At 49.8% G+C, this 102714-nt stretch overlaps 10 protein-coding genes across 10 annotated transcripts; 1 reads left to right on the top strand and 9 right to left on the bottom strand.

Annotated features, from left to right (window-relative positions):
- The first annotated feature begins 17698 nt into the window (after positions 1-17698).
- SH3BP4 (SH3 domain binding protein 4) lies at positions 17699-50319 on the top strand. Its single transcript, XM_041400241.1, has 5 exons — positions 17699-17724; positions 38993-39189; positions 41413-43763; positions 49285-49473; positions 49764-50319. The coding sequence occupies exons 2-5, from the start codon at positions 39072-39074 to the stop codon at positions 49986-49988; spliced, it is 2883 nt and encodes a 960-aa protein (XP_041256175.1). The 5' UTR covers positions 17699-17724; positions 38993-39071; the 3' UTR covers positions 49989-50319.
- A 7011-nt stretch (positions 50320-57330) lies between these two features.
- On the bottom strand, positions 57331-67080 carry LOC121333677 (UDP-glucuronosyltransferase 1-6-like). Its single transcript, XM_041400252.1, has 5 exons — positions 66244-67080; positions 61434-61565; positions 61240-61327; positions 60305-60524; positions 57331-57628 (listed from the first exon to the last, which is right to left on the bottom strand). Exons 1-5 carry the CDS (start codon positions 67078-67080, stop codon positions 57331-57333), a joined length of 1575 nt encoding a protein of 524 aa, XP_041256186.1.
- Positions 67081-70023: 2943 nt separating this feature from the next.
- LOC121333681 (UDP-glucuronosyltransferase 1A1-like) lies at positions 70024-71564 on the bottom strand. Its single transcript, XM_041400255.1, has 2 exons — positions 70713-71564; positions 70024-70029 (listed from the first exon to the last, which is right to left on the bottom strand). Exons 1-2 carry the CDS (start codon positions 71562-71564, stop codon positions 70024-70026), a joined length of 858 nt encoding a protein of 285 aa, XP_041256189.1.
- A 2034-nt stretch (positions 71565-73598) lies between these two features.
- LOC121333682 (UDP-glucuronosyltransferase 1A1-like) lies at positions 73599-74773 on the bottom strand. The gene is made up of 2 exons (XM_041400256.1): positions 74199-74773; positions 73599-73815 (listed from the first exon to the last, which is right to left on the bottom strand). The coding sequence occupies exons 1-2, from the start codon at positions 74771-74773 to the stop codon at positions 73599-73601; spliced, it is 792 nt and encodes a 263-aa protein (XP_041256190.1).
- A 936-nt stretch (positions 74774-75709) lies between these two features.
- On the bottom strand, positions 75710-76588 carry LOC121333683 (UDP-glucuronosyltransferase 1A1-like). The gene has a single exon (XM_041400258.1). It carries the CDS (start codon positions 76586-76588, stop codon positions 75710-75712), a length of 879 nt encoding a protein of 292 aa, XP_041256192.1.
- A 1222-nt stretch (positions 76589-77810) lies between these two features.
- Positions 77811-78851, bottom strand: LOC121333684 (UDP-glucuronosyltransferase 1A1-like). Its single transcript, XM_041400259.1, has 2 exons — positions 78000-78851; positions 77811-77834 (listed from the first exon to the last, which is right to left on the bottom strand). Exons 1-2 carry the CDS (start codon positions 78849-78851, stop codon positions 77811-77813), a joined length of 876 nt encoding a protein of 291 aa, XP_041256193.1.
- A 4394-nt stretch (positions 78852-83245) lies between these two features.
- Positions 83246-84118, bottom strand: LOC121333685 (UDP-glucuronosyltransferase 1A1-like). Its single transcript, XM_041400260.1, has one exon. It carries the CDS (start codon positions 84116-84118, stop codon positions 83246-83248), a length of 873 nt encoding a protein of 290 aa, XP_041256194.1.
- A 5963-nt stretch (positions 84119-90081) lies between these two features.
- LOC121333686 (UDP-glucuronosyltransferase 1A1-like) lies at positions 90082-90981 on the bottom strand. The gene has a single exon (XM_041400261.1). It carries the CDS (start codon positions 90979-90981, stop codon positions 90082-90084), a length of 900 nt encoding a protein of 299 aa, XP_041256195.1.
- Positions 90982-92856: 1875 nt separating this feature from the next.
- LOC121333687 (UDP-glucuronosyltransferase 1-6-like) lies at positions 92857-95459 on the bottom strand. Its single transcript, XM_041400262.1, has 3 exons — positions 95443-95459; positions 93273-94155; positions 92857-92865 (listed from the first exon to the last, which is right to left on the bottom strand). The coding sequence occupies exons 1-3, from the start codon at positions 95457-95459 to the stop codon at positions 92857-92859; spliced, it is 909 nt and encodes a 302-aa protein (XP_041256196.1).
- Positions 95460-96156: 697 nt separating this feature from the next.
- LOC121333688 (UDP-glucuronosyltransferase 1A8-like) lies at positions 96157-100402 on the bottom strand. The gene is made up of 3 exons (XM_041400263.1): positions 99842-100402; positions 99310-99597; positions 96157-96219 (listed from the first exon to the last, which is right to left on the bottom strand). Exons 1-3 carry the CDS (start codon positions 100400-100402, stop codon positions 96157-96159), a joined length of 912 nt encoding a protein of 303 aa, XP_041256197.1.
- Between the last annotated feature and the right edge of the window lie 2312 nt (positions 100403-102714).

Genomic DNA, 102714 nt, shown 5'->3' on the forward strand with positions numbered 1-102714 from the left:
GTTCCCACCCAACTTTCACCACTGGGGCAGGGTCCAGGATACTCCTCCTGGCACATTGTCCCAGCATTCCCTGGGCAGATATAGGTCCTGGACGCTCTGGGTGGGATCTGGAGAGCTGCAGGAAGCACTGAGTGGTCTTTGCCTTGACTTTGTTGGCACCCACCTTTGTGAGGGCAGTCGTGGTGCTTAAAGCAGAGTCAGGGAAATTGTTTTTCCTTGGAATTAAGTTCCCAAGGGAAAAGTTTAGTATTTCACAAAGCTGTGCCTGGGTAACTGTTCAAGAAGGGTCAAATACATCTGGCAAATGTGTGAGTTTATTTCGGTAATGCCAAAGGGACAGGGACATTTTCGGATGGAAAAGAGGCACAGGGGTATGTCAGCTGTGGAAACAAGGAAAAGAATGGGCAGTGGTGGTGTTCTGGTTCTTGAGCCCAAACCTTCAACACATCAGCACTACAGTGACGGATAAGTTTTTAACAGGACCTCTCACTTGTTTTTCTACTTGTCTTCCAGGCAGAAAGGTCTGCTGCTGCTGGTAAATCTTGTGGAATTTTGCTGCCCAAGAAAGATGCTCAGTCTCCCCCCTGCTTCCTTTTCATTTCCTCCAAGATCAGCCCTCACAAATTGAGCCCTGGGTTTTTAGCAGGTATTTGGCACATCCGCCCCAAACATCAACACTTCGCAGCTGACAGACGCTCCTCAGCGAAAAGACTTTTCTCTTTGACATCTCTCTTGCACAAAAACATCGGGGAAAGCAGCAGCTTCCCTTCCCCCTTCCCTCCCGCCTGCCGGCTGCTTTGGAGATCTCCGATTGCCGGCGTGACTCATCCACATCCAGGTGCCAATAGCAAACGGGAGGGAGGGGTGGCTTTTGATGTTCCAGGCGAATTTATGTTCCTAATAATCGTTCCTTGGACGGAGTAAAGAGGGCTCAGCCAAGCAGATATCCAAACTGCGGGGTTGATGGCTGCGAGGGACATTTTCCTTCCTCTGTTAACTTACCAAGTGTGTGGTTAATGGCAAAAATTAATTAACGCAAGAGACAGCGAGTAGCAGGGTTGAGCCAGCGGGACAGGCTGTGACTTCCTTTGGGAAGTTTAGTGGCCTTGATGTCCCAAATATCCTCAGAGCAGGCAGGGGACAATGCTCAGCCTGGAGTGAGGAGATGGGGCTGAACTGACAGCAGAGAAGGACCAAGCCAAGTAGCTGAGGCCTTCTGGGGGGTTATGAAACTTTCTTCTGGAAAGATCTTTCCACCATGAAAACAGAGTTCAGGATCCTCCTTTCAAGAGAAGTTGCTCAGCGGTGCTTTGGATGTCTCCACATGTGTTCCTGCCCGTAGAGACTTCAGAGCTGGCCTTTGAAATTGTCCACCCTCCTCCCAGCCCAAAAATAGCTCCTCTCAGTCACAGAAAATATCAAAGGTGTTGGACAATGGCTGGGTCCCTGTTCTCCCTGAAGGCCGTGGGAACTCTGCCATGGTCTGGAGAGATCGTGATGGGACCAGCAGGGCCTTGGGATAGTCCTCCTGGTCTTGGGGTGGGGGGCACGCTTCCTCTTGGGGACACACGGCCAAAGCCAGCCTCTGTGTGGTGGCCTGTGGGACAGCAGCTGCGAGAGAGGTCACCTGGCCCACAGAGGTGACAGCAAAGCTCCCAGACCAGTATCAATGGGCTGGTCAAAGCCAGAGATGCAGCAATAAGGTCGTCCCAGCTTACAGGTCCTTCTCCACCCAACCTACACATCCTGCACTACCCAACCCACACATCCTACAGCATCCCAACATACAGGTCCTTCTCCATCTAACCCACAGGTCTGACACCATCCCAACCTCTAGGTGGTCCACCATCCACCCCACAGGTTCAATGCTATCGCAGACTACAGATCCTACACCTTCCCAACCTACAGTTCCTCTTCCATCCAACCCACACGTCCTACACTATTCCAACTACAGGTTTTTCTCCACCCAACCTACACATTCTACACTGCCCAACCCACAGGTCCAACACCATCCCAAACTTCAGGTTCCTCTCCATCCAACCCACAGGTCCAATGCCATCCCAGCCTACATGCCCTACACCTTACTAACCTACAGATTCTCCTCCATCCAACCTACAGGACTGACACCATTCAAACCTACAAATCCTTCTCCATCCAACCCACAGATTCTACATCATCCCAACCTACAGGTTCATCTCCACTCAACCCACACATCCTACAGTGCCCAACCCACAGGACCAATGCCATCCCAACTTAAAGATCCTCCTCCATCCAACCTACAGGACTGACACCATCCCAACCTACAGGTCCTTCTCCATCCCAACCTACAGGTCTTACACCTTCCCGCCTAAGGCTCTCCTCCATCCAACCCCCAGGACTGACACCATTCCAACCCACAGATCCTTCCCCATCCAACCAACAGATTCTACATCATCCCAACCTACAGGTTCATCTCCACTCAACCTACACATCCTACATCACCCAACCCACAGGTCCTACACCTTCCTAACCTACAAATCCTCCTCCATGCAGCCCGCAGGTCCAACACCATTCCAACCTACAGGTCCTTCTCTGTCCAGCCCACAAGTCCCACAGCCATCATCAGAGTCACAGGGGTGTCATCAAGTCACATGGCTTTGCTGTGTGCCCAGCACAACCTGAAGTTCACTGGAAACCCCAGATTGTGAAGTCACATGAACAAGGAACAATCTCCACTCTCATTTTTTTAAGTCTAAAAGTCTTTTTGGGAAATTGCTGTCATGTACTGGGAACACTTTACTCCCTCATAGTAAGACAGATCCTGTGAAAGCCTAACCTGTCTAATTTTTTTTACTTATTTTTGGGGGCTTTAGGGTTTTGTTGGGTTAAAAAATATATTAGCACCACTTACAGATCTTACCTTACCCATGACCTTGGACTATCAGAGACACAACAGCTCTGCCATTAGGAAAAAATCATCTTTTGAGCCTGTGGCTGGGAATACTGACAAAATCCAAACTAAGTGCCAATTTCTCTGCTGGAGCTCAGGCTCCATCAGAAGAAACTTTCAGTGGTGTTTCAGTTCACAACCTTCTCTACAGGCAACACAGTCCAACTTTAGAGACGATGAGACAAAAATAAGTGGAGGAAACTCAACACGGGAACATAATCAAAGGCATTGAGCCTTTTAAGATAGCGTCTGCCCTGATGTTTACAGAGTCCTCCCTAAGCCAGGAGACTTCTTCTGGACTTCAGAGACTCAGTGCTGCTCTGTTCTTGTTTATGGCCCTGATGCCAAAGAAAATTGAGGGGCTGATAAGCACCGTGCACCCTGCCATGCTCTGTCAATGGACTCTTCCTTGGGATTAAGTGCCTGAACAACATAAAAGTGTTTTCATTCTGCTTTATGTTCTCATCTGCCTCCAGAACAATTATTTTCAGAGTTGTACAGGAACACAGGCTCAGTAGGACTTGGGTTTTGTTCCTGCTTTTCCATCAGGCTACAATGGAGAGCCCACGTGCAGTGTCTCACTCTCACTCCCAGACCATGGCATTGTCCTCATGGGTTTGTCTTGGAATTGTCCCTCATGTGGGAATTTGCTTATCTGAATCCAGAGCATGCTCCAGCCCGCCAAGGAATGGCTCCCCTTGGAAAAGTAGACATATTTAAAGGGAGCTTTCACTGTAGCCACTCAATGTTCAGTCTCTTTGTGCATCTGGACCCTAATTAGAGAAGGGAATTGTGGATCAGGAGCTAGAATTTGGTAGAACTTGCAAAAGAGCTTCTCCCCAGGCTTGCAATCTCCTGGGGTTAGCCATGATTAGTGCCTCCAATCCCACTGGTTGGATACAATGGAATAGAAGCCCTCTAATTGCGTGTTAATTACAGTTAATTGCTCACCAGGAAGGAACCCGGGTCTTCCTAGCTGATTGCGGGCAGCAGTGATAGCTGAAGGAGGAGCAGGGTCTCTGTCGATGGTGATGCTGGCAGGACACAGGGCAGGGCTGCCCAGGTCACCTTCCTCCTCTGCCACCTGGGCTGAGTCCAAGTGACCATAGCTCCAATCCTGCCAGAGCTCCAGGAGTGTTTGCACTGCGCTCCCAGGGATGCACAGGCTGGGATTGTTGGGGTGTCTGTGCAGGGCCAGGGGTTGGACTGGATGATCCCTGTGGGATATTCTTTGATTCTAACCCTGCACTGCTCTTGGCTTGCCTGGGTCTGTGCTCTGCTCTCAGGCTGCTTTTTGCCTGGTCCCATCCCTTGCTGATCAACCCAACCTCGTTGGGAAAGGGGGGCACAGACCTTCTCCTGCTTCAGACCTCTGAAAGCCCCTCAGATCCTTTTTCCTTGTGGGAATTCCAGACCAATATCAGCTTGAGGCTTTGCAGGTGAGGTGGAGGGGAAGGGAGGATGAAGGGAGGTGGGGGAACTGGGATATGTGGTGGGAAGGGAGGATGGGTGTGCACACCCAGTGCCTGCACCGAATTCCATGGAAAAACTGCCCCAGGAGCCGGGCTGCGAGGCTGTGAGTTTGGGAGAGAAAGGGAACGCGGCCAGCAGAACGCAGAGCCTGAAGCAAGCACGGGCTCGGGATGAATGTGGGGGGCCGGGGGTTTGGCTCTTGTGGGTTTGTTGTTGCAGGGAGGAATGCGAGCAATTCCTTGGCAGGATTTCTCCACAGGATATTAGCATTAGAAAGGGGCTCGCTGAGCAGGGATAGTTCAGATGTTGCTGGCTCAGTTCACCCTCTCTGGGGGCCTTGGTCTACTTCTGCCCTTTTTCAGTTAATACAGTCTAAGGATCAATTGATTCCTGCACAAAAATTCCTAGCCCAAAACCACCTGAGGATGACAATTGGCAGGATAACATCCCATTCAGCATCTCAAAACTCCTTGGCTTTTCTCTGCAGGTAGAATGCAACCCGGAGCCTGCAGGAAAGAGGCTCCTGACAAGGCTAAAACAACAGATTGATGCTTTCTTTCCTTTCCTGACATGATGAGGGGATCCCAAATGAGTCTTTTTTGTCTCTTCTGGCTCTGGTCCGCATTAGGATTTTAAGCCTAATGAGTCTGTGATCATGTCCAGGGCACTCGGGGATGGATAGGGAATCTACATCTCAAGGACAGGTATTTTTAAGGCACAAATGTGGATGGAGCCCAGGGGGATATCTTCCCCTGACTACTGAATGGGGATTTTTTTGGGAGTGGAAAAAACAACCTCTGTGCCTCCTTTTACAGCAAGTTGTAAAACTTTACTGCTTGTCAAGCAACATCAGTACCTGCCCCTTCTGGGAAAAGGAATTTTACTGTCATTAGAGCAGATTCACCTGAGCACCTCAGGGCTCAGAGGCGCTGGGCACAAATCCACATCCTCGATCATTTTTAACGGCACTTTGGAAAAGGCTTCTCCTCTCACCCCTCACTGCTCTGGGAAATCACATCACAATCCCAACGGAGCTGGGAGAACAGTTGTTCATTATCCTCCCCTCCTCGGGGGCCGCTCTTCCAATCCAGATTAGATTAAACTGAAACAAAAAGCGTCCAGACTCTGCAGCTGTAGAGAGCCAAGAATTAAGAGTTTTCATGATCCCGGGTCCACGCTGCAATTTTTTCTGCATTCCTGTGGCTGCCCACGTGTGTTAACAATGAATGTGCCCCGTTTCAGGGTCCTTCGGGAGGTGAGTGAGTGTTTGTAAACTGAAAATTGCCCTTTGAGCCTGTGAAAGCCACTGGGGTGGCAGAAATGGAGGCTGGCAGCCCTTATCCATGGATAAGGAGCTATGCAGGCTCCTGGAACAAGGGCAGAGAGGAAGCAGCTTCCAGGTGTAGCCACAACTTCTCCCCTTTGGGCCACAAGGTTTCAGAGCCACATTGCTACAGGGGACAGGAAGGGGAGCAATCCTGATTTTCCTGGGAGATTCTCCTAAACCAGTGCAGGAAGAGCACCCCACTGCTCCTTTGCACCAAGACACCTTTAATCCTGTGGAGATTCCATTCCTGTTCCTTGTTTGTGGGTCAGCCCTCGCTCCATCACAGCATACCATGATCTCCTTTGGGGTTGCACAGTCAGCCCTCTTCCCACTCCCAAAAAATTGGGAAAATTGGGAAAACTGGGAAAAACCCCAGAGTTTCATGCACTCAGTAAATGATACACCAGGTCTTCGAACCAGAGAGCCAGGAGATTTCAGGATAAGGAGGGGAATGTTAATGGTGAATTAGCCAGGAAGGCCAGTGAAGCGTGGCACTAATCAGGAAAGGTGGTCACGCTCTGCTCAAAGTCTGTGACTGCCCCTGAATCACCCAAATTTGCTGTTCCCCCAGGGTGGTGCAGCAGAGCCTGCAGAGGGAGGGAGGCTGAGCATTGCTGAGGGTTTGGCATCTCTGATGGTTCTCTCCTGAGACCTTTTCACAAAGCCTTATTGAAAATCCGCCTTGAGCAAGAGGTGATGTGTAGGGATGGAAAACAGGGAGCTGAATTGCTTTTTCAGGACCAAGTGAAAGTCTCAGAATGAGGGATATGGGCATCTGGAAGCCCATCATGATCCTTGCCAGGTCTCAAAGGAACTCATTCTCTCTTGTCCATGAGGGTCACAGCTCCTTTCCAGGGCTTCGAAAATCCACCAGGAGCTGTGTATTTGTTGAACTGGTGCTCCAGCAGGTCCCAGAGGTGTTGGTTGGGATCTGGAGAGTGACCAGTGACGCCAAAGAGCAAAACTTCAGTTCTCTGTTTTTGGGTTTGGTAGGGGACAGGGAGGATTTGATGTGCTTTAAAGGAAGTGTGCATAAAAATGATCCCAGAGTGGTTTGGGCAGGAAGGGACCCCAAAGCTCATCCAGTTCCACCCCTTCCACTAGACCAGGTTGCTCCAAACGCTGTCCAGCTTGGCCTGGAGCAATTCTACACATGGAGCATCCACAGCTTCTGTGGGCTTAATATATACACACATATAACAAATGCCAGTTTACATGTGTTTTAATAAGCATATCCTAAAAGTCCATGAGCCCTCAGTGTGGTAATTGCTAAATGGACCGGGGCTAAACTTCCCATTCCCATTATCCGTGCTCCTCCCCCTGACATTAAGTCAGGCTTGAGTATTTTCCTGCAGTGTGAAGCAAATAAAGAAAACAAGAGTCAAGTGAAAGGTGCCATTAAGCTGTAGGCAAACTGGCGAGCTTCCGACCCTGGGAATGATTTACTGGAGTCTTTAATGAAGCCTGAGTGGGTGAATTATGGGCAGAAAAACAGGGATGAAAAGGAGAGTGAGATGAGGGTATTTTTGTAACCATTAAATTCCTGTCAGATTTATGCTTTTTTCGAGTTTTATGATGCTCAGACGTAATTCCTGATAAGCTTTTTTAAGTGGTGTTTTCATCTCAAGTTTAGTTTGTGTTGTGAAAATGTCTGTGACAACCCTTTCTCATTCCAGCTGCTCCGAGATCCAGGCTACTTTTGCCACTACCACAGCCCTGTTATCCATCTGGGATGGGTTAGGATGGATACAGGGATACAGGATTCTACTAGTACTTGTGTGGGCCTACTTGAAAATAAAACCATGAAGCAAAACTGAGCAATTTTGCCATAGAAATGTTTATCTGTCACCCATTCCCCACCCTCCAAGGAGGAAAAAAGAGTTTTGGACCCAAATCAAAAGGGTTGGTGGAGCTGGATCCAAGTGGGCCTGATACCTCAACCAGGAAAAATTCTTGAGCTTGGATGTGTTGACAGCATCCAGCTCCCACAATCCAAGAGTAACATAAAGCCTTGAGGTATTAAAGACTGGGATCAAAGTAATTCCATGCTTTCCTGTTTGTCCCAGCTCCTGACGAGCAGGAGAGCTGCTGGGACTAGATAGGAGTGGTAAACGTGCTCCCAGGGAGGTGAAAGCCTTTTGAACTGAGGGCAGCAAGGCATGAAAAGCACATTTGTGCTTCCCCACTCCTCCCACCTCCTGCAAATCTTGTAGGGTGTGGAAACCTCCCTCAGTCCAAACGTTTTGCCATGAGAAAGAAATTGAGGAGCAACACTTGGATGTTCAGGGCTCTGTGTCAGCATGACCCTGGTTCTCAGTAAAGCCCAGGAAGAAATAACTCCTGGAGAAGTGGTAGCACTGGTTCTCCCAGGTCAGCTCGGTGTGCATGGGAGCATTTGGGATTAGTTTATGATTTTTAAGGCTGAGTTTGTGCCTAAGCCCTGGAGGGGATAACACCAACGTCACACAGCCCATGAAACTACAGCCAGCCTCTCCCTCTTTCTGGTTCTCCCCCCTTTACCCTCTAAGCTCCTGAGGCTGTTGTGGGCTAAGCCATCCCATGTTAACTGTTTTTGAATCCAGGTTACTCTGTTTCCAGGCTTTTCATTCCTGGTTTTAATTTTCCCATCCAGCCAGAGCCAAATCCAGCCCCAGGGACCCCAGAGAGCTTCAACCAGGGGTGAGTTTGGCCCTGGGTGTTTCTATCACAAAGCTGTCAAAACCAATTTCTTCTGATCAGACCGGGTTGAAATCCCAGTGGAGGCAACTCATCTCCTGCTGGATGCTGGCTTGAGCAGCAAATAAACATCAGAGGCAGGAGAGCCTGGCTGGAGATTAGAAATCTCATCCTGTGATGAGAGGTTATGAACCTTTCTTATCTCATCTCATCTTTATCTCTTGCGTTTCATAAGAAGAAGCCTGACCTGGCAGCAGTTCATCCCTGAGCTGCGGGCTGGGGTACCCAGGGTGGCTGGGGGTGCTGCAGCCAGCTCTGCTCCCCCAAATTTGGAATGTGGGATGAGGATGGGGCAGGAAAAGTGGAAGGTCCTTATGTCCCTGGCCATGTTTACTCATTCCCTGGAACAGGGGGGCTGAAGGACAAGGTGTGGAGGGAACATGTCAGCGTTAGAGCTGTGCTGGATTTAACAGCAAACCCTTAATCTACTGCCAAGGTGGAAGCAAACACCTGTGGGAAGGTGCCAGCTCTGGCCAAGGTCATTCCTCCAGAGCTCCTGCCCACACTCAGTAGTGTTTTGGGATGCAGCAGTGCCTGGAAGCCGGCAGTGGAGCAGCTTCATTCCCTTCACCTCCATCTCAAGTTGTCCTTAATGGTGATACCTTCACCTGAATGAGCCCCAGGACCCCTCTGAGAGCCACCTGTCACCACTGTCCTGGCCATATCCCTCCCCTCCATGCCATGAAAATCCCACCACCACAGAACTGCAGAATATTCCAAGTTGCAAGCGAACCACTTGGATCACCCAAGTCCAACCCATTCCACCTCCCTGGACAACGGGGGATTTTCCCCCTGTTTGCCTACAGCAGCTGCCACATGTCTGCAGAGTGAATTGAACCATGGGGATGGAGCCATCTCACCCAGCTCCCATGGGAAATGGGTGTCAGAAGAATCCCATGCCTCCCATTCCCACTCTGCTCCTCCGGCTGCCGGCACTGCATCAGCAAGGAGGAAATGCCAGGGCTTAAGTGATTTAGCTTGGGGAGCAAGTGAAATCTACTTACATGGGCTAATTGATAGCAAATGATTCCTTAATTAGAAATTATGGAATTGCCCCCTAATTTACAAGGAAGAACAGGACCAATGCAATGGGGAGCTGAGGCATTTCCCGTGGTTGCTGGTGATTTTCCTTCAGAGATGCTCTCGCCAATTAACTTTTCATGACATAAATTTGTTTGCCTTAAAATATCCAGTTAGAAGCATTTGCAAATGCATTATTTAAGGCTTGAAAATAAATATTGGATGCGCAGGCTGTGCTTTGTGAGAGCTCTGAGCCGCGTGGCTTCTCACTCAATTATTGATCACGCTTTCCGCCGCGCTGGAGACGTTCCTGCATGCAGCGGGGAAAATCCCAGCTTGTTTACTTGCTCCTTCCATGCCTCAAAGTCTCCAAAAAACTCACCTAGCAATGGTTTTGGGGATGTTTATAACTCTTACATCTTCCTCGATGTGGGTTTTCTGGTGTTTAACAAGGTGTGAGCACCTCATGCAGTTTTTTTTTTTTTCCTTGCCAAGACACTTACAGATGTTTTTCCATATAAAATTTTGCCGGGATGGATTTATCCTTGTGTCAGATCTGATTGTAAATAGAACCACAGAATCAGGAGGGCTGGACAAGACCTCCAAGATCCTCAAGTCCAACCTTGAAGGCTCCTCAGAAAGTGTGGTGGCTTGGACTTCCCCTTCAGCAAACATCAGTACGGAGAACTGGTGAAAACTTATAGCCGAGGAGGTGAGATTTGTAACGGGGAAGGAATTGCATAAACCTCACCTTTGGAAGACTGCAGAGAGGTTTCCAGGCATATCTGGGGGCTGCCAGTGCCCAAGAACTGCTCACCCTCAGCTTTGTGTCAGGAGATCTGCCAAAAATTCGCAGGTGGAAAACCGGTCAGGCTGCTTGGCTCTGCAGCTGGAGCCTTGGCAGGAATGGGAATGCCAAGTCCAGGGGGAAGAAGGTTTCTGCATTCCATGAAACACACTGTCCCACAAAAAAAAGCTGCTCTGAGGATGCTTTGAGGATGGATCTGAGCATTGTCAGAGGCATAAATAATGCGGGATCTGTCGGGAAGCATCGCAGGGGGAATTCAGTTTGCATCCCAGCTCCTTCCCACATGGCAAACTGGAGCCAGAGAGCTTGGAAAGCCTGCAGACTCACGGCCATAATTAATAGTACAAAGAGGCTGGCAAGGGGACGCCACCAGACAGGCTCCAGCCCCGGCTCTGACCGTCAGCAGGTCTGCAGAGCCCTGGCCGTGCCGTGGCTGGTGGTGAAAGCCAGCAGGCATTTCACTGCTGCCTTCAAAGAAACTGACATTTTGCCCCAAAACCCTGCTGCTCCCATCTGTTGCTCCATCCCTGGCATGAACAGACCACACAAATCCCAAATCTTTTCCACAGGGTGCCCACCACACCAGAAGCAGCCTGATAGACCGCTCCAATTTCCCCACTTTTAAAATGGGAATCGTGCCATTCGTGCTGGTGGCACACTCAGCTTACAGGTTGGTGGCAACTGTTATTGCAGGGAGGGTCTCTTAACATCCATGCTAATAATCCCATGGCACTGGGAACTAAATGAGATCCTGCCAGCTGGAAAGGGAGAGAACCGGGCATTTCTTTGCCGGAGAAAAGAAGGGTGAATAATGGGCTTAGAAAAGAGGGAATGCCAAGAAAAACGCGGAGCCGGGCGCTTGCTGCTCCCCTTTACATGCTTAAAGAAAGCAATTCAGGCTCAGCACTCGCAGTTATTAAATGGGGGGGAAAAAATATAATTCTTGTGACTCTGTTTCTTTGCAGGGCAGCCGAGCAAACTCCTCGATCCGCCGTGACCTCGGGACATAATGGGGCATTGAAAAGCAAATCCGGCGGCACAGAAAGGAAGTGTGTTCCACCAGGCCAGAGGAGGCATTGAGGGAAGGAACAGCCAAGTGGTTATCTCTGACTGGCTTAAATCTCAGCCAGGCAGAGCTTTGGACAAGCTAGGCTTTGTTGGGAGAGCCACGGGCAGGGCAGTGTGTGGGGCTGTACCTGGCAGCTGATGTTTATCATCATTTTAGAATGATAAAACTCACTTGGGATGCTCTTCAGCCTTGGCAGGGTGGAAAAACCACCCAGGACAGGCACCTGTGTGGCAAAACAGCCACCACATCCTCGTCCTTGGAGGATGTCTGGTGAAGCAGGGAAAGTGGTTATGGATTTCAAACCCTGCCAGGGGAAAGGAGGGAAATCTGAGCGTCAACATCACTGCTTTGTCCCCCTGCTCCTGGCAATAAATGTCCCCAGTTTTACCTCAGCACAGTTTTGGGCTGAAAGATTTGTCAGCCCCTCAAGTTGGGCTTGAGATCACCTGAAATCACTGGAAATACCCTGAAATCACTGGAAATACCCTGAATTATGGGCATGCTGGCAAATTTCAGCACTGCGCCCTGGCTGTGCTACATGGGGCTGATCAGAGAATCCCAGGTTAGTTTGGAAAGGGATCTGAAAGCTCATCTTCTTCCACCCCCCTGCCATGGTCAGGAACATCTTCCACTAGTCCAGGTTGTTCAAATCCCTGCCCAACCTGGTCTAATTCCTCTCCCTCACTTTCCTCTGCTTCTAAAAATGAGGGAAATCTTATTTTCTCCTTCATCTTTTGAGTCCTGAGCCCTTTTCCAAAGTGAATAGCAGGTAGCTGAGGGTGCTGATACTTTTATCCTCTGCTTCTATCCCGGGACACTTCCACCTGGTATTCCTGGGATGAATTTGTAGAAAGTGCTGCTTGTTTTGAGCTTGCCATCTATTTATGCCAGGGTCTTCAAAATGCCTGTCCCAAGCCACACTGGTGTCTAGTGGGGACACCCAGGGCGGAAATCCAGGTGGAAATGACCACAGGCAGATCCAAACAGAGCTAATGATGTGAAGCAGCTGCTCTGAACACAAGCCAGCACAGTCATCAATTCAATTAACCCCATTGATTAGTGCAGGAGCTCAGCAACAGCCATAAACGAGGCTGTTTGTCACTGAACACGGGGAATTATTGTGTCTTAACACTGCTTAAGGAGGGAAACTGTCCCCATTTTATCACAGAGCTGTCTGGGAAGTGGAAGGGCTCTGGCAGTGATCAGAGGGAAGGGAATAAATGATCATAATAAATAAAAGTGCACCCCTTGGCAGCACCACTAAATGGCTCTTGCTCCCCATGCCTTTGCCCCAGAGAATCTTTAGATGTGGAGGGAAAATTTGGGAATCAGCAGCCCGAAAGAGGGGGAGTAAGGGATGCTCTGAGCCTCTGAGGGGCAGGGAAAGGCAGCCTAGAGGGTGTTTAGCTAAAGACAAAAGTATTCTTGGCTGAAAAACAGAACTTTCTGCTCCTCTGACTCCCTCCTGCAAGCCCTGGGCCTTTTCCAGGCCCAGAGAAATCCCACAATCTGGAATCTGTTGGTGCACGGAGGGAGGAGGCTGGAGCCATCTCACTCTCATGTCGAGATTCACAAGGATGCACCAACAACTGTATCCCCCTTTGCATGGCCCCTCTGCTAGCCAGGGATATTTATCCATCTGGGAAGGCTTCATAAGCAGCAATGATTGCCCTGTTCCCATTATTCCCTAACGATGACGAAACAGCCTCATCCTGGTGGTTGGTTTTAGATAGAGCTGTCATTGAGGCTGGGATTTTTTTTTTTTTATTTTTTTTTTTTTTTTTTCCCTTTTTGCAGCTTCCGTGGTTCTGTTGCCAGGAGAATCTCCAGAGGGAACAAAAGCTGTTTTATTTTGTTTGATGGGACTTGGGGAGGAAAGGGAAGAAAGGGAAGGGCAGAGTTAACTTGTGGGTTGTGGGTCCTGCTGCTGTGAGCGTGGGAGGTGAGGACAGGGACTCCTTGGCTTCTGAAGGGTGAAGGAAAAAGGAACTGGGTGATTTACTGGGGATGGTAGTTTAAAAGGAAGGATTTTGGTTACCAAAAAAAAATACCTAGAGGCTCCAAGAGAGCTGGAGAGGGGCTTTGAACAAAGGCCTGGAGGGACAGGACACAGGGAATGGCTTCCCACTGGCAGAGGGCAGGGATGGATGGGATACTGGGAAGAAATCCTTCTCTGGGGTGGTGCTGAGGCCCTGGCACAGGGTGCCCAGAGCATCAGGATCCCAGGAAGTGTCCAAGGCCAGGCTGGATGGAGCTTGGACCACCCTGGGACAGTGGATGGTGTCCCTGCCTGTGGCAGGGGTTGGAATGGGATGGGCTTTGAGGCTCCTTCCCACCCAAATCATTCTAGAATTCTAGGATTTTGGTTTTTATGAAGGATTTTCATTTTAATAAAGGACTTTGCCATATGGAGTAGCCTTCCAGGAGGAGGGAGGTTGGTGCAAAGCTCTCCAAAACCCATTCCTTCCCACAGGACAGGGTGGGATTTGTACCCTGGCAGGGATGAGGGGTGTGATGGGGGCAGGATCTGCGTGCAGAGATGAGGGCAGCGGGGAAGGACACTGCAGGATTTGCCCTGAGGAGCAGAGAAGGTTCAAGACCTGTCCCTGCAGCTCTTTCACCTCTTTGCTGTCCTTTGTTCATTCCCTCCCTCAGCTGATGTCAGGCAGGCAGAGGTATTAAAAGCCTCTCCGGAAGCTCTGTCCCTTGCTTTGTGCACGTCCGCATCAGGCTTATAAAACTAATCCCTGTTATTAGCAGGAAGTGGTTGTTACCTGGCCAGGTGTTCCTGTCACCTCACAAACCCCTTCCAGGGGTGATCACAGGTGATATCAGCCCCCCTTCCCACAGCTTTCCCTCTCCTCTGGCACCAACATAGCCACAGATTTATGAACCATGGAATGGATTGGGTTGGAAAGGGACTTTCAAGCTCATCCCCCCCCTGCCATGGGCAGGGACACCTTCCACCATCCCAAGTTGCTCCAAGCCCCAGTGTCCAGCCTGGCCTTGGGCACTTGCAGGGATCCAGGGGCAGCCACAGCTGCTCTCTGCCACAGCTGCTCTGTGCCAGGGCCTGCTCACCTCACAGGGAAAGATTTCTTCCCAATATCCCTCCCTGCCCTCTGGTAAAAGCAGAGGCTAGGCTTGCCAATATCATGTAGGGAATTGCTGCCTTCAGCCACTGCCATGGATGGAATGGGAACAAACCCTCCAGACTCCCAGCTACAGGAGGAATTCAGGTGGATGCCTGTGGAGACAGGTGGAGAAAATCCACCCTGCTTTAATTCCAGCCTGGTATAACAGAATTCCAAAAAGGAAGCAGAAATAATCCATGTGGGAAGCCTGGCAGAGGGTTTGTTTGGCAGTTCCAAATGCAGCAAGCCTCGTTTACGAGGCACTTCTGTGGGTAATTGGCTTTGAAGCAGGGATGTTTTACCTACAGAATAAATCTTGTTGGAATTTATTGGCTCCATCCAGCTCCTAAACCCCGACTACCTTTGAGCAAACACCTGGAAGCGCTGCCAGTGGCAGCAACGCTCCAGAGCCTCCATCCCTGCCTCGGGAAGGAGTCAATAACTCAGCTTCCACAGGAGAAGAGGGACATCAAACCTGTTATTGTTGTATTTTTTGCAAAATTTTTTTGTTAGGATTTTTTCTCTTGGGAAGCTGAGAAGCTTCAGAGAAAAATGAAAACAATAATTATCTGATTGGGGGTTTTTTTTGTGTTTTGTTGTTTTGGAATGTGGTTTGAAAATTGTTTATTTAACAGGTAGTTGTTTGATTGGTTTAATGTAAGTTGTTTTTACTTAATGACCAATCACAGCTAGCTGTGTCAGGACTCTAGAAAAGAGTCACGAGTTTTATTATTATTATTATTTTTTGTAATTTTCTGTTTATATTTTTAAAAAATTCTTTAGCATAGTTTAGTATAGCATTCTTTAATAATATAATCTCATAAAATAATAAATTGACCTTCTAAGAACATAGAGTCAAATTCATCAATTTCCTTCCTTCGACGGGGACCCCAAAAACTACCACAAATATTAACCCCGAGTGTGTTGCATTAACCACCCCGTGGTGGAGTCACACCACAAAACCCTGCCAGTCATCCCTCTCCTTGCTCATTAACCATCAGGGCTGTAATTAATTCGCAGCAAGGGGAAGATTGGCCTGGGAAGAGCTCGCCCGGGGGGGTTTGCTGGGAGTGCTGCACTAACCCAGAGTTATTAAACGTACCTTGGCAGCCAGGCACGTGCTCCCCCAGCTCCAGAAAGCCATCCTGAGTGTGATCCAGGCTCAGGGATTCACTGGATTCCCACCAAAGCTGCAGGATCACAGGAAAAACGTGGCTGTAAGCAACAAACACAGAGCTTGGGAATCCACATGGAAGTGGATTTGAACAGGTTCAGGTTTGGGAACGCTCCCTTCTGGGAGGTTTTGGGAGCTCAGGGTTCATGGCTGAGCTGCTGCTGTGTCTGTGAGAGCATCCCTGCCCCTGCAGGGGTTGGATGAGATGGGCTCTAAACCATCCCATGGATTCGTGATTCCGTGATCCTCCTGCTGAGGAGGATCCATGCTCCAGCCCTGGAGAGGGGATTGGTGTGGCTGAGTTTGGGGCTCATCAGACCCAGGTCGGGATGCCCAGCTCCTATCCACAATTCCCAAGGCAGCATCAGAGCAGAAAGGAGCTGCTCTCTTCCCCAAAAAAGCTGGCTACACTCACACACCTGACCCAGGGGAATGTCATCCTGGACCAGCCCTGTTCCTAAGAACTGTCATGCCGACAATTTCCACCCAGATTTGTGCCTGAGAAACACCACTGAGGGGAACGCGTTGAGAAATGAACTTTACCGTGGAATTCCTGCAAGATGGAATCCCAGCACCACAGAAAAGCCTGGCCTCCTTAGGGCATTCTGTCCAGGGCTGATTGCTCCCTGCTATTGCTGCCTTGCTCTGAGCTGCTCCTGGGCACTGCAAACCTCTCAGAAAACAGAGAGGGATGGGTGCAGGTGAAATGCTCATCCCTCCATCCCAGGCTCGGCACCAGCAACGTGCCCAAGGCACATCCTGAGCGCTGGGAAAGCTGCTCCCAGGATAAGCAACTGTTGTCACCCACAAATTGCTGATTTTTAATGGAGTCTAAGTACGGTTTTGGCACCTGGAGATGTGGTTTTTCCCAAGGGATCACGAGGATGCTGATTTGGAACTGCAGATTCTTGTACACCTCCTCCTGCCCATTGGAAAAGACATTTTTATCCCCAAAGCTACTCAAGGTGCCAGCCCAAGACAGGAATAAATTTGGACTTTCCAGTACCCAAAAGATGGGAAATCACACCAGAGATGGAAAAGAGGAATAAACCAGCAACTCAGACACCGATGTTAAGAAGAGTTCTGCAGGAGCAGAAGGACAGGAGCACCCCAGGCTCGGTGCCAAGGCATGGAAGGGGCCAGCACCCAGCCCAGCTCCATCCCAGGTGCCACCCCAGTGTTTTCCACTGGCAAAACAGGATGGAGGTGCCCTGTTGCAGCCAGAGAACCGGGTTAGCCGGCTGCAGGGAGCTCCCCTTGGAGAAACCCCAAAGCTCCCAAAATAACTGCAGAAAAGAGCTCCCAAGGGTGCTTTCTGTGTGGCTTCTTTTGGGGAGCCAGGAAAAAGCTGGGATGAGGCTGGGAAGTCCCAGCTGACCCCCGGGATGGGGTCTGGCCACACAAGGACTCGCAGGCACCCCGCTTTTGTCCCGTCTCCTTCTGCCGTGCTGGGCGCAGGAGGAGCCAGCACCAGGAAGAGGAAATTTAATCATCAGATCCCGATTAAACCCAGGAAAAAACAAGGAGGGGGTGGGAAGAGCAGTGGCTCGAGTAGCCCAGACCCATCTGCTCCAATATTTCTCGCTCAGCTGCTTTTCCAAAGGGTGTTCCAAGCGGAGATGGCCACCGTGGGGCTGTTGGTGGCCACCATCTCTGGGCGCACTTTGTATCCATGCCTGTCCTGCTGGTTGATGCTCCTGGTAGCCCATTTCCTAACCCTGCATCCCAGCCAGGCAGCACAACCGCAGGGCAGGATGCTCCCTCAGTCTATGGGATTTTTAGGGAGCACAACCCCCTTTTTCCAGCGTTAGGGAAGGCTTGGAAGCCGCTCTCTGACTGTGGTTAACTCAAGAAACCTGAGTTCAGCGTTTTCCTCCGTGTTTCCCCTGCCTTTCCCACCCTGGGAGAGCAACAGGGACGGGATTTCTGCTTTACCAGGATTTTGCAGCTTCGTTTCCTTGACAAAAACGGCCAAAAAAAGGGGGAGGGGGGGGGAATAAACGTGGCTCGCACTCGCCCCTTGCACAACCGTGCCGGTGTCGGAGCGGGCGCAGGTGAGAGCCGGGAGCCGGGAGAGCCCGGGGGCTCCCGGCGCTGGGAGCGGCTCCCCGCGGGCTCCCGGGGCCGCCGGGGAAAAGTTTGTAGCGGCGGGAGGGCGGCGGTGGCGGTGGCGGTGGAGGGTCGGGGCTGAGCGGGCGGCGGAGCGCGGGGAGGCGGCCGGGGAGAGCGAGAGTGAGTGCGAGTGTCCGTGTGTGTGTGACACCCTGTGTGACACCGTGTGTGACACCGTGTGTGTGCTTGTGACCGTGTGTAAAGTGCCCTCTGTGCGTGTGTGTGTGGCTCTGTACGAGTGTCGCGTGTCCGCGTGCGGCAGTGTGACACTGCCTGTGTGTGTGACACTCTGAGTGTCCTCCGTGGGGCTGGCACTGCCTGTGTGTGTGTGTGTGACACTCTGAGTGTCCTCCGTGGGGCTGGCACTGCCTGTGTGTGTGTGTGACACTCTGAGTGTCCTCCGTGGGGCTGGCACTGCGTGTGTGTGTCCTGTTGGTGTCCGAGTGTGTGTCTGTGTCCTCTGTGCGCCACTTTGTGCGTGTGTCCTGGGTGACTGTGCCTGCCACATGTCCCCTGCGTGTGTGACTGTGTCCCTGTGTCTGTGTCCCTGCGTGTGTGACTGTGTCTGTGTCGCTGTGTGTTTGTGTCTGTGTCCCTGCGTGTGTGACTGTGTCCCTGTGTGTCCCTGTGTGTTTGTGACTGTGTCCCTGCGTGTGTGACTGTGTCCCTGTGTGTCCCTGTGTGTGTGACTGTGTCCCTGTGTGTGTGGCTCTGTGTGACTGTGTCCCTGTGTGTCCCTGTGTGTTTGTGACTGTGTCCCTGCGTGTGTGGCTCTGTGTGACTGTCCCAGCTGGGACGCTCCGGAGAGTTCGGGGATGCTTTGAGCCGCATCCCAGCGGCTGTGCCTGGCGTGCGTTTTCCTGGAGGGTTTTCCCAGCTCGCCGAGGGCCCGCTGACCTCTCTGCTCCCCGCTGGCTGCCTGGGGGATGCTTTGGGAGCCAGGGATGCCGCGCAGAGCTCGGTTTTCCAGCCGATGCTGGGTGGGAGAGGTGGAGTTGTGCAGGTGTGCGCTGTGCTGCAGCCTAGGGCTCCCGGGAACAGCGATTTTTTGGGATTCCTGGCTGTTCAGCCTAAGTGGAGGTTGCTTAGGCTCGGCATAACTTGGGTACAGAGGGGGACAGTGGTGGCTGGGAGGTTGTTCTGTGCCTAAATGAAACCATGTTACATCAAAGCCCAAAGCCCAGTGGGATGTGGGATCCGGCAGATGCAAATTCCCAGCTCTGGGATGCCCATCACTGCCTGTCCTTGCTGGTTGATGCTCCCTGAGATTTGCAGTGATTAAGTTTTGGCTGTTAATTAATATATACATTACAAGTTAATAACGCTGAGTGGAGCAGCAGCTTGGGTAGGAGTTGGAGTGGGGGCTGTGTTGTGTTGGCAGCTCTGTCTGGATGCGGAGGCTCTGGAATAAGGATCCATCCTTGGTTTCCTCCTGCCTGACTGCACCAGCGGGATGTTTAAATTTGCCTTAAATAGAAAAAATTACTGGTAATGAGAATAGCATCCTCCTGGGATGGCTTGTAGGTGTGACAGGGGTCAGTGCTGGGTTTGGCAGCTGGGTTAATGCTTGGGCTTGAAGCTTTCAGAGAACTTTTCCAACCTAAATAATTCTGGGATCCTCGGAACGTTCATGTCTCCTCCTGGCTCTTGCTCCTGTGCAGCTGTGTTGGTACCAGACCCTGCAGAGGGGCTACGAGCATCTCTGGTGGCAGCTCTTCTCTCCTGTTCTGCTTTTTCCTTCTTTCATCCTTTTCTCTGGAGAAGCTTGCCCTGTCGAGCTGGGGCTGTCCCATCCCTGGAAGCTTTGGAGCAGCCCTGGTCTGCTGGAAGGTGTCCCTGCCCATGAGGTGAACTTTGAGGTCCTTTCCAACCCAAACCATCATGATTCCCTGATGATTCCCTCAGCCTTCCAGGGTCTCCATGTTCTTCCCACAGTGAGCTTCATCCCCCTGGTCACTCACAGTAAAAGAATTCCCACTTTTCTCACGACCCCCCCTCCCACAGACCCACTGAGCGCATCCCCTCCTGGCTGGGGAATTTTGCAGGCAGAGATGCCAGCTTTCCATGGCTCTCTATTTCCAAAATAACCCCGTTCAGGCTGTGGAAGGGAATGTGCTTTTCAAAAATAGCAGCTTCGTTACTTTTAATCAACCAGAGCCGGAGCAGCGTGGAGTGATTGCAGCCGGCACTCGACATCCTAATTATGTTTGCCTTTTAATGAGAGGAAAACTATTTGCAAAGCTAAAATATTTATTTTAGCCTGGTGGGGTTGCTCGCAAGAGCTTGTGTGGATGGTAAGGAGGTGGTTTAGACACTGTGTGTGTTTTGTTGTTGTTTTTTTTTTTAATGGGTGAAGCATTTAAATGTGGCAAGAGGCTTTTTGTGGCCGGGGCTGTCTGTGCAGAGGGAGACGTGCAGGGGAATTTGCATCCTCCGCAGTCTCCTTGTTTCCAGGGGGCCTGAGAGCTGTGACCCCTCCTGGCTCCATGGGTGGATTTCTGCTGGCAGCTGGCACAGGAGTGAATGCAAATAACCTCACCTCGGGTTTGGCACCTGCCTTTTCTTTCCTGCCCAAAATCCGTCCTGAAAGCACCTGAGCTTTGCGGGCTGGACCGGAGGCTCCACGGGAGGTAGTGAGGAGGTGGGATAGGTTTTTATAGAATCGTGGAATTTCCTGAGCTGGGAGGAACCCACAGGGATTGTCCAGTCCAAGCCCTGGCCCTGCACAGACAGCCCAACAATCTCACCCTGTGCACCCCTGAGAGCATTGATCAAATGTTCCTTGGGCTCTGGCAGCCTGGGGCTGTGCCCTTTCCCTGGGGGAGCCTGGGCAGTGCCAGCACTCTCTGGGGGAAGAAACTTTTCCTAAAATCCAACCTAATCCCCCTCTGACACAGCAAGCCATTTCCTTGGGTGCTGTGTCCCTGGCCACAGGGAGCAGGGGATGGCAACACCCAGGAAAGTTTCGTAGCCAAATGTTGACTTCCCTGGTGACCAATGATGAGTTAGCTTTGAAACAAGGGATCAACCCACTGGGAAATGTGTTTCTGCCTATTAACTGGGATATCTTAGCAACTGGGAATCTCTGCTCTGGAGCCAGGCTGGAAGAGCTGGGGGTGCTCATCTGGAGAGGAGAAGGCTCCAGGGACACCTCAAAACCCCTTGCAGTGCCTAAAGGGGCTCCAGGAGAGCTGGAGAGGGACTGGGGACAAGGGATGGAGGGACAGGACACAGGGAATGGCTTCCTACTGCCAGAGGGCAGGGATGGATGGGATATTGTGAAGGAATTGTTCCCTGGGAGGTGCTGGCACAGTTTTTAGACAAGCTGTGGCTGCCCCTGGATCCCTGGAAGTGTCCCAGGCCAGGCTGGACACTGGGGCTTGGAGCAGCCTGGGACAGTGGAAGGTGTCCCTGTCCACGGCAGGGGGCAAAATGGGGTGAGCTTTGAAGTCCCTTCCAACCCAAGCTATTCTGGGATTTCTGATGGCTGCAGTGAGGTGTTCATGGAGAGCAGAGTGTGGGGCTCCCCTGCCCTCTGGACAGTGCCCTGCCAGGATGCAGGAGCCATCTCCACTGCCAGCACCAGGTCAGGATCCATGCAAGCCGCTCCCCAAAATTTACAGAGCGAGGTTTAAAAGCACAGAACTCATCCCCCATCACTTCCCTCAGCAGGAGCTGCTTCCCTGGGCTCCCTCCTGGCCAGCAATGCCTGCATTAACCCTGCCCAGGGCTTGGGCACAGGGCTGGCATTGTCTGGGGGCCTCGGCAGCGCCGTGCCAGCCTTGGCTGGGGCAGGGAGCACGTGGCTGTGCCAGCCCTGGCACAGGGAAAATCCCACCGATGCACTGGGAAGCAGAGGCTGGAGGGGCAGGAGAAAGCCTGGGCTGCTCCTGGTGGGGCTGAGCCCCGTCCCTGGAGGAGCTGAAGGGTTGGTGTCACCAGCCTGTGGGGACACCAGGGCAGCTGTGCTGGAAATGCTGAGGCTGCAGGGTTTGTTGTGTTCAGAAGGGTTTGCAGCCCCAGCTGGCTCTGTGGCCATAAGTAATGCTTGGGGTTTCAGGAAGGGGGGAAAGGAAAAGGCTCTTGCAGGACCTGCAGCTTTGGCACGTGCATGTCCTGACAAGTCCCTTTGCTTCCCAAACAAAACTTGCTCCCAGCAGCTCAGATGTGGTTTTTAGTGCTCAAGTGATGCCCCAGTTCCATTAGCACCACAACCATCCAGACTGAAGGATAATTTTTGAGGGTACCTGTGGCATCTCCCCCCTCTTTGTGCTCCTCCTTGCAGCCTGGGGTCCTTAATTTCTCCTGGTGGTCCTTGGAGTGATTTCTGTGTATTTCTGTTTCTGTGAGCTCCTGAAGTGAGGGAGTCTGGATAGGGGTGTGTGGATGGCTCACAGCAGCAGGGAATGCAGGAATGCATATGAAATTCCTCTGCTGCCTCAGGGGGGGCTGCAGGTCCAGGTGTTTCAGTTTTTCGTGGATCAAAGAGCAGACCATAAAACTTCCAACTCTTCGTGGTGCCCCTGGGTTGGATTTTTGTCCCTCTGCTGGTATTTTGGGTGGGTCCCATGTTTTTGGGAGGAATCATCCAGTGTGCCACAAGCAGAACTTCCTGGCTTTAATCCCATTCTTTGGTGGCCAGGCTGTGCCACTCCACTGGGAACCTCTTGAGCCCATGGGGAATTTCTATTTTTAACCTGCTGGTTCTGTGTGGATTTGTGCAGGGGGTTATTTTCTGCGCCGGGAGCCGTTCCCATTCCCAGCTGGCATATCAATGGGAGAGTCATGCTCTCATTCCCCAGCTCCTGGGGCTAAAAAAGTGTTCCTGCTTTTCCCTACCTGAGTGGGTGTTCCTGCTCCCAGGAGAGAGGTTGTGCCAAAGCCAGCTGTGGGAAGATGGCACATCCCATCTCCTGTTTGTAGGATCATCACAGAGTCCCAGACTGGTTTGGGATGGAGGGGACCTTAAAGCTCATCCCATTCCACTCTCTTCCAGTGGGCAGGGACTTTGCCAATTCCTCCTTAATACCCAGTTTCTTTCATTTTGGGAGAATAAATTCGTAGCCTCAAACCTCTGTATGTGAAAATACAGAGGTGGAAGGTGGCCCAGCCACTTGCTTTGTAATTGCTCCAGTGTTTCTTCAAAATGAAAGAGAGTTGGTTTCGATGGGATATTAGGAAGGAATTCTTCCCTGTGAGGTGCCGGCACAGTTTTCCCAGAGCAGCTGTGGCTGCCCCTGGATCCCTGCAAGTGTCCCAGGCCAGGCTGGACACTGGGGCTTGGAGGAACCTGGGATAGTGGAAGGTGTCCCTGCTCATGGCAGGGGTGGAATGGGATGGCCTTGAAGGTCCCTGCCAACCCAAACCATTCTGGGGTGGGGTCATTCTTCATCATCTGGCTGTTTTTGTGTAAATTGGAGGGGTGGTGATGCACATCTGATTTGCAGTCCTGTTAAATGGTGGGGAAAGCTTTAATAATTAATAATAACGATGATGTGAAAGCCTTTCCTTTTCACTGTTCATTCTCTGGAGTTGCTTCCTCTCCTGCCCCATGGGAGGGTCGCCCTGGGGACCATCCCATCATTTTTGAGAGAGGAAATCACTGCCATGGAGCCAAACCAGATATTTTCCAGCTGGCTCCAGAAAATCTTGAGCCAGCAGAGACTCCTGGCTGTGCTGTGGGGTCCTGGGGCTGCCTTGCTCAGCTCATCCCGTGATGCACAAGCTCCCTGCTTCCCTCTCTCCAGGGGTAAATCCAGCTGCTGCCCTTCTCCTGCCCTGCCTGGCCACTCCACCTGGATCAAGGGCTTTAGGTCATCCCCAGAAAGTGTTCCAGGTCGTTTTTGGGGGGCAGGGTTGGCGTGGTGTGTGACCTCGTTTGAGCAACGCTGGCTGTTTCCTTAGGAACAGGGAGAAGAAGGCTTTTTTGGGATTGAACAACGGGTCAGTGCAGAGGAGCAGGGCAGGAGGTGTTCTATGGGCACTGCTGCTGGAAGCTGTGATCCCAAAGGTCTTTTCCACCCTGAGTTATGAATCTGGGATAAGTCCAAGAGTGGGTTTGGTTGGACTTCTCAGTGTGTCCAGGGCTGGGTGCGGCATCCATCGTTCTGTTTGGTGTGGTGGGGGAAGGTGCTCAGGTTATCCCCCTAAAAACACTTCCACAGGCAAAGTGTGGAGAAAGAGGGCAGGAAAAACCCCCAGGAACTGGAGTGATGCAGTGTTCAGATGGGGAGTTTAGCCCAAAGCCTCCCCAGTCTCACACACCTCTGGGACCGAGCGCGCTTCAGCCCGGGCCGTGTCTGATGTGAAATCCCTAATTCCTGCCTCATTCCCTGCTGCCGCTCCGTCCTCTTGGCTCACATCCGTTCCCAGAGCAGCCAGGGGAGCTCTGCTGGGTCCCTCAGTGCAGAGGCTGCCACAGCTAAAATTAAACAAAGAGAAACTTCCCATTTTTCTGCGAGCGCTCCGGCTTCCGGAAAATGGCAGCGCTGGAGGCAGGCAAACAAAACAAGGCGTCCCTGGCCGGAGAAAAAAACCTCCTCACCTCAGAGGCATTTCCTTGCTTTCTTTTCCCCCTCTCCAGCCTCTCTCCCTCCCCATCCTGGCTGCTCCATTGAAAACCTGCCATCAGATTAGGGCTCCCGGGGTGGGGTTGCTCTGGGAAGCGTTTCCCAGGCGGCAGCCTGCTTGGAAAGCCAGCCTGGGGAATCGCTCTGCTCTCTGCCCCAAATCCCCTCACCCCCTGCTTATTTTGCCATGAACATCCTCTGCGAGGGGGGTTTTTGGGTGCGTGTGGATCCACCTGTGGGGCAGGTTGAGCTGTTGGAATCCTTGAGGAAGTGCAGGGAATAGTTCCCAGTGGGCCTGGGAGAAACTGGTCCTTGCAAAGGATAAGGTTTGGGGGTAGGGAAAAAAAGAGATGCTTGGGTGCATGCTGAAAAAAAAGAGATCCGTGAGTCCATCCCATAAAAGCAGGACCAGTGTGAGTGTATCCTGCAAAAAAACAAAAAGGAGGAGGAGGTAGGGGTGCATCCCAGAAAAAGGAGGAGGTGGGGAGTGCATCCTGCACAAAAGGAGGAGGAGATGCATGAGTGCGTTCCAAAAAAAAGCTGGAGCGGCAGATGTGTGGGTAGATTCAGGATAAAAAGAGCTGTGCTGGAGATGAGGGTATCCCTCAAAAGGAGGAGATGCGAGTAAATCCCACAAAAAAGGGGAAGCAGGAGGGGGTGCATCCCAGAAAACAAAAGAGAAGATGGCCAAGTGCATCCCACAAAAAGGAAGGAGGAGAAGTGCATCCCACAGCTTGTCCTCCCTTGCTCCAGTTCCTCCTTCCCTGTGGCTGCAGGTTCCCTGGAGCAGCCTCCCCAGGAGTGGTACCTCTGCAGGGATGCATCCTGTGGTTGCTCAGATGGGACAAGTGGATTTTTTGGGGAAAGGGGAGGAAAACCTGGCATCCAGCACTGGGAGGGGTTATTTTGTGGGTGGTTTATGTCTTTTTTTTTTGATACCAGCTTCCTAGAAAGCGTCTCCTTTCAGCAGCTGAGCTTAGCAGGGAGTGAGACCACAACACAAGACTTTCCTGGAGTCTTTGGAAGTATTTTCCTTGGTTTTCTGGGAATGGACCATGGACAAGGTGTTTGTTATCCCTGGAGAGTGGCAATTACCTCGTCAGCAAAGCAGAGCCCCTGTGCTGCCAATGCTGCCCTCAAAATTCCAAGAGTTGCCTGGGAAGCATGCTCTGCGATGGGGACATCGCTGTGGTGCTCTCCTCCCCTGCCTGGCTCTTCACATCCTGCAAATAAGTGAAGTTTTGGGGGATTTGGGGTTGGTTTTTTCTCCCTGGGAGTTGTTGGAGCCAGCCAGTGCTGCAGAGGAGCAGCTCGGTGCCATCAGTGCTTCCAAGTAATTTTTTCCATCTCTCCTGCTGCTCCCGAGCTGTGGCCCCTGCTCCCCAGGGAGAGCTGCCTGAAAGTTAGTCGCTGCTGAAAAACACTTTAATTAACTCAATTAGCCAGATGGTCCATCTGGGCTCCTGCAGAGCCTGATGAGATCCCTGGAATGAGGTTGCAGGAGCTCCACCCTGGTGACGGTGATGGAGAGGACACAGGGACTCATCCAGATCCCCATGGATTGTGCTGTGCTCTCCAGAGCATCCCTTCTCCTGGACCTGCCATGGGAGGTGTTTGACAAGGGCATGGAGTGACAGGACAAGGGGGAATTGCTTTAAACTCCCAGGTTTAGAGGGCAGGGATATTTGGAAGGAATTGTTCCCTGGGAAGGTGGGCAGGCCCTGGCACCCGGAGCAGCTGTGGCCACCCCTGGATCCCTGGAAGTGTCCAAGGAGAGATTGGATGGGGCTTGGAGAAACCTGGGACAGTGCAAAGTGTCCCTGCCCGTGGGAATGAGATGGGCTTTGAGGTGTTTCCAGCCCAGAGCATTCCATGGCTGTGCACCTGGCCCTGCCACGGGACATCCCTGCGGCTCCTCCCAGGGCAGAGCAGGAGCTCCTGAAACATCCACCACATCCAGGACATAGCCAGGCGTGGAAAGAGTGAGCAGAGGAAAGCCCTGCAGGCTGTTTGAGCAGAGGAATGCGGGGCCCTGGAGCAGGGATTTGGGAAGGGGGAGGGTTTAACCCCCTGTCTGCGCTGTGACCTTTCCATCCCGGCCTCAGCTCCCTGTGCTGGGCTCTGTTTTAAAGCTTGGCCACACAGGCACCCCGAGGGAAGCTGGTTTTCCTGGCTGGGATGGGAACCTGAGTGCCTGGCAGGTGGAGATGCATCCTTGAGGCAAAAGAGAGGAATGTGTGTCCTGGAGGGTTTGGATACCACTGGAAAATGGCGCAGGGAAACTGAGGCACAGCTTTTCTCCGCAGGAAGGTTAAACCGTGGTGCCTGCGGTCATGGTGCCCCTGTCTCCAAAAACGGGCTCTAAGATCACTCCAAAACGGCTCCTGGTCGGGGTGGGGAAATGAATCAGTGTGGGAATGTTTGCTGTTGGGCCTCATTTTTCAGAGATTGTGATCACCGAGTGGCGATGCTGCACCGGCTGCTCCCCTGGCTTGGGGAGGGAAGCGGGGAGGTGTTTTGCTCTGGGAAAGGGCAGGTAATTCCTGCTTTGAGGCAATGGAGCTTGTGAAAGTGGGACGCAGGGTAATTCCCAGCGGGAGTGCTGGCAGGGCTGGTGGTGCTGCTGGGAGCTACCAGGATGCAGAGCATCTTCCTTTGGAATGAGCATTCAGTGCCCAGTGCTCCTGCCTGGAGGGCTCCCAGCTCATCCTCAGCTCCAAAACTGTGCAGAGTCCCAGTAACTCCCTGATCCCTTTCTTCTTCTGTGGATGGGAATCATTTGGGAGCAGAAGTCTGAGCCTATCCATGGAAATCCCACGCTCCACAGGGCTGTGAACACTTCTGCCTCACTTTTGCCTTTCACCAGAAAATCCTCATCCCCCTTCCTGCACAAAAAAAAAAAAAAAAAAAAAAAAAAGTGAGTAATGCTGGAGAAATTTGGGATGAGGCCCAGCAAACGATCGGATATCCGGCTAAGCAGGGCTCTGACTTTTGGACTGAAAGCTCCCAAATGAATAAATGCAGCAGGAGGAATGGCAGATTTTGAAGGATTATGTTTTGCTCTGGTTTATCTCTCTTTAAATCTTCACTCTGCAAAACTTGGGAATGGCTTATTTTTCTTTTTTTTTTTTATTTAATCGCCTCAATATATTTGTTTTATGCTCGGGTAATAACACATTTCCCGTCGTCCTGTTCAAAGCAGAGCGGATGGTATTTAAAAATAATACTGGTGCCAGTTGTCTTATGATGCACATCATGTGTTCTGGCTGTAAATGTTGTTTACTGGGATCATGCATGGCAAAAAAAAAAAGCTGAATTCACTGCAAAAGTGGCTTATTGGGAGGCTAAAATGCCAGTGGATGTTGCCCTAAGGAATGATGGGTGGTGGTGACTGTCTCCCTCTTGGTTTTCTTTCCTCCTTCTGGACCCTGCTGAAAAAGTTCCCATTTTTTTTCCTGTTGATCAAGTACTTAAGTCATTCTTCTAAATATAAATCTCTCCTGATGCGTCAGCTGTGCCTGGGATTTCACTTCTTTTATGTGGCACTTCAAGCAAGTTTTAATTAAAAAAAAAAAAAAAGAGAAAGGTCCATCTGCATTGGTTTGATATTTAGGGAGTTTTTTTCCTCATCAGGAGCGTGTCTAATTCCAGCCTGACCCTACAGAGTCCTGCAGGCTGCATGTGGTGTGCTGGAGAGCATCCTCAGCTCCTGGAAAGTTCTTGCTTGTGTCCTTCTTGGAAACAGGGAATGGTTTGGGTTTGGAAGGGGCTTAAAAGCTCACCTCATTCCAGGGCAGGGACACTTTGCACTATCCCATGTTCTCCAAACCCCATCCAGCCTGGCCTTGGATCCAGGGGCAGCCACAGCTTCTCTGGGCAGCCTCTGCCAGGGCTTCCTCACCCTCCCAGGGGACAATTCCTCCCCAGTATCCCATCTCTGTCAGTTTAAAGCCATTCCCCCTTGTGCTGTCCCTCCAGGCCCTTGTAAATCATCTCCCATTCCCTGGAATTCCTGGTCTTTTCCTCAGGGTTGCTTTCAGTCAGTGCTGCTTGTCCTGGCAGGGCTGTCCCATCGCTGGCACCAACATCTGCTGGATGTGACCAGCAATGAGGTGTGGAAGAGCTCCATCCTGACAGGGAAAAAAAAACCCAAAAAACTGGGATGTTGATGTTGCTGTGGGAGATGCTGAGAACAGGAGGTGTTGTCTGAGCAGGTTTGCTGCCATGGATTTGCCTTGTCCAGCCAGGAGCCCGCTGCCTGCAGCCCCATGTTTTGGGTCTGGAAATTAAAAACACATCGCCGTGCTTGTCAGAGCAGCCTCTGAGCAGAGCTGGTGGTGGGATTGAAGTTGTTCTCCACAGGAATCCATAAATGGAGGGGGTCCTGGGAATGTGCCTGCAGAGCCAGGGAGTCTGTCCCTGAGCACGTGGGGCTTTTTAACCTCAGTTCAGTCCTTGCTTTTTGAAAAGAGGTGTTCTTGTAGAGACAGAGGACAAGCTTTGGGGTCTGCTGCATCCCCTGTGTGGCTCTCAGTGGCTTTGTCTTGTTTCCTCTAATCTGGGCACTTGGTTGGCCCAAAACCACCCCTCATCACAGCTGGTAGCGCTTCACCTCTCATTCAAGCTCCCAACATCCAAAATTTAGCTCTGTGCTGTCTCGCAGATGGGAATTGAGCAACCTGGTCTGGTGGAAGGTTTGTTTGCCTATGGATGGGCAAAAAAGGGCTTTAAGGTCCCTTCCAACCCAAACCCTTCTGGGGTTCTGTGAAGTCTCAGTGGGAATTTCTGGGATTCTGTGAAATCTCAGTGGGAATGAAGGGAGCACATGGCTCTGGGGCTCCAGCAGGGAGGCTCTGAGGTTCCTCTTGGGCAAGGAGAAGCCAGGGCAGGTCTGTCTCCTTCCAGCCTTGCCTGAGGCTGACTTCTTGGGGCCAGCAGAGGGGGAATAACTTGTCCTCTGGAAATGTTCCCTCTGTGGTGGCTCAGAGTTGTCCCTTTTTTAAGGGATGCTCCTGTGTCTGATGCACACGTGGGAGGTGTCTTGTCCTTACGAGTGCAGTGCAGAGTTGTAGAAATTACTCCACTCAAGCTGTACAGCTCTGCCTTGAGCAGGGAACAACCTGCTGTGGCTCTAGGATGACTTTCAAGTATCATTTTAATTTTGCCTGGTGACTAATGCTGCAAAAAAATGTGTTTGAGATTCAATCCTGCTCCGTCCAGCAAGGAGAGTAATTTTGAGCAAAGGTTTTTGCCGGATTCGCATCAATTACTATTTTTGCGCCAAAGCATCTTGCTAAATGAGAGGGGCATCTATCCCCAAAATGGCTAAATGTTGTGCCAGGGGTTATGTCCTGGCCCAGAGAAGCAGCTTTGCCATCACACGTGGTGGAGGCTGCAGAGAGGGAATTTTGGCTTTTTTTGGGGCCGCGTTAATCCCAGCCTCGCGCGTCCTTAAACTGACGCAGAGCTGCAGTTCAAAGTGCGTGCCTTTGTTTGCAGATAGAGCCTGCCCATAAACATTTGGGGCTTAAAAATGATGAAATTGGTTTCTTATCAGCCATCTGACCCACGGTGATGGGACTGAGCAGCTCTTAACCTGGCCAGGCTGAAACAACAAAACCCCGGAGCTCTGACAGGTGGGGGTGGGTGGTGTTGTTTTGGGTTTTTTTCCCCTTCACGGCACTCCTGATGCTGTGGAAAACGCTTGGAGCCACTGCTTGGATGCTGTCTGACCTCCCTCACCCCCAGGCTGAGTTAATTTGCAGGTTGCACGGAGTCTCTGTGCAGTCTGATGGGCTTTAATTTCGGGGTAATTAATTAAACAAGCAGGCGCGGTGTTTGCTCTTGTGTTGCATAAACAGCAGCCGGTTTTGGTGTATCTCAGGCACCCTCCTGGCTGGCACAGGTAGGTGTCTGCACCTGGAAAGCTCATTCCCACCCCTGGAGAAGCTCTAAGCTAAATTAAAGCAAGGACTTGTGCTGCAGAAAACCACCTAAAATGAGCCACGTGGTCTTTGTGTTCACCTAACGGGTGTGGAGTTGAAAGCCTGCTCTGGATGGAGGCAGGAACACTTTCTGGGATGGGTCTGCAGCTGGCTGGGTTTGCAGGTGAGACCAAAGTCAAGATGTCCTAATCCAGGCTCTGGTTGGTGGTTTAGGTCAGATATTAAGAAGAAATTCCTCCCTGAGAGGGGAAGGGCAAGGCCCTGGCACAGGGTGCCCAGAGCAGCTGTGGCTGCCCCTGGATCCCTGGAAGTGTCCAAGGCCAGGTTGGACCCTGGGGCTTGGAGCAGCCTGGGACAGTGGGAGGTGTCCTTGCCCATGAGACAAACTTTAAGGTCTTTCCCAAGCCAAACCATTCCATGATTCTCTGATCTGTCCCCACATCTTCTTCCTGCTTGCATCATCACCTGGGAGTTTGCTCTCCAGGTATCTCTGCCCTCTTTCTGACATGGGAATCTCTGGTTTGTGAGATTGGATCAGGCATGGAGCATCCCGTGATGCAGCCAACCCCCATCTTTCCTTCCCAGGAGAAGACCAGCAACTCCAGCAAAGGGTTAAGCTACTTAAACCCAGGTGTCCTGGGCAATCTCGTTTGGGAATGTTTACCAAAGAGGAGCTTAAAAAACCCTGCTGTTTTGAGGGAATTCTTTGCAATGTGCTGATTCGTTTTGTTTCTGCTCAAAGAGAGGAAAGAAAGGAGGTTTTTGGCTCCTATCAGCATTTTCAGCATAGCTGGGGGTGTCCTGTAATCCAGCAGCAGATCAGTGATGGATTAATCAGGAAGGTGTGCTAGAAAATTAAGCCAGGGGGGTGGTTTTGCCCCAGCTTGAGCAAGTTCTTGGAATCCAGAGAGGTTTCATTCCTCATTGCTTGGTGTCCAGGTGGCAAGCTGGGAAGAAGACCCTTTGTTTTTCCCAAAAATGAACCTCCTGACTGAGGATACCTGGAGATGGATCTTGGTGGAGTACTTGGGCTGGGAGAGCTGCATGGAGCTGTCTGTGAAGACCTGCTGGGAGCTGCCTTGTCTCTGGTGGTCTGCAGCTCATCTCTGGAGCTTTGTGTTGTCCTCCCTGCACCAGCTGTGGTGGCAGCCTGTCCAGCCAGCAGCAGGAGTGACTTTCTTGTGCCTGCCCTTCTCTGGTCGCGCTGGTGGGACTGGTTTTCCAGCCAGGAACAAGGAGAACACGTGGCATTGCAGCAGCTCCTCTCCGTCAGGCAAGGGCAGAATCAGTGAAGGGTGATGGGGACAGGGCTCTGAATGTCGATGCAGTTAAAGCTCTGTCATCATCTCCTCTTGGGGAAGCTCAGCAGGTCAGGGACTTTGGGTTTTGACAGCTCTTGAAGGCCAAATTAGCATCCAAATTATCTGAGGAAGGGGAAGCTACCGGGACTGCGGCTGGAGGGTGGGAAGATAGTGAGCTGCGCCGGGATTTTCTCAATTAGTGCCTTTTGCCTTTGAGCTTCTGTGGATCTGGTTGGTTTGAGGGGGGCTGAGCGGCCCCTCTTGGATGATCATGAGATGGTTCTTGCAGCACCCACAGAGGTGGGAAGTGTTTCCCCTCCTTTTGACTTCCAGGGTTTCTCTTACTCTGGGCTTTGTTGGTGTTGGCCTGAGATCTCCTGGGTGACTATGGTTTCTGTGTGCATTGTCCTGGTGATTCTGGCAGGATCTTTTCTTTAAAAGTGTCTTATTGTGGCTCTGGAAATCTGGGTTTCATTTCTCCTCTACCACTGATTGCCTGTGTGAGCTTGGGCTGTTGCCTGATCCAGCTCAAATCTGAGTTTCCCTGCTTTGAGAGACCTTGGGTCCATGCTTTTGGCCCTAAGCATCCTTCAGGAACAGTCTTGCTTTGGCTGTTGGCCAAACTCTTGGGCTTGTGAAGGACTTTGGAGGGGCTGTGAGGGCTTGGAGGAAGACAGTTCTCTCCTGGACTCCTGTTCCATCCAAGGGTTTTAAAGCCTGAGTTTATGGCTTTTATGTTTAACTCCTCTGAGAGCACAGCACTGGATGTGGCTTTGGGTTTTCGTGGTTTTGTTGGTGCCCATGGGACTTGTCTGGATTAAACTCCTTGCCCTGCCAGAGGAGCATCCATCCACAGCTCCCTGTTAAAAAGCCAGAACACCTTTGGGAGTGCCCTGCCTGAATTAGGAAGTGTTTTTTTCTTTTGGAAGAACATTGAGCAGACAGCAGGGGCAGGGTGGACCAGGACTGAACTCTGCCTCTTCTGATACGAGGGGTGGTGGACATCAGATGAGACCCTGTTCCTGGTGGAGATGAGTTTCCCATTGCCTTTCCAGCCCATCTGTGCATTTCCTTGCTGCAGGACATTGTGGAGACAGAAATGTCTGTGGGTTCAGGGAAGGACTGGCCAAGCCCTCCCCTGGGCAAGAGGTCCAGGCAAGGCTGCAGAGCAGTCCCCACCGTGGTATCCTTTGATCTCACCAAGAGATGTTTGGGCAGCCAGCACCTCTGGGTTTTTACCCAGCTCTGTGGAATGCAGGAATCTGCTCCTGGGGAGCGCCACGCTCTCCGTGCCGGCGTTTCAGCACCATTCGTTGCACCAAGGACCATCCCACTGGTGACATCCCTCTGCCTTGGTTGTTTTGGGAATGCCGGAGGGGGGGCTGGTCTTGCAGCCCATGGTAGTGTTGGAACCGTGGTAGCAAGTCTGGCTTTCTTTACTTCCCCATGTTATCACGATAGGTGTGTGTGGGGTGGTTTTGTTGCTGCGGAGCAGGAGGACCTGGGCTGTTGTCCCAGGAAAAGCTTTTTTGTGGGCCTGTGAACCTCACAGGTGTTCCTGCCCTCTGCACCACCTCCAGCACCTTCCTGCATTTCCAGGTTCTTTAAACCTCTGTCATGCCAGCACCATTTCCAGGGGTTTGGGGTGGGCTTTGGGGTGCTCGAGGGCGGTGCCTGCATCTCCAGGACCCTCCTCTGCCATGGCATCAGTGCTGGGAAGCAGTAGGAGGTCCTGCAGGGAAAACTCCCTTTTCCCACCCTCAAGACTGACTTATATTTGAGTCTCATTCAGCTGGTGATGGATATCCAGGGGGACTCGTGCTCCAGAGTGGCTGCTATAAAAGGAAGCTCTCCCGTCCTTCCTGCTTTGCCTGTGAAGAACGACATCCCCGGCAGGGAGGCCCTGACCGACACCAGGCACCAGCAGCACACACTCCGCCAAAACTGCCTTCATTCCCCTCCCTTCTCCATCAGCCTGGCTGTGCTTGGCTTGCCCTTGCCCGGCAGCAGGAGCTGAGCCAAGCTGGAGCTCGAGGGCGGGATTTTTCCGTGGGGCTTGGCAGGGAGCGGAGGGCACGGCGTGGCACGGGGCCGGGCGTTGGGTGCAGCCATTCCCACATCACATGGTGGGAGTGGGCTCCAGAGCAATTCCCTGGGACGTGAGGGTGCTGCAAGAGGGATGGGAGGTCCCTGTGCTTCCACAAGTCCTTTCTTGTTTGCTGGAAAAGGGGCAAAAAGTGCCGTGTGCTGTGTTCCTGGCAGCTCCTGGCAGGCTCGTGCTGGGACGGACGTGTGAGTTCACACCAGGCTGTTCTTTCTGGTGCAAAGAGCTGGTGTTTGGTGTTGTCTTAAGGGGTGGTTTTATCTTGGCTTGGCTTGGGTGGGTTTTTTTTCTTTTTTTTTTGGAAGATGAAAGCGTTGGCGTGGCGAATGCAAGCGGTGAAGGAGGAGGAGGAGGAGATAAGAGAGAGGCAGCGGGGTCAGGAATCACCAGGCATGGCTGGCATCACACCTGGAGAATGCTTGGGTCGGCCTTCTGAGGGGAAAATCTCAACAGCAGCCAGCTCTTCCCCACCCATCCCCTCCAGCAAGGCTCATGGAAGAGACCTGCATCACCAGGAGATGAGCCACGAGGTCATCAGTCTGTTCCTTGCCACCAGCTGCTTCCAAAGCCATCCCAGCCTTGCAGGAACTGCCGAGGACCTGGGTGGGGCTGTGCTGATGGTGCCAGTTTCAAGGACGTGTTTTTTCACCTGCCTGAAGATCTGTCAGTACAAGCATGGGAAAAGGAGGGAATTCCTGAGGTGGTGGGATCCTTTTCCACTGGGGGGAAGCATGTGAAGCGAGGGCCAGTGTTGTGTTGTGTCACAGCCATGAGGGAGATCTTGAAGGTGAAGAATTCACAGGGCAAAACCGAGTTCCTAAATCAGATTGTTTGCTAAAGTTTGGAAGTTTTGGTCACTCTGGGGCTTTTTACAGCTTCTTTCGTAGGCCAGTGCCCCTTGCAGTGGGTTGGTGTTATCTGGCACTCCCTGAGCAGCTCCCTCAGGCTGGGCTGTCCCCAGGGTGTGGAGGGGTCTTTTCTGCATTTACTTCCATGGATTTAAGTTACTTGGGGTTTTGTCACTGATAAAAGCAGTATTTGCAGTAAATTCGTTGTGTGGGACAAGTGTTGTGGGGAGCGCTGTGGCTCTGGAACATGAGTTCCTCCCTAGAAAATGTTTAAATTTGTTCATATCCAAGCAAAGCCGACTGTTTTTGAAAGAAACCTCCAAAAACCCTTCTATGTTTGTAGGAGAGCCAGAGAAACTTGACTTTGGAGAAAGAAAAAGCAAATAAAAAGCCATAAAGCAGCAAGAGCCTGGGGTTGATCTTGGCTCTGCTGTGGGGAGAGGATGATGAGGGATTGATTGGAAGCTCCTTTTTTTTTTCTCTGATTTTCAATTTGTGGCCAAGGGTAGGGTGGAAGATTTCCCTTGAGCTTGCACCACAGTCTTGAGAGGCTTTCAATGGATTTTCCAGGGAAAACAGGGGTGCAGGGTGGTAGTTATTACAGAGTTGACCAGCCTTGTGTCTCAGTGGATCCTGTTCCTTGTGCTTCCCACAGACATGGACATGTCCTGGTGGGATGGACCCTGCAGCTCCATCCCAAGAGGGAGGGCTGGGAATGTGGGATGGACGGGGATGTGCGCTGCTCCCTTTGCTGTGGCAGCCCCTGGAAGGAGCTGGCTCCAGCTCCAGCCCTGGTGGTGCTTGGTACCGCCCGGCCCCGCCAGCCCTCCTGGCTCTTATCAGCCCAAATTCCTGCCAGCCAGGGATTTCCCCTCCTGGAGGGGTCCTCTCCCACCTGCACCCCAGCAGTGCTTGTTGGAGAGGACCTGCCCTTGGCCAGCAGCAGATCCTGCTTCCCAGCCTCGGGCTGTGCACTTCTGAGTGTTCCCGTGGTTTTATTACTGCATTTCTTGGCTCCAGGACGTGGGTTCGGTCTTTTTCCCAAATAGCTTTTCCCTGGGTGCCGGTGGTGTGTCTTTGGTAGCTCAGTGTCCAGCCAGAGGTGGGTCCATCCCATAATCCCATCAGGAATGGTGGCTGGGGCTGGGCAGGACGTGGCTCTGCCTGTGCCAGGAGGTCTGAGGGGGGGGGGGGGGGGGGGGGCGCTCCCCTGGGCCTCCAGCTGCATTTCTGGGATAAGTTGTGCCAAAATTTTTGTTTTTAACCTTTTCCATGCCACTGCACGCCAGGAAGTGTTGCGGCTGCGTGTTCAAGTGCTGCAGGAAAGATTTAGTTTCGTTTTTAGTGAAGTTTTAGTAAGTGGGGTTTTTTATTTTAGTAGATGTGACACCGTCACCAGCCCCAGACCTGCTGCTGCTCGGTGCCTGGGGGGAGCTGAGGGAGCAGCTGGAGCTGTGTTGGATTTTAGGAAAAGGTTTTTTTTCCCCCGGAGGGTGCTGGGCACTGCCCAGGCTCCCCAGGGAAAGTTAAATCCAGGGGCAGCACCATCCTTGCCAGGAAGCTGTGAGGATGCACCCATGGAAATCCGCTCCCCAAAGCTTTCTCCAGCTCCCAGCAAAGCCTGCTTAGGATTTGGGAGAGAAAAACGTAACCTCTGTGGGGCCCTGGTGCAGGCAGCTGGATTCGTTGGGATGGGGGGAGCAGGCAGCAGGTCCCCCTGGCTCGGAGGGCTGGATTTGACCCTGCAGCATTCCCTGTCCCTTGTGGGAGGGAAAAGCCAGCGTGAAAAGCAGGTGTGGGTGCCTTTGAGGAGCTGCTGGCGCTGTCAGAGTGTGCTCTGGTCGCCCACTGGTTTCCTTCCCCCCACCATTCATTTGGGATGCTGTTTGTGGCTTTGGGTAAACAGATGGGGCTGGGTTTTTCCCTGATCTATATTTAACCCCAGGCTAAATTTAAAGTGCTTTCAGAGGAGTTTGCAGACCATTGTCTCGGTGATTTCTAAACAAATCTTGCCCCTTCCACCCTTTGTTTCCCCCCACATATCCCTTTTATCCTCACACAGCCTGGATTTGAGGCTTTGCTGGTTACCTCTGCATTCAGGAGCATTTTGGGTCCATCCCCAGCTCCAAAACCCATCCCAAACCCAGCCGTGGGGGGCCTGGCCCCCGTCCTTCAGTGTGCGTGTGCATCCCTGCATCCAGGAGGGACAGACAGATCCAGGATGCTGCTGTCAGGAGAGGAAATACCTTTCCATTCTCCCTCATTTGTGTGTAGATTCCCACTGCTTTTTGAGGCCTCAGGCTTCCATGCAGAGGGGATTTTTCCAGCTGTTTCTCCACACAGCCACATCTGTCAGAGACCTTTAGCAGGAAGCTTCCCATCTCCTTATATAAACAGAGGTGGAGGGGAAGCATTCCTGCAAATTCCAGGCTTGTGGATATGTCAGTGAGAGCTGTCAGGGCTGTAGCTGCCGTAATTAATATAAAATTCATTTGATGCCGGACCAGCAGACAGGTGTTCCAAAACATATTCATGGCTTACACTTGATTTTTTTCCTACTTTGTGCAGTGCTGCCCAAGCAGGGGGGGATTTCGGGATGCCGCAGTGGTTTTATTTTATTTTATTTTATTTTATTTTATTTTATTTTATTTTATTTTATTAACAACATCGTGTACAAAAATCAGAAAAATAGATGAGGTGTGGGGTCTCTAGAGGGAGGCACTGATGTTTGGGGTCTTTCCACACCACCTAGAAAAGTTGCAATCCCAAATGGCATTAATGGGTGGAACTGGGTGGATGGTGAACAGTGCCAGTCAAGGGCAGCATCCTCCCTCCCTTCCTTGCTTCCTGCTGGAGGTTATTCCTGCTTATTCCTGGTTATTCCTTTGTCCTGCCCCTGGCAGCAGCTCCAGGTCCTCTCTCTTACCTGTCCCTGAGCTCTGATAAGCTCAGCCTTGACTCAAAGCCTGGTTTCCCTGTGTTTATTCCCTGCCAAGCCCTTTCCCCTTGGACTGCTCCCAGCAGGACCCGACAGGAGGGGAGGCTCTCCTCCAAGGGGAAATGTTTGCACACAGGTTCTCCCTTCCCTTTTCTGGCTGTATCCCTTCCAGAGCCAGCCACATTCCTGGCATACCAGCCCTGGGGATGGCTTGGGAAGCATTTCAAGCAGGCTGGAGTATCTCCTGCTCAGGCTCTCCCCTGCAAATTTCCTCTTGCTGCATTCCAGAAAAGGGCACCAAATCCTTCAGGACTTGCTGCTCCCCCTCACAGTGCTGGAGGAGACATCAGCTCTGTATTCCCACCTAAGGAATTTGGGTCTGGCTGTTATTTTCTGTTGGATTTCATTTTCAAGCAGAGAGAGGAAAAGAAAAAAAATTGCATGGGAGGGGGAGAAAGGAAGAACAGCATTAGGAGTGGATGAAACTCCCTTTGTAAAACAGGGGATTTGGATATAACTTTTAATTAAAACTTCTATGGTTAAGAACTGCTGGTGTTTTGCAGCCAGGCTGGAATTTTGTGGCAGCTCTGAAGGAGCAGGAGGCAGGGGCTGAATCCAGAATTTCCAGGATGATCCCAAGTACACCGGACAGCATTCCTGCTCCCCGGTGCAAGCCTGGAGTAGCAACTCATGGCTCAGGCTGTGCTCCAGCCATGCCTTCAGCCTTCCATGCTTGTCCTGGCCCCTCTGGCCACTGTCCCAGCTCCAGAGGACACGGGTGACGTCAGGGGAGCTCTTGCCCGTGCTTGCATCAGCCACGACGTTGGTGGTCGGAGTGTCCTGTGGGAACGGGCTCCTTTTCCTCTCAGCTCCAGTGGGCTGATGCAGCTGCTCTTCCACAGGGGTTCTGGAAGTGTTTCTGCAAGTGCTTCTGGAAAAAAAAAAAGAGGGAAAAATTTATTTTTCCATATTTTTTCCTTTATTTTTATTTTATTCACTGCAGGAAGGGATGTTGCTCTGCCTGGTTGGCTGGGTGAGAGGAGAGACAGAGAGCAAGCGGGAAGAGCCAGTCCCCATCCTAGGAGATGCTTCAGTGGGAGAGAGGGATGTGATCCATTTGAAGAGAGAAAAAGCCCGGTCCTGTGGCTCTTCCCTGCTCCCACAGCAGCCTGGTGCTTGGTAGTTTCATAATTGTGTTACAGCAACCTGCATATGCTTGGGAAATGGGGAGAAGGACCAATTTACAGTCCTGGGAGCAGCATATTCCCAAAAAACTCCTAAAGGCCAGAGGGCTACTTTGTTGGGGTTGTGTCCAGCATCATGCAGGACCAGGCTGTCCTTGCTCCCCAGGGGTTTGTAGGCAGCCCTGTGGTCCCTGGGAGCATCCAGGTTGTGTTCCATGATGGTTTAAGGAGAGCAGGATAGGCACCGCAGGATCAGCGTCTGGCTGCCATGGGGGCACCCGGAGTCTTTCTAACACCCTGGCCTTTGTCTCTCTCCCCCAGGCTGGTTCCCCGAGGTGACAGCGGGGTCCCCGTCGCTGGCAGAGGGGCCATGGCCATGTAGTGCCCGGCGGGAGCGGAGATGGCAGCGCAGAGGATCCGGGCGGCCAACTCGGGAGGGCTCCCGCGGTGCAAGTCCGAGGGCACGCTCATCGACCTGGGCGAGGGCTTTGCTGAAACCGCGCTCTGCGACGTCAAAGGTGCCTGGGCATCGCCCCCCTCCTCATTGCAGGCCGTGCCCACCCCCTGGCAGGGCTCAGTGACGCCAGCAAGGCGGTGACAAAGGTGTTTCCCTCTCCCCAGCGCTGAGAGCCTGTGGTATTTTCAGGGTTCCCTGTGGAAGGGAGGAAATGATGAAATCTGTCTCCGTGTTCTTAGAAGGCTAATTTATTATTTTGTGTTATTATATTAAAGAATGCTGTACTAAACTGTACTAAAGAAGAGAGAAAGGATACAGACAGAAGGCTCCAAGATAGTAATGAAAATTCGTGAGTCCTTCCAGAGTCCCGACACAGCCTGGCTGTGGTTGGCCATTGAGTCAAAACAATTCACATGAAACCGATGAAACATGCACCTGTTGGTAAACAATGTCCAAACCACATTCCAAAGCAGCAAAACACAGGAGAGGCAAATCAGATAATTACTGCTTTCATTCTTCTCTGAGGCTTCTCAGCTTCCCAGGAGAGAAATCCCGGCGAAGGGATTTTTCCAGAAAATATGACAGTGACAGGAGCCTGCAGGTTGCTCCTCCAATAATCCTTTATTATATTTTTTTTTCACCTTTTGTTGCTTTTTTTTTTCCTGCTGTGTTTTCCTTTTATGCTGTGTTACCCAGCATAAAAGCTGTGGTCAGGTGGGAGGGGAATTGCTGCTCCCCTGGCAGGAGAGCATCCCAGGGAAAAACTCCAGGTGGAAGCTGGAGAGCGCTGAGGGCCTTGAAAGTAAACAGGCACAAAGGAGATTGTTTTTGCAGGTGTAGCACCTGAACATCAAACACTTGCTGCAAATTAGATGGGTTTTAATGCAAAACTAGGAACTGCTCCTCTTCTCCAAGGGGTTTCAGCACATCCCTGTTAACCCCTGCATGCCCAGCTGGAGGGACAAGGGAACAGCCACTTGCCTGTCTGATCTGACACCAAAAATGCTCCATCCTGCAGGATGACTGAGCTAACAGCGGCTTCCAACCAAGCAGGCTGCCAAAGGAATTCCAATTTAGAGTTTCTATGCAGTTTTCCACTGGATGAATGTCCCCACACCTTTGCCTGCTGGCAGATGAGCATTCAGGATGTGTACAAAACTCTTCTCCTTCCAATACTCAACCCCCCAGGCTATATTTAAATGCCTCTCTTTGCTCAGCTGTATCTTTCCTTGCCTTGTTTCCGTGGGTGAGAAGTGCTGAGTGGAGACTGCAGGGATGTGCAGTCTGAGCTCCCATCCCTTTGTCTCTGGGATTTTAAGGGCTTCCTGTGTTTTTTAAACTCCCTTTTCCTCCCAGAGAGCTCTCGAGCCTGTTGAAGCAGGTGCTGTCCCAGTTCCCTTGCAGCTCCCTGTTGGTTAAAATCCAGCTTTCCTTGTTTTCTTCAGACTCTCTAGGGAGACAGCACACATTTAACCATGGATGGAACATCATCTGCAGCTTGTTTCTAGTGCTTTTTACAGAAACACGTCCTGAAAATGAGAGCAAAGCCAATAAATAGGGCGGCACTGTATGCTCGTCCCAGCCTGCGTGTAAATTGGGATCCCCTGGCAGAAAACAGTGCAGAACTGGCACTTCTGCAGGGGAGGCTGGAGATGCTGCCAGGACCAGAACAGCAGTGTGGGAGGGAGGTGTGGGATTCTGTGAGGGTTCAAACTGGGTAACCTTCAGGACCACAGAATGGTTTGATTTGGGAGGGACCTGAAAGCAGGGACACCTTCCGCTAGCCCAGGTTACTCCAAGCCCCATCCATCCTGGCCTGGAACACTTCCAGGGATTCAGGGGCAGCCACAGCTTCTCTGGGCACATTTCACACATGCAGAAGAGGAGTTACAGCAGAGCAAGAGGGCTTTTAGCCTGTAGGGAGAGTTATCTTGGGTTTGGATAAACCCAAGGGAAGAGAGGTGTGAATATACCAGAAATTTTATGGAGAAAAATACCTGCAGGCTTGAGAGGTTGCCCAGGGAATTAGTGGACCTGCAAGTGTTCAGGAAACACATAGATGTGGCATTTGGGGACATGGCTTAGTTGTGGACCTGGCAGTGCTGGGTTAATGGTTGAACTCGATGGCCTTGGAGGCCTTTTCCAGCTTTAATGATTCAGTGATCCCAAAACTGCCTTAATCACTCAAAACAGCATGGAATGGTGAGCTGGAATAAAGGGCTCCAAGTCAGTGGTGACTCTGCTGAGCATCTCTCACAGTGCTGTCTCCTTCTTGCCCCTGCAGTGCCTTCTCCCAGTGCCTTGCTGGTGGACAACCCCACGTCCTTCGGGAACGCCAAGGAAGTCGTAGCAATTAAGGATTACTGCCCCACAAATTTCACCACCTTGAAGTTCTCCAAGGGGGACCACCTGTACGTGCTGGACACGTCGGGAGGGGAGTGGTGGTACGCCCACAACACCACGGAGATGGGCTACATCCCATCCTCCTATGTGCAGCCCGTCAACCACCGCAACTCCTCCCTCACCGACAGCGGGGTCATCGACAACCTGCTGGAGAGCCCTGACGAGGGCGTCAAGGAGTTGGACCTGCTCGGGGAATGGACTGATGTGAAGAGAAACTCTGCCAAATCCTACCACAACAACCCCTTCCTGAACGGAGTGCAGACCAACCCGTTCCTGAATGGGAATTTGCAAGCAGCGCCTGGCTCGGACAAAGAGTCCGACTCCAGCGTGGCCGTGGATTTGTTGCTCTTTGACACAGCGGCTCCCATGGCGGCTCTGCCCAACAGCAGCCTGGGGAACCTTTTTGATGAGTTTCCCTCCACAAACAGGCTGGATGTGGAGCAGCCCGTGAGAAGGGACAACCCCTTCTTCCGAAGTAAACGCTCCTACAGCTTGTCCGAGCTGTCTGTCCTCCAGGCCAAGTCGGACGCACCAGCGTCGTCGGGTTTCTTCAGCGGTTTGAAGTCTCCCACACCTGAGCAGTTCCAGAGCAGGGAGGATTTTAGGACAGCATGGCTGAACCACAGGAAGCTGGCTCGGTCTTGCCATGACTTGGATTTGCTTGGCCAAAATCCTGGCTGGGGTCAGACGCAGCCGGTGGAGACCAACATTGTGTGCAAGCTGGACAGCTCCGGCGGGGCCGTCCAGCTGCCGGACACCAACATCAGCATCCACGTGCCCGAGGGCCACGTGTGCCCTGGGGAGACGCAGCAGATCTCCATGAAGGCCATGCTGGACCCGCCGCTGGAGCTGAACAGCGACAAGTGCAGCACCATCAGCCCCGTCCTGCAGATCAAACTCAGCAACATGGAGGTGAAGACCTTCATCATCCTGGAGATGAAGGTGTCGGCGGAGGTCAAGAACGACGTGATGAGCAAGAGCCTGGTGGGGCTGCAGTGCCTGCGCAGTGACATGAAGGAGGGGCCCTACACGCCGATGCAGCTGAGCTATTCCTACGGGGACACCATCCAGGTGCAGCTGGAGAACCTGGAGCCCTGCATGTACATCGCGGCCGTGGCGCAGGGCCAGAACATCCTCTACCCTTACACCGTGTGGGATTACATCAGCAAGAAGATCACGGTGGGCGTCTACGGCCCCAAGCACATCCACCCTTCCTTCAAGACCGTGGTGGCCATGTTCGGCCACGAGTGCGCCCCCAAGACCCTGCTGGTCAACGAGGTCACCAGGCAATCCCACAGCCCGGCTCCCGTCGCCCTCCAGCTCTGGGGCAAGCACCAGTTTGCCCTGTCCCGGCCCCAGGACCTCAAGCTCTGCATGTTCTCCAACATGACCAACTACGAGGTGAAGGCCAGTGAGCAAGCCAAGATTGTCCGGGGCTTCCAGATGAAGCTGGGCAAGGTCAGCCGCCTCATCTTCCCGATCGCGTCCCATGACCCCAACGAGCTCTCGGACTTCACGCTGAGGATACAAGTCAAGGATGACCAGGATGCCATTCTGACCCAGTTCTGCGTCCAGACGCCCCAGCCGCCTCCGAAAAATGCCATCAAGCCCACGGGGCAGAGGCGGTTCCTGAAGAAGAACGAGGTGGGGAAGATCATCCTCTCCCCCCTGGCTGCCACCGCCAAGTATCCGGTTTTTCAGGACCGGCCGGTGTTGAGCCTGAAGTACGGGAAGCTGCTGAAGACGGTGGTGAGGCAGAGCAAGAACCACTATTTGCTGGAGTACAAGAAGGGAGACGTCATAGCCCTCCTCAGTGAGGAGAAGATCAGGTTGAAAGGCCAGCTGTGGACCAAGGAGTGGTACATTGGCTACTACCAGGGGAAAGTCGGCCTTGTGCACACCAAAAACGTGCTGGTGGTTGGGAAGGTCAAACCCAGCTACTTCTCCGGGCCAGATCTCACCACCAGCCTGCTGCTGGAGCAGATCCTGAGGCCCTGCAAGTTCCTGACCTACATCTACGCCTCGGTGAGGACTCTGCTGATGGAGAACCTCAGCAGCTGGCGCTCCTTCGCCGACGCCCTGGGCTACCTGAACTTGCCGCTCACCTTCTTCTGCCGGGCGGAGATGGACAGCGAGCCGGAGCGAGTGGCCTCCGTCCTGGAGAAGCTGAAGGAAGACTGCAACAGTGTGGAGAACAAGGAGAGGAAATCCTTCCAGAAGGAGCTGATGACAGTGAGTCTGAGGCCTGGCGAAGGGGGGCTTAGTTCCTGGCTCTGCAGAGGAACAGGGGAGGTGGCAGTTTCTTAATTCAGTCTTTAGAGAGTGAAGTGCACCTTGGAGGTCTTCTGAAGACTGCTGGGCACTGCCAGGTGGGAGTCCAGCCCTGTGATGGCTGGGATCTTGGTTTTGCGGGATCATGGCTATAATCAGGGATGCACTCAGGTGCTTGGAATTCCAGAATCACACAATAGCTTGGGTTCAAAGAAACCTCAAAGCTCATCCAGTGCCACCCCTGCCACAGGCAGGGACACCTTCTACTGTCCCAGGTCACTCCAAGCCCTGTCCAGCTTGGCCTGGAACACTTTCAGGGATGAGGAGCCTTTTTTTTGAGTGGCACCTCTGAGCTGGGATGTTTTATACATTACAAATGGAAATGTGTAATACATTACAAATGGAAATGTGTGACTTGCTCCATGTCCTGGAAGGAATTTGGGAGGAGCGCTGCCTGCCAGTATTTCTAGGAGGCCGTTAGCAAGTAAATCCCTCGCAAAATATCATCCCCACAATAATTTCTAGCATTTCATAGGAAGTGAGCCAAAGAAAATACAGGGCAAAATGTCTGGGAGAGATTTGCAGCGCTCTCCCGTTCCGTGGTGTCCCACAGGAGCAGAATAACTGAGTTATGGAGAAGAGCATGGTTTGAAATGTCAATTGGATTAAGGAATAGTGTCAGCCTTGCTTGGCAAAATGTAATTACAGCAAAAGGGAGCTGGAGCTGAATGGAGGAGCTCAGTTCCCACAGTCCTTTTAGGGAGAAGGGGAGATTTTAAGGATTGAGTAGGAGGTGTTATGAAGAGTATGGAATCTGTTGTTATTCATGGAAATGTTGTCTGGAGAGTTCCCTGTACCCGGGTGCCACTCTGGGGCCTGTGGGGCGACGTTTCAGCTTTGACTTTCAGCTTTCAGGTCGTGCCACCAACGCTGCTTCTGGTGCAGGGTTCTCCTGGCCATCAGTGACCCTTTCCTCATCCAGGATTGGAAAATCTTCCCTCTGGGCCCCCCTGTTTCCCCCAAGGGAGGTTTTGCTCCTTTAATCATCAGGCTCAATGATTGTTGGGATGAAATCCGTGCTGCTCTTGCTGGATGCTTCCGGGGACTGTTTGCTTTGCCTGTTTGCAAACCCCGTAGGTGTTGCTTTTATCTCTCCCCATTGTTTTCAGGGAGTCTGTAGGTCATGGAGAAATCCTCACAGGGAGACAAAGGGAAAGATAAGGCTCAGGGAGCTGCTGACTCAAGGGAGGGCTGGGAGCTGTAGGAAAACATCCTGCTCCCCTGTGGCTGTCAGGAGAGCAGAGTCCCAGGGCGGGTTGTATTCTCCTTGTTTCTCTAATCCTGCTCTCTGTGAGGCTGAGCCTGCGGATAAAGGATGAGCTCCCTTCTCGGTGGAACATGATGCTGCTTCCAAAACCCCTGGCTGCCATCAAATCCTCCTTAGCCTATGGAGAAATTAGATTGAGCCTGTTGAAAGAAGAAAATAATGATGTTTCGGGGGATGGCAATGGAGCAGTAATGGATTTTATTGTGTTTAAATCTGATTTTATTTGTAACAAATGGACTGGCTTTCTGGCAAGGGGAACCAGCTGCACTAAGCCCCAGTGTGGCCATTTCAGCTGAAAGTTGGTTGTCTCCCCTCAAAAGGACCGGGAAGGGAGAAGTAGAAGCAGGTTTATCAGTGTTGAGTACACAAAACGCCAGTGGCAGAGTCGTGCACCAGCAGCCAAGCAAGGAAAAACCTGGTCATGATGACTGGTTAATCAGTAACCTGCCCTTAATTACTACTTCTCTAATCAGGCACTAGCGCTGGAGTGTGAAGGTAACTCGGGGGGATGTGGCTCAGGAGTTACTCAGCAGAGAGGGAAAGCTCTCCTCCCTCCCTTCTCTCTGCCCCTCAGAAGCAGGGAGCACATGGATGGTTTGGATAAAAAAGCTGGGCATGGGTTCAAGAAGATTTCATTGCCCCTAGTGCCTGGCCTGTGGGGTAAGACCTGCCCTGAGACACAGCTTTTATCCCTCTCTGGCTGGCGGAGAGACTCTCATTTATCATCCTTCCAACAGACGCTGCTTTGGGAAAAACACGGGTCTGCTGGGAACGGCCCCTGGCACGGCAGCAGGGAGCTGTGCAGAGGAAACTCTGAGCTTGTTCTTCTCCAGGCTACTTGTAAAGGTCACACAGGAGATGAGCTTGGGATATTTTTTTTTCCCCTCCCATTGTTTTGTTTGCTCTGACTCCCGGTATCCAGGTATCCATGTGCTGCTGTCTGGCTCCTGCCAAGAGTTTCTGCTTGTCCCTGGTGTGTGCAGGCTGAGAGAGCTGCTGAGGGGCTGGAGCTGTCCTAAAGTCCTGCAGGTCAGCGTGTCCCTGCCTTTGGGTTAGAAGAGACCCTAAACCCCATCCCTTTCCACCCCCTGCCATTGGCAGGGACACCTCCCACTATCCCAGGGTGCTCCAAGCCCCGTTCAGCCTGGCCTGGGACACTTCCAGGGATGTGAAGCCACATCTCTGAGCAGCCAGTGCCAGGGGGACCTCACCATCCTCATCATGCTGAGATCCAGCTAGGCATCATGTCCAGGGGAATCACCCCATGGAGGCAGTGCGAGACTTCATGAGGTAAAAGACAAAAAATCAGTATTTAAGGCTGAGAGTGTGTATTTTAAATATGTGAGATGGTTTTGGAAGTGGTGACAGCCAAAACAGTGGTAGAGATGTTTGATGCCCAAACAAGGGTTATTTTGGGGAGCACTTGTACAGAAACAACTTTTTTGGGTCAAAACCTGACCTCTATCCTAGAGAGGACGATGAGCCAGGAGCCTGTGCAGGAGCATCCTCTCACCCCGTGGCTCTCCTGGTTTCCTTGGGGACACAGGGCCTTTATCCCCTGTGTTTGAGGAAGTCCCAGGGGGGAGCTGTTTTCCTCCACAATGCTGCTTTCCTTCATTAGGAAATGGGATTCTGCATTTCAAAGCTGGGATGTAAATTCAGCCTCCCCTGGATGCCTTTTAAGTTGAGGTGTTTCTGCTTTGAACTGGGATTTGAATATCAAACACCCTCTTTGCTCTTTGCTGGGCTGGCAGAGCCAGTTCCCAGCTGCTCCCCGGGGAATAAATAGTAAATAATATTTCCAAGGGCTCTGGCAAAGCCCAGGTCATACCTGGCTGATGAGGGATGGAGACACAGTGAGTGGACCCAGCTATCCTGGGAGGCTTGTCCAGGGCGCAAGGGAGGAGGATGGAAAAAATTGTGGCATAATCCCACTGGAGGATTAAGTCTGCTGAGCTAATCCCAGTGTCTCGCCGCCGTTTCCAGTAATATTCCCCCTCTGGCTGCCACCTCGGCGTCTGTGATGCCTTGCAGCCGTCCCCACGTGGCTCTGGTGCTGTCCCATGTCCTGTCACCTCTGCCGTGGCACTGGGGCTGCCAGGGCACAGCAGGTCTCAGAGTTACCCAGACCCATCCATCTCTCCCAGTCGTTGTCCTGAGTGATTTTGCAGTTCTTTGACGAGGTGTTTTCCTTGCTGCTGTCTTGTTGTTCACCTAGAGCAGCAGAAGGAGCAGGGAATCCATCTCCTGCAGCTCCATCCTTCTTAGCCCAGCTCCAGGCACTGCCTCTGACCTCGGGCAGGAGATGGGAGCAGCTTCTTCATCCTGCTCCCCTGAAGGCCAGGCTGTGCACGGGACGGGGATCCAGCTGCCTGGAAAGACAGGTTTGGGGATGTTCAGTCTGCCCCTTCCTTAGGATCCTACAGAGAGGGAGCTGGGTCCGGAGAAGTGGAGGATCCAGAGGGGGAGCTGGATCCAGAGAGGGAGCTGGGTTCAGAGAGGGTGCTGGATCCAGAGGGGGAGCTGGATCCAGAGAGGAGCTGGATCCAGAGAGGGGAGCTGGATCCAGAGAGGGAGCTGGGTCCAGAGGGGAGCTGGATCCAGAGCGGGTGCTGGTTCCAGAGAGGGTGCTGGATTCAGAGAGGGAGCTGGATCCAGAGAGGGTGGAGGATCCAGAGAGGGTGCTGATTCAGAGAGGGAGCAGGACCCAGAGAGGGTGGAGGATCCAGAGGGGAGCTGCTCTCTGGGCTGTAGGAAGGAGGTGGTTCGGTTCTGGTGCAGGTGTGTGTGATCTAAATGCTCCTGCGTGCCTTTTTGCCTTTCTGCCAAACGAAACGAGGGCTCCTTTGGATGGATTTTCCTTGCTTGTTGGACAAGGGGGTTTATGGCCTCCCTGGCTCCCACAGGAAGCCGGTGTCAGCGCTTTGCAGGAGCAGGCACGTGCTGGGCTGCAGCTGTGATTAGAACCCAGCTCAGCTTTAAGCTGGGAGCAGATAAGGGGGAAATCAACTCGCATTTGCTTTGCAAATGGCTGGAGTGGTTTCAGATGTTCCCATCTTCCCTCCCCCAGCTGTCCCCTTGCAGTCTCCACTGGGAGGATTTAACCCTTTTTTGGCCCAGAGCCAAACCTGGATTTGCCCAGAGCCCTCTGTTGGGAGGGGGTGTCAGGACCCAGAGGGGCAGAAAGGGGATTCTGGCCACTTTGGGAACCACCTTATGCTTATGATTTCCATAAGAATCATCCCCGTGCTGCTGTGAAGGGGTGGGTGGGGTCTGTTGGCTTGATTTCCATTTTTAATAACATCAGAGCTCCTCCTGAGGTTCAGGGTGGGATTTGCCCAAGGGGACTGTTGTGCTCCAGAGGCTGGGGGAGTCCTGGGGAGTGGGATGATGATCCTGGCTGTCAGATCCCATCACCTGAAACTGAACACTGTCATTAAACCCTTCCTTTTCCTGGGCTGCACTGGGGCTTCTCCCCTCCTGCAGCTTCATTCCACTCTGAGGGGATTTTAATGGGATTTGACACTTTAAGGCAGGAGCTAACCCCACTCCATCCTTTTTTGCCTGGCTAAGTCATTCCTACCTAGAAAACCTGGACTGATGCATTTGCTCTTTCTACTTCAAAACCATTTGTGGAACATCTCAGCTTTTAGGACACTAAATGATGCAGGAAGAGGAGCAGGAGAAGAGGAAGAACATCCCAGGCTGAGTAATGGTCCTGTAGTGTTGGAGTCTTCACCTGGGTTTCACCCCAGTCCAGCCCCGCACAGAGCTGATGTCCAGGTCCCATCCCAGAACGTCCTGGATGTGCCTTGCCCACTGCTCTGAAGGATCCTGCAGCTCTGGGGTGGAGTCTGGATTAGTTCTCTTGATTAAAAGCATCTGTTGTGCTCAGCCCCTGCCATGCTCTAAACTGCTTAAGGTGGGGCCGGACACCTCGGGAGGGGCTGCCTGCGGAATGAGGCTGCAGACCCCATGCAGAGGGGTCCAGCACTTGGCTCCATTAATGAGATTATTCTCTTACCAGGCCTGCTGGCCTCATTTCCCCAGCTGTCACTAAAAAGGAGGCAGGAGGATTTTTGGGACGCTCCAGGGGGGAGGTCACCCACCCATGCCGGCCTTGACTCCCTGCTTGCTTTTCCCCGTGTCCCGCAGGCCCTGCTGAAGATGGACTGCCAGGGGCTGGTGGTGAGGCTGATCCAGGACTTTGTGCTGCTGACCACGGCCGTGGAGGTGGCCCAGCGCTGGCGGGAGCTGGCCGAGAAGCTGGCCAAGGTGTCCAAGCAGCAGATGGACGCCTACGAGGCCCCGCACCGCGACAAGAGCGGCACGGTGGACGCTGAGGTGAGGGCAGATCCTGGAATTCTCTCGTCTGGAAAACACCTTCGGGGTGTTGGAGTCCAGCCTTTGATCCGGCAGTGCAGCCCCACCAGGTTAATGGTTGGGCCCCACGGTCTTAAAGGCCTTTCCAACCCAAACGATGCCATGTTTCTCTGGAGATTCCTCCAGAGCACGCTGCCCTTGGAGGAGCGTGGGGATCTGAGGGTGCTGGGGGGCTGTTTTCCCAGGAATGTGCCTGTTTTGGGGTGCTAGCTGAGCTCTGATCCCCTCCCGCCTGTCTGCCCTCTCCCCAGGCCATGTGGAAGCCAGCGTACGACTTCCTGCTGACCTGGAGCAGCCAGATGGGGGACAGCTACAGGGACGTCATCCAGGAGCTGCACACGGGGCTGGACAAGATGAAGAACCCCATCACCAAGCGCTGGAAGCACCTCACGGGCACCCTGATCCTCGTCAACTCCTTGGACATGCTGCGGGCAGCTGCCTTCAGCCCCCAGGACCACGAGGATTTTGCCATCTAGCCCGTGCTTGTCCACTTCTCCTTGGCTGGGAATTTTTTTTTTTCCTCTGCTTTCCTCCCCCCCGCTCTCCCTTTGACTTTAAGGAGAAGAAGTGGAGGTTGCTCTCTCCTGGGTTTGAAGAGGCCAAAGTTTGCAAGTTCTCCACCAGGACTGGAAATCAGCAGGAGATATCCACCCTGACGGGAATTCATCTGGAAGGGGATGGCTTTTCATCCAGTTAAACTATTTCTTACTGAAAAAAACCCCAAACTTTCAAGAGGGCAAGGGGTAGGGAGGGATCCCAAAAGAGATCGCGTTTTCTAGGCATTTACAAATAAAAATCTAATTTTTGTAACGAGCAGTAGAAGTTGTGACCACTTTGGGGAGGGGTGGGGGAAGCTGTGGCTGGTTTTAGTTTGTAGAAACTGCTTTGAAACTATGAGGTTTGAGACAAATATGTGTCCTGTAAGTATATATTTTAAGAGGAAGCACAGTAAATGCCCTTTCCCCTCATTACAGGCAGGTTTTGGGTTACCAGATGTGACTAAAGCACCACAGGAACTTGGGCTGTCCCTAAATTTGGGATGTGCTCAGCCCAAGCAGCACCTTGCACTATGAAAGACGTTTTTTATTTATTGAATTATTTTAATTTTATTTTGTTCACAGGCCCTGTGAGCATTTTGGTTGATTTTGGGGTTATTTCCATGTCTCTGCAGACGTGGATTTTCTTGTTTGTGGCCAGGAAGTTGCCTGTTCCTATTTTTTAACCAGGAGGAGCTTCTTCCCACCTGGATGTGGTGCAGGACACCTCTGGAAGAAGCTGGAGGTTTGAGCCAGAGACCTCAGGAGATGGATCAGGAGGATCAAAGTCCCCAGGTGCTCCTGCTCTGGGGAAGAGGCCAGAAAGGGGGAGGAAATTGTTGCCATGCTGATAATCCCTCTAAAGGCAAAGGGAAAAAAAGAAGAAAAAGAAAAAAAAAAAAAAGAGGGACAAGAGTGAGACTCTTTCTCCTAATTTGAAATCTGAGCTCACTGGGGATGTTCCAGGTGCTCTTTGCCATTGATTTCTAATTCTTCAAGGCTCAAAATCCCATCCCCAGAAGCCATCACTCTCCATGGACCCCACAACAGCACCTTAAATTTCTCCTTTAGGGGCTTTGAGGGGTTTCCTGTGCAAGTCCCCATAGCCCGGGGGTCTGCCAGCAGCCCAGCCCCTCTCCCAGGAGCTAAAATCCCTCTTGCAGCGAGGGCCACCTGCAGGTGCAGGCAGCAGGACGCCTTTCCCCTGGGCTTTTACCAAAATCTGGGGCTTTTACCCAAATCTTTCCCCCTGCTGCTGGCAGAGCTCCGCAGGAGGCTGTGCTGCTGGGAGGGTGGCAGCAGCAGGGGAGGGCAGGAGTTGGAGCCTCCCCATGTCCATTAATATTCCCAGCTGGTTTTTACTCCCCCTTGGTTTTTTCTGTCTATCTCAGGTGCTCTGAGCACCCACCTTCACCCAAAAATCAAGGCCTTCTCCCAAAAATCTGTCTGGGCTGTGCATTGCCACCCTTGTGCAGTAACTGGTTTTTGTTCTTATTGGTAATGGTCACCTTTTTTTTTAAGAAAAAGGAGATTTTTGGGGAAAAAAAACACCATTCCAGTGGAAGCTGTTACTCTCCAGGGCTCCCAGTTAGATGTCACCTGCTGTTGTCTCTCCATCCCAGAGCAAAGTGGGATTAATTTAGTGGGGTTTTCACTGTGCCAGCACCCAGAGGCAGTGGTCCTGAATCTCATCTCTCCTCCCTCAGCCTTTCCATCCCACTGTCTCCAGGGGAAAAGTGCCTGGAAACCACTCACCCCCCAGCCTGCTGCTTATGCTCGAGCTCTAGGTAAGGAACTTCCCGAAGTGGGACAAGAGGGGGTTGCAGGATTTCTTTTGGCACAGAGGAGTTTTCCTGCTTGTTTTCTGGCTGGAGAAAACACCCTCGTGTTTAGCCAAGGATGTTGTGCTGCTCCCAGTCCCGATGGAGGTCAGGTCCCAAGCCAGGGAAGGGAAATATTTTGGTTTCTGCTGGGGCTCTCAGGCCCCTCCTGTCCTGTCTCTGCACAAAGCGTGGTCTGCAGGGAAATCTGGAGCCTGTGGTGAGACCCTGCAGCTCTCTGGATGTTTTTATCCCAGCAATTCCTGCTGAAAATCTCTGCATTTGCTGCCTTCCCAGCTCTGTTGTGGATTACCAAGACACGGTGTGAGTGCTCAGAGGAGCAGGTCTGCTCCCGAGTTTTCCTCAGGTTTTTCTTTTGCCACCAAATCCTTCCCTTTCCAGGCTGTCCCCTGCACCCAGCCTCCTCTGGGGGCCTTGTTCCCATGCCAGCTGGAGGCTTGATGGTTTGTTTGGTGGAAAACTGCTGGAAACACCTTCAGTGAGGATCACAAGGGATTCCTTGGAATTCTGCACCATCCCTGGGTGCCGGGATTTGCTGCTGTTCTGAGCAGGCCTGGCTCAGCAGTCCTGTGCCACCTTTGGGTTTCCTTGTTTGCTGGATCCTTAATTTTTTTTTTTTACCTTAATAGCCCGAGGTGACTTAATCAGGCCTGATTTTTCACAAAAGAGGGTTTGCATGACTGGAAATTCAGGGAGATGATGATGATGATCCCAGGAAATGCAACTCCCATCCCATGCTCACAGCATGACCCACTCAAGCCTCCTTTCAAAAGCCTTTATTTTTTTTTTTTTTGGCAACAGGCTTTACCCAAAGGATTCCCTGGGGCTCCCCTCTTCACAGCTCAGCAGGTTTAATCCCTGGCTGGAATTCAGGGGCTTCTGAGCAACAAATGGCACCTTCAGGCTTTGAAAAAATAATTTATTATAATGAGGGAGGGAAAAGAGGGATGTAAAGGTATGTTTTTCCCAAGGGGTGGCTGATTGCAGGGTTTGGGGTGGAAGGACCCTGATGTCCAAATGAAGGGGCCCTGGCTGGGGGAGGAATGTGTCATTTTTTACTGTTTAACAGCCTCACTCGGTGTTGGGATGTTGGGAGTGACGCTGGCTGTGGTTTGCCCTCCCTCCCCGTGCCCCTCCCTGAGTCATCCAGCCCTGAGTCACCGTCCTGCTCTGCTGAGATCATCTCCAAGGGGTTGGCACCAGCCCGGCCCCAGGGACGGCCCCAGCCCCCCTTCAGCAGCCCCTGGGCTGTGCCTGTGGGCTCCTGCCCTGCCTTGATGCCCCCCCCGAACATTAATTAAAGCTTCCAGCTCCGTGCCATTGTCCAGCACACACTGAGTCCCTGGGGCTGAGCCACAGAGGGGTGCTTGGATCTGCCCCATGCCTCCCCCTCCCCTAAAATAATCCAGGCTGGTGGCATTCCTGGGAAGAATTCTGCTCCTTTTGTTCAGGCTGGTTTTTGAGGACAGGCTCAATAAGGCAGGCAGGATCTGGCTGGGGGGATTTGGGATTTGCTCCATGACTCTCTTTTATCACCCTGAGCAATCAGATCTGGCACAGGAAACCTTTCACCCTTCCTTAAAAGAAAGGGAATGGATGCTCCCTCCTGTGGAGGGAGAGTCTGTCCTGCCCTTTGTCTCAGACATTTTGGCAACCCCTTTTCCCCAGGTTTCATCCCACTCACCTATAAATAACTCCTGAAAACACCTCTGGAGGTGATAATTAATCCGAGGGCTCTGTGGCTGCTCCAGCTAAAATTGCCTGGGCTTGCTGGTGCCAGCTCCCTGTCAGCCTCAGGCAGTGCCAGGGATCCAAACTGCCATGGGATGGGATGGGATGGGATGGGATGGGATGGGATGGGATGGGATGGGATGGGCCACCTGCAGTGCCAAACCCTCTGGGATGCTGCAGGAGAGCTCTGGGGGATGATGCAGGGGCCAAGGCATGTTCTGGACCCCTTGCCATGGTTGTTCCCACAGTTGTTATCCCTGCAGTGCTCCCAAGGCTGGACCATCACAGCTGCAATCCCAAAGCCACTTCTTTTTGTGGATGCATGTGGGTTTGGGGTGGGTTTGGGTGGTTTATGTTAAATGGGGCTGGTGCTGCTCCTGGCACGTTGATTTCCCTTGTCCACGCTCCTCAGGGAGGTGGGATGCACTCCTCATCTTCTCAAGTCGTGCTTCCATGGTTTCCCACAGTGGGAAATGAGCTCCTAGAAAACCTCCCCAAGCTGGAGTGGTGCCTGGGTACCAGCAGCAGTAAGTATTTACTTTTTACAAAGCCACCCAGAAGGTAGATTATCAAATAAATGAATTAAATTATTAACTGCAGGTCTGAGGGTGAGCATCCAAGTGAGCAAGGGACCCACCTGTGGGTGGAGCTCTGCACAGGTAAGGAAGAGGGAGTGTTCCTGTGCCTGTGAATAACCAGGATATTTCTTTAAAAGGACATACCCCTAAGGGAGAACGGCTTTCAGCTGTCAGAGAAAGGTTTAGATGGAATATTAGGAAGAAATTCTTCCCTCTGAGGTTGGTGAGGTTGCCCAGGGAAGCTGTGGCTGCCCCCAGAGCCCTGGAAATATCCAAAGCCAGGTTGGACAGGGCTTGGACATGCTGATGTGTCCCTGTGGGCCAGAGGTATCCATGGACCTCCACACTGTGGAGCTGGAGGAGCCTGAGATCCACCCAGAGCTCCCGTGGCAGTGGGAAAACCTCCCTGTTGCCCTTGGGGACTGGGCTGAGGCTGAGAAACCCTGTGGCTGCAGAAAAATGCCAGCAATTCCTGTCATTTCCCGTGGTCTGGCTGGTGGGAAGCAGGGAGAGATGCTGGCTGCAGGGTTGCCATGTTCCCCAGGACACCCCATCCCAAAACCAGAGAGCTTCAGGGCCATAATTTGCAGCTGGGGTGGGTCTGAGCAGTCCAGAAGAGCTGGGAAGCAGCACTGTCTCTTTCCCAGACCTACTGGATGTTAAAATCCGCGGGGAAATAAGACAAACACCCAAAAAGTCCCTGGATGGGAGCAGAAATCACCAGCTCTGGATGGGGGGGAAGCTGCTGAGGTGGGAGGTGTTTGTACCCCCGTTCTCCAAGGGCAGTGAGGGCATTTTGGCTGCTGCCTTTTCCCTGAGATTTGAAGGATTTGCTGGGAAAACTCAGGCTGCAGTGCCTGGGGCTCTGACGAGCTTGGGGAGAGGAGCAGTGGCTGGCCCTGCCTCAGTTTCCCCTTTTGGGAAGCGCTCCAGAGTCAGCTCTGGTGCTTTAATCTGGGCTGTGGCTGTGGATTTCTTCATCTCCCAGCAAGGGAAGCTGAGCTGGAGGCTGTGCCCTGTTTTTTGGCTCTGTATGGCTCCCACTTAAGGGGCAATAAGAGGGGACATAATTCCTGATTAACCCTTCCTGGGAAGGTTTGGGGGGTCCGAGCTGTGGTGATGATCCAGCTCCTTCCCCTGAGCCAGAGCCAGTTGTCCCAAGTGCTTTGGCTCCTAAGTGGCTCTGGGAATCCTCTCCTGGCAGCAGTGTCTGTATCCCTGGAGCACGGCGTGGGCGATGAACAAGTCCCCGTGGAGTTACAGCCACCCCCTGGGCTGGCTTGCTGGGAAGGGTGGCCTTGTCCCTGCTCCTGCCTCTGGATGATCCCAGAGTGTCCTCTGCTGGGCACAGGGATGCTTCTCCAGCCCTGGCCCTGCACATTCCTTCTCCAAGGGAAAACCAAGAGCAGGATAAAGCAGTAAGTGTGAGGAGAGCAAAGGGAGGAAGAGGATACCTGGATTCTGCTGTTGTTTTTCTTTGGCTGTGTTAAAAATATTTCTGAAATGAAATAAGTCATGGGATGGGCATTTTGAAACTTTCTTTCAGTTTTACTTTCCCTGCACCAGGGGGTTGGAGCTGAAATTGGGATATGTTTATATTTTTTTCTCAGTTGTGCTCCTCTGATCTGAAATCAAAGAGTTCTCCCCTTGTCCGTGCAAAGAAAGTCACTGGGTTGATCCAGAGACAGTTTGCAGCAGGGCACTCGGAGAACCTCTCCTCAAGGACATTTTGAAGTGGTTTTTTTTTTGGCATTGGACACTGCTGGAAGCCAGGGATGCTCAGGCAGGACTGGAGCCACTGTGTCTGTGCTGTGACGGCCCCGACAGGTCTGCAGTGTCTCCTTTCCAGCTGTCACCAGAGCCACGGGGACAGCCTGAGCTGTCACATCAGGAACGTGTGGAGCTGCAGGAGCTGCATTTTCCAAGCAGCTCAGCCCTCACACACCGTGGGGAGTCTGCACACCCCAAAGAAAGGTCTCCTTCTGTTCGTGGTGGGCAGGAGGAGGGGAAGAAAAGTGCTGGGCAGGTTGTGGGCAGGGTGGGTGTCCAAGAGATTTGGCCACCTCAGTGGGGACAGTCCAGACCAGACTGCCTTGGACTTCACACATCCTCCTCTGAAATCCCTGCTTTTCCAAACTGCCAGAGAAAAGAGCAGCAGTAGGTACTCAGCAAGACACCTGTGCTGCCCTGATGTACTGGGATCCCCCAGCTCAGAGCCTGGAATATGCACCTGGGAACTGTGGCAGCCTCAGGATGTCACCTCCCAGCAAGGACCACATCACCAGGCAGCAGGGACAGGAATGCTGAGAAGGGGGGTTGTGTATCAAGGTGGCTTTCACACCATGGGGGATTCAATCTGTCCCTTCTCCAGCTCTTTTTCCATGAACAAACAAGCATCCCTCCCATAACTCTCAAGACAGAAAACACAGCAGCTTTTATTTTTAGTATTCGGGGTTTATTTATAGGGCTGGGATTTGGGTCTTTCCCTGAGCATCATTTACAAAGAGCAAATCAGTTGTGGGGGTTCATAAGCAATGCTTACAAAGATCTCCTCACCAGCAGGTGAGCTCCAGCTACAGCACATCTGCCTGATGGGCAGTTTGGGGGAAACACAGTGGTTTTCCAGCAGCTTGGTTTTGTTCAGGGTCTTGTAAACCCATGAAGATGTGCACCGATCTAGGTTTGCATGACAGGAACTGTGAGTGTACAACATTTGCCTCTCCTACAACCGCGGCCACACAGAGATTTCAAACAAAAATCTGACCAGATGGTTCTCCTAAAGTCCTCCAAAATCCCTACCTATCTCTGCTGCAGGTGGAGGTTAAAAGAAGAAGTCACTGAGTCTTCTGCACACTGACAGGTAGAAGCCAAAGGCCAGGGATTTCACACTCAGACCTTCCCAAGTGACTGCAGCACTCCTACACAAGGCATTTTGAACAACCTATTCTTAATTAAAAGGCCAAAATTAGATCAGTGGAACAGCCCTTCTCGTGCTGATATTTCAAAGGATCCCTATCATTCCTTGGCTGAAAATCACAGTGTTTTATTCATTGCAGTGAAATTCGAGCTGTTCCCTGACCCCGCTGCTGGGTCTGGAGCGGGAGCTTGGTCACCTACTGCTGTTCCCAGGTGCTAGTGGGACTTGGCTTTGGTGGCCTTCCCTGTCCTGCCCTTCTTGCAGAAGCACCTGCGGCAGCAGCAGAGGCAGCACTTGAAGGAGATGAAGAGGGTGAGGAGGGTGACGGCCGCCAGGAAGGCAATGACGTCCAGCGAGTGGTACTGCACCCAGTTGAGGTCGTGGGCGGCGGGGCGCAGGTGAGGGGCCCCCTTGTGCCTCATCACAAACTCCACCCAGTGCACAGCCAGGTCCAGAGGGTGGATGGGTCTGTCCAGGTGCAGGTCGGAGAGGCGCTGGATGTTCTCCTTGTACCTGCCGAGAGAACGTGGAATCCTTTGAACCCCTCGGGGCAATCCCAAGGGCCTTACCTGGGAAGACTATACCACAGAGTCTCCAGCTAGGCTGAAAGAGAAAACTTCCCCATGGAACCTTGCAACACTATGATCCACCCCAGTTCCTTTCCCTATATGTCCCAAAGTCTCATGGTTTTCCTTTCCCTGTTTCCTCACTGGTTATGGTACCCCTGGTGGCCAGCCCCGTCTTCCCTGTAGGCCAGTGCCCTCAAACCAGTGGCCACTGACCCCATAGCTAACCTTGTGCAGAGCACAGGGTCCTTCTTTTGTGCCTGATTTCCCCTTCATCGAGCAGAAATAAACCACGCTGGAAGTGACCATATAAAAGGCCCTTCTGCCTCTCTTGGCTGAGCTAGCCGTGGTGAGTATGGTGTGTGTGGACTTGATTGCCTTGCCTGAATGCTTACTCAAGCAGCTTTTCCACAGGAGATGTGTCACTGCTGAGCCAGAAATTACACAAATTCACTCAAAGGCTGGTTTGCAGGAGAAGGCTGAACAATTGCTTTATTAAAACTATACTGTATTACATTAATACTATGTTAAAACTATACTAAAGAGATACTACACTACAGAAAAACCCGTGACTGTCTGAGACAGCCAGGACACAGCTTTTAGTGATTGGTTAATCACTCAAAACAACTTTCACCAGTGTCCAATTTAACCAAATCACTTTCAGTAAACAATCTCCATAACACATTCCACATGTGCAAGGACAGGAGCAGTGAATAGAGATAAGAATTGTTTTCTTCTCAGGTTTCTCACTGCCTTCCCTAGGAAAAATCCTGGGAGAGAGAATTATGTCTCTCTCTGTTCAGAGAATGTGAATACCACGGAGATGCTTACTGGAAAATAGGTAGCAGCAACCACCATCTAAACCTGACACTGCTACAAGAAAAGGCATTGCTCAAACATGGAGTTGATGCCTTAGGATTTTAGCTTTTATGTTTTTTAAATCCTGTACTGCTTTAGGGTGGAACTCGAAAACTCCATAGCCTGTCAGCTGCTGTTCTCCCATTTTATTCAGGCAAAACAATTCCTCTGGGCCTGAAACTCAGGGACACCCTACAGCCTCAGGCCCTGAAAAATGTAAACAACAGTGAACTGGAGTGGGGGGCAAACTGGGATATGTGACTTCATTACCTGAAGCTGTAATTGGGATATTAACCCCTGATATGTAAATGGACCAAACTTACAATTGTCTGAAAAACTTGTGACCATCATCTATCTTGGGTGTAGCCTGTGGGAGGCTTCTGACTGCCCAAGGTGTATCTACTGAAGGCCTTTAATAAATACAATAAATACCCACTTTATTCTCTTAACCTTGTCTGGCCTCTGTTCTAGGGAGCCACTCCAAGGCATCAGTTTTCTGGCACCCCAGATGGGACAAAAAAAAGCTTCTGGAAAACCCTTGGACCAGAGAAAAATCCAGCTTTTTAAAAATACCCACTAAATTATCTTAATATTTTCTAGCCTCTGTTCTAGGTAGCCACTCCAAGGCATCAGTATCACGGGGGGGTGGGTTGGGGGGACCGTGAAGCTTATCCCTCATGGGCAGGGACACCTTCCACCAGGCCAGATTGCTCCAAACCCCATCCAGGACACTTCCAGGGATGGGGCAGTCACAGCTTCTCTGGGATCTTGTGCTACTGAGCCCCTTGAGAAGGGCAACAGCAAAGTTACAGGCCCAGGAAGTGTTGCTTCCAATGACCAAAAAAAAAAAAAAAAAAAAAAAACCCAAAAAAAAACCAGGGAAAGCTTAGTTTGAGCTCTAAGGAGAATCTCTGGGGTGGGTGAAGGTCTCTGGCCAAAAGGGGAGACTGGGGGTGGAAAAGCTGGCTAGCTTTTCCAGCTGCATTATTATTGTTTTTGTTAGTAGTAGTGTTATTGCTATTATTGCCACAAAAATTGGGTAGGGAACAATGTCAATAAGCTGCTATTTCTCAGGAACGTGGTGGAGTTTCTTAGTCCTTGGCATCCTCGAATGGGAGCAGGGAAGAGCTCTTCTGAAAGAAATCTCTGTGCTGCCTTTAAGCCCCTTGGGTGTGCTGACTGCAGCCTTGTGATGTTCCCTGGGTTTCCTCAATGCATCCCTGCAGGTCCCTCCTGCTCTGTGCTGGGATTGTCCAGCCTTGCTGAGCCAGACAAGGCTCTCTGTGCTCACAGAATTCCTCATTTCCTCATGAGCACTGGGGGAGGAAATGCCTGAGAAAACTCACCTGTGAGATAAATGAGTGATAAATATGTTTGATAAACCCTTTTCAGGCTCCCCACTGACCTGAGTCACCACAGGTTTGGGAACAAAAGCTGTTTGCCACTTGTATCAATGCCTCTGTCACTGCCTTGGCTTTAGGAAGGTGACACAATTTTTTTGGCAACTTGACTTCTTCCATTGCATTCCCAGCCCATCTCCCCTGCTCCCTGCAGCCTCCCTTCTCAGCCACTTCTTCTCCCCTAAAGGGGACAGCCTGAAGTTAACCCAGGGTGAGCATCAGCTTCTCCATGGAAGCAGCTGCTATCAAATCCAAACTTTTGATCAAAGAAGCCATTTAGGAAGAGAAAAACACCCTGTTAAGCTGGAAGTCAATGTGCTGGGGCCACACAGTAAGAAGGGGGAAGGGTGTGCTCTGGTACTGACCTTTTGTCGTTGATCACTGCTTTCAGGGCATTGGAGATGTCATTGGAAGTCATCTCCAGGATGTTCAGGGTCAGCCCTGCTCCCCGGGACTCCACTCGCTTGGCGTTGTCCATCTGGTCCCCAAAGAGAGGCATCAGCACCATGGGCACTGCATTGCAGATTCCCTCATAAACACCATGGGAGCCTCCGTGGGTGATGAAGGCACGAGTCTTGGGGTGGGCTGTGGAGGGAAACGCAGGCTTGTGTTAGCTCCTGGAATTGCTGACTCCCAGCAACACGTCCTTGGGGAAAAAACATGCACCAAAAAGGGCTGTGGTTGGGATAAATCAAAGATTTGGGGCTGTTGTGAGCATCATCCCTCATGGCCAGATTTAGGGATTGGAACTTTGTAGACCTCTGTCTCGGTTTTGGGTAATCCTCCAACTTTAGGATTAAACCAGAGCCAGGAGAGGTTAAAAAGAATGTTGCCACCAATTAGTTTTTCACCATCTCTTCCATGGTAGTGAAGGTCTCTCACAGCTGAACCTGTTCTGTTACCAGCAAATCCTGGCAACAATTCCACCACTTTAAAAGCCCAAAGACCTGCCTGGAAGCGCTCCCTTGAGGACCATGAAGTGTCTCTTCAAGGCAAAAGATAGGAAAAAAGCACAGCTGATTGTTGAGACTGCTTAGTCAGACATAAAGACTCTCATCTTTGACTGGTACTGGAGTGTTGGAAAACCTTTTCAGAGTTGTTTCATAATTTGGCAATTCCCAGCTAAGTTCCTAAAGGACAAGCTCTGGCTCCAACGGCAAAGGAAGGTTTGTGACCCGCAGTGCTGGCTCAGGGGACGGTAACTCACACCTGACCCACAGATGATGCCCTTGGGGCCTCACCACAGCAGCCCTGGAGCAGCAGCACCAGCCTGGTGTCAGCCCAGGTGTGTCAGACCTACCCAGGAGGTCATTCTGAGGCAGCCACTTGACGAGCTTCACGTTCTTGGGCAGGTTGGGGGGTGCCTTGCCTGTGTAGCGCCAGAAGACCTGGCAAGGGAAGCAAAGCCCACATCAGATCCCAACAGGAAGAGGGAGGGAGGACCTGAGACCAGCGTGGAGCTGATCTGCTGGAAGGGGAAGAGGGGATTGGTACCGTCTGAGGGACTGTTCCCAAGCCCTCCGCGATTTCCATGGCTTTCTTCATAGGAATCTCGGACACCATGGAGCCCAGAGAGAAAACAACGATGCCGTGTTCTCCAGAGGCGTTCACCATGGCTTCAAATTCCTGCCAAAGGAAAGCAAGCCTTTAGTCAAAGCCCTTTCTCTTGTCAGAGGCTGGAATTGCTGCCACGTTCCCACAAAACTCTCTGGAAAGGCAACAGAACAAGCAGTGAGCACTACAACATTGTTACCAGGAAAACGAGTTGTTACTGAGAGTTCTGCATCCAAAGCAGCACAGCCAGCAGGCCCAGGGACAGGATTCTCCCCCTCTCATGAGACCACACCTGCATCCTGCATCCAGCTCCAGGGTCATCAACGTGTGAAGGACATGGGACTGTGGGAGCAAGTCCAGAGGAGAACCATGGAGTTGACAAGGAGACAGGAGCACCTCCCTTATGGGGACAGGCTGGGACATCCTGTTCAGCCTGGAGCAGACAAGATTTTTGTGTGGAGACCTCAGAGCCCCTTTCCTCTGAAGAGGCCCAGAAGGAAGCTGGAGAAGGACTCTTCATGAAGAATTGGAGTGATGGGACAGGGAGCAATGAGTTCAAATCAAAAGAGGAAAAATTTGTGTTAGGCATCAGGAAGAAATTCTTCTCTCTGAGGGTGGGGAGGCCTCACAGGTCCCTGGCACAGGGTGGCCAGAGCAGCTGTGGCTGCCCCTGGATCCCCGGCAGTGTCCAAGGGGAGGATGGATGGGGTTTGGAGCCACCTGGGATAGTGGAAGGTGTCCCTGCCCACGGCAGGGGATTGGACTGGATGGGCTTTAATGTCCCTTCCACCCCAACCTGGCCTATGATCCTAAAGAAAATTAGTCTTTGGAAAGTAAAAATGGGCACATTTAACCCAAACCTGGATTCAGAACTGATGTTCTTCTTTCCAGACCAAGCAGCTACAAGAGAGAATTAAAATCCTGGAAGAGGGTTGTGACAGCAGGTAACTCAAATTTCTGATATCTGGATTTATTGTATCTGCTTTGGGTGTGATAACACTGAACTGCTGCCAGTTTTGTCTCTCTTTTGTTTGAGTGATTTAAATAATAAAAGGAGATCTAGCACTGGAATCCAGGAACAAAAAGATTCCAATGAAGCAGAAAAAAACAGCCCAAGGCTGGAGCAAAAATTCTTTGAAACAGAAAAATGTTTGGTTGAGCCAAGGAAGGAAAGGCAAAACTGGAGGAAATTATTGCAAGCATCAGAGTTAAATAAGGGGAAAACAATGAAATGGTTCTGTAATTCTGGCAATTGCCATGTTATCTGTGGGATCTGATTGGATAACCAGAGAACCGTAGAATGCTTTGGGTCGGTAGGGACTTTAAAGATTGTCTCATTCCAACTCCCTGCCATGGGCAGGGACAACAGAGACTGACTCTGTCAGTTTATGCTCTTTTCCATATTTTTGTTGCTGTCTCAAGGCATATTTAATCCTATTTATATTCTGTAGGATTTCAGTTTTACTTTGTTTTTTAGATGTTTTTGAGTTCCAAGGTCTGACTTTCTGCTCAGAAGTTTTCCTTCTATGAGGAAACTCTTTGAAGCCCTGCTTTGGGGATATGCAGGTTATTTTAGCAGTGGTTTTAATCAGCACCTGCTCATACTTTTACAAAATATCTGCAGTGGAGACTCATGCAAAAAATAAGAGAATTAGGAGGATTTCCTAATGCAAAGTGGAAGATATCCCATACTGAGAAATTTTGGCACAGTTGAAGCAAAATACAGTTGCAGTGCAGAGTATTTTACACAAAAGTGGGAGAAGTGCTGCTTCACTGGTGGTGGGGATTTAATTCGAGCCTGCCTGAACTGTTTGAAGTTCATGGAACATCCTCAGTTGGAAGGGACCCGCAGGGATCATTGATCCAACCCCTGGCCCTGCTCAGACACCCCAACAATCCCGCCCTGGGCAACCCTGAGAGAGGTGTCCAAGCCCTCATGGAGCTCTGGCAGCCTCGGGGCTGTGCCCATTCCCTGGGGAGCCTGGGCAGTGCCCAGCACCCGCTGGGGGTTGAACCTTCCCTAAAATCCAACCTAAACGTCCCCAACACAGCTCCAGCCACTCCCTTGGGTGCTGTCCCCAGCCACAGAGAGCAGAGATAGGAGCTGTCCCTCCACTGCCCCTCTTAAGGAAGCTGTAGACAGGAAAAAGGAAAAGGGAATGGAAATAGACAGGAAAAATGGAAAAGAAAAAGCTGCTCCCTCTTTTTTTTTTTTTTTTTTTTTTTTTTTTTTTTTTTTTTTTTTTTTTTTTTTTTTGTGCAGGTTTGACTGGGAATGCAGAGGTGTCCCACAAAATAACTTTTCCCTCATTGTTGAAGGGATGCAGCGGTGCAAAATGCACTCCCAGCCACTTTCGCCTGGCATCCTTTATTCCAGCCTGGGAGCTCCATCTCCCGGAAAGAGCTCACAGCGCACCCACAGCTAAACTCGAGGAAAAACGGGAACTAACCTGGGATAATTTGTTTTCCCGAGTGCAGCCTATGCCTCCGACCAAGACCATGTTGGGCATGAGGGGCCTGGGGTACTCAAAGACAAAGTCATATTTCATGAGCCAAACAGCGGCGTGGCTGAACAGCTCCGGCACTGCCGCCTCCCGCTGCAGGAACTCCCGGATCAAGGGATCATAGGGGGAATAAAGGACAGAGCAGGCCAGGGAGCTGCCCAGGGTGGCCAGGAGGTTGCCCAGGCGCTGCCAGAAGGACATGCGGTCCGTGGAGCGTGTGAAGAACCGTGGGACGTAGGAAGGAGGGCTGGGACACATGGTGGCCTGGAATTCCAGGCTGCACGGCAGCCCCCGCAGGAAGTACACGGAGGGCAGGGACAGATGTTCTGCCAGTATCTGCCCACATGGGAAGAAGGGATCCATAAAGATGGCATCAAATTTGCTTCCCTCAAGGTATTGGATTAGCTCCTTATCGGACAGGAGACGCTTGCAGGAATCCAAGAACATGCTTGTAAAATTGGCAATTTTAGAGAGTTTTTCCAAGAAGGGTTGAGGTGTGAAACTCCTGTGGCCCATCTTTTTAAACTCTGCCTCCACAAACTCCTTGGTGTAGGACACCGGGTAGGTTTTCAAGGTGTAAATTGGGGATGAATGGATGCGCAAATTTATCTCCGGTGCAACCACCACGATTTCGTGTCCCTTGTCCCTGAGCTTCTCTACGACCGGGAGTGTGCTGAGCCAGTGGCTGCCATCGATGGGTATGACCAAGAGCTTCCCACCTTCACCAGAGGTCCACAGCAGCAGGAAAAACACAGCCCACGAGTCAAGAGAAAGGAATCCTGGCTTTGGAGAAACCATTTCCCTGGTGCCGCTAGCGAAGTTATAAACGGTGGTGAAACTGCGGCCGGGGATGAGGAATGAATCACGGGGTGCTTCCCACTAGGATTTTAACTAAGGTGGGCTTTTAATTTTTAACAGGCAGAAACTGGGGTAATTTTTAACTGTGGGTAAATATTGGGTTTATCATCTGTGCACAGGGAAGGCTTTCAGTGAGTGGGTGCCTTGAAGTGAAGCTGAATGTTTGGACTGACACCAGGAGGGAGGAGTGACCAACAGCCTGTGGTGCTGAGAGGCTGAATGAGAGATATGAATGGGGCTGACCCAGCAATCACTACATCATTAACATCCAGTTAATGATCAAACCACTGCCTTGAGTCCACTGCACTGACTGGACATGAAACTAGGCACAAATCTGACCTTTGGATCGCTTTGTGCCCCCAGAGTGTAACCAAGAAGCTAAGATTGACAGAAGTTTGATAGAGTGGGTTGTAAAGGTTTATCTCCAGATTTGTTGCTCTATCACAGCAGTTATCAAAGTGAAAGCCCTGAATTTACAGTAGTAAAAGTGTTGTAAGCGGAGAGTAACTCCTGCTGTCACAACATTACAATGTCTGAAAGCAGAATGACCCGGGGAAATCTGCACTATTTGCACAGCATGAGGGGAATCTGAATAAGGGACAGTAGTTACAATCCTGAAGGCTTCCTTTCCCAACTATCCTCTTATTTGCTATCTTGCACTGCTGCTTGCCCAAATCCAGAGGCAACGGAGCTCCCTCTGCTGTCTTTGCACACCCCTGGTTTTGGGCTGGTGGTGCGCATGGAATCATGGAATATCCTGTTAGAATTTCCTGACCCACAGGGATCATTGATCCAACCCCTGGCCCTGCACACACACCACAACAATCCCAGCCTGGGCATCCCTGGGAGCATTGTTCAAACGCTCCTGGAGCTCTGGCAGCCTTGGGAATGTGCCCATTCCCTGGGGAGCCTGGGCAGTGCCCAGCACCCTCTGGGGGAAGAACCTTTTCCTAAAACCCAGCCTGATCCCCTCTCCTGATGTTCTGAGCTTCGCCCAGCTTCATGTTCAGCGGCACAGCAAAAGTGCCTGGGTATATCCACAGAGTTAATTCTATATTTCCAATTTTTGTCCAATCAAGTATCCTACAATTAACCAGCATTCCACATCCCTTAGGGATATTAAATCCTGTGACCTAGAATTATTTTATCATTTGCCTGGACATAGAGCACGCCATGAGTGATGGTGACAACTTGACCTAAGCTCTTCTGGAGAGAAACCCTTCAGCAAGCCTTGTGATCATCTCAAAGCCTAAGTTTCCCACTCCCATGCCATCCTGGGATTTGATTACAACCTACCTCAAGCATACAAATATCACTACAGGAAACACTTAAAGAAAGCACATCTTGAACAAGCACCAACACCACCCTCAGGGTAAGCAACAGCAAACCTTTGAGAGTGGCTTCTTCTGCAGGCAGTTGATGCCTCCAACATAGACCATGTTGGGCATGACGGGGCGCGGATACTCAAAAACAAAGTCGTATCTCATCAGCAGAACTGATGCTTGGCTGAACAGCTCCTGTATCGTTACATCCCTCTGCAGGAACTCGGAGGCCAAGCTCTCGTATTTCAAATAAAACAGGTGACAAAGCAAAGGCTCTGAGAGCCCGATTAGGAAGTTCTTCACACGCTCAGGGAATGTCATGCAGTCGGAAAGAGATGATAAAGTCTTGGGCACATAGGATACAGGGCTGGGAGACTGCGCGGCTTTGTAGTCTAAGGTACAAGGAAGGCCTCGCATGAAGTACACAGAGGGGAGGGAGAGATACTCAGCCAGAATTGGCCCACAGGGCAGCACAGGGTCCATCATGATGGCATCGAATTTGCTGTCCTGGAGGTACTTCATGAGTTCTTTGTCAGATAAGAGATGCCGACAAGCAGAAGTGAACATGTTGGTCAGCTCCGTGATGTTGCTGAGTAAAAATGAGATCTTTAGGGTCTCAAAGCTATCTTCCCCCATCTTCTGGTAGTATTGGTCCACAAACTCCTGGGTGTAAGGCACTGAATATGTTTTGATGGTGAAGGACTGGGAGCTTTTCAAAAGCAAGGCAGCATCAGGAATCACGGCCACGATTTCGTGACCCTTCTCCCAGAGTTTCTCCAGGACTATTCGCATGCTCAGCCAGTGACTTCCATCCTGAGGCACCACCAAGAGCTTCCCACCATCTGCCAGACTCCAGAAAGCAAGGAAAAGCACAAGCCCAGCATGTACTTGGTGCCTCCACATAACTGTCATGGGGCAAGAAAAGAAACTAGCTGCTCCTCCTTACGTTGTTCAGCAGTGTATGAAGAAAAATCTCCTTGTACCTCATTTATATTGTGATGGACTTCAATGTTTTATTTCTACAAAATGTTTACTGATACAAGTTATTGGAGTTCAAAGACCATATTGCTGATAAAAGCCTTGATTAAAGTGCTATCAAGGCACCCATGCTTTGCTATTCATTTAGGTTATCTCAGATTATTCAGAATAATCAGTAGAAAAAGCAGTTTTCATGGAGAGGTTTTGCTGGGCTGGGTTGTTTCAAGTGACTCACTGTGCACTCAAGTGTCCTGGACCAGATTCAATTCAGTAATCAAATTTATGGCCACTCCACGGAGCTTGTATCACAAGAATTGTGTTGCACTTTTGACAAGCAAGACCTAACCCCCCAGTCTTTTCTCAGGAAGGTGGCTGGAGTTCAGAGAATGTCCTCTATGGCAAGCAGGAGCTGACACATGGAGCAGTGGAGTCACCAAAATTTGGGTAACACATTAACCAACCACCTTTCACCTTTTTAGCAAAGCAGTGATAGAGCAGAAAGCACAGTTTGTGCTCAAGAGGGGCCATCAGAGTTCATAGGTGAATGGCTCAAGGCTAAACATCTTTTTGAAAAGCAATGATGCAGCAGAATATGAGGCTCTTGCTCAAGAGGGGCCACGGGAGCTCGGGGTGAGAGGCTATGGGGAAAATGGGTTTGAAAGTTCTTAATAACAGTCCCTTTCCCAAATTTCAGAAGACTTGACTGTGGTACATGGTAAGTGGAAGTCCATACTCGTGGCAAGGGCCTGGCCAAGCAGATCTCACCTGCCATTAAGGAATTTTCCACATGGGCAGGGAAAAGCTGGATGCCAAAAGTTTGCAAGTTTAGAAAAGCAATACAATACGGGAATGGTAACATGGACAAGAGCTGGCTGGAGAAGACAGATTCTTTTAGACCCCCAACCAAGCACTCCTGAACAGAGTGAACTCTGAGCAGTCTCTCCAGGCCTGGAAGGGTTCTCTTGGAGCAGGTAGGAATGATGGGAAATCTGATCCATGAAATAGCTACCTTTGCCAAAGGCACCTGAGTGTCATAAATACACTCCAAGGCTAACCCTAAGTGTTATTCCAAGATTAAGACTAAGTGTGTCCTAAAATGTTTATTTGGAGAGGAGGTCGTCCATGTGGCCTATTAAAGAAAAGAGGTTCTTAAAAGCCAGCAAGAAGAACTGTAATGTTTATGGAAAATGCACTAAATAGGAAGGAGTTTCAGACATCAGTGGGGAGGTTTAGATTGGATATTAGGAAAAATTTCTTCATGGAAAGGGTTGCCACACACTGGAAGGGGCTGTCCAGGGCAGTGGTGAAATCACCATCCCTGGAAACGTTCAAAAAACGTGTGGATGGGACACTTGGGGCCATGGCTTAGTGGTAGACCTGGCAGTGCTGGATTAATGGTTGTACTCTGATTTTAGAGGGCTTTTCCAACTTTAACAGTTCCATAATTTGATGCAGTCCCATTCTGCAGCTGGTGAATCAGAACACAGCTCTAGCTGGCAGTGGGGTAGCATTGAAAGATCAAAAACTACAGGAGGTGGAGGGAAGGGATTCTCACCTGCCAGGGCTGCATTTCCACATTTCTGTGGTAAAAAGATCTCAAATAATGAGGTGATGCAGCATTCAACAAGCCTTAAGGTGGCAGTACATACTCAGGTAGTGAACTCAGAGTTGCAGAAACACTCTTACCCTGCATAAAGGCCTCTTAAATCCTCATATTTGGTACCTAATTACTCCCACCTAGTTAAGTTCTGCTAACATTTCAGCCAAACTTGTATCATCTGTGAGACACTAAAATAAAACCCTATAAAACAACACTGAAGAGGTAAGAAAATCCTCTCAACCCAAACTGTTGAGGCCAAGCTCAGAAAAGTATGGAAAAAAAAAAAAAAAAGAAGTTCACAAAAGTTCAGCAAAAGTTCATAGAAGTTGTGACACTGGATTTTGAGCAGCACATGAACACCCTCCACATGTTTATGAGTGCAGAGACTGAAGTCCACAAGCCCAGCCCATTCCAAAGGTGAGATAGCAGGAGAAAGTCAAGCAAAAGTACAATGCTGAGTGCCACGGTTGTAAGCTGGAAACAGTACAGAAAATATCTGAGCTAAGGGAATCCATGATTATCTCTCCTGTAAGCCTACAAATCCTGGCAGGCAGCCTGTACCTCTTATTAACCCCCTAAATCCCTTTTAAATTCAGAGGGTTTGTCTACAAAAAAGAAAATCTGCACCTCTTGAGAGGGTGATTTGGGGTTTTTTGGGCCATGGTGTGAAAAAATACTCCCCTTTGTTTGCTCTAAGCTTGCTGCATCTCAATGTTAGTCACAGGACAAATACTGGGAGAAACTATCAGTTCCCCTTGCAACTTAAGCTACGATTTTCCAGATTTTACAGACCTCTGCCATAATTATTTTCATAGGTTTAGTTGTGAACTTTATTCCCTCTCTGCTTTCCTAGCCTGAGTGCCAAGTTTGAATTGTCTTAAAAATCCTCCATTTTTACTGTGTGAGATTGGGCTTTTTCTGAAATATCAGACTTATTTCAGCATTTTGTAAAGCAAATATCTGAAAAACCCAACAGGAATAGTTATTATTAAAAATAGAATCCATGAGGAGACTCTGCAAACCACAAAATCTATTTGAAAACACATTAAAAAAATGGCTGACATGAATTAATTTTAGAAGAATAAAGTAACTTATACTTTGTTTCTTCAATGCTGGATAGAAATTTAACTAAGGAACATCACTGGCCTGGAATACATGAGATGGAAAAATGGGCCTATAAAAGCCTCATGAAGGTCAGCAAAGGCAGATGCAAAGTTCTGCCTCTGGAATGGAATAATTCGCTGTCATAGGATCACAGGACAGGTGCACTACAGCTTGAATGCAGGAGATGACAAAAAATTAAAGAAAAAAGTGAGATTGACAGTGACAGGACAAGAGGCAACAATCACTGCAACACGGAAAATTCAAACTGGATGCAGGAATCAATTGGATATAATAAGGTGTGTTCTCTAGAGGAGATACTTAAAACTGGACAAAAGAGAGAAAGGAACAAGCTGACCTGGATATATTCTGACAAGAGGTTCTCAGAGAGGCCTCTAATGTCCTTCCAGGTGACAATGTTTGATGAGCCTATGACAAGCCAAAGCACAGGAAAAGGAAAAAACAAAAACAAAACAAAACAAAAAAAACAACAACAACAAAAAAAACCAACAACAACAACAAAAAAAAAGACAATTGTTGAGGAAATCAGCCAGATGATAAATGGAGTGCTCCTCAAAACAAAGTGTGTCTTGCACCACACCAAGAGCTGACTCCAAAGCAAAAGCTGCCTTGGAGCAGAGGCACAGGACCAATGGAGAGTCTCACAGAGCTAATTCCATATACAACACTTTATCCAACCTTGTACTCTGATAATCCTTCACAGATACCAGAACCAGCATTTCCCTGCAAAGCACAAGCAGTTTGAAATCCTCCTTTCTAAAGAAAACTGAGTTTCAGCTTTCCAGACATTTCCAAAACCTGCAAGAACAAGAAGAGAAAACACAGGGTGACCCACCTGACTTAGCTTCTTGTAAGCACAATTTACTCCACTAATCAAAACCATGTTGGGCATCAAGGGTTTTGGGAAGTGCAAGACAAAGTCCAGCTTCATGAGCCAGATGGAAGCCTGGCGCAGGAGATCCGGCACGGTCACCTCCCGCTTGAGGAACTCTGAAGCCAGTTCTGCATAAGGTTGGAAGACAACATCGCAGAGGAAGAAATTTGGGATGTCATAGAGCATGTTCTTCACCCGCTGGAGAAAGGTCATGCGGTCTGTAAGGTCTGTAAATACTCTGGGAACATAGGAAGGGGGATTGGGACACTGCGTGGCTTGATATTCCAAACCACATGGAATTTGCTGCAGGAAATACACGGAAGGCAGGGAAAGATACTCGGCCAGTATTGCCCCACATGGGAGGATAGGGTCTGTGAGGATGGCATCAAACTTGCTCTCCTCAAGGTACCTGATGAGCTCCTTGTTCTGAATTAAGTGTGTGCAGGTGGCCAGGAACAGAGCAGAGGTCTTCTTTGCCTGTTGGTACTGTCTAATAACTCTTTCCAGAAAAGGTCCTCCTTTAAATAAATCCATTACTGATCCTTTGAAAACTGTATCCTGTTCTTCCTGAGTGAAAGGCACTGGGTAAAATTTCATCACAAAGGTCTTGGATGGTTTGATCTGTAGGGAAACTTCAGGTGCCACCACAACCACCTCGTGTCCCTTCTGCTGGAGCATGTCCAGCATCTCCCGCATGCTCAGCCAGTGGCTCCCATCCACCGGCACCACCAGGAGCTTCCCAGCAGCAGCCAGACTCAGCAGGGACAGGAGCAGAAGCACAACTGGTGTGGAAGCACTGAGCCCTGGGGCCATTCCTGCAGGGATCAGCTGAGTGCCTCCAGGGAAGGAAACCCGCAGCAGCACAGGAGCTCTGGCACTTGCTCCGTGCTTCTAAGCAATCTGTGCTATGGCCCAACTTTGTATCCTTGCTTTATCTGCCGTGTGGTAAATGTGTAATCCCTGATGTGATAAAAGGCTGCATAACCAGCAAACAGAGTTCAGGCAGCTGATAAATTTGAGGGATGCACCAGATAAGCCTCGTGTTTCTATTAAGAAAATTTTAGCAGCTCTGCCATCTTTGAGCACCACCTGCCAAGCCACTGTGGCTGCTCAGACTCCTGAAATTTGCTGCTAGACTGCAAAATGCCATAACCATTATTTTCCTAGATCTGCCTGCAAACAGAAGGGCTGCTTCTCAACCTGAGAGCCCCCAGCCTGACACCTTCCTTCAGATTCCAGCTTTGGAAATACCCAGGTGAAGAAGCACAAAAATTTACCAGCAAAGAATGACGTAGTGAGGCAACAAGGACAGAAGCCTGAGGTGCATTTCTCAGTAAACACCAGACCCAACTACAACAATTTGCTAATTAGGGATTGCACCTGACTGCAAGGCTTTCACAGCCCCACAGACGTGTTCGTCACTCACTAAGACACCACCAAGTTACACAGTCACACAAGGTGGCTCTGAATACGTGAAATGAAAACAGCAAATGCAGAGCACACTTTAGAGGTGAGAAGGTACAGGACTGCTGCATACAAAAGGAAAGGGAGAGAAAAATTCCTGAGCATTCATGTAACCACCTGGCATGGGAACGCGATTGTCATCTGCAACACAAGATTCAAGCCTCCTGAACTCCGCGATCCATCACAGCACAAATTAAAAACAGAGTGTGACCCACCTGAGGCAGCTCCTTGTGAGCACAGTTTACTCCTCCAATTGGAATGATGTTGGGCATCAAGGGTCTTGGATAGTCTAGCACAAATTCCGACCTCAGGAGCCAAACAGAGCCCTTCCGTAAGAGATCCTGCACAGTCACCTCCCTCTGCAGGAACTCTGAAGCCAGTTTTGAGTAGGGTTCAAAGGCAAAATCACAGAGGAAAAGGTTTTGGGTGTCAAAGAGCAGATTCTTCACCCGCTGGAAAAAGGTCATTTGGTCTGTCAGTTGTGAAAATGACCTGGGCACATAGGAAGGTGGATTGGGACACTGAGTGGCTTCAAAATCTAACCCACATGGGATTCCTCGTAAGAAAAACACAGAAGGAAGGGAAAGATGCTCAGCCAGGATCACCCCACAAGGTATTACAGGGTCTGTAAGAATGGCATCAAACTTGCTCTCCTCAAGGTACCTCATGAGCTCTTTGTTTTGCAGGAGACTTGTACAGCTGGAGAATCCAAAATCAGTGAATTTTTTCACAGCTTCAAATACTTTAAAATATCTTTCCAGAAAAGATCCTTCTTCAAACATGATATGGAAAAATTCCTTCAATGCATTGTCCATCTCTTTCTGGGAGTAGGGGACCGGGTAAAATTTCATCACAAAGTTCTCTGATGGTTTGATGTGCAAGGAGACTTCGGGTGCCACCACGACCACCTCGTGTCCCTTCTTCTGGAGCATGTCCAACCCCTCCCGCATGCTCAGCCAGGGGCTCCCATCCACCCATGTCACCAGGAGCTTCCCAGCAGCAGCCAGACCCAGCAGGGACAGGAGCAGAAGCACAACTGGTGTGGAAGCACTGAGCCCTGGGGTCATTCCTGCAGGGATCAGCTGAGTGCCTCCAGGGAAGGAAACCCGCAGCAGCACAGGAGCTCTGGCACTTGCTCCGTGCTTCTAAGCAATCTGTGCTATGGCCCAACTTTGTATCCTTGCTTTATCTGCCGTGTGGTAAATGTGTAATCCCTGATATAATAAAAGGCTGCATAACCAGCAACAGAGTTCAGGCAGCTGATAAATTTGAGGGATGCACCAGATAAGCTTCGTGTTTTATAACAAAACATTTGGCACTTTTGTCATATTTGAGCGCCACCTGCCAAGCCACTGTGGCTGCTCAGACTCCTGAAATTTGCTGCTAGTTTGGATACTCTAGCACAAACTCCAACCTCAGGAGCCAAACAGAGCCCTTCCGTAAGAGATCCTGCACAGTCACCTCCCTCTGCAGGAACTCTGAAGCCAGTTTTGAGTAGGGTTCAAAGGCAAAATCACAGAGGAAAAGGTTTTGGGTGTCAAAGAGCAGATTCTTCACCCGCTGGAAAAAGGTCATTTGGTCTGTCAGTTGTGAAAGTGACCTGGGCACATAGGAAGGAGGATTGGGACACTGAGTGGCTTCAAAATCTAACTCACATGGGATTCCTCGTAAGAAATAGACAGAAGGAAGGGAAAGATGCTCAGCCAGGATCACCCCACAAGGTATTACAGGTTCTGTAAGAATGGCATCAAACTTGCTCTCCTCAAGGTACCTCATGAGCTCTTTGTTTTGCAGGAGACTTGTACAGCTGGAGAATCCAAAATCAGTGAATTTTTTCACAGCTTCAAATACTTTAAAATATCTTTCCAGAAAAGATCCTTCTTCAAAAAGGCAAAATCACAGAGGAAAAGGTTTTGGGTGTCAAAGAGCAGATTCTTCACCCGCTGGAAAAAGGTCATTTGGTCTGTCAGTTGTGAAAGTGACCTGGGCACATAGGAAGGAGGATTGGGACACTGAGTGGCTTCAAAATCTAACTCACATGGGATTCCTCGTAAGAAATAGACAGAAGGAAGGGAAAGATGCTCAGCCAGGATCACCCCACAAGGTATTACAGGGTCTGTAAGAATGGCATCAAACTTGCTCTCCTCAAGGTACCTCATGAGCTCTTTGTTTTGCAGGAGATGTTCACAACTGCTGACTGCCAAATTACCGAGTCTTTTCATATGTTGGTACACTTTAAAAAATCTTTTCAGAAAAGGCCCTTCTTCTAATGAAGTTTGTAGAAACATCTTGAAATCTTTCTCCATCTCTTCCTGCGTGATGGGGCCGGAGTGCCTTTTCATCACAAAGTTCTTTGATGGTTTGATGTGCATGGAGACTTCGGGTGCCACCACGACCACCTCGTGTCCCTTCTTCTGGAGCATGTCCAGCACCTCCCGCATGCTCAGCCAGTGGCTCCCATCCACCGGCACCACCAGGAGCTTCCCAGCAGCAGCCAGACCCAGCAGGGACAGGAGCAGAAGCACAACTGGTGGAGAAGCACTGAGCCCCAGGGCCATTCCTGCAGGGATCAGCTGAGGGCCTCCAGGGAAGGAAATCCCCAAGAGCACCAGAGCACTGGCAGGAGGTTTGTGCAGAGATTTATCAGCACTTTTGAGGGGGTCTTTTCACAGAACAATTCAGGACCTAGTTCTGGCATTGTTTTAATCACAGACATAGCACCCATGGTGTCCAGCAGTGGTGGAGTTGTGTGAATACTCACGTGGCCAATCCCAGTGCGTACAGGGATGTCTGTCACATGTCACAGCCGCCCCCCAATGTGGGGATGGGTGGAATAGCCACAGCAGCTTTGGGATCCCACCCTACACCACACAAATCCTAAGGAATATGAATGAAGAGAAAGCCAGGGCACCAAAAGCACTCATCCAAATTCTCAGGCTCACCTCTGGAGCAGCAGAGGAGGCTGTCCAGCAGGCCCTGTGCCCAGGGCTCTTGTCAGCATCCCAGGGAACCCAAGCACATGGCATATTTGACTGGTTGGTATCATGGGCAAGACTGCAGCTAATCCCTCAGTGTCAGTCAAGCCTTGCTGGATGTGTCACATCATACCTGCTCCAGGCATCAGATCTGGGCTTTGGAGCCAGAAAAATGTTTTTAAGTTTCTCTGGGAGATCCCATTGGAACTGCTCATTATACAAAACCAAAACTTTGTTCTACTGTCCACAAATGCTCAGAATCCCTTTGGCTGGCAGAATCAATGTCACATCACAGATCCTTAGTACAGGGTCACAAGAAGACCCTGGTGTTTACCTACAACTGCAAACCAATTAAAAGCCAGAAGGAACAGCTGCCTACAAAGGATGTGGAAAGTCAGCAAGAAAGTGGGAGGAAAACAGTACCTTTACTGAGGATTCACCTCACTCATTAGAAACCTGAGTGAAATGGGAACTTCGTTTCTATCGCAACCCAGAATTCCACCTTCCTAAACACAGAAATCAATCAAGGCACAGATTAAGACCCACCTGAGGCAGCACCTTGTGAGCACAGTTTACTCCTCCAATTGGAATGATGTTCGGCATCAAGGGTCTTGGATACTCTAACACAAATTCCAACCTCAGGAGCCAAACAGAGCCCTTCCGTAAGAGTTCCACCACAGTCACCTCCCTCTGCAGAAACTCAGAAGCCAGTTTTGAGTAGGGTTCAAAGGCAAAATCACAGAGGAAAAGACTTGGGATGTCAAAGAGCAAATTCTTGACTCGCTGGAGAAAGGTCATGTGGTCTGTAAGGTCTGTAAACACCCTGGGCACATAGGAAGGAGGACTGGGACACAGCCTGGCATCTAAGTCTAACCCACACGGGACTCCTCGTAAGAAATAGACAGAAGGAAGGGAAAGATGCTCAGCCAGGATCAACCCACAAGTTGCTACAGGGTCTGTAAGGATGGCATCAAACTTGCTCTCCTCAAGATACCTGATGAACTCTTTGTTTTGCAATAGCTGCTCACAGCTGGTGACCCAACAATCAGTGAGAGTTTTCATACCTTTGTGCAATTTAAATAATCTCTTCAAAACCCAACCTTCTTCAAATGAACCATGAAAAAAGGCCTGGAATGCTTTATCCAACTCTTCCTGTGTGAAGGGGACCGGGTACATTTTCATCACAAAGTTCTTTGATGGTTTGATGTGCAAGGAGACTTCAGGTGCCACCACAACCACCTCGTGTCCCTTCTGCTGGAGCATGTCCAGCATCTCCCGCATGCTCAGCCAGTGGCTCCCATCCACTGGCACCACCAGGAGCTTCCCAGCAGCAGCCAGACTCAGCAGGGACAGGAGCAGAAGCACAACTGGTGGAGAAGCACTGAGCCCCGGAGCCATTCCTGCAGGGATCAGCTGAGGGCCTCCAGGGAAGGAAATCCCCAAGAGCACCAGAGCTCCAGCACCCAGTCTGTGCTTTCAAGTGTGCTGTGGCACAGCCCAACCGTGGATCTTTATTTAATGTGCTGGGCGGTGAATGTGTAATCCCTGATATGATAAAAGGTTGCCTACCAAGCACAGAATTCCTGCCAAGTCCACAGAATCACCAGATAACTCCCATCTATCTCTATCAGAGGAACAGTAAAGAGTGCCCCAGGAAGGAGGCAGGGGTGGCTCTGGGACGGCACTTTGGTTCCTTCCCTCTGGCTGGACCTTCCGCATGTTCAGGAGATGTGTCACGTGTAGGAGATGTGTCACATGCACATCACTGTTCAGACCTGCAGAGGCTTCTCCTTTCCCACAATCCAGGCCTGTCCCCTCTCACTTGGAAAACTCATCTGTAGGTGACCCAGACCACACAGCAGCTGTGGAACAGCTCTTTAAGATGATTTCCAGCCTGAGATGACAGGAGAGGTGGAAGAATGATGCCAGGTTTCTGTGCAGAGATTTACAAACTCTCTTTGAGGGTGACTTCCCACAGAACACTTCAGAGCCTAATTCTGGCCTTGGTTTTGTCCCTGACAAAGCACCCATGGTGTCCAGCCATGGTGGAGTTGTGTGAATGCTCAGGTGGCCAATCCCATTGTACACAGGGATGTCCATAAATTGTCACAGCTATCTCTGTACTTCAAGCTGGGTGGAATTGCCACACATTGGGCTTTGTGATCCCACCCTGCACCACACAACTCCTATGGAATATGAATTAAGAGAAAGCCAGGGCACCAAAAGTACTCACCCAACTCTCCAGGCTCTCCCCCAGAGAAGAACAGAAACTGTCCAGGAGGAACTCTCACAGGGCTCTTGCCAGCATCCCAGGGAACCCAAGCACACGGCACATTGGAGCAGTTGGTATCATGCACAAGGCTACACCCAAACCCTCACTGCCAGTCAAGCTGTAATGGATGTGTTAAATCAGACCTGCTCCAGGCATCAGGGATGGGATTTGGAGCCAGGAAAGAGTTTCTAACAGTCTCTGGAACATCCCATTGGAGACGGTCATTAAAGGAACCCTACACTTTGTCCTACGGTCCACAAATTCTGACAATCCCTTTGCTGGTGGCATCAACAGCCATCATAGACCTTCACCAGAAGACCCTGGTGATTCCCTTCAACTGCAAACCAATTAAAAGCCAGAAGGAACAGCTGCCTACAAAGGATGTGGAAAATCAGAAGTGAGAGAAAAACAGTTCCTTTCGTGAGGATTCAGCTCACTCACCCAAAAAAGAAACTTGATTCCTATCACAACAGAGAATTCCACCCTCCTGAACACAGAAACCAATCATGGCATGAATTAAAACAGAGTGTGACCCACCTGAGGCAGCTCCTTGTGAGCACAGTTTACTCCTCCAATTGGAATGATGTTGGGCATCAAGGGTCTTGGGTAGTCTAGCACAAAATCTAACCTCAGGAGCCAAACAGAGCCCTTCCGTAAGAGTTCCAGCACAGTCACTTCCCTCTGCAGGAAGTCTGAAGCCAGTTTTGAGAATGGGTCAAAGGCAAAATGACAGAGGAAAAGCTTTGGGATGTCAAACAGCAGATTCTTGACTCGCTGGAGAAAGGTCATGCGGTCTGTAAGGTCTGTAAACACCTTGGGCACATAGGAAGGAGGATTTGGACACTGAGTGGCATCAAAATCCAACCCACATGGGATTCCTCGTAAGAAATAGACAGAAGGAAGGGAAAGATGCTCAGCCAGGATCACCCCACAGGGCACGAAAGGGTCTGTAAGGACAGCATCAAACTTGCTCTCCTCAAGGTACCTCATGAGCTCTTTGTTTTGCAAGAGCTGTTCACAGCTGGAGACCCAAAAGTTACCGAGTCTTTTCATACCTTCAAGTAAGTGAAAAAATCTGCCAAAAAAAGTTCCTTCTTCAAATGAACCATGAAAAAATGCTTTGAAATCTTTATCCATCTCTTCCTTTGTGTAGGGAACTGGGTACATTTTCATCACAAAGTTCTTTGATGGTTTGATGTGCATGGAGACTTCGGGTGCCACAACAACCACCTCATGTCCCTTCTGCTGGAGCATGTCCAGCATCTCCCGCATGCTCAGCCAGTGGCTCCCATCCACTGGCACCACCAGGAGCTTCCCAGCAGCAGCCAGACTCAGCAGGGACAGGAGCAGAAGCACAACTGGTGGAGAAGCACTGAGCCCCGGAGCCATTCCTGCAGGGATCAGCTGAGGGCCTCCAAGGAAGGAAATCCCCAAGAGCACCAGAGCTCCAGCACCCAGTCTGTGCTTTCAAGTGTGCTGTGGCACAGCCCAACCGTGGATCTTTATTTAATGTGCTGGGCGGTGAATGTGTAATCCCTGATATGATAAAAGGTTGCCTACCAAGCACAGAATTCCTGCCAAGTCCACAGAATCACCAGATAACTCCCATCTATCTCTATCAGAGGAACAGTAAAGAGTGCCCCAGGAAGGAGGCAGGGGTGGCTCTGGGACGGCACTTTGGTTCCTTCCCTCTGGCTGGACCTTCCGCATGTTCAGGAGATGTGTCACGTGTAGGAGATGTGTCACATGCACATCACTGTTCAGACCTGCAGAGGCTTCTCCTTTCCCACAATCCAGGCCTGTCCCCTCTCACTTGGGGAGTTCATCTCTAGGAGATGAAAGCTCATCTGTAGGTGGCCCAGACCACAGAGCAGCTGTGGAACAGTTCTTTAAGATGATTTCCACCCTGAGATGACAGGAGAGGTGGAAGGATGATGCCAGGTTTCTGAGAAGAGATTTATGAACTCTTGTATTAGTTTCACACATTCTGGCTTTTACTGGGGGCAGAGGAAGCCACAGAGGCTACTTTTGAGAGAGAAGCTCATCAAAACTTCCACTCCATCCAGGAGAGCCAATCTCTGAAGGCTTTGACAACTGACACATTGGCCAATTCGAATAGTAACGCCTCTGAGAAGACATAATTAAGAATGAGAAAATGCATTAAAGTCCTCTTTCCTCCTCTCCTGTGCGGGGTGGTGAGGGGACCACTGTGCTCTTCCCAGCCTGGCCAGGGCTGTGCCACAGGGTGGAGTCGTCCCAGTGCTGTGAGTAGCCACACAGCTGATGCCATGTGCTCAGGTCAGGCGCTGGGAGTGCTCATGCAGCCAGGGCTATGCGTGCAAGATCCACAGTGAACTGTGCTTTCTTTGCCACTTTCAGCTAGCCGTGCTGTGGGCAGAAGAGACAGGAGTGGCGGAGCGGCTTTTCCTTTTTGGCACCTGTGAAAGACGGTCTGAAGTTCCCTTCATTTGCCTCACGACCTTTGCAAGGACAGAGACGGGGACCCTGAGGACCCTGATCGGAATTCTGGCCTACCAGTGGTGGATGTACGCCAAGATCCTGAGGCCCCTGAGCAGAATTGTGGCCTGCCAAGTGATTGTTCTCACCTGTGCCTACCGTGACTGCTTCTAGCAGGGCCTGTCAGGGGCAACATGCCTTATATGTTTACACCTGCTTCGTGACAATAGCCCAGGAATTTTCCCACCTCTTGGCCAAATAAACTCGCTGGGGCAATTTTGGTCATCCCTCCACAGAAAGCCCTTCATCTGCTTCACTACCACTGTGACGGATAGAGACTGAAGCCCCCTCCCAAGGACTGAGACCCCTATAATTCTGATACGGGGGGTGCCAGCTAAGTGTTGCCTGCAGATGTGTTCACTGGACCTAGTTTCCCATAGAAACCAGTCCTGAAACAATGGGTCCTGCTCACTGCTGATATTGACTTAGCCTACAGAGAACATGGACTGTCTGTACCCGTTTTCAATACCTTTTCCCCCTCAGCAATTTCAATAGGTTTATTATTTATTGTGTCTGTCCCCCTCAGTGATTTCAAGAATGTTTCCCCCCACTCAGCAAAGGACTATAATAGATCCCTGAGTTAACCAGGATTTTGATATCTCCCCGACGTGACAATTCTCCCCGTGTATGGACCACCAAAGATTTCCTCTCTAAGTTTGGTAGGTATACTCCCTCTCTCTTTCTCTCTCTCTCTTTTATCTCCTTTCTAAATCCCTCTGTCGCATTTCCTGTGGGCATTCAATAAAAGTGCATTTGTTTTGACTGATACTGCAATCCCCTCTCCGTGCTGTTTTTGCACTCTGAGATCAGTTAACGAACCATCACGATTCCCCCGCTTGTACGAGTGGATCACGACAGCACCTCGCATGAGGAGAGGCGCTGAGCGAAGCCGGCAGCCGGTGTGGCTGGCATGGTGCTGGGGGCAGCCATGTGACCAGCAACGAGGGGCATGGCGAGCAATTCCCCCATGTGGGGCCTGGATGAGATCAACCTTTCAGTGCTGCAGGACTCTATAAAACTTTTCAATTAACAGAATGTGAGAAGAAATGGACATTCGGACGGCAATTCTCTCGCAAGTCAGAGAAAAGGGAAGACTGAAAATGTGAGGTGAACAACATGGCGACACTAAGGTCAGTGAAAAGGAGGGATGGGGAGGAGGAGGTGCTCCGGGCCTCAGAGCTGAGATTCTTCTGCATGCTGTGGTGAGGTCTAAAAAACAACAGTTTTCCTCTAATTTATGAAGTGCACAGGGGAATTCAGAGTTCACCTGCAGCCTGTGTGTTACAGACATATTTTATGAAAAATCCTTTTGCCAGGATCTTTTCTCCGGAGAAGGTGGGAAGCTTTAGCTTCTCCATGTTTTGCTGCTTTGGAATGTGATTTGGAGAATTGTTTACCCAGCATATGAAATTGTTTTTACTTGATGACCAATGACAGCCACCTGTGTCGAGGCTGTGAGCAGTCACAAGATTTTATTATCATTCCTTTTCTTTCCTTTCCAGCCTTCTGATGGATCCTTTCTTTCTATTCCTTTTAGTATAGTTTTAGCACAGCATTTTAATATAAGATAATATCATAATATAATAAACCAGCCTTCTGGAACATGGAGTCAAGATTCTCATCTCTTCCCATGCCTATGGACCCCTGTGAACACAACCATACCCGTGAGAAAGAGTGCTCACGCTGGAGTGTGTGGATGCTGCAAAGCTGTGATCTAGTGAGAAATTTGAACAAAGAGAAAAGACCCTTGCTTCCAGAGATAGAAAAAGAAGACCCTTACTTCCAAACTAGAACAGCTCATCCTTAAAAGACTACATGCCATGAAGTAAAATGACCAATGCAAACAGTTGTAGGAAGACTGCTTTGCCCGTGGGAGGGACTCATGTTGTAGCAGGTTGGGTGTGACTGCTACTTGTGAAAATTAGAACCACGTTGGAAAAGTTCACAGAGAACTGTTCCATGAAAAAGACCCCATGGCATAGCAGAAGATACTCCTCTCCCTAAGCAAACTGAAGAAATATTTTTAGATGTAACAGCTGACAAACTGACTAAAACCCCCATGTTTTGTCTCCCTGCACTCGTGGCGGGAAGGAAAGAAAGAAGAGGGGTGCAGGGGAAGGTATTCTAAAGATTTATTTTAGTTCTCATTATCCTCTTTTAATTCAGTTAATAAATTTTTCTTTATACCTTTTAAGTTTTGAACCTGTTCTGCCCTTAAAGTGTTTCTTCCCAATCCTTACCTCAACTCATGAGCCCCTTTTGTCTTTCTTTTGCCCCTCCTCTGCTCCAATATAGCAGAAGAGAATGAGTAAATGTTTTTTTTGTGGGTGCCTAGCTTCTAGCCAGTGTCAAATTCTGACAACACTCTTAGAGGGAGACTTTCCACAGAAAAATTCAGGGCCTAATTGGAGTCAGAGAAGACAGAGAAGATGGAAGGATGATGCCAGGTTTCTGCAGGAAATGTGGCACAAATCAAGCATCATCTCCAGTGCCTCAGACCTGCCTCGAGGAATGCAAGGGTTGGCTTTGTGAGCTTTGTGCAGAGATTTATCAGCACTTTTGAGGGGGACTTCCCACAGAACAATTCAGAGCCTAATTCTGACACTGTTTGTGTCACCGACCAAGCACCCATGGTGTCCAGCAGTGGTGGAGATGTGTGAATGCTCATGTGGCCAATCCCAGTGTGTACAGGGATGTCTGTCACATGTCACAGCCACCCTCACACTTGGGGATGGGTGGAATAGCCTCATATTGGATTTCATTATCCCAGCCCACATCAAACAAATTCTAAGGAACAGGACTGAAGAGAAAGCCAGGGCACCAAAAGCACTCACCCAACTTGCCAGGTTCTCCCCTGGAGCAGCAGAGGAGGCTCTCCAGGAGGAACACTGCACAGGGTTCTTGTCAACATCCAAGGGAACCCAAAGTTTGGCATCATCACCACGGCCGAACCCAAACCCAAACCATCAGTGCCAGTTAAGCCTTGCTGGATGTGTTAAATCAGACCTGCTCCAGACATCAGAGCTGGGCACTCTGCTGGTGGAATCAATGTCCCATCACAGACTTTCACCAGAAAACCCTGGTGATTCCCTTCAACACAGCACTCTTTAAAACCCAGAAGGAACCGCTGCCTACACAGGATATGGAAATCAAGAAGAAGGAGAGATACACGATTCCTTTCAGCTCACTCACCCAAAAAAGAAACTCAGTGCCTATTGTATAAAAAATTCCCCCCTCCTGAACACAGGAACCAATCATGGCATGAATTAAAACAGAGTGTGACCCACCTGAGGCAGCTCCTTGTGAGCACAGTTTACTCCTCCAATTGGAATGATGTTGGGCATCAAAGGCCTTGGATACTCTAAAACAAAATCTGATCTCAGGAGCCAAACTGAAGCCTGGCGTAAGAGATCCAGCACAGTCACATCTTGCTGCAGGAACTCGGAAGCCAGTTTTGAATAGGGTTCAAAGGCAAAATCACAAAGAAAAATACTTGGGATGTCATGAAGTAGATTCTTCACCCGCTGGAGAAAGGTCATGTGGTCTGTAAATTGTGTAAATCCCCTGGGCACATAGGAAGGAGGCCTGGGACACTGAGTGGCATCAAAATCTAATCCACATGGAATTCCTCGTAAGAAATACACAGAAGGAAGGGAAAGGTGCTTCGCCAGGATTCCCCCACACAGCAGAACAGGATCTGTAAGGACGGCATCAAACTTGCTCTCCTCAAGGTACCTGATGAGCTCCTTGTTTTGCAGGAGATGTCCACAGCTGGTGATCCCAAAGTTAGTGATTCTTTTGATACCTTGGTACGCTTTAACAAATCTTTCCAGAAAAGATCCTTGTTCAAATGAAAAATGAAAAAATGCCTGGAATTGTTTCTTCAAATCTTCCTGTGTGTAGGGGACCGGATATATTTTCATCACAAAGTTCTTTGATGGCTTGATGTGCAAAGTCACTTCAGGTGCCACCACAACCACCTCATGTCCCTTCTGCCTCAGGATGTCCAGCACTTCCCGCATGCTCAGCCAGTGGCTCCCATCCACCGGCACCACCAGGAGCTTCCCAGCAGCAGCCAGACCCAGCAGGGACAGGAGCAGAAGCACAACTGGTGGAGAAGCACTGAGCCCCGGAGCCATTCTTACAGGGATCAGCTGAGGGCCTCCACAGAAAGAGTTCCCCAGCTCAGTGATTTTAAGCAATCTGGTCTCTGGTTTTTATGGATGATCTTGAGATTTATTTGTATTTGGTAAATGTTTAAACATGGACATGGCAAAGGTGGTATAAAAGTTTAAGGTTCATCTTATTTGGCAGACACAAATCACTGCCAGAGCTACCCTGGAAAACACCCCCCTCTCTCTATTGGAGGAACACTGGGTTGGATTAACGCTGCCTGGTTATGCAGGGAGGAAGGCAGGAAGTCCAAGGTGCAGGTGGAGCTGAACTTGGCCAGGGGTGAACATAACAACAAGAAGGGTCACTATGGATCTGTCAGCCACAACAGGAAGGTCAAAGGAAGTGTTTTCCCCCAGTAAGCAAGACTAGGAAACTGGAAACAATGGACAAAGTAAAGGCTGAGGGACTCAAGAACTTCCATTGCCTCAGCCTTCACTAGCAACTTCTCTTCCCACACCTCTTGTGTGGATGGATGGATAGATGGCAAGATCTGGATGGGGGACCAAAATTCCTCCCAGTGTAAGAGAAGATCATGTGACCGCTTGAGGAACCCAAACATAAGGCCATCTGATGACCCAAACACATGGGACCCCATGAGATGCATTCCAGAGTCCTGAGGGAATTGGTTGATGGAGTTGCCAAGGCACTCTCCATGTGAAAAGTCCTGGCAGTCAGGTGAAGTCACAGTGACTTGGAAAAGAGAAACACTGCACCCACCTTTAAAGACGACAGAAAGGAATCCCCAGGGAACTACCGACCTGTCAACCTCACCTCTGTGCCTGGTAAGATCATGGAATAGACCCTTCCAGGAGACATTCTATGATTTAAGTAAATGAGGGATCTTTCAACAAGTGGTCTGCTCAAAAGAGCTAATTAACAGATCATTAATTTTCCAAACATGAAATTTCAGTGTAAGATAATTCCTCCCCTCTTGCCATTCCATATCACTTTCCATTTGCAAAAGATTAGAAAAAAATATTAAAGCTTCACACACGAAATGGTCTGGATTCTTCACCAGTTTTATATTGTGACACTGTGAGGAAGATGGAAAATTGACTATTAAATTTCATTTCCCTGCAAGGCTTCTTTTTGGAAGATGAAGTAGGGTCTGGAAGGAGGAAGGACACATACATGGTTTTTACCAGCTGTACTTAAAACTGAATCAGCAACTCAGAAATGCCATTCTAAATCATTCTGGGAAGAGTTTGCCCCTGGGCCATGAAAGCAAATAATATTAATGCATGGACAGGACTTGCAGACAAGCCCTAACCATGGAAATTATTCCACAGAAGTAATTTTGACAATAAAATCATTTAGTGTAGTGGTTGATAGCATACACCAGAATACTTTTAAGGACATTTATCAAACTACTGTGGCTCTAGGCACATCCTTCGTAGGGAAACTTTTGGGAAGGCAGCATAAAGCTCTTGCAGATGCAGATGCTGCCAGAGCAACCAGAACATTATCTACCACTTGGTGCATTATGATGCTTCATTTTTAAATTATGAAAGGGTAGGTTATTAACCAAAAAGATTCTCAGTTTTTAAAAATCAATTGTGACAGTAAAACCAACTCATGGACATAGTTATAGACACACCAAAATATTTGCAAACAGCATTAAACATCCATATATTTTACCACGGCAATCACTGAACCTGAGATAACGGCTTTTTCTTTTCGCAGTTTATACCTTCAATAAAAATATGTTGGGAATCACTGGCATTATAGATAAGTAATGTAATAATTGGCTCTCACAATTGAGAGATAGATATTATGTGGATGTTAAATGTATAATAATGTTACAGTAATATGTCCTCCCATAGTCCCCCTTCCCCTCCCCCTTGTAATAGCCTTAGTAGTGAGGGCATTTAGAGGAGGCTGGCTTGTTATCAGGAGGCATGGCACATCAACACCTGACCTCCAATCAAGATATAAGAAAGTGATCTCCACCACTGGATGGCAGAGAAAGAGTTGACTGACAAAACTTTGGGATGGGGCTAAAGATATAAAAGGCAGAGCATCCATTTTGTAGCTGAGTGTATGGCTGATAATCACGGGGGCTCCCAGTGCTGTAATTTTTCCTTATTTAGTCCTTTTGTTGTATTTTTTGTTAAGGTTTAATAAACCTTTAAAATTTTTTAAAGGTGAGCAGTTGTTTCTCATACTGGCATGGGATACTCAAACCCAAAATCTCTTATTTCAAACCAAAGGGATCCATGCCTTAAGAGCTCCTCTGTTACTTGTCTGTGAAGAACATCTGAGGCCTGAAGTTTAAATGGGAAATAGGCAAAATAGCAAAGAAAGAAATGTATGAACTTGAGAGCTGAGTTTTTTACATGCCGGATAAATGCCACATAGTCTGAGCTGTCCGTAAATGTTCTTGGAATGAAGGAAGGCAGATCTGGGCACTGAGCAACCTGCAAATCCAAACTGCAGGGAAATCCCCAGAGAAAGAAAACAGACAGGACTGAGAGATGCAAAGCCAGGATTTGTCCACATGGTACAAGAGGATCTGTGGGAGCTTTGGAGATACTGCATCAGATCCTTGTTGTGCAGCAGACTGCTGCAGGAGGAGGTGTAGAGGTTGGAGATGAGCCGGACTTTTTCAAGGAGAGTATTAGTTCTTTGACTAAAAGGTTTTCTTTCAAAAGGATCATTCCTAATCATTCCCACGTGTGCTCTCAGCTCGTCCATGCATAACCACACTGGATACCTTTTGAGGCTGTAATATGCAGATTCCTCCATGCTTGAGTTCGCTTCTGGTGCCACGGTGACAATTTGGTGGCCTTTCTGGCTGAGGGCCACCAGCAGCAAGTGCAGGCTGAGCCAGTGACTCTCATCCATGGGCACCACCAGCAGCTTCCCACCATGGGCCGAGCACAGCAGGGACAGAAAAAGCAGAATTCCTGTCGAAGCTGAGGAGCTGTATTTACCCAGAGGAGCCATGTTCCCAGAAATCCAAGTTCTACTCATCTGCCCTGACCTAGCAGCTTTTAAATACAGCCACAGTTCCCTGCCAGATTCCCACATTCCCCCTTAACAACCTGGCTTTTCCAGCAGAACCATTCACTGGTAACCACTGAAGGCATTGATGAACCATTTAAGTGATTAATGAATTTGGGTTGGGTGGAACTGGGCTTGGTAAATGGGGCTTCCTTGGGCCTCTGCTGACTGACGCTAGATTGAAAATAAAATCAGGCTTTGCCAAAATAAAACCCCGAGAATAGTGCTGGCACTTGGAAGTAACAAGGCTTACTGAAAACAGGTATTAAAATACTTTGTTTCTTTCATTCTTTTTGAGAAGGATTTTACAGCTGTTCCGAAATGCTTGGTGAGTTCATCTTTAAAATTATAAAAGTGTGTGTCTCTATACAGCACAATATCTACGTAAACCCTTAGGAAGAGGTTCTGGGATTTACATATAGCTCAGCACTGGAGCCAGGAACACCACCAGGTAGGAATTTAATCCACTGGAGAAGCAGAGGGTTTGCACCAGTAAAGGAAAACCACTGGTTGATGCCGTCACACACTCTACTACTTGTTCTCATCCTGATCTATCTCTCTCCATCATTTTCTCCTTCTGGGAGAGATAGGGAGAAATCAGGAGTAAATAATCAGTATTTCTGCAATAAATTTTGTTGCTGGACTATGATCTCTACCCCTGGGGGGAAGAAAAAAGAAAAAAGAAAAAAAAAAAAAAAAAAAAAAAAAAAAAAAAAAAAAAAAAAAAAAAAAGGAGAGGGAGCTTTGCCCTCAGAGAAGAGTTTAAGAGTTTGGTTCCACGCTGGAGGTCTGGAGCTGTTCCATGGCTTTGCCTGCAGGCAGGTTGGCCTGCTGCTTTCCTAGAGGATCTGCCTGGCTTTCTCCTTGAGGAGCTGTTAAGCAGCTCTGATGGACAGAAGAGACAGGAAAAAGCATCGCCCTGATAAAAGGGGGGCTTGGTAACAACTTGAAAGAGACTTCTGTTAAAAAGCAGAGCAACAGAAACAAACAAATCAATGAAGCTGAACTAAAGAAGTTCCAGGAGTGAAGCAAAGCCCCCGGGTAGGGACAGTTGGCTCCGAGAAGGTGTGAAGAGCAAATCTCTTTTCTTGTGAAGTTTCTCTCATTCATGTTCACAAAAGCCTGTGAATTTGAGGGAAGAGTAAGAGTGGTTCTAGGCCAGAAGAATCCATTCTAAGGGCTTTGAAAAGGCTGGCAAGTAAAAAAGGTTCCACGGAAGAAGAGAGCAGAGTTTGTTGATTTTTAAGTAATGTTCATAAAGATAAAACTTTTTAGGAAACCAAATGATGCATTGCTGAGAGAGCAGCATGACACTAACTACACATCCATCACTGCTGAGGAGAGTTCCCTTCTCCTTTATTCCTTTTCCACTTAATCCCTGGCTTCACATGAGACCGTTCCACTGACAGCACAAGCAAGCAAGAATTCACATGCAGCAAGAAGCTAATGTACATCCTGAGCACCAGCGAGCTAATCAAGGGCTTTTTAGACCACAAATTCCCCAGCAACAACCCATTAAAATTTCCTCACCCTACCATGTTAGGGATATGGTAGAAATTCATGCCTATGAAATATAGATATATGTATCAAACATGCTATTAAAGGGGGGAACAGGGTTTAATCCTAGAATAACGAAACTGGGGCTGGCTGACAAGGGTGGAATTCGGCATTAACATAGGAAAGAAACTCGGCTGCACAGGAGATGGTCCTTCATGGTGGCATGTACCAGAGGATGCCCAGTGATGATGGCCCATAAAGACAGACATTTAAGATAACCAGGGCCATCAACACCTTTCACCTGAATACAGAATTCCAGGAATCCAAGGAGGAACATCAATTTCTTCCCGGAGGAGGTTTTGTGTAGCTTTGAGTGAAGAAAGAAATCAACATGAATATGATGAACTTTGAAAGGAGACAAAGAGACTCTGCCGCTGGCAAGAAAAACATTATAAGAACTGTCCCTGAGAAGCAGAAGTGTGGACGAAGGTGGGTTCAGTGCCATAGAGGTTGGATCTGCGTCCACCCAGCCTGTATCCCAGGGTCTACGCTGTCATTTTTTATTGGTGGCTGTTGGGATCGTAATAAGGTCGTGAATAAATTTTTATTTTTCATTACAATAGGGTCAATTTTTATTTTTACTTATAACACTGGATGTGTCCTAAAATAGCAGCTGAGACTTGAGCTGGTTTTCATGGAAGCTGTTAGACCAAAACCTTCAGCACAAAATGGGCCTTTGACTCAAAAACTGCTGGTACATAACGGAGAACAGGATGCTCTTGCACATGACGCAGTGAGGTATTTTTCTGACTATAAGCAGCTAATTGTCTTGAAGAAATATATCCCTGCCTTCTACTTGAGGAAAAAATTATTGGAAGAGCTGTTATAATTCATCAGCCCATTTTGGAATTAATTCCTGCCTGAGAATTTCTGTGCCTGATTTCAGCTGCAATTAAACACAGTATAGCACGTGATGCCATAACCAAAAACAACCCCCATGTTGCGCAGACCTAAAGAAAGGAGCTGGAATCACATCTTGAGTTTCTGGTTTTTATGTGGATTGGCTGTACAGAAAGTCTTAAACGAAATAATATCCTTAGGTAGAATCCCAGAATGGTTTGGACTGAAAAGCACCTTAAAGCATATACCATTCTACTTCCTGCAACATGGGCAGGGACACCTTCCACTATCCCAGCTTGCTCCAATCCCTGTCCAGTCAGGCCACGGACACATCCAGGGGTGCGGCAGCCACAGCTTCTCTGGGCAATCTGTGCCAGGACCTCACCACCCTCACAGGGAAGGATTTCTTCCCAATATCTCCTCTAATCCTTTCCTCTGGCAGCTTAAAACCACTGCCCTTGTGCCAACACCTCAGGCTCCTGTAAAGAGTCTCCCTCAAGAGAGAGATAAGATACATCCCTCTCAATTACTTCACGTCGACATGCAGGTGTGTGACTGCCACAGCCTCTCCCAGCCAGCCACTGACCTGAGATAACGGCTTCTTCTTCTCTCCACAGTGGATGCCTCCAATGAAAACCATGCTGGGCATGACAGGCATGGGATACTCAAAGACAAAGTCGATTCTCCTCAGCCAGACGGATCCATGACTTAAAATCTCTGTCATTGTCATAGGTTTTTGGAGGAAGTCTGAGGCCAGCTCCTCAAATGGAGAATAGACAACATTGCAGATGAAGGACTCGGAAAGGGCAATCAGGAAGTTCTTCACCCTCTCGGAGAAGGTCATGTGGTCGGTGTTTTCTGAGAACATGCGTGGGACGTAGGATGGCGGGTCTGGGCCCTGAGCCGCGCGAACCTCCAAGGCACACGGAACCATCCGTAGGAAGAAAACACTGGGGATGGAGAAGTGCAGGGCAATGATCTGCCCACAAGGTGTCACGGGATCCGTGAGCACGGCATCAAAGTGACTGTCTCCAATGTACTTCAGCAGCTCTTGGTTGTACAGCAAGGACTTGCACGAAGCGTGAAAGATGGCCCCGCTCTTCCGATAATCTTCCAAAAGCTTCCAGAATCGCACCAGGAAAGGCTCTTGGCTGAAAACTCTTGCACTGAAGGAGCGTATATGTTCTTCCATGTACTCCTTCATCAATGGCACAGGGTAGGATTTCAGTTTGTAGACATCCGAGGAGTCAATCAGGATTGTGTTATCTGGTGCAATGACCATGATTTCGTGCCCTCTCTTGCTCAGCTCGATCAGCACTTTTTTCATGCTGAGCCAGTGGCTGCCATCCATGGGGATCACCAGCAGCCTCCCAGCGGCAGCCGGGCTCAGGAGGCACAGGAAGGGCAGAAGCAGTGCCACCAGCATGGTGTGGGCTGTGCAGAGTGGAAGCCCAGCACCAGAGAGGCCAGGAGTGCTTTGCCAGCTTTTGTAGCTCTGCCCCACCTCTGCCCTTTTGACTCTCCTCCCATTTTGGGTCATCAAAACTTTGCACCAAGGTCACAGAAAGGAATAAATGATTAGGAAACATTCAGGGCAGGTTTGGACTTCAAAGGTGGCTTTGTGTGAGTCAAGAAAAGTGTGTCACCTTCACAGAGGCCAAGCTGAGGTTGTTGGCTCAATGCCACCTTCTTCCCTCAGCAGGACCCTGGCATGGGCAGAAACACTGCTGAGCCCACATGGGAGGAGTGTGCCTATCAAGAGAGCATGGAAAGGACTCTTTTCCATTGCTGACACTGAAGGCTGACAGAGTCGTCACAGACTGAGGTAATTTAGCATTTTTAAAATCACTTTCTTCCCTAAAGAAACTGATGCCAGTAGTAGAGTGAACCATAACTTACAGTAAAGATTAGTATGAAGAATACACCTAACCATACACGGGGTTTGTGTTTTGCTTTATTTTTTTCAATAACCAAAACCAGCTATCACCACTGAGAAAAACTGAATTTCCTTAACGCAAACTTGCATTAGGTTGTTGGCTCAATGCCACCTTCTTCTCTCAGCAGGACCCTGGCGTTGCGGCACTTCTTGCCACCAACCCACCACAACCAAGGACTGATGGCAAAATGCAGGGAAAATCCATGAAAAAAATGCACCCACAGAGTGGGTGGGCAGAAACACTGCTGAGCCCACATGGGAGGAGTGTGCCTATCAAGAGAGCATGGAAAGACTTTTTTCCATTGCTGACACTGAAGGCTGACAGAGTCGTCACAGACTGAGGTAGTTTAGCATTTTTAAAATCACTTTCTTCCCTAAAGAAACTGATGCCAGTAGTAGAGTGAAACATAACTCAGAGTAAAGATTAATATGAGACATCTGTGTAACAGTACCTGGGGTTTGGGTTTTGCTTGATTTTTCAATAGCCAAAACCAGCTATCACCCCTGAGAAAAATTGAATTTCCTTAACGCAAACTTGCATTTTTTTGGAAGATAGGCAGCCAGTAGAAAATCTTTCCCCATCTCTCCATATCAATTTCAGCTAAACCCCATATCTTATCAGGTACAAAAGAAGTTGCAAAAGAGCATTTCACCCTTGTACCCTAGATAACAAAGACCAACAACACCTCTCTAGTTCGCAAAGTCATTAATTGTTCAAGGCTAATGAGGGGTCAGTTCATGACCAATGTTGGGTCAGTTCATGACCTCAACCCTGTGTCCAAGTCCTTCTTGGTTATAAATTGCTGGGGGTTTAATGCTGACGATAAATGCTCATTAAAGCCTATAAGCAGGTGAATACGGGAAACAATTTGCTTCTCCAGGGCATTCTGGGCTTTAAAATCTTGCTGGATTTTTCCCCATGCAGTTTCTGCAGGTTCCTTCCCAAACCTGGTGGGATATCTTGGATTTTGCTGAGAACCTGCCCTCCTAAAGGAGCAGCAGCTCCATCACTCACGCTGATCCCATCTTGGTAGGTTACAGGATAGGTTAACTTAATGGGAATTTTCAAAAACTTCAGAGGAAGGAGATGCACAGAAGACAGGCCATAACCTCAGACAAGGCTGCCAAATGAACACAGGAAGGTTGCTACACAAAAGCCCAAATGGAAATCTACGGGAGATATCCATACCCAGGAAGGCTTAAAACCTAATTCAATAATGTAGAAGAGAAGGGGAAGATGGAACTGGAAGAGGATTTCTTTTGGGGCTTAGGTATTGACACCTTGACAATAAAGGCAGATGGAAAGGAACCAATCCTGTGGATGGCTGTGGTAGAAAATAGGCAAACCCTTCAGTCCTATCACCTTCACTGTGGCTGAAAGGAGAGAGGATAAATGGACAGGGCACGAGACAGCTGGGAGAGGAGGACAGCAAAGTTCTTCAGTTCAACAAAGGCCACTATCAGTTGCGCAAAAGCTACATGTCACTTAAATGGTCCAAATTAAGTCTGATAAGGCTTTAGGTTTGGAAGGATGTGATATAATCTGAATGCTGGGTGTTAGGAAACAACATTTCTGCATCACGCAGGATTTCAATCTTTAAACACCAAGCTGTTGTCAGCCAGGGTTTGATGGAAAGATGTGAGCGACATCCCTTGCCCAGGGTGGCAGAGGGTTGGAATGAGATAATCTTTAAGGTCCCTTGCAACCCAAACCATTCTGCCATTCTATGATACATTTGTACTTTGCCTTTTCAGTATCAAAGCAGAAGAAAATTTTGTACCTGAGACAGTTTTTTCTTCTGAACACAGTTAATCCCTCCGATAAAAGCCATGTTTGGCATCACGGGTCTCGGGAACTCAAACACAAAATCGTATCTCATCAGCCAGAAGGATGCACGGCTCAGGAGTTCTGTCACTGTCACTTTCCTTTTGAAAACCTCATATGCTAGCTCTTCAAAGTTATCATAGATAGGCTTACAGTAGAAGAGCTCCAGCAGGTCGACCAGCATGTTCTTCAGCCGTTGGGAAAACGTCATGCTGTCTGAATTATCCAAGAATAACCGGGGGACATAGGAAGGAGGGCTTGGACACTGGGTAGCAGCAGAATCCATTCCACAGGGAAAGCCCCGCAGGAAGTAGACGGAAGGAAGGGAAAGATACTCAGCCACCAGGGGCCCACACATCAGGATGGGATCTGTGAGAAGCACGTGGAATTTGCTCTCCTTCAAGTACCGCATCAGCTCCTCGTTCTGCAGAAGACTCTTACAGTTGGTGAAGAAGACCGAGGAGATTTCTATCGTGCTTTGGTACGAGGTCAGAACAACATTCACAACAGACTGCTCAATAAAATGGGCATTAACGAAGGCCTTGAGCATTTCACCCAAGTATTCCCCTGTGTAAGGTACTCGATAGGCTTGGACTGTGTAATTCCGAGGCTCCTCTGACTTCATGTACAGGCTGGTTGAGGGTACAAGCACAACCACCTCGTGTCCCTTTTGCTGCAGTTTCTCCACTACCGGGCGCATGCTGAGCCAGTGACTTCCATCCTGAGGTACCACCAGGATCTTTCCACCTTCAGCCAGCATCAAAGACAGCGTCAGGAGGAGAAGTATCCAGGTACCTCGGTAAAAAAGAGCCATTTCTGAGGGAGTGAACCAGAGGGTTCTGCTCCAGAGGGATCCACGCAGTCCTTTATATGATGGTCCATGCAGACTAAGCAGGGAATTTATTGGCTACAGAAATCAATATTTAACTTCCCAACATGGTTGTGATTAGCCCGTGATTTTGCCTGTGTTTGTGGAAGGGAAGGGAAGCCGTGTCCTTAGAAAAAACTTTTGTACTTTCTGTTAATGTTTAAGCTTCAAAGTCTGTCAGCACTAGGACACTGTCAGCACTAAGTCTGTGACAGCAAGAGCAGGGATGTCATGTTGCAACAATAATCCCGGTTAAAACCATTGACCGGGTAAATACACTGCGATAAAATAATAAAAATACACCCAGCAGAATGGATGCAACTCTGTTCCTGAGGACACGAGGCTGATGTGAAATTCCCCTGGAAGCAGCCAAACCTGCACCTCTTACAAAGATGCCCTGGCCACTAGGATGTACCAGGCAATCCCAAATCTGAGGAGAACAATCCCGATTGGCTTTTTTCCTCCTGGCACTACACCGAAATGTGAACTAATGGATGGGCTCAGGGCAAACAAAGGGAAAGGAGGCCAGCACAGGGACACAAAGAAGGCGTTTTGGTCTTTGGTTGCTGTCTTGAAAACCCTTGTCACGTATTGTGAGCGAGACTAAATCTAGGAGAAGGTGTGACACCTCCCACTAATGCCACTGCTGGAATGTTTTGTCTTTGTGCAAGCAAAAGCAATGCCAGAGCAAAGCCTTTTGGATGGTGCTGAGGAAGGAGTCCTTGTGATATGAAAAGCTAGCACCAGCACAACGTTTTCCTGTTCTTTTTATAAATGGTGCTGGGACTCCCAGCATCCTCAGTCGGGAGAAACAATGCCTTACAGCCTGAGGCAAAGGCATTTGTCTCATGACACCCAAAGGGTGCTGGGACTGCCCTGAGGAGCTCCACTCTGTTGCATTGGACATGGAGGAACCACCCTTAGACCTGGAAAACCAATTTCTGGAGAGGCCCAGCGCAGGAGAGGTGGGAGACGGCACAGACTGAAAGCAGGACACTGAACGGATTCACAAATAATTGTCATTAAAGGCAGGAAATCTGGAAGCAAAGAGTTCATTGCAACTACTGTGACAAGAGCTGACCAATTTAACATGGAAGTTGCTGCTCGGTGTGTTTTCTAGTCTGGACTCGATAGGATTTTCAATGGCAACACCTGTTGTCTGAAAACAGCCAGTGCAAGTTCACTTTCCCTGACTATAACAGAAAAAGTCTCCTGACAGGATGGCCACACTTTCTTATGGACTCCACAGGCTCCCTACTTTTTGTACCAGACCATCAGAGCAAAAACTGTGGGAAAAGTGAGGCAGCAAGAGGAAGGGCAGGAGAAAATAGAGATAAAGGCAGGACAAAGAAAGAAAGGATGAGGTTCATAGATCAGCACAGGATCATCTGAGGTCAGATTTGAGGTGAGGAATTATTACTGAGAAAATTAACAGGCAGGCTCATTTTTCAGATAAGCAACAGATAAGTTTGTTTGTTTTTCCTGAAGAGTAGCAAAGGGCACCTGGGCCCCTCTCAGCTCTGAAGGGTGTGGTGCTTGTTTCCAGCTCCTCTTTTATGTGCAAACAAGGAGCTGAGGAACTGAGGATTCCAGATATGAGAGAGCCAGGTGCCTGCTTGGAGGAAAGCCTTCCCCACTGCAAGAGCAAAGGGTATCAAGGCTTGGGTGAGCCAGGACTGCAGGTTTGTTTTCCTCTCAGAAGTGATGAAGCTTGTTTGGGTTATTCCAGGGAGTCTCTTGGAGCTGGCGGGGAGTGATGGAGCAGCTCTGCAGGCTTTGGGACCCTCACCCTACAATTGCTTCAGCTGCAAGAGGCGCTAAAACTTTCTCAAACTGTTCACCTGTGAGTGGGACTGGCTGTGATGTGTGGATTTTTTTCTGAGTTTCACTAAGGAAAGAGAGCAGCAAACAGAAACCTCAGCACCACTAAAACTACAGCAAAAGTGTAGGTTTCTTCCTGGAAGTGTTGGTTTCATCCACTGGATTTGCTTCCCTGCTCTGAGGTGACATTGCTGACCCACTCAGGCCCTGGGTCCTGCAAGTAGGAAAAGGTTGCTCAACCCAAGAGTGTGGGGGTGATGCCCAGAGAAGCTGTGCATCCCAAGGCCAGGTTGGACAGGGCTTGGAGCACCCTGGGATAGTGGAAGGTGTGCCTGCCCATGGCAGGGGCTGGCATGGGAAGAGCTTTAAAATTCAATCCAACCCAAACAAGCCTGTGAATCTATCTAATTTGATTTCCCTGGTTCCTGGATGGTGGATCAGGCTTATCCATGGAGGAGTCCTTGTGTAACTGAACCCGGACACTGTTTTTGGTGCTAAGCAGCATCTGGGAAATGCAGGTTGCTGGCTGCTGACTGGAACCTGACTGATTCCCCCTCAGGTTTTTTTTTTTTTACACTGTGGAGACACACTAGCTTTAGAGGAAAACCAACCCATAAATCCAATTGTATGAGTTGGAAAGGAATAGAAATTTTTGTGAGAGCAAGAAGCAAATCATAGAACACAGATCATTTCCAGGGCTGCTGTTTCCTAAGCCATGAATAGAAACCTTGGGAAGATGGAGAGGGTTTTAAAGCAGGATCTGTGCTCTTAGTCCCTGTGCTGGTGAGGAAAAGGTGTTTATTCAGTCACACTTTGTCTTTACTTGAGTAGCTAGCTACTTAAACCTGCAGTTAATTTAATGTTTTCAGTTGACCAGTTGTTCAAATAAGTACTGGGAGGCTTAGGTTAGAAAAAAACAGGGAGACCTTTGAGAGGTGGCTGTAGCTTAAATTCCTGTGATTTGGTTTAATCAAATCACCATACTTTTGTTTTTCTGAGCAGGCCAAAATTGCAGCTTTGCATTAACTTTGTCTAAGGAGGAGATTGTCACCAGAGTGTCCCAGAGCACACAGTTTGAGTTGGTTTGCAATGTCACCATGCCAGCCTTCAGGCACTTCTTAGAGCCACGATATTGGCTCTGATTCCTGCAAGCCTTGTGTTAAATTTCCAGACAGGAGTTGGAGGAGCTGGAAACTTGGGATTTCTCTGCCTGTTCATGAAGGTGTAACTGCTGCTGAGACACATCCCCATGCAAAGTGCAGGCCAAGAGGAAATCAGCCTGAGGCAGCTTAGTCCAGGTGTAAATGCAGTTTGTGCTCCCCCAGGCCAAGCCCTGTGGTCTCATGTTCTCCCACAACCTCTGTGATGATCCTCATACAATTGAGGATTGGATTCCCAGCTGGATAAGGTAAGTAGGGCCGTTCTGCACAACTTGAGGAGTTGGAAACTTGGGATTTCTCTGCCTGTTCATGAAGGTGTAACTGCTGCTGAGACACATCCCCATGCAAAGTGCAGGCCAAGAGGAAATCAGCCTGAGGCAGCTTAGTCCAGGTGTAAATGCAGTTTGTGCTCCCCCAGGCCAAGCCCTGTGGTCTCATGTTCTCCCACAACCTCTGTGATGATCCTCATACAATTGAGGATTGGATTCCCAGCTGGATAAGGTAAGTAGGGCCGTTCTGCACAAGCCTGAGCTCCTTCAGCTCACAGCAGCTCCTCCATGGGACCACATCAGATCCAGCAGAGAGGAGCTCTTACCTGGAATGAGACCACCATGCCCCATTCCCCTGCCTGTGGCAAACTATGGGAGTGGTGTAACAAAATGGCCTGTGGATCCCTGGAAGAATCTGCAACTTGAATCTCTTCTCTCTCTCCCTCTCCCAATAATCCTTTTTCTTTTCTTACCTGTTGAGCAATGGGTTCAATAGGCTTTGGGGAACTATTTATTCTTCCCATGGGATTATGTTTCTGAACAGTAATGACCAACCCAGGGCTTTACAGGTGTGTGTGAACAGGCAGATTCCATCACCCCCTATGACTCACTTTGCTCTTGTTTACACTCACTGCTGGGCACTGTTCAAAGTGAAACAGGAGAAATTCCTCTGCAGTCTGCAGAAAATGGAGCTAGAAAAGAGACTGAAGAAAGGATAATTACAGAAGATTTTTCCAGGTGTGGAACTTGTGATTTTCACCTAACTGGAGCGTAAAGACAGGCGCTGGCAGGGATAAAATGAGGGCAGGATGTCTCTACCCTTGTAGCAAAGTTACGAACTCTTTGCAGCTCTGAGATCTTCAGGATATAAAAGTAAAGACTTATATTGTGGAACCAGCAAGACTTTGCCTCTTAAATCTCAAGCTGGTGTCCCTCTTGTCAGCCTAACGAGACAGAACACCTTAGACATAACTTTATCCTAATATTCTAGTTAATAATATTATTCTTTGCCTTGTTTATCAAGTTTAGAGGTCTCTCCATCAGCCTGTCAAAGAGCATTAAAAAACTCTGAAAAAGGAAAGAAAAATCCCACCCCTCCAGCTCAAAGACATTGTGCAGAGATACTGCATGACCACAATTCAGAAGCGAGGGAGCAATTACCTAGGAAAGAGATTTGTTTCCTGCTTTGTGCCTGGAAAGAAATGTCCAGTGTTACCATTTTAGAGATTGCATGTTGGCTATCAAAATAGATTTAGATTTCTAGATTAGCTTTAAGACCCTGCAGAACAATTCTGGTAAAAGCAAATGTCAAGGTATGAGAATTAGATATCTGAGTTCTCCGTCTGAGTGTCCTTCCCCAAATCCACGACTGTAAGATTATTTCTTGCCATCTCAACGCGACATTGGGATTTCAGCCCCACAAACAGGAGTAACCTTTCACAGACAGCCGGTTGGGAAATAACTTGCCATGAAAATACAACTGAAGTGAATCAACTGATGCTATTGAGCCTGGAGTTAAAATCAAAAGATGACTCTTGGGTTTTTGATGAGATATAGGGAATAGATGTCAAATGCCATTAAAATGAAATCAAAAATGGATCTGGTTGGTGTTGAGACACATTCACTAAGGGCAGTAATTTCCATCTGGCAGAAGAAATCCCTTCTTTGTTTGGTTTGTAACAAAACCTTCATTAATTCAAATAAGTCTCTATCAAGGTTATTTGATTTCAGCCTATGGAAACAACTACACAAACTCGTTGGATTATATCATTACCAGAAAAATTTAAAAAATAATAAACAATATTGATAAACTTCCTGAAACAACATAATGACTTTTCATTGTGAAATGTACAATTTTAGGCAAAGGAACATTACCTTAGGCAGCGGTTTCTTCTTAGCACAGTTGATCCCCCCCACAAAGACCATGTTGGGCATCACTGGCCTGACGTACTCGAACACAAAGTCAAACCTCAGGATCCAAATGGCAGCGGAGTTCACGAGGTCCATCAGGGACACATCCCTCTGAAGAACTTCTGAGGAAAGCTTAAGCGCTTCTTCATAGAAACCGTTGCAGTAATCAAGCTCCAGGAGGGAAATCAGGGCATTTTCCACCCTCTGGAAAAATGTCATGTGGTCTGAGTTGAAGCTGAAGAGTCTTGGGATGTAGGATGGAGGGCTTGGGCACTGTGGGACTGAAAAGTGTAGGTTGCAACCAAATCCCCTCATGAAGAACACAAAGGGAAGAGAGAGATGGTGGGCGAGGATGGGCCCACACATAAAGGCTGGATCCGTCAGGATGGCATCAAATCTGATTGCAGTAATCAAGCTCCAGGAGGGAAATCAGGGTGTTTTCCACCCTCTGGGAAAATGTCATGTGGTCTGAGTTGAAGCTGAAGACTCTTGGGATGTAGGACAGAGGGCTTGGGCACTGTGGGGCTGCAAAATGGAGGTTGCAACCAAATCCCCTCATGAAGAACACAAAGGGAAGAGAGAGATGGTGGGCGAGGATGGGCCCACACATGAAGATAGGATCTGTCAGGACGGCATCAAATCTGCTCTCATTGAGGAACTTCAGGGTCTCCTGGCTGCGGAACAGGTCCTTGCACTGCCCAAAAAATGTGTTGAAAGCATGCACTGAGGCGTTGTACATTGCCAGGGCATTGAAGGGGAAAGGCTTCTGCGTCAGGGGCACGGCAAGGCATTCCTGGAAGGCATTATCCAGCTCTTCCAGGGTCTGGCTCACTGGGTGCGTGACCACCTTGTAGGCCTGCTTGGTCTCCATCTGCCAGCTCACCTCGGGAACCAGCACCACCACCTCGTGTCCCCTCTCGCTCAGCTTCGCCACCGCTTCCTGCATGCTCAGCCAGTGGCTTCCCACCATGGGCACCACCAGGAGCTTCCCTCCATCCGAGAGGCTGGGCAGGAGGAGGAGGATGGAAATCCAGGCACAGCAAAGCCTCACAGCCATGTTACTGTGGTCTGAGTAGGGGCCGTGGAAGAGATTTCTCCTGCAGGTTGTAGCCTGACAATGCTTTGGAAAGCAACCGATGGGTGGATTTCTTGCGCTCTGCTCTTTGATAATCCTGTTGTTAATGATTCACTGCCTTGGATTGTGGGTAGTTTATTTTGCCTTTTCCCTCCTTACTTGGAAAGCCAAGATTTGGTGACGTTTTCAATGCTGAGTCACTGGAGTTCCTCGATGCTCCAGTAGCTCCTCACCGTGCTACTCAGATCCCTCACTACTCCTCATCTTTGCTGTGTCTTGTGTTCCACCTTGGCCAGGACCCGGGGGGGCAGCCTTGGTGTGAGCAGCTCCCAAGCCCACAGCAAGAAAATGAAAACAACTTCTCTGACTTGGAGACACAGATCCTCAGGTGATTCCTCCAGGGATGGAGCAGGAGACACTCAGGACAAGGCTCAGGGCTCTTCTGAGCTGGCAGGAATCTCCTCAGTGCCAGGGACACCACAAAGAGGTGCAGAGAGGGGCTGACCTCTCTCTGTATAGCCCAAGCTGTCACTTTACAGAGTTGTTTCCCATCCTGGGGGGTGGGCCCTGGGTAGCTGAAAACTCGTCCCCACCTGGATTCAGATCAGCACTAAATGAGTTTTAGCAACCACTGGAGGCTCAGGTTTCAGACCTGACTCAGCAAAGGAGCAGGTTCAGCACAGATGTGATCTCCCCAGCCTCACAGCACTGCCACTGATGGCAAAATTCGAAATATTTCACCCCAGGATATTTAGAGCCGTGCAGGCTCCATCCCTCAGGCACACAAATTCTCTCCTCTCCCTTCATACCATGGTCAATGCATCACAATGAACTGCAGGGCCTCAAGTTGTGCCAGGAGAGGATCAGAGTGGGTATTTGTGGTAGTCTGGTTTTTTTACAGTTTGTTCTTCTGTAGTATGTTTTAAATATTCCTTGTGATAAGTTTGTAATGTTCATTCCATGTTCCCCATTTGGTTTCCCTGGTGATTCAGTCCTGAATTTTTTACCCCAAGATTTTCCCACCAAGTGTATGTCAATCCCCCTGTCTATCAAAGAGAGCACACCCTTTTTGTTCTGGAATGTTCCCTGTCCTTCATCCCTTCCTCGAAGCAAGATTGGATTGCAATGCTCCTTCCTCTTGTTGGCTTCTATTGGATAGCCCTTATCCTGTCCTCCTTCCCTAATGCCTTCTGTTGGTAAAAGGTTGTGTCCTCTCCTTATTCCCTCCCTTTCGTAAAAGTAGTTTTTTGCCCTCAGTTATTGTCACTTGTCCCTGACTCCTCTGGGGAAATAAACCTACCTTGGAACTCAAACAAGTGATTCCTCTGGATTCCTTAGCCTCGGTCCCTCGTATTGGGTTGCAGCTGTGTGACCCGCGCCACAGCCGTCTGCCGCAGGGAGCTGCGAGCTCCTGTACGCAGCGCCACCCGGGAAGGTCTCCATAGAGATCCGGGGGCAGCCTCTCTCGGGACTGCCCACCAGTTTCAGGGAATGAGCTGGCCGGAGAAAATATTCCCTGTGACCACAGCCCGCAGTTACAGATATTAGGGGGAAAAAAAGTCACTGGAAGAATGGTTAAGCATTGGAATAATTTGCCCAGAGAGGCGGTGGAGTTGCCATCTCTGAAGCGTCCAGGAGGAGCCTGGATGTGGCACCTGGGGACGTGGTTTAGGGGTGACGATGGCAGTGCTGGCGTGAGGCTGGGACTGAGTAATCCTGGAGGTGTTTTCCAAGGTGGATGATTCTGTCAGGTGCAGGCTGGGCCATCCCAGGCTCAGGAATGATTAGGAAATGCTCAGGAGGGAATTATTAGGGTAGCTACAGCACACCGGCCAAGGCTGGAGTAAATCCATGACTGGAGATCCCAAACTACCTCTTCTAAATCCATGAAAAGTGATCCCCAAGCCCCTCTAATAAATCCATGTCAGGAGATGTCCAATCCCTCTAATAAATCCAGTCAGAGATGCCAAAACTGCTATAATAAATTTATGAAAGGAGACCCCAAATCCCTCTAACAAATTCATGGCAATAGATCCCCAAGCCCCTCTAATGAACCCATGAACGTTGATCCCCAAAATCCTTTAATAAATCCATGTTTGGAGATCCCATAATCCTTTATTAAACTCATGGCAGGAGATCCCAAACCCACCAAGTATATCCATGAAAATTGAGCCCCAAACCCTTCTAACAAATTCAGAAAGAGATCACCAAACCCCTCTAATAAATGCATGAAAAGAAAGCCCCAAACCTCTCTAATAAATCCATGAGATTTAAGGAGATCCCAAAACCTTTCC

This window comes from Onychostruthus taczanowskii, unplaced genomic scaffold (assembly GCF_017590055.1).
Source record: "Onychostruthus taczanowskii isolate IOZ18803 unplaced genomic scaffold, ASM1759005v1 scaffold176, whole genome shotgun sequence".
In the NCBI taxonomy this organism is placed as follows: Eukaryota; Metazoa; Chordata; class Aves; order Passeriformes; family Passeridae; genus Onychostruthus; species Onychostruthus taczanowskii.

Bases quoted from the DNA above. Each gene is read 5' to 3' on its own strand.
- LOC121333684 (XM_041400259.1), bottom strand. From the start codon at position 78,851: ATGGCTCCGGGGCTCAGTGCTTCTCCACCAGTTGTGCTTCTGCTCCTG. The intron at 77,835-77,999 runs GTGGGTCACACT...CATCCTTTGTAG, and splicing joins CTCACAAGGAGCTGCCTCAG to GCAGCTGTTCCTTCTGGCTT.
- LOC121333685 (XM_041400260.1), bottom strand. From the start codon at position 84,118: ATGGCTCCGGGGCTCAGTGCTTCTCCACCAGTTGTGCTTCTGCTCCTG.
- LOC121333686 (XM_041400261.1), bottom strand. From the start codon at position 90,981: ATGCTGGTGGCACTGCTTCTGCCCTTCCTGTGCCTCCTGAGCCCGGCT.
- LOC121333677 (XM_041400252.1), bottom strand. From the start codon at position 67,080: ATGTGGAGGCACCAAGTACATGCTGGGCTTGTGCTTTTCCTTGCTTTC. The intron at 60,525-61,239 runs GTAGGTCTGACA...TTCCCTCCACAG, and splicing joins GCCTCAGAATGACCTCCTGG to CCCACCCCAAGACTCGTGCC. The intron at 57,629-60,304 runs GTCAGTACCAGA...TTCTCTCGGCAG, and splicing joins GCAGTGATCAACGACAAAAG to GTACAAGGAGAACATCCAGC.
- LOC121333688 (XM_041400263.1), bottom strand. From the start codon at position 100,402: ATGGCTGTGAGGCTTTGCTGTGCCTGGATTTCCATCCTCCTCCTCCTG. The intron at 99,598-99,841 runs ATCCCAAGAGTC...CCTCCATCCTAC, and splicing joins GCCCAAGCCCTCTGTCCTAC to ATCCCAAGACTCTTCAGCTT. The intron at 96,220-99,309 runs GTAATGTTCCTT...TCCTACTTGCAG, and splicing joins AGAAGAAACCGCTGCCTAAG to GACCCAGGGCCTGAGTGGGT.
- LOC121333683 (XM_041400258.1), bottom strand. From the start codon at position 76,588: ATGGCTCCGGGGCTCAGTGCTTCTCCACCAGTTGTGCTTCTGCTCCTG.
- LOC121333681 (XM_041400255.1), bottom strand. From the start codon at position 71,564: ATGGCCCCAGGGCTCAGTGCTTCCACACCAGTTGTGCTTCTGCTCCTG.
- LOC121333682 (XM_041400256.1), bottom strand. From the start codon at position 74,773: ATGGCCCTGGGGCTCAGTGCTTCTCCACCAGTTGTGCTTCTGCTCCTG. The intron at 73,816-74,198 runs GTCACTTTCACA...CTATGTGCCCAG, and splicing joins CCTCCTTCCTATGTGCCCAG to GTCACTTTCACAACTGACAG.
- SH3BP4 (XM_041400241.1), top strand. From the start codon at position 39,072: ATGGCAGCGCAGAGGATCCGGGCGGCCAACTCGGGAGGGCTCCCGCGG. The intron at 39,190-41,412 runs GTGCCTGGGCAT...TTGCCCCTGCAG, and splicing joins CGCGCTCTGCGACGTCAAAG to TGCCTTCTCCCAGTGCCTTG. The intron at 49,474-49,763 runs GTGAGGGCAGAT...CCCTCTCCCCAG, and splicing joins GCGGCACGGTGGACGCTGAG to GCCATGTGGAAGCCAGCGTA.